Raw genomic sequence first — 124,751 nt, forward strand, 5'->3', positions numbered from 1 at the left:
GCCATGATCGCTGCACTGCACCCCAGCCTGGGCAACAGAGTGAGACGCTGTCTCTTTAGAAAAAAAAAAAAAGAGAGAGAGTTCTGTTCTTGGGGATGCTGTATTTTGGTGCAAAATTGGGTGAATACAGTTTGCAGTTAGGGTAATAATGGAAATGAAGTATTCTCACTGAAAAGAGTGTAGGCCATCCCATTTGAAGGCTGGGACAAATCTTGGGATCTTTCTGCCTGATATGCAGCCTGTGTTTGCTACAGCACCTGCCCAGAGCATTTCTCCCACTGTTAGAGATTGTAGAAAGACTAAGAGTTTTGGCCAGGCGCAGTGGCTCACACCTGTAATCCCAGCATTTTGGGAGGCCAAGGCGGGTGGATCACTTGAGGTCAAGAGTTCGAGACCAGCCTGGCCAACATGATGAAACCCCATCTCTACAAAAAAAAAAAAAATTAGCCGGGTGTGGTGGTGGGCGCCTGTAATCCCAGCTTCCCAGCTGCTTGGGAGACTGAGGCAGGAGAATCACTTGAACCCAGGAGGCAGAGGTTGCAGTGAGCTGAGATCGCGCCATTGCACTCTAGCCTGGGCAACAAGAGTGTAACTCCGTCCCTGCTCCCCCGCCAAAAAATAAGGCAAGAGTAAGACTTTTAGAATCAGTAGTGACTGTCACTAAGTTCAGTTCCTTGCTGTGACTTGTACCAGCTGGGTGACCTTGGGCAGTTTTCATAATCTCTGAGCAAATGTATCCTATCTGTGAAGTCAATATTTTTTTTTTTTTTTTTTTTTTTTTGCCAAGACAGAGTCTTGCTCTGCTGCCCAGGCCGGAGTGCAATGGCATGATCTCAGCTCACTGCAACCTCTGCTTCGGGGTTCAAGCAATTCTCCTGCCTTAGCGTCCCAGGTAACTGGGATTACAGGTGCCCGCCACCATGCCTGGCTAATTTTTGTATTCTTAGTAGAGACAGGGTTTCACCATTTTGGCTAGGCTGGTCTTGAACTCTTGACCTCGTGAATCGCCCACCTTGGCCTCCCAGAGTGCTGGGATTACAGGCGTGAGCCACCGCGCCCGGCCTGAAGTTACTAATTTCTAAATGCTGGCTTATAGTGAGGATCGTAGATAATGCATATACAACTTGGAATGTGCTCCATAAACAGGTTGTAGCATGTTCCATTCAACAGCATAGTTTTTCTTCGTGTTTATTTTTTATCCTGATGAAAATAATTGTGCTTTTACAATCTCAGAACACATAGAACCATTATGTGTTTCACCGTCCATAGCTGATCGCGTGCTTCTGACACTACTATTACGTTTCTGATCATTATACTCTTGTCTTTTGCTTTGGGAAGTTAGGGGGATTTTGACCTCTCCCTCATCTTGTCCCACATCTGTCAATTAACCGGCACTATCAAGATGGAAATCAGTGTGTTTCTTTCAGCGTTCTTAGCACATGTGAGAGCTTAACATGAGCTCTTCCTGACCCAGTTTTGATCTCTAATAGCTCAGTGTCATTGGTGTTTTTTCTGTGGTCTCCCAGACTTGTCCCCCATGATTCCTGGGGTAGGGGGCTGGGTGGACAAGACTTGAGGAAGGGAAAGAGTGGGATTGAATTAAAAGAAAAAGGCAATAAAATCACCAGCACACACTGATCCAAGAAAGTTCCTTCCCTTGTCTCCTAACCAAAAAGCTAATAAGGCCACTCAGGAGTATGAACCTCACATTTGTAAAAAACAAACATCTTTTCTTATTTATTTATTCATTTATTTATTTATTAATAAGACAGAGTCACACTCTGTCGCCCAGGTTGGAGTGCAGTGGCACGATCTCGGCTCACTGCAACCTCCGCCTCCCAGGTTCAAGTGATTCTCGTGTCTCCGCCTCCCAGGTAGCTGGGACTACCGGCATGTGCCACCACGCTCAGCTAATTTTTTGTATTTTTAGTAGAGACAGGGTTTCACCATATGGGCCAGGCTGGTCTACAAACTCCTGACCTTGGCCTCCCAAAGTGCTGGTATTATAGGCGTGAGCCACCGCGCCCAGCCAAAACGAACCACTTTTCCACTGAAATAAGGAAGTACAGTCCATCCTACAAGTGTTCTGAATTTATGAGGTGTTACAGCTCACGTTCTGTCTGATCAGAATTACCTTTAGAAATGACTAATCTTGGCCGGACGCGGTGGCTCACGCCTATAATCCCAGCACTTTGGGAGGCCAAGGTGGGCAGATCATCTGAGGTCGGGAGTTCGAGACCAGCCTGACCAACATGGAGAAACCCTGTCTCTACTAAAAATACAAAATTAGCCAGGTGTGGTGGCGCATGCCTGTAAACCCAGCTACTCAGGAGGCTGAGGCAGGAGAATTGCTTGAACTTAGGAGGCGGAGGCTGCAGTGAGTCGAGATTGTGCCACTGCACTCCAGCCTGGGCAACAAGAGCGAAACTCGGTCTCAAAAAAAAAAAAAAAAAAAAAAAGAAAAGAAAAGGAAATGACTAATATTGAACATATGGAGCTCCATGGTGGCGAGGAAGTTCTAGGCATCAGTTCTGCAGCAGCCTCCAGCTCTGACCAGCTCTGAGCTCCCCTATGTGCAGTGGAGCATGGCACGAACCTGGCAGCCAGCCTCAGACCAGGAGTGGCATCCCGTTCAATGTCTCCTCTTCAAGACCCCATTTCTCACACGTGGCTTGTTCCAGCCAACTTTTGACTTAGCTCCTCACTAGAGATTTTGGCAGTCATTCTGCCTGGACCTAACAGCCAGAGCGAGAAGCAGACCAGCACAAAAGTTCAATATGAGAGCCCTGGAGCCAGCTTGTAGGGCTCCAAGTCCCAGCTCCGGCCTTTATTAGTTATGTGACCTTCAGGCAAGGAACAACTTATCTGACTCTGCATCTTCATTGGTAAAAAGGAGATAGTAATAATTCCTACCTCAGGGTTGTTTGGATGGAAAATTTGTAATAGACATGGAAGAGTCTAGCACAGCAACTAGCCCAGCATAGGCAGGCGATCTAAAGCTAACTTTGGCCAATTAAGCAAAAAAGGACTGTGTTAAAAAGGATCAGAAGTTTCTCAGATCATTTGGAAAGCTAGGTAAGACTTGAGGCTTGGGCAGGTGCAGTGGCTCATGCCTGTAATCCCAGCACTTTGGGAGGCTGAGGCAGGAGGATCACTTGAGGTCAGGAGTTCGAAAACAGCCTGGCCAAAATAGCGAAACCCTGTCTCTGCTAAGAATACAAACAATAATTAGGCAGGTGTGATGGCGCGTGCCTATAGTTCCACCTACTAGGGAGGCTGAGGCAGGAGAATCACTTGAACCCGGGAGGCGGAGGTTGCAGTGAGCTGAGATAGCACCACTATACTCCAGCCTGGGCAACAGAGCAAGACTGTCTGAAAAAAAAAAAAAGACTTGAGGCTTCCAGGAATGACATTGCAGGGCTGGTCTGATGGCGTTGTTGCCATTGAGCACCAACTGCTACAGTTTGCATCCTTGCCACTTCTACACCAGGAACTCAATTTTGTGGATACTACTGCCACAGTTACCACACAAAAGAGCACTCCCGATTCCTTTCCTGAGTCACAGTGTGGCACGGGTGCATCCCTGGTCCCCATGCCTGGCCCTGGCTAAGGGGAGGCTGGGAAAGTCGGTGTCTAGCATTTTCAGCTAAAAATACAAAATTAGCCAGGCGTGGTGGTGCATGCCTGTAATCCCAGCTACTCAGGAGGCTGAGGCAGGAGAATTGCTGGAACCTAAGTGGAGGTAGTTATTGCCCCCCATTAAGTCTCATAAAACAGGGGATTTCCTGGAGACAAGAAGGGGTTCAGATACCAGGCACCCAGACCCAATAACACATGTTCAATATTATCCACAACATCAACATAGAACAATAAGAGATATTGATACCCGACGAGCTTGTTACATCTCTGTCATTTTACACATTGAGATCAAACTCCAAACACCAGGAAGCCCCCTGGTAAAGAGTACTGGCTGCCTACCCAACATTCTCCCCTCCTCCCTTAGTGTCAGAACCCCTTTGTTATGAGGGATAGTCACGTACCCAGCAAATAAGCCACATCTCCCAGCCTCCATTCCAGGTAGGGGTGGGTGGTTAGTGAGATGGAAGCAGAAGGCATTGGGTAGAGCTTTTGGGAAAGCTCTTCAAAAGCGCCCTTTGCTCTTCTCCCCCTTTCCTCTGTTTTCCCTTCCCCAAACACAAAATTGGCAGCTAGAGCTCCAGTAACCATCTTGTAGCAAACCTAACATTGGAAGCCATTTGTCAAGGTTGGCAGGGCAGAAATACAGCCTCTGAGTAGCTGATGACCTGTCCTGCCAGCACTGGACTCCATAACATTATTTTTCTTTTATGTGGTGGAAAAAATAAACCTGCTTCTCATTTAAGCCATTGTTACTTTGAGTCGCTCTTCCTAGCAGCTGAAGGTAATTCCTTACTAATACCAGCCGCCCTCAGTAGTTTCACAGGTGCTTCCCTTCTAGCAATCCAAGATGTCATCATCCTCTGGCGCATAAGAAAATCCCAGGAATGCACTTGAGGCCCCAGAGCTGCTGGCCACAGTGTCAGGGGTACAGCCAATGGACTTGGACACAGCTTCCTGGGTGAACTCTGGGTCAAAATGCTTCAAGTCAGCAGGTCCTGCCTGTCAATAAAAGCCAACGATGAGAAGAAAACACTGGGGTCAGAGCTGCCAAAGGAGCCCAAATCCTCAGGGATGTCAGGCCTCTGTGAGTGCCCCATGCTTCATAGTCATCCATACTTGACTGTCACTTTCCTGTGCATTTACATTGATCATTTTATCCGCTCACCTCCTGGTATTCTGCCTCTACACCAATCCTTAGACGAGTTAGTTAATCAACATATACTTACTGAATGCCTACCAGGTACTGTTCATGGCGCTGGGAACACAGGAGAACAAGACAAAGTGAGCCCCTGTATTCACGGAGCTTACACTGTTAGGGGGTAAGAGGATTGATAATAAGCATGTGTACAGATAGATAACTTAGGATGGTGACAGGTCCTATGAAGAAGATAAAATAGGATAATATGGTGGAGATTGGGGCTGCTTTAGCTATTTTGGAGGAAGACCTGTGTGGGAGATTACAAAAATGATCACAAATTCTCCATTTCCCATCTAGAGGTGGAGTCTATTTCTCCATTCCTTTAATGTAAGTTAGCCATATGACTTGGTTAGGCCAATGGGACATTACCAAATACGACACAAGCAGAGGCTTGAAAAATGTACATCAGAAGTTGCTCTCTTGCTGCACTTCTAACCCTGAGGCCACCATGTGAACAGTCCCAGACTAGTCTGCTGGAGCATGAGAGGCTTCGTGAAGAACTCAGTTGCCCCGGCTGCCTGCCAACTCCCAGGCATGGGAGTGAGGCAATTCTAGATCAACAACTGCCAACTGTCCCGCTAGCTGACCACACACATGAGAGAGCTCCACAGAGACCAGCTGGCCTGGCTCAGACTAAAAAAAAACACATAGAATCCGAACAAAATAATTTTTTTTTAAGAGACAAGGTCTTTTTTGCCCTGTCACCCAGGCTGGAGTGCACTGGCATGATCACAGCTCACTACAGCTTCGACATCCCACCTCAGCCTCCTGCTGGGACTACAGGCATGCAGCACCACACCCAGCTAATTTTCTATTTTTCTATAAAGATGGGGTCTCACCATGTTGCCCAGGCTGGTCTTGAACTCCTGACCTCAAGCAATACTAATGACTTGGCCTCACAAAGTGCTGGGGTTACAGATATGAGCTACCATGCCTGGCCAAAAGATTGTTGTTTTAAACCACCTAGCTTTGGAGTTGCTTGTTATGCACCAAGAGCTAACCAATACAGTCTCTCTGAGGAGGCGGCCTCGGTTTTATAAAGTAAGCAGCCGAGGAAGGGGAAGGGCTTGCAAATCTTCTTTAGTGTGCAAGTTGGGCTATGGAGCCAAACAGATCAGTTTCCAGCTTCTCAATAAGGCTACAAGACAAGGTAGACCCAGCCCAGCACTCAGAGTTCCAAGACCAGAATGTGTATCCTGGCCCTTATTAGTTGTGTGACCCTAGAAGAAAATGATACTAAAGAAACTTACTGAAGACCTCACAAAACCAGGAATCCAGCTTCAGAGTGTCTCATTCTAAAGTCCATGCATCTGTGCCTGGTATTCCATGTATGATTCTCTCTCCAGGGTATCAGTTTACATTGTCTTTACTGTCTTTTTAAAATTCCAAGGAAAAGAAACTTTTCTGGTGCCTGGCCTGAGTGTATCCTGTCTGATCCAGTGCCCAAAGACAAGTTCATGAATAGGTAATTCACGAAAGGAGAAATGTAAATGGTGAATTAACATTGGCAGTGTTTCGTATGCAGGCTGTTTCGATGGAAGGGGCTTGGCACCACGCTTTACAGGTAGACCACACAGCCTCAAATGCCCACCTCCAATAGGGCTCCTTTCATTCACACTGCCACTACCAATTAACATTGCAAAAACAGCACTTTGGGAGGCCAAGGCAGGAGGATCACTTGAGGTCAGGAGTTCGAGACCAGCCTGGCCAACATGGTGAAACTCTGTTTCTACTAAAAATACAACAACAAAAAAATTAGCCAAGCGTGGTGCTAAACGCCTGTAGTCCCAGGTACTCGGGAGGCTGGGGCACGAGAATTGCTTGAACCTGCAGAGCTAGAGGTTGCAGTGAGCTGAGATCGTGCCACTGCACTTCAGCCCGGGCAACAGAGCAAGACTCCATCTCAAAAATATAAAAAATAAAAGCCAGGCACGGTGGCTCATGCCTGTAATCCCAGCACTTTGGGAGGCTGTGGTGGTCAGATCACTTGAGGTGTTTGTGATTGGTGTTTGTGATCTTTGCCAACGTGGCAAAACCCCATCTCTACTAAAAATACAAAAATTAGCCAGGTGTGGTGGCACATGCCTGTAGTCCCAGCCACTCAGGAGGCTGAGGCAGGAGAACTGCTTGAACCAAGGAGACAGAGGTTGCCATAAACCGAGATTGCGCCACTGCACTCCAGCCTGGGCAAAAAAGTGAGACTCCATCTCAATAAAATAAAATAAAAATGAAAATGAAAATAAAAACTGGCCAGGTGTGGTGGCTCACACCTGTTATCCCATCACTTTGGGAAGTTGAGGGGGTGGATCAGTTGAGCACAGGAGTTCAAGATCAGCCTGGGCTACATAGAAAAACCTCACATGTACAAAAAATACAAATTATCTAGGGGTAGTGGCACCCACCTCCCAACTACTCGGGAGGTTGAGATAGGAGGATGGCTTGAGCCCAGGAGGTGGAGGTTGCAGTAGGCAGAGATCATGCCACTGCACACCAGCCTGGGTGCTAGAGTGAGACCCTATCTCAAAAAATAAATAAATTTTAAAAACTAACCATCTTTACTATAAGACAGAGAAATATAAATTAAAACAATTAAGAGATACTGTTTTTTACTTACCAAATTTGCAAAGTAAAAAACAATAACAACACATGCTTCAGAGTGCAAGTAAGATGAGAACTCTCCAGCAGGTGCCGCTGGTAGGCAGTAGATGGTTCTCCCTTCCACACAGTGAAAAGGCCTAAAAATGGCAAGGTGTGGTGGCTCACGCCTATAATCCCAGCACTTTGGGAGGCCAATGCAGGTGGATCACTTGGGGCCAGAAGTTCGAGACCAGCCTGGCCAATATGGTGAAACCCTGTTTCTACTAAAAATACAAAAATTAGCCAGGCGTTGTGGCACATGCCTATAATCACAGCTACTCGGGAGGCTGAGACATGAGAATTGCTTGAACCTGAAATCATGCCACTGCACTCCAACCTGGGCAACAGAGCCAGACTCTGTCTCAAGGAAAAAAAAAAAAAAAAAAAGAGAGAGAATCTGAAAATGTGAGCATTGGGAACCCCCATCTGGAATCCATCTTAAGGAAATAACCAGAATTCTGGACAAAGACATATACTTAAAGCTGTTCATCAGGACATCATTATGGCCGGGCGCGGTGGCTCACGCCTGTAATCCCAGCACTTTGGGAGGCCGAGGCGGGCGGATCACAAGGTCAGGAGATCGAGACCATGGTGAAACCCCGTCTCTACTAAAAATAGAAAAAATTAGCTGGGCGCAGTGGCGGGCGCCTGTAGTCCCAGCTACTCGGGAGGCTGAGGCAGGAGAATGGCGTGAACCCGGGAGGCGGAGCTCGCAGTGAGCCGAGATTGTGCCACTGCACTCCAGCGTGGGCGATAGAGCGAGACTCCGTCTCAAAAAAAAAAAAAAAAAAAAAAAAAAAAAAAAAAAAAAAAAAGAAAAAACATAGTAACAACCAGAAGATTGCCATTAGGAACATGGGTGAGTAAATTATGTTACCAACATAGGATTGAAATATTATGCAGCCACTAAAAATTGTACTTATAAATTTTTTATGACATGAGGAAATTATTACAACATAGTTTTTAGCCAAAAAAGGAGGAAGATATATAGATGAATAGATACACACATATACACATATAGATATTATAAAGTAGGACCTAATTAGGTTAGAAAAAAAGAAAACCCAGGCTGGGCACGGTGGTTCACGCCTGTAATCCCAGCACTTTGGGAGGCTGAGGTGGGCAGATCACGAGGTCAGGAGATCGAGACCATCCTGGCTAACACGGTGAAACCCATCTCTACTAAAAATACAAAAACAAAATTAGCCGGACATGGTGGCGGGTGCCTGTAGTCCCAGCTACTCGGGAGGCTGCGGCAGGAGAATGGCATAAACCCGGGAGGTGGAGCTTGCAGTGAGCCAAGGTGGCACCACTGCACTCCAGCCTGGGCAACAGAGTGAGACTCCATCTCAAGAAAAAGCAAAACAAAACAAAAAAACATGTAGAAAAGTGACTGGAAGGAAATATGCCAGTGGTTTCCCTTAAGTAGTGAGGTAATAAGCATTTCCCCACTGCTACTTTAAACTTTTCTGTTTTACATGCATTCCTCTTTTTTTTTTTTTGAGACAAAGTCTCCCTCTGTTGCCTAGGCTGGAGTGCAATGGCATGATCTTGGCTCACTGTGACCCCTGCCTCCCAGGTTCAAGCTATTCTCCCACCTCAGCCTCCTGAGTAGCTGGGATTACAGGTGTGCACCACCACTTCTGGCTAATTTTTGTATTTCTAGTAGAGATGGGGTTTCACCATGTTGGCTACACTGGTTAGTTCTCCCTTCCACACAGTGAAAAGGTGGTACGAATCAAGAACCTAAAAATGGCCGTGCCGACCTCAGTGACCTGCCCTTAAGTGATCTGCCCACCTCAACCTCCCAAAGTGCTGAGATTACAGTCCTGAGCCACCGCGCCTGGCCAGTGTTTTACACACTTTTTGTAAGAATATATGTCATTTTTATTACCAGGAAAAAGTCTATAAATAGAAAAAGATAAAATATTTCTAAAGGACTTGGCCCTATGTGGGTGTGCTACGTGACACACAAACTGTAAAAGGCTCTGAAGTCAGAGGTATTTATTGGTGCTAAAGGTAAAGGAGCAGCAACATGGCTCTTTATCCAAGAGCTGCACCTGTAGTCAGGACCAGTTCTACCTCTAACTGACTGTGTAGCCTAGGACAAATGCCTGAGCTTCTTGGACCCCTAGTTTTTCCATCTGGATAAGGAGAGTTGGTGCACATAGCAAGCTCCCCCAGCCCCGGAAATCCAGAATCTAGAATGCTGTGACCTCTTACCACATTTGGGTTGAAGGGTGGAGTTAGCCTCTTGTGGTACAGGTCATCCCAGTTTATAGGGCTGAAGAATACATGGTTCTTAATCTCCAGCTGCAGGAAGTGCAGAAAAAAGGTGCTGGTTAGAAGTAGCCCTCCCCATGGGTGTTCTCACCTCACTCCCACATCCTCCAGAGCTCCACCAGCAACTGGCTGTCAACTGGAAATTAACTTGCAGTTCTGGCCGGTTTCCTGGGACAAGAGAGTTTTGTAGCCAACCCTCTCCCATCATCCAGAATCCAAACCCTTCTCTCCACTGCAGCATCTGTTTATTCCAAAACTATTTACTGAGCATCTTCTCTGGGCACCGACCCCTTGCTAGGCTTTGGGGGTGTCAGTGAATAAGACAGCAGAATCTGCTCTAAGGGTGGGGAAGTGCCAGTGGGAGCTTGGGGACCCCTCCCCTCACTCTGCTTCAGTACATCTTGAGTTTTCCAGTATGCAAAGAAGAGAAATAGACTAAATCAACTCACTAGGGAAGGCTTGAAAAATAAAGCCCCCAAGAAGACCTTCGGATTCCCAGACAACCAGATTTTAGGACTCAGCCCTGGTCATGATTCACCACCTTTCCTAATCAAAATCAACATTGGCACCAACTTCTTTCCATCACATCCTCTATCTGTGTTTCTCAAATAATCATTCTCCACCTCCCTATATCAGGAACCCCAGTGGGCTGGTTAACAACTCAGATCCGAAATATCTCCATAAGAGGTTGGGTGCGGTGGCTCACGCCTGTAGTCCCAGCACTTTGGGAGGCCAAGGCGGGTGGATCACCTGAGGTCAGGAGTTCATAACCAATCTGGCCAACATGGTGAAACCCCGTCTCTACAAAAATAGAAAAATTAGCCAGGCATAGTGGTGTGTGCCTATAATCCTAGCTACCTGGGAGGCTGAGGCAGGAGAATCGCTTGAACCCAGGAGGCAGAGGTTGCAGTGAGCCGAGATCATGCCACTGCACTCCAGTCTGGGCGACAGATCAAGACTCTGTCTCAAAATAAAAATAAATAAAGCCTCCAAAAGAATACCCGAGAAATTGGTAACACTGGTTGCCTCTGAATTGAGGAACTGGGTGGCTGGAAGGACTTTTTCTGGATACTCTTTTGTACCCTTTGAATTTTGATCTATGTGAATGTATAACTTATTTTAAGAGTCATACATTTTTTTTTTTAAGATGCAAATTTTTGCTTGGAACAGGAGACTTATCTTCATGGAAACCCCTGTTCTTTAAGCTGGCCAGGAGTACGCAGCAGATGCCCTAACTGTTGTTATAATTTACAGTAACTGAAATGTAAAGCTTTTGGTACAAACACTTAAAAAGCACTTACTGTGCGCCAGACACTGCTGAGAGCACTTTGCATACATTAATACTAATCCATTTGATCTTCAAAACAGCTGTGTTAGGTGTTATTACAATGGGGAAACTGCGGCTTACAGAGAGAAATTAAGCAACACGTCCGAGGTCCTGTAACCAGTAAGTGGTGAAGGAGGGATCTGAACCCAAGTAGTCTGCCTCATAGTCCATTCTTTTTTTTTTTTTTTTTTTTTGAGATAGAGTCTCACTCTGTTGCCGAGGCTGGAGTGCAGTGGCACCCATCTCAGCTCACTGCAACCTCCACCCACCCCCAGGTTCAAGCAATTCTCATGTCTCAGCCTCCTGAGTAGCTGGGATTACAGGCGCCCACCACCACGCCCGGCTAATTTTTGTACTTTTAGTAGAGATGGGGTTTCACCATGTTGGCCAGGCTGGTCTCGAACTCCTGACCTCAGGTGATCCGCCCGTCTTGGCCTCCCAAAGTGCTGGGATTACAGGTGTGAGCCACTGCACCTGGCCTAGTCCATTCATCTTAACCACTGTGTTAGAAAAGAAAGCAAACTCCTGGTGAGAAAGGTATTGTGGCCTTCTTTTTGTAAATCCAAATTATCTTGTATTGAATTTAAAAAGTAGGATTATTTTTAAAGTGCCACTTTAATAAATGAATATAATGAATTTGCTAAGAATGGACTATGAATCATTTATCCCTATATCCCATTTGCCCAGCCTGGGGTCTGGCAAGGAAGAAGTGCTCAGATATTTGTAAAAAGCAAGTGCTGGCTGGGAGCAGTGGCTCATGCCTGTAATTCCAGCACTTTGGGAGGCTGAGGCGGGCAGATCACTTGAGGTCAGGTGTTCGAGACCAGCCTAGCCAACATGGTGAAACCCCGTCTCTACTAAAAAAAAGTACAAAAATTAGCCAGGCATGGTGGTGGGTGCCTGTAGTCCCAGCTACTCAGTAGGCTGAGGCATTAGAATTGCTTGAACCTGGGAGGTGGAAGTTGCAGTGAGTCGAGATTGCGCCACTGCACTCCAGCCTGGGCGACAGAGCCAGACTCAGTCTCAAAAAAAAAAAAAAGGGCCAGGCATGGTGGCTCACGCCTGTAATCCCAGCACTTTGGGAGGCCGAGGCGGGCGGATCATGAGGTCAAAAGATCGAGACCATCTGGCCAACATGGTAAAACCCCATCTCTACTAAAAATACAAAAATGAGCTGGGCGTGGTGGTGTGTACCTGTAATCCCAGCTACTCTGGAGGCTGAGGCAGGAGAATCGCTTGAACTCGGGAGGTGGAGGTTGCAGTGAACTGAGACTGCACCACTGCACTCCAGCCTGGCAACAGAGCGAGACTCCGTTTCAAAAAAAAAAAAGCAAATGCAGTCCACTCTCCACAAAGAAGCCAGAGGAATCTTCTATAAACTTAAATCAGGTCATGCCACACCTCTGCTCAAAACCCCCTAAAACTTGCCACTCTCCTCCTTGTTCCCATAGCAGGACGTCTGCACATGCTGTGCCCTGTGTCTGGGGAGCCTTTGCCCAGCTGTCTTCATGGCTGCCTCTTTCTCATCCTTCAAGCCTCAGCTTAATTGTCACCCCCTCAGAGAGAACTCCCTGACAATGCCAGTATTAATTTGCCCCCCTCCCATTATTGTTTCTCTCAGCTCATTGTTCATTTTCTTCCTGACATTTGTCATATCTTGTGATAATTGTATATAATGTTTGGGTTTTTTGCCTAGCCCCAACCCCAAACTTTTTGTTTTTGTTTTTATTTTTGAGATGGATTTCTGCTTGTTGCCCCGGCTGGAGTGCAATGGCATGATCTCAGTTCACTGCAACCTCCGCCTCCTACGTTCAAGTGATTCTCCTGCCTTAGCCTCCCAAGTAGCCAAGATTACAGGTGCCCACCACCACGCCCAGATAATTTTTGGTATGTTTAGTAGAGGTGGGGTTTATAACATGTTGGCCAGGCTGGTCTCAAACTTCTGACTTCAGGTGATTCACCTGCTCTGGTCTCCCAAAGTGCTAGGATTACAGGCATGAACGCTGCACCCGGCTCCCACCCCAAACTTAATAAGGGCAGAGACCCAGTCTATTGAATCCCTAACACCTAGCTCAATACCTGGCACATAGTTGGTGCTTAGTAAATATTGATTGACTAAGAGAACTAGACTAGAGAAAGCAGTCAGCTAGTAGCAGTAGTGAATTTCTAAATGAACAAGTGAGCAGTGCCTGGTTTTAGAGGGCAGCAGGATGCATGTTAATGTGCTTCTGAGCTGCCTCTGCAGGAAGCTGCGAGCCCCTTGGGGGCCAGTGCTCCACTGGTAGGTCACCTACAAAGTCTGCTTTGGAGCCCAGCCGCTGCCTCTGGTCCTTGTGGAGAAGGCTTTGCAGGAGGTCACAGGCGGCCACCGTCCGGCCCCCAGGGATCTGTAGCGGCTGGTGCAGAATGTTCTCATACATCTGGGACACGTCTTGGCTGTAGAAGGGCGGCTGGGGAGAGAGGGAGAGCAACTGGAGGATCACCCATGCAAAAGTGAACACAGGCTCCGGGAGGCTTGGAGCAAGGTGGGCGCTGGGAGGACTCAGCATGACCCCTGTCTTGTGCAACGGCTCGCGTGGCAGACTGGAAAGAGACAGGACTCCAGGTTTCCTGCACAATGGAGAGAGTTGCTAGGAAGGCCTGAAGTCTCTTCCCACCAGTGTGAGGCCCATCTCTTTTCATCTAGCTTGCTCACCTACTTTGCATTTGGCAACATTTGCACTTTCACCTTCATCATTTCACCCCAGTCTCATAACTATCCTCCAAGAGAGCTGTAATTTTTCAGATAAGAAAACAAGGCCGGGCGCGGTGGCTCAAGCCTGTAATCCCAGCACTTTGGGAGGCCGAGACGGGCGGATCATGAGGTCAGGAGATCAAGACCATCCTGGCTAACCCGGTGAAACCCCGTCTCTACTAAAAAATACAAAAAACTAGCCGGGCGTGGTGGCGGGCGCCTGTAGTCCCAGCTACTCGGGAGGCTGAGGCAGGAGAATAGCGTGAACCCGGGAGGCGGAGCTTGCAGTGAGCTGAGATCCGGCCACTGCACTCCAGCCTGGGCAAGAGAGCCAGACTCTGCCTCAAAAAAAAGAAAAAAGAAAACAAGACTCAGAGCAATTATGCTGCACAGTTAGGAAGAGAGTCAGGCCCCAAACCATATCCAGGGTCCCCTTCTCTTTCTTACTATTCTTCCTCCCAAGCCTCTTCCAGCTGTTCCTTCCCCTTAATCCACAGAGTCTGTTCCTTCCTAGGAACCAAGCTATGTTGGTGAAACCACCCCCAAAGCAAAGCATGGCCTAGGGCAAATCTACACATGCCTCTACCTAAGCAGGCAGCCTAGGACTGGGGCCAGGGGTGGTTCCACAACCTATCAGGACTGTGATCTCTCTTGGTCTCAATTTCCCTATCAGCAAACTATGAATAATTCCATTTCCTTCTGTCAGTCTCCAAAGGCTATTTTGAGGCACCCAAGGTGAGACAGTGTGTTGTAAACAATAAAGTGCTAAACTAACTTTTTTTTTTTTTTTTTTTGAGACAGAGTCTCCCTCTGTCATCCAGACTGGATGTGCGGTGGTGCGATCTCGGTTCACTGCAGCCTCTGCCTCCAAAGTTCAAGTGATTCTTCTGCCTCAGCCTCCCGAGTAACTGGGATTATAGGTGCTCGCCACCATGCCCAGCTAATTTTTGTATTTTTAGTAGAGATGGGGTTTCAGCATGTTAACCAGGCTGGTCTTAAACTCCTGACCTCAGGTGATCCACCTGCCTCAGCCTCCCAAAGTGCTGGGATTATAGGTGTGAGCCACCGCTCCTGGCCTAAACTAACATTATTGGAAAAAAAAATAATTCGCATATCTGCTTTGGCGTTATCTTTTTTAGTCTGGAATGAAGAGATGGCTTGCTCATTTTCCTGGGCAGAGTTTGTGTAGACCACATGAGAGATAGACCCATCGCTAGCCAGATGGCCCTTGTAGATGGCTACCCCCGACTCACCAGGCCGTGCAGCATCTCGTAGAGGACTGCCCCCAAGCACCACCAGTCTACCGCCCGATCATAAGGCTCTTTCCGAAGCACTTCAGGTGCCAAGTACTGTCAGAAGGAAACACACTTATCTGAATGAAGTAAGTTGTTAAGCCTCAGTTGCCCCATCTGTAAATAAGGCACTTGGAGGAAGATGACCAAGAGCTGACCCTGCTGTGCGTGTGCTCTGTGGCTGTGCATGTGTTCATTTATCAGTCATTCACCAAAGGCCTGCTTTCTGCAGGGCCCTTTGCCATGGGTTGGGGACGTAGAAGAGGTCAGCCAGGGCTGCTTTATGCAATTTACATGGTGTGTACCACACAAAAGCATGAGCCAAAAGGGTAAAGGGGGCTGCAGTCATGGCTGTGATCCACTCACCAAGGCACAACACTATTTCAGAGGTATTATCTGTCAACTTTATTTTTGTTTCAAGGGGTGCTTTTTCTAATTAGTCTGCCCGGAGGGGATGCCTTTTTCTATTTATGCAAAGGCATTCAGCCGGCTATCGTGTCCTGGGAATGGAAGGCCCTGGGAGTACTCTCACAGGACAGTGTGGAGACGAACGCGAGTGTAAGTAAAAGTAAATGTGGTATATCCTTGTGCTGGAAACCCTAGGGTCAGATGAGAGGGTCAGGAAGGAGGGGGTGATCCCTGAGCTATTGATAAATAAATGCACACCATGCCTGTATGCCTTGCCTGAGGAAGAGAACCTGGGAACAAAAAAAAGAGGCTTACTGATTTCTTAGCCTAGTGTCTCTGCCACTGAGTCAGGGGCAAGTTCTCAGCAACAGGAAAAGCTGCTCTGAGAGACTGTGTGGGTCTAGGAAGGGCAGAGTCACACAGACCTGAGCCCCGGTTGGTGTGTGGTCTCAGTCAGGGGCATTTAACCTCTCAGAACCTGGTTTTCTCATTGAAAAAATGAAGATACCAAATCCCTCCTAGACGCTGTTCTAAGATGCTAACATATGTGCTGGCCCTCGAACAATGGGAGCAACCATGGCTACTCTTGCCTGTGACCCCCAACACTGTGGAAGTGGCTGAGTCATGGTTAGGTGATGTGTTGGAGCCACATGTCTCCTACATGAGCTGGGGTTCCATATCCTTTGCTCCTGTCCCTAGCAACGTTCAAGGAAGGGATGGCTGGACTGCCAGGCTTTGGGGGGCTGGCTTTATCCAGCAAACACCACCTGCCATACACAAACACAGACAATGGCTCCTGCTCAGAGAGGTCATTTGACCATCAGCTACCCTAGAACCAAAGTGAGGAGGCCATTAGATCCAAGACCCAACTTTTCAAGCATATGGAGAAAAAGAGAGCAGCTGAGGTCTTGTCTCATGCCAGGTGGGGAGGAGCCTCCCAGTCTGTAGCCTCGGCCCTCCAACCCTCACCCTGACATCTGTCTAGCCACTGGGGACCCCTTCAGGCCCAAGGTCCAAGGTCTAAGATTGGCGGGAGTTCAAAGAAAGGTTTTTTTGTTTGTTTGTTTGTTTTTGAGACAAAGTCTTGCTCTTGTCCCCCAGGCTGGAGTGCAACGGCGCGATCTTGGCTCACTGCAACCTCTGCCTCCCAGGTTCAAGCAATTCTCCTGCCTCAGCCTCCCAAGTAGCTGGAATTACAGGCACCTGTCACCACGCCTGGCTAATTTTTGTGTTTTTAGTAGAGACAGTGTTTCGCCATGTTGGCCAGGCTGGTGTCGAACTCCTGACCTCAGGTGATCTGCCCTCCTCGGCCTCCTAAAGTGCTGAGATTACAGGCGTGAGCCACCACACCCAGCCCAAAGAAAGGTTTTAACTTTAGGGCTGCAGAGAGAGACCTTGTTAGGACATATAGACACGTCTGAATGACTGCTGAGATCTGCAAATTGTAACCCTCCAGGCTCTTGGCCGCTGGAAGATGGACATGGATCTGTGGTTTACACTTGCCAGCCCAGGTCTGAACTCCCAAGCCAGGCCGTCTTCTTGCATGCGGACTTCACCCTGCAGATCAGTAGTGTCCAATACAGCAGCCACTGGCCACATGCGGCTATTGAACACTTAAAATGTGGCTGCTCCAAATTGAGATGGGCTGTAAGTGTTAAAATTCATGCCAGATTTTCAAGACTTAGTTAGAAAAAAAAAAAAAAGGATAAAATATTTCAACCATTTTTATACTGATGGTATGTTGAAATGAGAATATTGTATATATTGGGTTAAATAAAATATATCATTATCATTAATTTCACCTGTTACTTTCTTACTTTTTAAATGTGGCTGCTGGAAATTTTTAAATTACGTGTGTGGTTTGCATTTCTCTTTCTTTTCTTTTCTTTTCTTTCTTTCTTTCTCTCTCTCTCTCTCTCTCTCTCTCTCTCTCTTTCTCTCTTTTTGAGATGGAGTTTCACTCTTGTTGCCCAGGCTGGAGTGCAATGGCGCAATCTTGGCTCACTGCAACCTTCGCCTCCTGTATTCAAGCGATTCTCCTGCCTCAGCCTCCTAAGTAGCTGGGACTACAGGTGCCCGTTACCATGCCCAGCTAATTTTTTGTATTTTTAGTAGAGACGGGGTTTCACCATGTTACCCAGGCTGGTTTCAAACTCCTGACCTCAGGTGATCCGCCCACCTCAGCCTCCCAAAGTGCTGGGATGACAGGTGTGAGCCACCGCGCCTAGCCTGCATTTCTATTTCTATTTCTACTGGATAGCACTGCGGTAGAGCTTCACCAGCGGCTAGCTGGCTGGGTCTCAGCAGTCCTAGAGCTGGTGCCTCCATTACACAGATGAGGAAACCAAGGTTCAGTGTACAGCCAACTCAGGAGAAGTGCTTGGGTCAAAGGAGTGAGTTCCCTTTGCTGTAACCTGTTGGCTGTAATCAGGAGCTGTGGCCTCACCCACTCATGACCTCCACTCTCCTGGGATGTTTACGCTTACCTCGGGGGTACCACAGAACGTGGATGTGGTCTCTTCAGGCTCTACACCTTCCTTGCAGAGGCCAAAATCCGTCAGCACCACGTGTCCCTGAGAATGAGGGAGGGCATGGGCCGGAGGGTGGTATGAGGGTGGCCAAGGGTATGGCCAGGCCTAACCCCAAAACCCAGATGTCACACCCCAGGGCAGCAGCTGTGGGATCTGATGCCCAGGCACAGACTGGAGGCTCCACACCAACCCAGGGGTCCTCGACTGGATGCCGGCAACATCACAGGGGGCCAGGTGGGCACAGGTGTTCCACTCTCTGCCCACAGCTCATCACAAACTCAGAGCCACCCCTACAACAGTGGCAGCTTCAGGATGCCCTTGTGGACAGAAACCCCCTAGACAGATGCTGGGGACTCAGAAAGCAATCGCACTTTGTGGCAGCTGGGCAGGAAGGTAGAGTGAGTAGATACTGTGGGGTTCTGCCCGGATCCCTGAAACCAGCGTACAGAAGAACCATGCCTATCCCCATCCCCCTGCTGCTAGAACATTGCCCGCACCCAAAGTTATGCCCCCTCCTTAGGAGCAATCCATGTCCGGAGGCACAAAGGCCCATCCTCTTTGCCTCACTTTGGGACAATCCTAGAGAGCCATCCTGGCTTAGGCCCTCCCCACCCCTGCAAGATCAGCTGAGGCTCCACTGGCAACCACAGGTGAGCTTCTTCCTTTGCCCAATCCTGTTTTTTCACCCCTTTAAAAGTGTTATCTCTTGAGAATGTTCCTCAACAAAGCTTCTGCCTCCTCTCCATCTCAGAGTCTGTTTCCATGGAGCCCAGTCTAAGACAAACTCCACCAGCCCCTACCTGGCTCCACCCCTGCCCCTTGTATACATGCATGCACATATATACATGTACAGTCTCATGTGCACATATGCATGTGTGTACATGTGCATGGGCACACACGCACATATATGCTCAAATGCCTCCTTTACCTATATGCATGCATGTACAATGCATGCACATCCATGCACACAGACTCATGGTCAGATAGTGTACCTGTGCAACCACGTCCACACGCACACGTGCACACACACGCACACACACACACATACACGCGCGCGCACACACACACACCAACCTGGCAGTCCAAGAGAATGTTCTCTGGTTTCAGGTCCCTGCAGAAAATAAGAGAAAAGAGCCTTGAGGTGTCTCAGTCCTTTAGTGAGGAGAGTTGGAGACCTGGTGGCGGGGTGGTCCTGGCAGGAGAACTATTCATGGAGGTTCCCAGAGACGCAGAGGGAGAGCCCAGGAAGCCTGGGCACTTGGACCTCAGAGGAGGAGACTCCAACCCCACCCAAAACAAAGGACCAACTCCACCAGGATTTCATCAGGTTTTAGGGTCCACACAACCCCTAGCTGTTGGAGCAAGAAGAACCTGGTCCTGGCTCTGAGCCACAGGCAGGCCTCACCTGTAAATGATGTTGAGGGAGTGCAGGTAGCCAATGGCGCTGGCCACCTCGGCAGCGTAGAACCTGGCCCGGGGCTCCAGGAACCGGCGCTCCCGCTGCAGGTGGAAGAAGAGCTGGAGGGGAGGAGGAGTGTGAGAGGATTTACTGGGTGGCTACTATAGGGTTAAGGCGCACCTGCTCCCTGCCCTGTGCAGCTGCCCAGCTCACTCCCTCTCTGACCTGCAGCATCTTCCTACCAAAAGAGTTCATGCTGGCCCTTGCCCCACACAGCAGTCCCGGGTGTCCAAAGAGTCAGCAGAAGAAGAGATGAGTTAGAATTGCTTAAGCACCTCCTGTGTTCCAGGCTCCAAGTCAGGCCTTTCCACATCTTTTATTTAATCCTCATGACAACCTTCAAGGTACAAATGTCATGCTAGTTTCATGTAAGAGGAAGCTAAGAAGGGTCAGAATGGTTAGGCGACTTGCTCAAGGTCACATAGCTTATAATGGGCAGAGCTGGCATTTGAACCTGCGTGGTTCAAAGACACGCTTTTCCATCAATCCAGGCGATGAGATGATATGGCTGTCAGACTGAGCCCAGGTTAGATCCACCCATGGGCCAATGTTTTTGGACTATTTTGCTGGCATGAAAAGCCCTTCACTTATGGATGCAGGACAAAAACCCCCCTCTTGGCATCATTCTGAAAGGCATGAGGTCACTCAGGTTAAATCTGGGGTCACTGAGTAGAGCCCCACTACATTTTGCCATCTTTTTTTTTTGAGACAGAGTCTCGCTCTGTCGTCCAGGCTGGAGTGCAGTGGCCGGATCTCAGCACACTGCAAGCTCCACCTCCTGGGTTCACGCCATTCTCCTGCCTCAGCCTCCCGAGTAGCTGGGACTACAGGCACCCGCCACCTTGCCTGGCTAGTTTTTTGTATTTTTTAGTAGAGACGGGGTTTCACCGTGTTAGCCAGAATGGTCTCGATCTCCTGACCTCGTGATCCGCCCATCTCGGCCTCCCAAAGTGCTGGGATTGCAGGCGTGAGCCACTGAGCCCGGCCCATTTTGCCATCTTGACCAGAGAGACAGAGTGAAGCCCAGGAGGGAGCCCCGCTTGTCCCAACTGTGCTTCTGGGTCACCAGGTGGCCTCAGGTCTCTGTTTACCAGAGTGACGAGTCAATCCCATCCTGTGCCCTATGGGGCAAAATGGGAGCACTAGAAACCTTGACCACGAGCTCCTCTTAGCATTGACCTTTCCTGGGTTTATCAAAGTGTGTCCGTGGGCAACTCTGAATGAGGAAGGCAAGAAAGCATTATGGTGGGCAGTCTAACAGATGTGAATTCAAGTCCTGACTCTATCAGGTATGGCTGGGTGGCCTTGAGCAAATGATTACCTCCCTGAACCTCAGTTTCTTCAGCTACAAAATGGGTCTATTGTAAGATGAGGTGAGATCATTCCAGAACTTGGCATGCAGTGGGCATGCGGGATGGACAGCTCCCAGCCGAGAGCCCACCCAGAGAAGCCTCCCTGTGGGCCCACCCACCTCTCCCCCGTTGACATAGTCGAGCACGAAGTAGAGCTTCTCAGGTGTCTGGAAGGAGTAGCGCAGGCCCACGAGGAAGGGGTGCCGCACATTCTTCAGAAGTACACTGCGCTCTGCCATGATGTGACTCTGCTGTGGAGTCACAAAGAGAGGGGTCCATGTCACAGCCCACAACCACCCCTTTTATCCCAGCACAGCCCATACAAGCTTGTGGGTGGGAGTCATCCCACTCAGGACTTTCTCATGCCTCTGCTCAAACACCCACAATGGCTCCCTATTGCCCTCAGAGCCAGGCCCAAGTTCCTTGCTTAGTATTCAGGGCTCAGGGTGGTCAGCCTCATCCTAAGCTAGTCTATGTGGGCACAGCTCTAGCCCCTGGATCAGAGCTTCTTGCCCCTGGAGTGAAAAGCAAAGCATGTGTGATGCCTCACATAAATGAGTTCCTAAGGGAAAGAAGCCACGCACTATCCATGGTCACACATTTGCTCGTGATATTTCCTCTTCTTGGATGTTGCACCTTCTTTTTCAGACCATCAGAATCCCACCATCAAGGCCAGCTGCACCGCTGCCTTCCTCAGGAAAACCTCCCATTCCCACTCCCTGTGGAGACCTTGTTAACATTAATCACCCTTTTCTCTGAGTCCCCTGATCTCCTATGCAATCCTCCCTCTGGGCCTGCTCTGGCCTACTAATGGAGGCAGGTGTTAAAGGAACTTAGGTCAGCTGAGGCATCAAGAAATCCACGATGGGGCTGAGTGTGGTAGCTCATGCCTGTAATCCCAGCACTTTGGGAGGCTGAGGCCAGCGGATCTCTTGAGGCCAGGAGCCTGATCAACTTGGCAAAACCCCATCTCTACTAAAAATACAAAAATTAGCCAGGAGTGGTGGCAGGTGCCTTTAATCTCAGCTACTCAGGAGGCTGAGGCACGAGATCACTTGAACCCAGGAGGTGGAGGTTGCAGTGAGCTGAGATCATGCCATTGCACTCCAGCCTGGATGACAGAACAAGACTCTGTCTCAACAACACAAAAAGAAGTCCATGATGTGCTGCGCATGTAACTCATGCCTCTAATCCCAGCATTTTGGGAGGCTGAGACGGGAGGATTGCTTGAGCCCAGGAGTTTGAGGCTGCAGTGAGCTGTGATTGCACTACTGCGCTCCAGTCACATGGCCTGATGGCATGAAGGCCTTCAGAGAGAAGAAAGTGAGGCTCCACATTATACAGATGGGGAGCCTGGCACTGGGAACGGGCAGAAGACTTGTCCGTCGTGGAGCCTGCGTTTCCCAGGGGAAGGCAAAGCCAGGCTGGTTTTCCTGAAAGCCTGTGGTGAGGTGGCTCGGCCTGCTCTCTTTGAGAAGGGCCAGCATCCTGCATACCGCCTGCCCTCTACCCTTTCTTGTGACCACCTCTGCACCCAGCCCCATGGACCTGTCAGAGGTGGGACCCATCTTTGAAAGCCACCCTAGGCTGGGGTTTGAGAAGCAGAAGAAGAAACGCCTGTGCCTGAGCCCTGGTACCTCTTTCTTCTTTAAGATGGACTTTTTCTGCAGCACCTTCACTGCATAGAACGTTCCATCAGACTTGCGCTTGGCCAGCAGGACCTGAGCAGAAACACGAATTTGAGGCCCTGTAGGTGACTTTGGACTTTCCAACAGCAGTACGAAACCTCCTGCCTGTCCCTGCTTTTGTCTGCAGGTACAAGAGCTCTCTCTTCACACATACAAGTGGCAGCAGGGGCTGAAAGAGGCTGCAGAAGGGAAGACCCAGGTTTCCCACCCTCACCAAGTCACTCACCTTCCCGTAGTTCCCTTTGCCGATGACTTTGAGGAAGTCGAAGTCCGTGGGCCGGGCACTGGAGGAAGAGGGAAAAACATGCATCAGCATTTGCAGGTCTGGAAAGCTGGTGCCTGAGAACAAACCCGGGCTTCTTTTTAACTTTAGAGTGGGGAAATACAGAGAGCCTTCCAGCAGCCATGCCTCCTCACCCCTGAAGAACCCCATGTTCTCCCAGCCAAGAGAGGGCTTGTAAGATTCACCCTGGCCCCAGGGGAACTCAAATTCAAATTAAACAATAGGCAGAGTGGAGATAAAACCAGACACACTGCACAGAAGGCCTGCATAGAAGGCAGGGTTCTGGTACCCAAAGCCCCTGAGTAGGGCCTGAAGTGTAGGGAGTTGCTAACAATGCAGACATTTCGGGGGCATTGCCGGAAGAGGGTTCAGCATGGGCAGAGGCTGGGGAATTCGTGGGAGACAAAGCTGGGGAAAGGTCCTGGGCCCAGATGGCAGAGAGTATTGAATATTAGACCAGATAATTTGAATTTTATTCCCAAGGCAAGGGGAGCCAGGTATGAGGGGAGTCAAGTAGGAACGGTGCTTGAGGGACCAGAACTCACTTTGGGTTGGCTGAAGGCCCCAGGTTGATGTTCCCATTGGCCTTGGAGGGCTAAAGAAAGAAGTGATTACGATCAGCAGATCCCTGCTCCCTGGCTACTTCCCTTTCTCCTAGCCCAGGCCCTGATCCCTTCTCCAACAACTCTACTAGGCCCGCCTGCCTTTTTCTTTTTTTTGCCTGCCCACCTGCCCGCCTCCTTGCCTCCCTCCCTCCTTCTACCCACCCACCAATCCACTTATCCACCATCTTACCCACTTCTCAAAACAGCCTTGGGAGGCAGCTGGCTGTTGTGCTGAGTAGCTGAGGAAACTGAGGCCCAGAGAGGAGTTGCCCACGGTCTCACAGGCAACCAGGTTGGGATAGAACCCAGGTGTCTTCATGACAAATCCCATGATTTTTCTAGTCCATCTTGAAGCCCTATTTCAAATCTCTCCCCTATTCACCATGCAAGTGGCTCATTTCTATGTGCTCACAGTGATCCTCAGAGCCCCCGACATTCTCTGGGACAGCCCATGGGGCTAGTGGGTGTCTCCACAGATTTCCTTAGCCTCAGGAGGAAGTGAGCTCCCTGATGATGAGTGGGGGACCAAGAACCACTCACCTGTGGACTGGTGGTCCCAGCTGGGCTAGAGTTCATTCTGTAGCAATGATCAGGCCGCTCTGGGGGGACAGGGAGGAGCAGGCATGAGAGAGCTGGTGTTGTGGGGTCAGCTCCGCCCATCCAGGGCTTCAGGCACCACTGCCCTCTCCATCCTCCCCTACCTGTGCACCTGCCACCACCTGAGGGTTTCCTACCCCAGAGGTAGGAACAAACCTATGCATGGATGGAACAAACAAGGATATTCCCCAGACCCAGACTTTCTAACAAACATCTCAGAAGGGATAAAGGGGGATAGTCAGACAGTGGCCCTCCCAGGCTGATTCTTTTCAAGAACTGGGGATACCCAGGGCAGCAAGACCCCTGTGAGCCAGGGTAGTCCCAGAAGTCCCAGATGGCCAGGGCTGGAAGGACCTTTTCAGGGCATAAAGTCTGAACCCTTCCCCCATTTCACGGGTGGAAGGCCTCTGGCCTAAAAAACGACCTTCCTAAGTCCACACAGCCTTGTGAAGGCATAGGCTGGGCTCTCCGGACTCCCACGGAGGAACAATGGCAACCCGCAATTACTGTGCGCATTGGCAGCTGGGCTCTGTGCTACGATCTCCTCGCCACAGGGAATTCTGCCCAACGCCTCAGGAAAGGCAACTGCCGTGGAAGCCCTGGGCTGGGGCCGTAGAGACCCAAGACTGGCCAGTATCTATTCGGGGCCAAACAACAGAAGGTGTGACCAGCTGATCTATGTGGCCAGGAATAGTGTTTTCCTTGTTCCACCCTGCAGGGGAGAGGAGGCCAGGGTGCCCAGGCCCCGCCACAGATCGCTTGGGGTCCCACAGCCTCATCCTTGCTTGGCAAAGGCTGAGAGCAGAGAGCTCACCGGAGAGCCCAGCTGCTGTGCATCTCAGGACCTTAGTCTTGGCCCACTGTGGGGCCTGGGCTGCAGCCCAGCCTCTCTGAGTAGAGATTTCCTATCTTTACAAGGCAGGTCCTGGAGGCACCAACCTCATGGCCTTCTTGGGAACAGAGAAAGTGAAGGGGACTTGAGAGGATCCCCCATCAGCCCCTCTCAGGCTTGCCCCAGCCCTGCCAAGCCCTAAGAGCAAGCCGCAGAACTGCTAAGGAAGTGCAGCCTGCCCCTAGCCAATGCCGGACATGTGTGCTCCTGCAAACAGCCCACAACACGGCCACACCCTCTCTTGGGCTGACCCCAGTGGCCCTTCTGCCAGGACCTGGCCTCCCTGGTCCCACATACCTGCGAGTCTGAGGAGAGGCCTCTAGGAGAACCAGCGGTTGGAACCGAAGACAGGCAGTGGACAAGAGAGCCTCTCTCTGTTCTCCCAACAAGGGCCTAAGTGTCTGTGCCCGGTGCCGGCCTGGCCCCAGCACAGAGCTCACAGCTCCCGGCAGCTGCGAGGGGGCTGGTTGATGTCACGAGGGATCCAGCAGAGCTTAAGATGGGACTGGAGACTTCTGTTCCCTGGGGGACACCATCTTACCCTGGCGGGGATGGTGGGAGGGGTGGGCAGTAGCCCCAGGGGAGCCCTGGAGACCCTTGGGGCTTGTTAGACTGTGTGGGTCCCGGTGTGTGCGGCATGGTATGTACTGTGTGAGTGTTCTGTGCATTCCGTGCTTCCACGTGTGTCTGTCTGTGGCTCTGTATTTCAGGTATTTGTGTCCGTTTGTATGAGTCTGCGCAGATGATTGCATGTATGCATCAGTGTGACCACAGTTGTACAATCACATCAGCGTATGTCTGTGCATCTGTGCCTGTGTGTATCACTGTACCGCTCAGTGTGTGTGGTGTGTATATGGATGTGTTTCAGCGTGTCTCTGTGTAGTACATGTCAGTGTGTATCTTTGTATGTGAATGTGCTGTGTCAGTGTGTGTATGCGGGTGAGTGCGAGTCTGTGTGGATGTCTGAAGGTGTGTGTTCAGAGCAGTCTGGGCATCTATTAATATGTGTGTATAGGTAAGTCATTGTGTGTCTGTGTTCATATTGGTGTATATCAGTAAATTTACTCTGGGGTGTGTGTGTGTGTGTGTGTGTGTATGCACGTGCATGCGTGCGTGTAGGGAGCCTGTGTATATGAACCCTGTGGAGACCATCTGGAGCTGAAGAAGAGGTCCCACAGAGGTCAGCCATGGCAGCTGAGACCCCTTCGCCTCCCAGAAACCTGCAGATGTTTCAGAGGAAGGAACCTGGAGCCTGGGTGTCTAGCTCAGTCCAGGCTGCCTTGGTCTTTGCTGAGCACTTGGTCCTTTGGGCCTTTCCCTGCGGTCCCCTCAAGGGCTCTGGCCCAGTCCTCAGGGCAGGCCTGGTTGGCCCACAGCTGTCCTGCTGTGTAAGAAATGGTCCCAGAGAGCCCCCTGGCTCAGGAAGGCCTTGCTTCCTGGGGCAATCATTAAGTACTCACAGGGTCCCTTCCTCTCCCCAGGACCCGAGGGGTGGGCAGGTGTTCTGGGGAATAAAGGAGTTGATGGCCCACAGCCCCTGCCCTTCTAGAACTTTTTGTGTGGCTACAGTCTACTGCAGGGGAGGGACACATGGGGCTAGGACCCAGAAAGTTGGTCACGGACAGAACTGAGCCCAGTGGCCTCAGGGGTTCTCTGTGGGCTCTGAAATGCAGAGGATCTGGAAGTGTTGACCAGAGAAAACCTGAGTGCACAGTATCAAAGCCTTCCATCTTGAACAAAATAGAAATGTGGAACCAGTTCATGATGAGCAGGATGTCATGTTGACAAAACACATACCCAGAACAAGGACATTTCTTTTTAAAAACAAGATCCTGATGTGGCCTTCATTCAGCAGCACTATTTATAACAGCAAAATAATTGTGCTAATAGTAACTTAAGTGTCCCACCACAGGGCACTTCAGAACACTTGCTGGCTGCAAGAGCTCCCTCTCTTGACCATACACCGTGTCCAGATACTGTCCCATTTCTTTGTGTCCCTTTTCAGCTAAACTCCTCTGAAGAGTTGTCTGGACTCCTTGTCTCCACTCCTCTTCCTGTTCTCTTTTGAGCCCATTCCAAACAGGCTGTCATCCCAACACTTCAATGAAACCGTGGACCAGTGACCTCTATGTGCCAAAGCCAGTGATGAGTTCCTCATCCTCATCTTACTCAACTTCTCTGAAGAATATGGTGTGCTCACGTTCCCCATTTGGCTTCAGGAACTCTTGGTTTTCCTTCTAGCTCACTGACTGCTCTTCCTCCATCTCTCATGCTGGATTTTCCTCCTTTTTTAATCCTTAAACACAGGCCTATCCCAGGGCTTAGTCTTTGGGCCTCTGTCTACACATACTTGTTCTTTAGTTGATCGCTACCATTTTAATGGTTTAACCAACTATACTTGTCAATTCCCAAATATCTCTCTCTCATTCTAATTCCCTTTCTTACTTTTCTTTTCTTTTCTTCTTTTTTGAGACAGAGTCTTGATCTGTCACCCAGGCTGGAGTGCAGTGGCAGTATCTCAACTCATTGCAAACTCTGCCTCCCAGGTTCAAGTGGTACTCCCAACTCAGCCTCCCAAGTATCTGGGACTACAGGCCCCGCCACCATACTCGGCCAATTTTTGTATTTTTTTTTAAGTAGAGATGGGATTTCACCATGTTGGCCAGGCTAGTCTTGAACTCCTGATCTCAAGTGATGTGCCTGCCACGGCCTCCCAAAGTGCTGGGATTACAGGCGTGAGCCACCACGCCCAGCCTAGTTCTGATTCTTTCCTGAACTCTGTACTTAAATATTTAACTGCTTCCTTGACAATTCACTAGTTAGATGTCTAGAGGCATCTCAATCTTTTTTTTTTTTTTTTAAGAAAGAGTCTCACTCTGTCGCCCAGGCTGGAGTGCAATGGCACAATCTCGGCTCACTGCAACCTCTGCTTTCTGGTTCAAGTGATTCTCATGCCTCAGCCTCCCGAGTAGCTGGGATTACAGGCGCCTGCCACCGCGCCTGGCTAATTTTTGTATTTTTAATAGAGACTGGGTTTCACCATGTTGGCCAGACTGGTCTTGAACGCCTGACCTCATGTGATTCACCCTGCCTCCAAAGTGCTGGGATTACAGGTGTGAGCCACCACGCCCGGCCAAAGCATCTCAATCTTTTTTTTTTTTTTTTTTTGAGACATGGTTTAGCTCTGCAGCCCAGGTTAGAGTGCAGTGGAGTGATCTAGGCTCTCTGCAATCTTGACTTCCCCGGCTCAAGCCATCCTCCCACCTCAGCCTCCCAAGTAGCTGGGACTATAGACACACAATACCAGGCTTAGCTAATTTTTTTTGTACTTTTTGTAGAGACAGGGTTTCACCATGTTGCCCAGGCTGGTCTTGAACTCATGAGCTTAAGCGATCCTCCTGCCTCGGCCTCCCAAAGTGCTGGGATTACAGGTATGAGCCTCCGTGCCTGGCTGGTATCTTGAACTTAACATGTCCGAAACAAAGGTCTTGACTCATATTCCTTCTACTCTGCCCCAGTCTGTTCCTCCCTCAGTCTTCAGCCTCAATAATGGCACTACTGCCTACTCGAAAGTTCAAGCCAGCAACTTTGAGGTCATTCTGGAAAGGCTGCACCCTCACTCCACTTCCACTCCACCATGAAATTCCATTCACAATATATCCAGAAACCACTGCTGCTCACCATCATTGCTGAAACCGCCCTGCCTGAGCCCCCATCGTCACTTGCATGGATTATTGCAATAGCTTCTCCACTGACTCCCTGCTTCTCCACTTACCCACTACAATCTTTCTCCATGAAAAGCCACAGTGAGTCTTAAAATGTAAATCAGATTATGTACCTCAGTTGCTCAAAAACTCCAGCACTTTCTCATCACACCTAGAATAAAAATCCAAAGCCTCAGCTGGGCGTGGTGGCTCATGTCTGTAATTCCAGCACTTTGGGAGGCCAAGGCGGGCAGATCACGAGGTCAAGAGATCGAGACCATCCTGGCCAACATGGTGAAACCCCGTTTCTACTAAAAATACAAAAATTAGCTGGGCGTGGTGACATGTGCCTGTAGTCCCAGCTACTCAGGAGGCTGAGGCAGGAGAATGGCTTGAACCCAGAGGCAGAGGTTGCAGTGAGCTGAGATCGTGCCACTGCACTCCAGCCTGGTGACAGAGCAAGACTCTGTCTAAATAAATAAATAAATAAATAAATAAAATCCAAAGCCTCTACCATGGTTTATGAAATCCATATGACCTGGCTGCTGTCTCCATCTCCTCCTCGGCTTCCACTCCTCTGCTTCCTGACTGCCCTCAGCCTCTCTGCTTTCTCTTGCTGTCCCTGAAACACGCTACTCTCTGGCCTCCAGCCTCTTGCACGTAGCTTTCCCTCTGCCTACGACACTCTTCCCCCAGGCATCTGCATGGCTGTTTTCCACTAATGTCATAGAGGTTTCTGCTTAAAAGTCACCTCTTGGAGAGGCTTGTACTGATTACGGGTGACAGGTCATCCTGGTTTGTCTGGGACTGATGGGTTTCAGTGCTAAAACCGCTACAGTCCTGGGCCAACCAGGATGGTTAGTCACTCTGATACCAGTCCTGCTCATTCCCCATACACTTTGTCTACTTTATATTTTACTCTGTAGCACTGATACCTTATCCTGTAACTATTAGTTTTTATTTTCTATCTCCAACTAGAACATCAGCTCCAGGAGGGCAAATACTTCCTGTTCAACTATTGTATCCTCAGCACTGAGCACAGGGCCTGGAATATAGTAGGTGCCCGGTACATATTTGGCTATTGAATCGATAAATGAATTGATAAATGTTGGTAGATATATAAAGTGGAAAATTACACAACCAAAAACTATATAAAACCTATATAAACCGAAATAGGAACATATACGTGATACAATATCAAGCAAAAAACCAAGTTTCAAAATAGCAGTTGTTGTAGGGGTACCAATTTTATAAAAGAAAAACAAAAGACACGTATGCACGCACACATTTGTGAGTACAGCTGCCAAAAAAAGACTGGAAGGTCACGACCCAAGGTAACAGCGGGTTCTTAGGTTAGGTTATTTTAACTTTTTTTTTTTTTTTTAAGATGGAGTCTCACTCTGTTACCCAGGCTGGAGTGCAGTGGCGCAATCTCTGCTCACTGCAACTTCCGCCTCCTGGGTTCAAGCGATTCTCTGTCTCAGCCTCCCCGGTAACTGGGATTACAGGCATGTGCACGACACCCAACTAATTTTTCTATTTTTAGTTGAGAGGAGGTTTCACCATGTTGGTCAGGCTGGTCTCGAACTCCTGACCTCAGGTGATCTGCGTGCCTTGGCCTCCCAAAGTGTTAGGATTACAGGTGTGAGCCACCGCGCCTGGCTGGTTATTTTAAATTTTATCTTTGTACTATTGTGTAAAGCTTCTCAAGATATTGCTGTTGAGTTAATATTCAAGTACTAAGTTTTGGGTGGGAACCTGGCATGCCCATGGCCCATCACACCCTCCCCCATCACCTTGACTGTGACCCCTATGCTTAAGCAGCTCTCAGTTCCTAAGGCTTTCTTCTCTCTTGCACCACGGTGTTCTAATTTTCTGGCCAGAAGCTGGACATCAATATATTCTCCTAACTCTTCAGACTCCGCGAACTCCCACTCAAGCCCCTCCATGAGTCCTCAAGCCTGTCCCTTTCCTAACTTGCCACAGCCCAGATTTGCCTCCCTCGGTCCCATTGTTACATGGAGCTGCTTACCAGCTCCCTAGTCCTGTCAAATGGGGTGTGGGGGTGTGACAGTGTCACACAGTTCTCTCTCCTTGGAACATTCCCCAACAAACCTGGTCTTTCCAGCTCACCTTTTCATCTGTTCTCATTGCCTTTCCTGGAAGCCAGATGACCCGCCGACCCCATGCGCCCTCTCCTGCTGCTGTCCCTGTCTTCACTGTAACTTGTTCATTTATACACCTGCCCAGTTCAAGCGCCAGCTTCATCTTATTTTGTTCCCACAACCCCATGGGTTAGGAACTATCATCGTCCCTGTTTTAAGGAGGAGAAAACTGAGGCAAGGAGAGGGAAGTGACATGATCAAGACAGTTAATAAATGACATAACCAGGATTTGAACCCAGGCCATCTGACTGCAGAGCCCATGACCTGGAATTTAAGGAAGACAATAGAAAGCTAGAAAAGGAAAAAATGAAGTTAGTGGGAAGGAAGCGAGGATGTAAGTTGGTTAGTTAAGGAGAAAGAAAATTAGACAGCTGAGAAAGCAGATAGTTGGGAGGGAAGGAAGGAAAGGAAGGAGGGAGAAGGGAAAGAAGTTGGGAAGAAAGAAAGGAAGGAAAGAAAGTCAACAAGTACTAGGAAAGATGTTAGCTAGGAAACTAGTCAATTTGGAGACCAATAGGCCAGCAGGCAGGTATCCTGCTCACAGGTGAGCCTCTCACCTGAAAACTCCAGGTTCCAGCTCAGGTCCTGGGGAGCAGCCCCTTACACGGCTCTGCCCTCTTCTCTCTCTTCATGGTCCTTCTGACTGGAGGCACAATCCTGACTTGTCGAGCAACCTTCCCAATCAGGAACGACCTGTCACCCACTCGCTCCTGGCTCCCAAACCGGCTCAAGTTCAACCTCCCAGCCCTGCCTGCTGGAAGCTGGCTTCAGGGCCTTCCAGTTACTAATTAACAACTGGACCTGAATTACCAAGCTGGCTGCACCCACTGGCTCCTGGATGGGCACTGCCTGGGGGACTCTCTGAATTTTTAAAAGCACAACTTGTCATGTGACCATGGGTAACTGACTTCAGCTCCCGGAGCCTCATGTGAATTGCTGATGGATGTTGTGTCCTGCTGGAGGGAGGGTCTCTGAAGTCCCTTTCAACACTGGAACTGCCGCACTCTCTCAAGGTCCAGCTTAAATGCTGACTCCTACACAGCCTTCCCTGATTCCCTCCGCTGAGTCATCTTCCCTTTCGCTTGGAACCTAGTGAACCAGCAACTGAAAGGTTGGTCTCACACAACTCTCTCCTCCACCCCTTCCCTAATGGGGGCCACCAGCCTCTATGTTCAGTCCTTTCATGGCAACTTCCAGGGCTGGGCAGTTCATTTCCCCCTGAGCCAGCCTCTGGCAATTTCTTGTGTTAAGCCAAAGACTGCCACCCAGAGCTTACCCAACCTAGCACTGCCCTGGCACCGTTCGGGGAAAATCACAGCTGAGTTGAAACCTATGCCCCACTCTGCCCTTCAGAGATTTGAGGCTTAGGAACCAGAGATTAGCTCACCCTGGAGAACAGGGAAGGCTTTCTTGGGGGTTGACCCAAAGCGTCCCAGGCCCTGGGTTCTTTTGTTTTTTGAGACGGAGTCTCGCTCTGTTACCCGGGCTGGAGTGCAGTGGCATGATCTCGGCTCACTGCAAGCTCCGCCTCCCGGGTTCATGCCATTCTCCTGCCTCAACTTCCCGAGTACCTGGGACTACAGGCGCCTACCACGCCACCACGCCTGGCTAATTTTTGTGGTTTTAGTAGAGATGAGGTTTCACCATGTTAGCCAGGATGGTCTCGATCTCCTGACCTCGTGATCCGCCCACCTTGGCCTCCCAAAGTGCTGGGATTACAGGTGTGAGCCACCGTGCCTGGCTGGCCCTGGGTTCTAATTGGACCCCTGGACAGGTAAGGAAAGCTCTGCCCTGTGACCCCTCCTCAGCAGGCTGACTTTCACATTGCTTCTTCCATTGCCTTTCCATTAAAATGTCAACAACTTTCTGGTAATTCTGGTGCCTTAAACACTGGCTGCTCTGCTGTGCTCTGGAGGAGCCCTGCATGGCCACACACCCCACCTCCACCAACATACATAGCAGCAGGTGTCTGGCCCTGGTCCAGATAGGGGAGGTGGCTGGCCCAAGTGCACAGAGCAAATCAGGGCAGCACACAAGGTCCTGCCCTTTTCCAGAGCTCCTGCTGCTGCTGCTGCTGTGCCACCAAGCTCCTTCTCCCCTGCTCTTCCAGAGCTGGTTAAAAAACACCCCACATACTGGCATTGGTTGCATAAAGTGTATCAACTAATTCTAACTTACAGAAGAATGTCAAATAAAAAGTGAAAGCTTTCCCTCCAGCCCATCTTCAATCTCCTTTCCAGAGGTAGCTGCTGTTAACTAAAGGGTGACAATCGGGCCGGACACAGTGGCTCACGCCTGTAATCGCAGCACTTTGGGAGACCGAGGAGGGCGGATCACGAGGTCAGGAGATCGAGACCATCCTGGCTAACTCGGTGAAACCCCGTCTCTACTAAAAATACAAAAAGCCGGGTGTGGTGGCAGGCGCCTGTAGTCCCAGCTGCTCGGGAGACTTAGGCAGGAGAATGGCATGAACCTGGGAGGCGGAGCTTGCAGTAAGCTGAGATCACACCACTGCACTCCAGCCTGGGCGGCACAGTGAGACTCCATCTCAAAAAGAAAAAAAAAAAAAAAAGAAAGGGTGACAATCCTTCCAGACTTTTGTCTATGTCTTAATCTATATATATTAATCTGTATGTATTAATCTATATAACTGCGTCCATTCTTTTCCAGAAAATGGTCCATCAGTAATTCACTTTTTTTCATATATACATCTTTTAAGCAGCTGCACCACACTTCAGTGTGGGGTTTTCACTACCCCTATTCCCTATTCACTGTTCCTTCTGATGGACATTTAGACTGTCGGCAGTTTCACAATATTTCCAACAAGGCTGCAGAGAACCTCTCTGCTTTAATATCCTGTGGCCTTCTGCTAGTATTTCTAACAGATAAACTCTTGTACATGTGAGTGCTGGGTTAATTATGAACTATCTACCAAATTATTATAACAAGTTGTGCCAACCAACGTGGCTAGCAGCAGTGCTGAACTTGCCCTTCCCCCTCAGTGATACTGCAGGAAATGGCCAAGGTCACTCGTGCAGATATGTGCAGATAGTCCACTGCAGATATGCGTCTCCTTCCCATCTTCCTCTCTTCCTTCTTTCCCCTCCCACCCTCCCTGGCTGGACTTTGTTGTTTGGGTATGAAGGTCAAAGCCCTGTTCTCAGGCATAAGGGGAAAGCAAGAGACTTAACCAATGGAAATCCACCTCCAGAAATGTTTCCTGGACTTTGACATTCCTCAGCCCACTTTTCTGTCCTTAGTCTGGCTCCAGCCCTATTCCCACCCCCAGCCCCAGCTGCAGATTCACCCATAGGCAAAGGGAATAACAGACACAGGGCCACCAGAGAAAAATCTGTTATCCACATGGGCTAAGAGAAAGACTCTTGGGCAAACATAGCCCAGATATGGGCCCCAGTTTCCTTTTTGGAAACATTTTTAGAAAGTAGTAAGTGTACAAAGTGTAAAATCAAATAATGAAAAAGATCAGTTCCTTGCCCCATTTCTCATCTTTTTAAGCTGCTTTCCTTGGTATTTACCTCCATATATCTTAATAGTCTTATACTTCTATTCTTCCATCTTTCAGTTTAAAACATTTTCAAGTGGTTTCTTTACTACTATAGAATATGAATACTTAGATTATGCCCATGCAAACACACACTTCAGCTTTTCCTGAATTTACAGTTGCTTCATTTGGTTTTAGAAATTGAACATATTCAATATATATAATTATTAGAGAATTATATATAATTATGTGTACATAACTCTTTGATAAAGCTAAAATATCCTCTTGATACATTAATATATCGGTTTCAGGGTTTTTTTCCCCCCCATTTTTCTTAGAGCCTTTCATCCTCCTACTCTAACCTAGACAGCTGTCCAGAGGTGAACCTGGCCCTTCCTTTCCCATCACTCTGGAAACCTGTCCCCACCTCCGCCTTTTTTTCTTTTGAAATAAGAGTCTCTCTCTGTCACCCAGGCTGGAGTGCAGCGGCATGATCTCGGCTCACTGCAGCCTCCCACTCCCAGGTTCAAGCAATTCTTCTGCCTCAGCCTTCCAAGTAGCTAGGATTACAGGCACGCACCACCACACTCAGCTACTTGTTTTGTATTTTTAGTAGAGACAGGTTTTGCAGTGTTGGCCGGGCTGGTCTCAAACTCCTGGCCTCAAGAGATCCACCTGTCTTGGCCTCCCAAAGTGCTGGGATTACAGGCGTGAACCACTGTGACTGGCCTGGAAAATCCCCTTTGTCTCTTTCCGTGGTGTGTCCTGCTTCTCGGATCCTATGTCTTCCTCTTTTAAAAGGAAATTTATTGTGGTAAATATAAAATTTGCCATTGTAACCATTTTTTAAGGGTGCAATTCAGTGTCATTAAGTATATTCATGATGTTGTATAAACATCATTATCTAATTAATAAAAAATCTGTTTTTATCACCCCGAAGAGAAACTCTGTAATTATTAAGCAATGACTCCATATTTCCCCTTCCCCACAGTCCCTGGTAACCTCTAATCTATTTTCCATCTCTATGATTTTGCCTATTTTGGATATTTCATATATGTGGAGTATTTGTTCTTTCGTGTCTCTTTTTTATTTTTTTGAGACGGAATCTCACACTGTTGCTCATGCTGGAGTGCAGTGGTGCGATCTCGGCTCACTGCAACCTCCGCCTCCTGGGTTCAAGTGACTCTCCTGCCTCAGCCTCCTAAGTAGCTGGGATTACAGGTGCCTGCCACCACACCCAACCAATTTTTTGTATTTTTAGTAGAGATGGGGTTTCACTATGTTGGCCAGGCTGGTCTCAAACTCCTGACCTCGTGATATACCTGCCTCAGCCTCCCAAAGTGCTGGGATTACAGGTATGAGCCACCGCGCCTGGCCTCATTTATTTCACTTAGCGTGTTTTCGAGGTTCATCCAGTGGTAGCAAGTATCAGAACTTTATTCTTTTTTGACTGAATTAAGATTCCATTGAATGGATAGACCATATTTTGTTTTCTGCTGATGATGACATGGGTTGTTTCTACCTTTCAGCTGCTGTGAATAATGCTGCAATGAGCATAGGCATACAAGTATCTGTTTTCAAATCTTTTGGGTATATACCTAGGAGTGGAATTGCTAAATCATATAATTCTATGTTCAGCTTTTGAAGGAACTGCCAAACTCTTTTTTTCAGCCTACATCATGCTTTGAATGCCAAACTCTCTTCCATAGCAGCTGCACCATTTTACATCTCCACTACTACAGGGGCTCCAATTTCTCCACAGCCTCACCATTTTACTTTCCTTTTTAAAAAAATTATAACCATCTTTTTTTTTTTTTTTTTTTGAGACGGAGTCTCGCTCTGTCGCCCAGGCTGGAGTGCAGTGGCCAGATCTCAGCTCACTGCAAGGTCCGCCTCCCAGGTTCTCGCCATTCTCCTGCCTCAGCCTCCCAAGTAGCTGGGACTATAGGCGCCCACCACCACGCCCGGCCAGTTTTTTGTATTTTTTAGTAGAGACGGGGTTTCACCGAGTTAGCCAGGATGGTTTCGATCTCCTGACCTCGTGATCCGCCCGTCTCGGCCTCCCAAAGTGCTCGGATTACAGAATTATAACCATCTTAATGGGTAAAAAGTGATATCTCATTGTGGCTTTAATTTACATTTCCCTAATGCCTAATGATGTTGAACAACTTTTCACAGGCTCACTGGCCATTTACATGTATTTTTTTGGAGAAATATCTATTCAAGTTGTTTGCCCATCTTTTAACTGGGCTTTTCGTTGCTTGCTTTTAGGAGTTCTTTATATATTCTATATATTAAACCCTTGTAAAATTTGCAAATGTTTTCTCCCACCCTGTAGGTGCTTTTTACTCTTTTGATAATGTCCTTTGATGCACAAGTCTTTAATTTTTATGAAGTTCAATTTTTTTTTTTTTTTTGAGACAGAGTCTCTCACTGTCGCCCAGGCTGGAATGCAGTGGCGTGACCTCGGCTCACTGCAATCTCCACCTCCCGGGTTCAAGCGATTCTCCTGCCTCAGCCTCCCGAGTAGCTGGGACTACAGGCACGTGCCACCACACCCAGCTAACTTTTGTATTTTTAGTACAGATGGGGTTTCACAATGTTGGCCAGGATGGTCTCGATCTCTTGACTTCATGATCCACCCACCTGGGCCTCCCAAAATGCTGGGATTACAAGTGTGAGCCACCGTGCCTGGCCATGAAGTTCAGTTTATCTATTTTTTCTTTTGTTGCTTATGCTTTTGGTGTCATAGCTAAGAATTCATTGCCAATTCCAAGGTCATGAAGATATACCTTTATGTTTTCTTCTCAGGGTTTTATAGTTTTAGTTCTTATATTTAGGTCATCAATACATTTTGAGTTAATTCTTGAATATGGGGTGAGGTAGGTATCCAATTTAATTCTTTTGCATGTAGAAATCCAGTTACCCCAGACCCATTTGTTGAAGAAACTGTACTTTCCTCCATTTAATGGACTTGGCATTCTTATTGAAAATCAACTGGTTATAGACATATGGACTAATTTTTAGACTCTCAATTCTATCCTATTGGTCTATTTGTCCTTATGCCAGTATCACACTGTTTTGATTACTGTGGCTTTGAAGTAAGTTTTGAAATTGGTTTGCTCTGACTGGGCGCGGTGGCTCATGCCTGTTATTTCAGCACTTTGTGAGGCCAAGGTGGGAGGATCACCTGAGGTCAGGAGTTTGAGACCAGCCTGGCCAACATGATGAAACCTTGTCTCTACTAAAAATACAAAAAATTAGCTGGGCATGGTGGTGGGTGCCTGTAATCCCAGCTACTCAGGAGGCTGAGGCAGGAGAATTGCTTGAACCCAGGAGACGGCGGAGGTTGCAGTGAGCTGAGATTGCACCGAGTTGAGATTGCACCATTGCATTCCAGCCTGGGTGACGAGAGCAAAACTCTGTCCAAAAAAAAAAAAAAAAAAAAAAAAAAAAAAGAAGGCAGGCAGGCAGGCAGGAAGGAAATAAATACATCAGTTCATTCTTCAACTTTGTTATACTTTATCAAGATGGTTTGGACTATCTGAGGCCTCATGCAATTCCATAGGAATTTAAGGATCCATCTTTCCATTTCTGCATGAAAAAAAATAATCAGCTGAGATTTTGATAAGGATTGCATTGAATATGTAAACCTCTTTGGGTAATATTGACATCTTAACAATATTAAGTCTTCCTAGCCATGAACACAGATCTCTTTCCATTTAGTTAGGTGTTCTTGAATTTCTTTCAGCAATGTTTTCTTTTTTCAGTATACAAGTTTGTTCAGTTTGTTTTTGATATAATTTGTTTTCTCAGTTAGAATTAGAATTTCTCTTATTAGAATTTCTATTAATCATCTATTTGGGCCTCCAACTAGTCCTCTGATACATTTTCTTCTTTCCCATTTCTTATCTTTTCTTTCTTTTTTTTTTTTTGATGTGAAGTCTTGCTCTGTCACCCAGGCTGGAGTACAGTGGTGTGATCTCGGTTCACTGCAACCTCTGCCTCTCGGGTTCAAGCGATTCTTCTGCCTCAGCCTCCTGAGTAGCCGGGATTACAAACGCATACTACCACATCTGGCTAATTTTTGTATCTTTGGTAGAGACAGGGTTTCACCATGTTGGTGGGTCTGGTCTCAGACTCCTGACCTCGTGATCTGCCTACCTTGGCCTCCCAAGTGCTGGGATTACAGGCATGAGCCACCAGGCCTGGCCTTTTTCTTTTTATTCTACCTGCTGGGAAATGTCCTCAACTTTATCTTTTGACCCTTGTGTTGAATTTTTATCTCCGTAATCCCATTTTAAATGTCCAAAAGCCCCTTCTTGTCTCTTAATGTTTCTTTTCCTTTTATTGCAGCCATGGCTAGTAGAAGATTAGCTTCTGATAAGTGGAAGCATCAAGTCTTCCACTGTAATAGGAAAGAAAACAGAATGAATGTGGGTGGGAGGAGACATGCAGATGAGATGGCAGGAAGGTGAAGGTGTTTCTTCTGATGACTTCCACTTTCTCTGTGACATGGATGGTGAGGACATCTGTCAAGACAATGGGGTAGGAGGTTTGAGAAGCATGAAAAGGGAAGTTAGAGCTAAAGCCCCCAAACCCCAGGTGCTTCCTGGGTAGCCCTGAGGGTTCAGTTCACATTGAAGGCAGGGACCACCACTCTATCATGGCACCCGTCTCGGTCAGGTAGGTTCCCAGTTACGGTGTGGAAAGGTGCCACTTTCCCACCTGCTCGTAGTCTCTGGGAAGCGTAACAAAATCTAACTGTTCAGGTTGACATTTCCCCATCTGAAAGTTTGATGTTTTCATTTTTTATTTGAGCACCAGGATAGAGCACATCGGTGCAATCACAGCTCACTGCAGCCTTGAACTCCTGGGCTCAGGTGATCCTCTCGCCTCAGCCTCCTAAGTAGCCGGGACTACAGGCATACGCCATCATTAAAAATAATTATTTTTTTTATAGAGACAGGATCTAGCTATGTTACCCAGATGGTCTTGAACCCCTGGCCTCAAGTGATCCTCCCTCCTTGGCCTCCCAAAGTGGCTAGGATTATAAGCGTGAACTACTGTGCCCAGCCTGATATTATTATTTTAAAATTTAGAGGTTTCATTGAATTTTCTGCCCTTGACCATTTACCAAATATCAAGGATCAGGCTCTTTTAGACACTGATCTCTGGGAGTTCCCACTGTTTACACTTTCAATGTAGACAGATGTACCCATTTATCCTTATCCTTTGTTTGTTACCTTAAAAACTGTAAGTACCCCTAACTAACGACAAAGAGAACACTTTAGTCTCTTCAGTAATGCCACTACTGATAATCATTTTGTGTTCTCTGGATGTTTTATCACGAAAATAGAAACAGACTCTGGCTGAATGTCAGTTGTTCAAGTTTATTTATGTTGTTTTGATACACCGACAAATCACACCACATTTTGTTTGTAACTTTTTCTCCCTCAAGAGTCATCTTAGCTTAAGCCAGAAGATTCTCTTAAAAAACACACACACACACATGTGCACACACAACAGGCAAGTACAAAAATGTAACCCCACCAAAGTGCATGTGAATGAAAGTGCAAAAAAGGCTTCATTTGCAAACTCTGAGATCATTCTCTCTGCTTGAGAACATAAACAGAAAGGTCCTAACTGCCCTAGGCCTGGGCTGATCAGGGGCTGGGCGAGGCTGCCAGGGGCCAAAATATAAGTGGCACCTGTTGCTAAGAGGGCAGAGGGCACCAGGAATCTCTGCCAACTCCCTCCCCTCTCTGCAGTCCCAGGTCAAGGTGCAATAATATCATTTGGGGACAGAGTGGGGGTAAAGGGGCAGTGGGGCAGACAAGAGGCAGATTTCTTTCTATTTTTTAATGATTTGGTTTCTTTCCAAAGAGTTTGACAATAGTGCAGAAAGTGCTGAGGCCTCAAAGTTCAGAGGCCTGGGAGCCCTTTTTTCCAAGGCCCTTGGTCCATCTTGCCTTTACCATAGGCAAGCATTAGGCAGATCCGAGGGCAAAGGCCCTCCTAGCCCCTCTCCTTAGAAGCTGTGAGGTCCCACAGCACCAGCCATGAGTACTTGCTGCCTTCTCACTGCACAAAGTCAGTGAACATCTCTCGTCTTTTAGAGGAGCAGACTGAGGATAAGGAGCTGATGAGCTCTGCCACCACCCAGAAAACCAAGATAAAAGCAGGGCTTAGACTCGTTCTTCTTTACTCTTGGCCAAGGGGGTACCAATGTCACCCCTGTAAACCCAACCTTTGCTGTGTGGCAGGGCTTGCCTAGCTTCCTTCCAGGAAGGCTGTGCTCAAAGCTGCCTCTAAGCAGTTGAAAGGGAAGGGACACCTGAAGCCCTGTGGGAGCTCAACTGTGGGAGCTGAATGGCTTCCTCAAAAAGCTGTCCAGCCCATGGGAGAGAGGGGCCCCTACTGGGTTGTGGTAGGAAATCAACAGAGCTCTGGGTTTTCCACTTCTAAGGTAAAAATAAAGCTCCAAATTTTAATAATAGCCCTTGGCATTTTCCCAACACTGAGCCTCACATCTGCACCCTGTCAAACACTTCTGAGAGTGCCACACACGCACACATACACGTGCACACACACACGCATCACATGATTGAGAGAAGGGGTCTGGGAGAAGGCACCGGCCCCACACTCTGCAGGCCCACAACAGCACCTGGGCACGGGAGGTTGGCAGTGACTCCTTGCCTCCATGTGGGGCTGGCTCCTGCCAGTGGCTCTCCCCCTTCCCACCCAGGCTGGGAGGCAGGTTTGGCAGTGACTCAGTGGAAGCTGGGTTCCTATGTGGACAGAGAAGTGGAAGTCCCAGAGCCCCACCAGGGACCTGGCTGGCAGTGCAAGACAGATGAAGAGCGGCAAGAAGGGCTTCAGGGACCCGGAGAATTCAGATAGAAAAGTTCACCTTCCTAACTCCCAACTTCAAGACTCTGCAAGAGCTAGTGGTAAACATTTAAGGGACACGCTGAATGATGTCATGGGGGTGTGTGCTATACAGAGTGCTACATTTTCATGGCAGAAGGCCTGGCAGACCTGGGGCCATCATCCCATGGGCAATACCTTGGCTGAGGTCCAAGGCTGCAGAGGACACTATTCCTAATTTCAGGCACCACTATGCCTGCTGAAGCTGCCCCTCTGGCCAAAGACCCAAGATTGTCTAACAAATTCTTATGCTGGTCTCCTAACCTAGGCTACTGACCAGGCTGGGCTTACTCCTTTCCAGACTCAACACATGAAGGGTGTGTGGAAAACAGCAGTGGAACCTCAACCTCTGCCATCTATAAAAGAGGCTCTAGCCACCTGCTCATTCTGCTGGAACTTGGACTTGGCATGGGATACTAAAATGTCAACTGGTCCAGAACTGGGCAAGTTCAGGAAGGCATCTTAGCTCAGAATCTCTCAATTCTGGGCAAAAGAGAGAAAGGCAGCTAGAGACTTCCAAGGGATCTTATGAAAACATGTTTCTGAGGTTCACATATCTCAGGGGGAAGAGCCAGTGGGGTCTGGCTGGGGGCACTGCCCAGGAAACGAAGCAGCAGAATGAGGGCAGCAAAACCAGCAGACAGAAAGGGAGGAGGTGCCTCCAGGAGTAAATACGTTTGTGGCAGGGTCATTCTTGGCAGGAGGAAAGGAGCCAAGAAGAGAAAAGCACACAGAGATACCAAAAAAGGGAAAGGGGCCTCAGATTGAAGGACTGCTGCTCTACTAGACTCTCCTCAACCGCTAAGAAAAAGACCCTTTGGTAATAAAATAAAAGTCCGCTGGAGCTGTGGGGCTGCCACAGTCCCACTGACTCCATGAGTAATGCCCCTGCCAATCACACCCTCACTGACATGCCTGGTGGCGAATGAGCTCTAGGACTTGGGGCTGGGTGCCTACCCTCCCCAGGGCTCCTCGGCTCCCATGTACCCTCTAAGAAGGACTAGCCCTGGTCAGATACAGGTGGAACATGGGGACGTGGGGGTATGAGGAACTCAGGCCAGGAAGAAAGCATCAGCTGGAGAGGGAGACCAAGCAGGGGCTGCAGGAGGGCCCAGCCCTGGGCCAGTCACTTTAAGGTGTCATCGGCATTTTTGAACATGAGAATGGCGTTATAGATCTTCAAGGCTGGGCCCAGCTTGACGCTCATGATCTTCACAATGTCCGCCTGTGTCAGCAAAAGGAAGGCCTCGCCGTCAATCATCTGAGGGGTCAGGGGAGGGACATGGAAAGTGGAGAAGAAGGTGGAAAGGGTCACGGGGCAGGGGTGAAGGAAAGGGAGGGGTGCACATGGGGAATAGGGGAGGGGAGGAGGAGTAAAGGATATGTGGAAGAAAGGGAAGGAGGAGAGAGGGGGAGAGAAAGGATCGGGAGAAAGGAGAAGGGAGGGAGAAAGGAAAAAAGGAAGACAGCAATGGGGACGGAGAAGGAAAGAAAGACAGCCACAGGTTTCCCCGTCTTCACACATTTGTTCTCTTTCTCTCTTTCTGCTGACTGGTCTAAGGTTTAGCATATGTATTTGCTAAATATCTTTTGAGTCCTCACAGACAGTGGCTTTGAGAAACCTGCTGTTGTTGTCCCCACATGACCTCATCGGTCAACCTTAGTGTTGCTAACAGCAAGACAAGCAGACACTGTGAGCATTCCGACATGAGGCAGTATGAAGTACACAGTATCACCTAGGAGTTTGTCTTGCCAAAAGCAGAGGTGAGCAGGGGGAGAGAGAGAGAGAAACAGGGACAGTGACAGTGAGAAATTTAACCTAAGTCTAACCCAGCCTTTGGAGCTAACTTTCATTTCTTGGGAAATACAGGGGATAGAGGAACAAGTTAAGTGACACCACAAGAAAGCAACAAGACAAATCCAAAAAACCACATTCTGAAAGACTTTTAAAACGTCATTAAAAAAGGAAAAACAAAGGATGGAGGGGCTCTTCTAGAATAGAAAAAACTTAAGAGACATAAAAACCAAAACCAATTATGTGGGCCTTGTTTGGATTCTGGCTCAAAAACTGCAAAGAGTATCCTAAGAACTGGGGAAATATGAATGCAGACTGGGTATTGGATGATATAAAGGAGTTACTTGCAATTTGGTAGTGGAATAACAAGATTGTGGTCATGTAAAGAAAGTCCTTAGTTTTTAGAGATGCAAAGTTATGTCCTCAGGGGTGAAATGTCATGATGTCTAAAATTTACTTAAAATTACTTCATCCAAATATAGGTGAAGCAAATATGGAAAATATTGGTAACTGTTGATTCTAGCAGCTAGGTATGTGGGTAGAGTCAAGGAGTGAAGTCAGTTGTGGAGGAGGGGATGGAATGAAGATAGCTGGGAGGCAGACTGTGGGGGTCAAGAGACTGAGCTGGGGGATGCTGTTTTTGAGGATATTCCATCCCTCCTATGCTCACCCCTCAAGCATCATAGCAATGAAAACACTTCTGTGTTGTTTCTTATGTGCCAGGTGCTGCTCCTAAGCACCTGTCATGTATTAACTCAGTTAATCCTCACAATAACCCTATGAAGCAATACCATTATCCTGATTATACAGATGAGGAAACCAAGGTAGACAGGCTACAGAATTTGCCCAAGATATACCTTGCTTATAAGTGCTGACCTGTGTTCTTAACCACTGTGAGAGCTGGGTAGGGGTATCCTATGGACATGACTCATGCAGCTCAGGGGACGATGCCGCCCAAGCCTGGCCCTGCCCCACAGTTCCGCGTGAGCCCTCCTCACACCTAGCTCCACAGACTGCACTACAGACCCTTCCCCAATAACTGGGTGTCTTCTGCCTTGCACCTCTGTTCCCTTTACCACCCCTGCCAGGAAGGCCTGCTCACCGTCAGCATGCTTCTCCCAGCAGTCAGAACTGTCCACTCCTTCCGCTCTGCCTAGAGTTCACACAGTTCCACAAACTCCCCTGAATTCTCCTTCCGCTCTGCCTAGAGTTCACACAGTTCTACAAACTCCCCTGAATTGTATGTATTTCTTCATTTGCCTTCCAGGAGCACCACGGGGCTGCTTACCTGACATAAGTCAGGTGCTCAGTAAATCCAGAAAGAATGAATGAAAGGATCTCCGAGGTGTGGTGACAACAGAACTGTATCTCACAGAGGCTGGCAATCTTAGAGGTTAAACGGAGGCAGGACAGAGTGGGGGAATGAACCCCATATATCTGTCCCCCCAGCAGCTCTGAGGAAACAGTTACCTGGTCCTTCCCAATTCACTAACCAAGGAGGCTCCGAAAACTGGCACTTCTGATGGCTAAAAACCTTCCCCCTCAAAAGAAAATGGAAAGTCTAGTAGCCAAATGTACCGATGAGATTATGTGCATTAAGCTTCCTTTCTAATGCTCTAAAATGACCCCTCAAGTGAAAAGGGGCTTCCCAGGTCTAAGATCAGGGTCTGGTGAATAAGCACATTTCCCCCTTCCTCAAGGAGTCTGCCATTCTATTCTCTTTCCAGCACCTCCTCGATGGGGAAGCACTGGAGAAACTGCTTGCCTGAGACACTGGGAGCTATGAGGGGGATGCCAAGTAGTCATCCCAGGAGGCAGCTCCTTTGGACTTGAGGAGCTCTCTTTGCTGACCCCCAGCAGATGTGTCTGTGTAGAAACATCCAGATTCAGACACCTCATGCCAGTCTGGCTCTGGGGCTTGCTCTGTCACCCAGGCTGGAGTACGGTGGCATGATCTCGGCTCACTGTAACCTCCACCTCCCAGGTTCAAGCAACTCTTCTGCCTCAGCCTCCTGAGTAGCTGGGACCAGAGGCAGGTGCCACCACACCCAGCTAATTTCTGTATTTTTCGTATAGACACGGTTTCACCATGTTGGCCAGGCTGGTCTCGAACTCCTGACATCTGGGATTACAGATGTGAGCCACCATGCCTGGCCTCTGGGGCTCCCTCTTGATGGTCCCACTGAATCAAAGAGCCTGGCCAGGGAGACCTTGAAGTTCAGGATATGAAGGAAAGGAAACCCTGGCAGAGTTAAGTATGTACTCTTACAGGAGTTCATTTCATTTCATTTCTTTTTTTTTTTTTTTTTTGATAGAGAGTCTTGCTCTGTGCCTAGGCTGGAGTGCAGTGGCATGATCTCAGTTCACTGCAACCTCTGCCTTCCAGGTTCAAGCGATTCTCATGCCTCAGCCTCCCGAGTAGCTGGACTACAGGCATGTACCACCATGCTCGGCTAATTTTTTTTTTTTTTTTTTTTTTTTGAGACAGAGTCTGGCTCTGTCGCCCAGGCTGGAGTGCAGTGGCCGGATCTCAGCTCACTGCAAGCTCCGCTCCCGGGTTCACGCCATTCTCCTGCCTCAGCCTCCCGAGTAGCTGGGACTACAGGTGCCCGCCACCGCGCCCGGCTAGTTTTTTGTATTTTTTTAGTAGAGATGGGGTTTCACCGTGTTAGCCAGGATGGTCTCGATCGCCTGACCTCGTGATCCGCCCGTCTCGGCCTCCCAAAGTGCTGGGATTACAGGCGTGAGCCACCGCGCCCGGCCCATGCTCGGCTAATTTTTTTGTATTTGTCATAGAGACTGGGTTTCACCATGTTGGCCAGGCTGGTCTCAAACTCCTGACCTCAAATAATCTGCCCGCCTTGGTCTCCCAAATTGCTGGGATTACAGGAGTGAACCACCACCCTGGCCAGGATTTCAGTTCTTATCATTCAGAGAACCCACTGGTATATGGCTCCTTGTGTATTGCCTGAGATTTCTCACTCACGGTAATTGCCAAGGCCCAGGTTTCAGGTTCTTCAAAGCAAAGGCCAGAGTCTGTGGCCTGGCAGTCTGAGACTAGGTAAGGGAACAATGGAATGACCTCAGAAAATCTAAGATGTTGTCTGTGTGCTGGTGGGTATGGGGAGTTTTGAGCCATATGATCAGGAAAAGGGTCATGTTCTGACCTTGAAGGTAGAGGAAAATGGATAAAATAAGTCATACAATAATCCACCCTAAGCAACAGCCTGCAGTGCTGTGGAGAGGTCCAGGGAATTTCCTAAAATTGAGATGATCAGGATAGATCTTGAGAGAGCCACACATGGAATGTTTAACACAGGTCAAGCTAAGATTTAATCAGCACTTTCAAAACCCCACTGGGACTTCTATGCTTTCACAGCAGAAAGGTGTGGTCTACCAGGAGCCCAAGAATATGGGACATTTGGGAAGCAGGAAGCTGCCAGTATCCATCTGGCTGCACAGTTAGCAGAGCCCATCGGCCCCTCTCCGTCCTCCCTTTCCTCTGGGCTCCAGGACACCTGCACATGTGGTCTTTCACGACCCTTACCACACTCTACCAGGAGCAACAACTTACAATTCTGTATCCCCTACCATGCAGAGAACCTTAAGAGCAGGGACCTGTTCTTATCTGCTTCAGTATCACATCACCTTATACAAGGCCAGGCACAAAGTAGACATCAATAATTATTTGCTGATGAAATGGCTACAATAAAGATGACAAAGAGAGGACTGGACAGACTACTCTTAGAGCCACCAGTAAAGAACAATCATAAGACCATCTATGCACTTTGCTCTAATTCCTCACTCATGAAGCAACCCTCTACTGGCTGGTCTGTGTCCCAGACGGAGAGCATCTTGATTGGTGTCCCTGAATATCCAATCATCAGTTAAGCCAGAGAGAGCCCACTCTTGGAGCATCGTCCTACCTGGGGAAACTGATGACATGGGCCAGACACTGGAGATGGTGATCCTCACATCCCATAAAGGTCCTGCTCCATTCCAAGACTCTATTTGATGCTGGCAGTCTACCAGTACACCTTTTCCCTTTGGCCACTAGTTTTCTGTAGCACAGACCATGCTGAACCAAGAGACACAGCAGATGTTCCTGGGAGACATAGCCCTTGTCCCAAGATGAAGAGAATGCAAAGCCAAGCATAGGCTGGAGGATGAAACTCCGCTGGCTCTGTAGCTGGCTGAACAACTACACTTGAAGAATGCTGACTTATGACCTGTGGTCAACCTACAGAAAGGTCTGAAACAGGCTGCCACATGGTTCTGCCTTCTCATAAAACACGGTAAGACTTGGACAAAGACACAGAAGGCTTAGTTATCAAATGTGCAAGCTGTACGAGGTTGGAAAGCCTTATTAACATCACAGATGAGAGAAGCAAAATTTAAAACAGGGCTTTAAAACCAACCAGATAACATTTAATAGGGTGGATGTAAAGTTTTACATTAGGTTAATTAAAAAAAAATCTCAGTGGTGCAAGTACTCACTGGAAAATTTCGTTCGACTGTAGTTGACATGAAAAGCACCTGGGGGCTTTTATGAACCCCAAAGTAGTGTGATGTGGCTATAATAAAGCTAGGGCAAACTTAAGTTTTGCCAACAACAACAAAAAAAAATAGAGTTCAAATCTAGGGGAAGAGAAAATAACCCTAATGTACAAGAAATTATGGTATACTCATAAAATGGAACACCAGTCAGCAATAAACAAACTACAGGTACAGACAACAACATGGAGAAGCCTCAAAAACATGACACTGTGCAGAGACAGACCTAGAAGATAACACGCCCTATGATTCCATTTATATGAGTTGAAGAACAGGCAAAGCTCATCTATGATGCTAGAAATTAGAAAAGTGGTTGTCTTTTGGGGTACGGACTGACTAAAAGGGGCTGAGAAAGAACTTTCTGGTATGATGGAAAGGTCTATATCTTTTTCTTTTCTTTTCTTTTTTTTTTACTAAGTTTTTTTGGTATGACTTAATATGAGAGGAAATGTCTATATGGTGATTGAAGAGTTCAAGGGCAGACATGTTGTAAAACCTGTGAAACTGTACTTTTAACATGTGTGCCTATCTCTCTATAGGCATTTTATCTCAATTAAAACACCTCTAGGGGAGCAGCACCCCAGCATGTTCTATGTCAGCCAGAGGCCATTGAAAACAGGGAGTTCAGCTCTGCACACATACATAAAGAGAAGAAGATCACCAACACAGAGGGCAAGGAAAGCACCTGGAAGCAGGAGGAGTTTGGGAGCTCCGCCACACACAGCTCAAAGGAGGAAACTGGCTGTGCTGGGCCTGGATACAGACACTCTTCCAGGGCAAGAAGAGCCAACTACTTTCTTTTTTTGTTTTTTGAGACAGAATTTTGTTCTGTTGCCCAGGCTGGAGTGCAGTGGTGCAATCTCGGCTCACCACAACCTCCGCCTCCCAGGTTCAAGTGATTCTCCTGCCTCAGCCTCCCGAGTAGCTGGGACTACCGGTGCATGCCACCACACCCAGTTAATTTTGTATTTTTAGTAGAGACAGGGTTTCACCATGTTAGCCAGGCTGGTCTTGAACTCCTGACCTCAGGTGATCTGCCCGACTTGGCCTCCCAAAGTGTTGGGATTACAGGCATCAGCCACTGCACCCGGCCGACAAAATTCTTTACTTAAGGGCAACTATGTACTAAAAGTCAAAACTGGTGTTTATTGTGTTCCCACCATATCAGTCATTTTGTATAGGTAAAGTGATTGGATCTACATGTTCCTCCATAATATTGCTATATTATATACTAGTGCTACACAGCCATATACTACATAAAGACATTTCCGTCAATGATTCCACATTTAAAACCATGGTCCCATAAGATTATAATGGAACATATACAGAAACCTGATACATGGCCCTTGATATTGGCATTGCAGATCAAGTAGGGGAAATGACTGATATTCAGTAATAATGCTGGGACATTTGTTTTTTCATGTGAAAATATACATATAAATAAAAATACATATAACATCTAGGTTTGTGTAAGTACATTCTATAATGTTTACACAATGACAAAATTGTCTAGTGACACATTTTTAAGAATGTATCCCCATCGTTAAGCAATGCATGACTGTAATTATACTAGACATTCTGGTATGATTCATTCATCATTTCCAATGCTCACAATGGCTCTGCAAGGTAGACCTCATTATACCCACTTTATCTCAATTTTACAGACAAGAAGATGCAGGCTCAGAGACAGTAAACAGCTCAAATTGACAGAACTGGGATTTAAACCCAGACTGTCTCCAAAGCTGACATTCTTTTTTAATCTACAACTCACTACTCCTTGGCTCTTGATTTTAAGTGTGTGTTAGGATCCTTGCAGTAAATCACAGTATCTGTGTCATTCAAAATACACTTTAATTATCAGCTATATTGGATTAAAGGTTAAAAAAAGTACACTTTAATTTACTGACTACAACTTGCGAAGCTAAGTTTGGCAAGCAAATGAGTGAGCAGAGAGCAGAGGAGTGAATGGACTCCTGTCTCCAGGACGCCTTTTCCTTCCTGAAGATGATCTGAGCACACAGGGTCCCCAAGCTGGGCCACAGTCCAGACTAGATTCTTCCCAGAGACATGGGTCACTCTGACTATTCTTGCCCAGTAGGGCAACACGGGTCCCTCCCTAGCTGAGGCAGCGCCAGTGAGGGCACCTGCTTCTTGCTGTCTTAAGGACACAGTGACCCCGGCTCTGTCTCCCACTCTGCACTTGCACCTTACCTCGTCTTTGAAGAGGCGTGCTTGGTCCTCACAACCTGTCAGGGTCTGAACAAAGCCGAAGACCTTGGAAACCAAAGATGACATGTTGACCAGGGGACAGAGCTTGGGCATGTAGGAGGGCTGGCCTCCACGGCCTAGGTGCTTCTGAGTTGTGCCAATGCTGCTTTTTCTCCCCAGCCTAAAAGGATCCTAGGGTTTCTATGCTGGCAGATATGCCGAGTTGGGCCCCTTGCTTCTGAGGCCTGGGACCGAAGTCTGCCTCTCCTGTTGGATTTCTGGCTGAAATAGCAGCACAGCCCCCGCCCCCTCTGCCATGATGGGCCTATTAGGAAGTGTCTCACTGGGCAGCCGACAGATGAGCACGAGGTAGTGCCAGGAGTGGTACCAGGTTCTACCTGACCTGGGCCTTTCCACCAGGGTATGGTGAGAGGGAGGAGGAGGGGAAGACAAGGATAAAGAAGGGCCCTCGCTCCTCACCTCATCGATGGTCCACTTGGCGACTGTCGAGGCTGAGATGCCCGCTACTCCTGGCAGGAGCTTGCAGTGCTGCTCCCAGCACACTGAGAGTGAGCGGTCAGGGTGGGCCGACAGGGCTGACATGAAGAGGGACTGGTGCACGACATCGGGCGTGAGTGCTGGAAAGCAGAGGCAGAGGCTGGCAGGCCGACGCTGAGGGCTAAACGGTTCCCGAAGCCCATGCATACCCACACCACTCAGGAGACTGGCTGGCAGAGTAGACAGGACCCCGGGCCCCTTCTGACAGCCTGTAGAGTCAAGAGGGTGAGCCATATCTCCTGACTCCTCATGCAGTGTTCACTCCTGCTGGTAAAGTGGCTCTCTCAAAGACTCTCAGGTCAGCTATTTGGAATGACCCTCGCCCCATCTCTCTGAGGCTGCACCACCCTGGGTCCTGCAAGGATACTCTCTTAGAGCTGCTGCAGCATCTCTAAAGACATAATTTTCTAGATGCCATGCATCAAAAGGGTCCTTAACATCCAAACAAGCTCAGCCTTGACGTCAGAAGTCCACTCCGTTTACTCTTCTTCTCATGGGTCCTTTCGGGCTACGACCAACTTTCTCAGAGCTAGGGTGATTCTGCTTCAGAATCACAGTCCCCCTGAGGAGGCTGAAGACCACCCCTCTGGCCACTACCATTGCCTCAAGCTCCAGTTCCCCCGCCTCCTCCACCAGCCCGGTCTGCACTACTGCCTACGCCAGCACTAGAGGGTGATCTCTGACCCACTCCTCAGCTCCATGTTGCCTGCGGCTTTGCTTCCTGGTCTGCCTCTGTGATCAGTGGCCCCAACCTCCTACCTCAAGCAGCTGTACTGAGCTGATGACTCATGCTGCTCAGCTTGGCCTCCTCCTTGGTGGGGCCTGGCACTTGCCAACTTGGACTTCATCCCCCTCTGGCTGCTTTGACAAACCTGGCCCCACTCACTGCTACCAGCCTTGGCTGGCCTTGTGCAATGTGGCCACTTTCCCAAGGGGTTTTCCCAGCCTCTGTCCATGGTCCAGGGGCATTGGCTGTTTATTCTCCTGGTGCTAATTCCAGATGCTCATTAGTGTAGCACCTCCAAGTGCCCTCTTGTCAAAGACCCTCCCTGTTGGTCATAGATTGTCCTGCCCTCTCTCCTTGAGTGTCTGCCTTTAAGCCTGGCTCTTCCACCCACAAAGCCTCGGGGATTCCATCCCTGGCCCTACCAACCACACTTCTGTGCCACTGCCTTCCTCCTGCTCTCTCTGTTCATCAGCAAAACCCTAATACCTGCCCATACCCCAGACAGCCCCATCTCCCTGCTCAGTCAGCTCCTCTCATGGCCTGTCTGGGGCACACCCAGCATCTCTCATGACAGCTACCACCACTAGCACCTTATCTACCGGGCCACAGGTTTGGCCTCTGGTCCACCAGGTACTCTTTGAAACCCTGTATCTGGTCCCCTTCATACCCTGGGGTGGGGTTTGGGAGACAACACCAAGTTTGTAGGGAGCTTTTCTCCTTATTTTGCTTCCCCAGAGCACAGGGAAGAGCACAGGCCAGGAGCGCTCACCAGCAGTTAGTGTTTTATCTAACTGCAGACCATCCAGCTGGAGGTCAGACATGTCTCCTCAGACATGGCTCCTCGGTTCCTTCAGTAGTTGACACTTCCAGGCCTAAAGACTAAGCCCAGCCAAGCCCTGTCCTCTCCAGGCAGCCCTTCCTATGGAAGTGTTCACCAGCAAACCCCAGAGCCTATGAATGACCAGTGGCTCCTCTGGGTGAGAGGAGAGCTAGAAAAGCAGGGGTGCCCTGCAGAAGTGAGATCTGGGAAATGGCCTCTGCTTTATCCTTGAAGTGCCTCAAGGCTCTGGGTGAGCCCTTCTTTGCCAGCTCCGGGACATAGTCTCAGTCTTGGAAAGATGTAGCTTCCCAAAAATTCTACAGCCTAATTCCGGGGTGAACACAGTAGGCAAGTGCCCTCTGGTGGTCAGAACTTGGTCCTGCAGTGGACCGGACCGTGGGTGCCACAGGTGGGTACAAGTGCCCACTGCAGTTTGATCCTTAGGAGTCCTTACTCTGAGGGTCTAGGCGCTGGCCAAGACCCTCAGGTGTGAGACTGAAGAAACTGCCTCTGTTCCCGAAAAAAGGAAACAGTATGAGATGACAGCAAGAGGGAGTGAGCAAGAGACTCAGAATAATAATACTGGCAGGGAGCTGTGCTAAGCACCTCACATGGAGCATCTCAGTTAAGCCTCTCACCACATCATACGATGGGTTCGATTATTATCAGCATTTTACAGATGAGGAAGGTGAGGCTCAGAGAGGCAGTGTCACCCACCCAAGATCTCTCAGCCTGTAAAAGGTAGTCTGACTTCAGGGCTATGCTTTTTATCACTATGTTATTTATTGCCCAGATTACAGAGACTGTTCTTGAAGAACTGGGACAGCTTGGGTCTTGCCAAAGGTGCATTAAACCAAGTGATTCTCAAGGTCTCTTTTAGCCTTAAAACGACATTCATTCCATTCAACTGCCCTGCTGTGCATCAGGCCCTATACTAGTGGCTGCAGATGTAAGACGAATTCACCACCCAGGGGAGGGCTCAGTCACTATGCTCCTCCCCTTGAAGTATGTTATGGGCTGAAATGTGTCCCCGCAAAATTCATGTGCCGAAGCCCTAACCCCTAGTGCCTCAGAATGGGACTGCATTTGGAGAAAGGGCCTTTGAAGAGTGATTAAGTTAAAATGAGGTCATTAGGATGGGCCCTAATCCAATTCAACTGGTATCCTTACAAGAAGAGACACTCGGACACATCACGAGACACCAGGAATGCTTGTGCACAGAAGAAAGACCACGTGAGAGCACAGCAAGAAGGCAGCCGTCTGCAAGCCAAGAAATCAAGCCTGCCAACACCTTGATCTTGGACTTCTGGCCTCCAGAACTGTGAAAAATAAATTTCTGTTGTTTAAGCTACCCAGTCAATGGTATTTTGTTACGGCAGCAAGCACGCTAATGCAAGGGGAGTGAGAAGCGAACTGACATTTGGGTTAGGTGCTTTATGTCTCTTATACCAGCAGCACGCAGCAGGAGGAGTCAGGTCAGATCCAAGTTGGAATGCCAACTCTGCCCCTTACAAGGTGAATGACCCTGGGCAAGTGACTTCATCCTCTGAGACTCATATTCCTCCTCTCGCAGAACAATATACACGTTAGAGAACTCGTGTGAGAGTTAGACACAGTATGTGTAAAGCACCTGGCATACTGCCTGGCCCATAGTAGATGCTCAGTGAGCAGTGGTAGTAACCACTGTTATTTCAGGTATTGACAACGGAAAGGCAGGTTTTATCCAGTTATTCAAGTGAGGAAACTGAAGCTCAAAGATGTTAAGGGACTTGCTTAAGGTCACGCAGGTAGAAAGGGATAGCTATGGCCTCCTTCCCAGGAAGCCTAGAATCAGAGAAGAGCAGGGGCATCATCCTGCTTCACGGTAAGAACCAAAGGCCCCAAGAGGCTCTGTACCCTCCCCACAGACTCACAGCAAGGCCATGGGGGACATGAGACTGGAACCCAAGGTCACTCAAAGCCCCTCCATTGTTTTTGCCACTGCTCTGTGCTCTTAGTATCTCAAACAAAGAGGCACAGCCCTCCTTCTAACTTCTCCCACTCTGGGAAATCTGTCTCATCCCACCAATGACAGAGCACTCACTGTGAACACTCTGAAGTGGAGGACATAGGAGCAGATAAGCCAGACTTACTCTGGAAATCTTCCTGCGGAATCTTTCGATACTTCGGAGGGCGTCCAATTCTGGAGAAGGAAGGACCAGGTCCATGGCAGGGAATCAGTGTCTGGCCCAGTTCGAGAGGCTACGAGGCCCCACACCCCCAGGAAGCCCGGGCCCTGACTCCCTGGCCTCCATACCGGCCATGATGGCGAGGCTTCTTCCTTGGGGAGAAGCCTGAGAGGTTCTTCTTGCGAGCTGAGGCCTCTGAGTCAGACAGCTCTGCTTTCAGCCGGCTCTGGTTCCTCTCAGCCAGCGGGCAGCCTGAGAGGCAATGGTGAGCTGTGAACTTGCCTGTGACATGACCAGAGCCGTCGCAACCAGGAGTGGGGCACTTCCTGGGGAAGAAGAGGCTTAAGTTGGGTTGAATCCACTGGTCCCTGCTGAGCCCTCTCCAGCCCTGGTACCATCTGGAGAGTGTCTTGATGGACCCCAGTCGGCTGCATGCAGTAGGTGCAAAACAACCCTGAGGGTCTCAGCAGGAACCTTCACTCACCGGTGGTGAAAGCTGTATTTGGATGTCCTAGTGTGGGGCAGGCTCCTATAGCTGAGAGGCGGACAGCCCCCAAGGGAGGCAGAGCTGGGCTCTCTGGGTCCTAGAAGAGCAGAAAGGAGGGGGGTCCTCATGGAGTCCTAGGGGTGGGGAGTGCTGGGAAGGAAGGAGCAGTTTCCACTGGGGAGATCAGCACTAGAAACCCACTCCCCAGGGATGAGGGCCCTGTGTCGGTTGTGACATCATTCTCTGTTACTGGATATCTGCCCCTCTCTGAGTAAGGAGGGCTTAGCTCTCATATGTTAATACTTTGCTGAAACCTGTAGACCATGCCCTCAGTCTCTGAGAGAACTCTGGGGGAGAAGAGCCACTCAGAGCTGGTTGGGTGAAGCCATACCTTAGAAGCTACATCGGGCAGATTCATGTTACTCTCGGTTCTTTTTCTTGTTTTCATCCCCAAGACTTTGGTAACTTTTTTAAGGCTCTGCCCATGCTTGGAGAACATTCAAAAAGGATCAACACCCCATGTGAGACAAACACAGTTGCAGCAGGGAAATAAGGAAGGAGAATCCTAAGGGTGAAAATGGGGCTGAGCAGCCCAGTGACCTGAACTCTAATCCCTGCCACACAGACAATGAGAATTTACTTTAGGAAGCCAGCATGTCCTTAGCAAACACAGTGCATGCTCAGTGTGGCTCTGCTAGATGCTGAGAGAAGTCCCTGAGTGCCTGACCACCTCTGAAGCACATGCTACCAAGTGAGCTCGCCCCTTTGCACCTCAACACCCCAAACCCGACAACTGGGGTAGCCAGAAGCGCTGCTTAGTGTAGCATATAGTCCGGGGGTGGGGTGGATGGTGGATTCCGAAACTCATGGTAGGTGTCAGAGCCCTCTGTGTCATATTTGGGCATGGGTTGTCAGAGCTCTGTAGGCAAACTACAGGACTGTCAGAACCTGGGGGGAAAGGAAAAGATCAGAGTGCCCTAGGGGTACACACGGAGAGGAGGCTGCAGGGGATGTCCTGTCTTGGAGCACCAGCCGGCAGGGTGGATGTCTGGGTGGTCAGCGTCAATCCAGAAGTCATAGCCATGACTCCAGCCATCAAAGTGGATCTGGGGAGGAAAGGCTCTTGGAAGTCAGGTGTTTCTCATGGAGCCCAGCTCAGCCAGGAGGTCCTCTCCCCATCCCTGGGACCCGTCAGAAGCTAGATCCTGGATTGGAAGAACCAAGGGGCCAACCCTGCAATAATCAGTCTTGGCCACCACATTTTCCAAGGGCATCACTCATCAAGTTACTGGCATCTCCCACTGGCAGTCCTTGGGTGGGACGAGGATTATTAGGCCCATTTTACAGATGATGTAAGGCTTAGAGAGGGAAAATGACTTGTCCAAGCCCACAAAAATAAGTCACAGATGAGGCAAGAATGAGATTCAAGATCTTTGGCTTCATCTCTCTCATGCCATGATGCCCTTGACCTCTAAGCAGTCTACAGAATTCCTGCCCAACTGGCCTGTCCACTTCCCAGCCCTAGGGTCCCAGAGCCACCTTTATCCGATGGTCCTCCACATCTTCCACGCTGGCCACGCGAATCAGGGCTGGGTTCCTGCGGTCCACAGCCTCCAGCTTCATGTTGACCAGGAAGCTGTGAGGGGGTCGCTGCAGAGGGGACGGCTTCCTTCAGGCCAAGGCCCAGCTCAGCAGAGCTGAGGCCCCACAGAGGGAGCCCAAATGCTGTGCCTGGGGAAACTGGGGCTTGCCCAAAGGAGAAAACTAGTGCCCCAGCCTGGCTAGCTGAGTGCTCCATGTCTTTCTGAGCTCAGCTCTGGGGGCAGGGAGCACGGACTCACCACCTTGAAGGCCCAAACAGGGACAGCAGAGGCCCCAGTTTCTTCCAGATATTTCTCCCAACAGAAGTTATCAGGGTCTGGGTAGTCTGGAGGAGAGGATGAGAGCAATGTCTAGCCACCCAGGTGTACTGGGGAAGCCCTCTGCCCCCAAGCACGAACAGGAACATGGAAGGGACAGAGGCCCTTGGAGTAGAATCTCCCCCACCATCACCACAGCCAGCTCCTTGCACTGGGCTCCTCAGGCAGATGGGTGCTAGTAGAACCAAGCACAGCACCACCCTAATAGTTTACAGGGCTGTCTGGGAATCCTGACTCCTGTCACTCTTGGCCTGTTGCTCCCACCCCAGACCCATTTGAATCTCTATTGTATTTGGGCCAATGCAATACTTCCAGGAGGAAGGACTCATTTTACTTCTGATTCCCCATTTCCTTGCTGAGATGGTCATGTAACTTTCTTCCCCTAAACCCCAGTGGAGTCAGGGTTTGACAGGAGTCTCCTAAAATCAAAGGGTTCTCAACTCCCAGGCCAAGAAGCTGAGGCTTCAGGACACGTCTGTTCTCTCACCCTGACCCTAGAGAGCCAGCTACCGAGGCACTACTGGTAGGCGGTCAGTGGAGAGGGAAGCAGAGCCAGGCTTAGGAAAGGGGACGTGCTCAGGCTGCGGGGTCACCTTGTGGAGGGGTAAGGGGCTTTCCTTGCTTCTGGCACCAGCCCACTGGGTGGATGTAGGGGCTGCTGGGATCACACCTGAAATCCAAGAACATGTCACTGTCCCAAGAGCAACTTGAGGCCCTGAGCCTGCCACCCTCTGACAGCATGGCTCAGGGCCCACCCTCATCTACTTCTTAGTGAGAGGGAGACAGATGGCAATGACAAAGTTAGAAAATTGCAACTTGAATTACAAACTCTACCATCACCATGATATCTAAGGGAAAATCATGAATCATAGGGGTTTGCTCATCTTAACCATGGTATTTTTAGATGAAACATTTAATATTGAGCTATATTTCTTATGATAAAACTCAATTCAATTATCTTCCAACCTGAGGAAGATCTGAATGTCAGAACTGGACTGAGTGGGGCTACATGGTACCTGAGATATGAAAGCAGTTGCCCCCTGCCATCCCCTCGCCCCCTGAGACCACGTCTGGGCCCTCCCACTACCAGTAGTCATAAGTATCATCCCAGTTGTCGAAGTGCACCAGGAAGCGGCTGTCCACCACATCGGTCACACTGGCCACGCAGACAAGGGAGGGGTTCATGCGGTCAACAGCCTCCAGCTTCATGCCCACCTGGAAGCCCAGGGGTGGGGGACTCTAGGGGAAAAAGAGGGGCTGCCATGGCCAGGGCCAAGCTGGCTAGCACCAGCCCCGAGCCCATTGGCAAACAAAGGAATAGGTTGTCTAGGAAAGCCTGGATGTGGGCAGTGAGAAAGGAAGGAGAAATAAGCTGGGAAAGAGGGCCCTCCAGGGCAGAATTATAACCTGAGCCCTGACGCACTCAGGAACCTCTGGTCTCCAAGGCGCACTCAGAGGCCTGGCTTGTGCCAGAAGGTAAGTGCCTGGAAGGAGGCTATGCGTTCGCCCAAAGAACCTGGCAAATCAAGTATAAATCTTCCCTACCCAGACAATCCCTCCCAGCCTGTCCTGAGGCAGTTGTGGCAATAGTGGGGTGACCGGCAAGAAACAGCGGACATCTATGGCACAGAGGCAGGCGGGGAACCAGTATAAACTGAGTACCTGCCATGTAAGCTTCAAAAGACATCACCTCCCTGGACCTTTACAACAACCCTATTCCCATTTAAGAAGTTAAATCACTTGGCCCAGAACACAATGCTAGTCAATGGTGGGGCCACTATTTAAACAGTTTGGATTAGAAGTCGCCATTTGTTGTCACAACAGCAGATGGGACCCCACCTGTCACCTGGGAACTTGCAAGTATGAACTCTGGGGCTGGACTGGGGTGGGGGAGTAACTGTCTCTGCCTGAAGAGCATAGTGGAGGCCCGGGCCCATGGGGACTCTAGACATGCAATATGGTTGTTTCTTTTTAGACACAGGGTCTCACTCTGTTGCCCAGGCTGGGGTGCAGTGGTACAATCACAGCTTGCTGTAGCCTTGAATTCCTGGGCTCAAACAATCCTCCCACCTCAGCTAGCTACTGTAGTAGCTAGGACTACAGGCACGTGCCACCATGCCCAGCTAATTTAATGACATTTTTTAATATAGATAGGGTCTCACTATGTTGCCTGCGCTGGTCTCAAACTCCTAGGCTCAAGTGATCCTCCCGCCTCAGCCTCCCAAAGTACTGGAATTACAGGTGTGAGCCACCGCGCCCAGCCAGTATGATTGATATATATATATAGATATATAGATATATAAACATACACTTTTCTTTTTTGAGATGGAGTTTCGTACTTGTTGCTGAGACCGGAGAGCAATGGCGCGATCTTGGCTCACTGCAACTTCCGCCTCCCAGGTTCAAGCGATTCTCCTGCCTCAGCCTCCTGAGTAGCTGGGATTACAGATGCCCAACACCACGCCCAGCTCATTTTTTCTATTTTTAGTAGAGACGGGGTTTCACCATGTTGGCCAGGCTGGTGTTGAACTCCTGACCTCAGGTGATCCACCCGCCTCAGTCTCCCAAAGTGCTGGGATTACGGGCATGAGCCACCGCGCCCAACCCAGTATAATATTTTTAATGGGAGCTCCCTATATATCCTAGGCCTTTTGGTTGGGATTATGTGAGATACTTTAACTGCTGGATAAGCTGCCAGCTGCCTTGAACAGAGGAAAGGACAAGGGATGAATTGTTGGAAATAAATGGAGGAATCTCAATGTTGGGCAAAAGGAAGAAAAAAGAAGCTCCCAGAATAGAGGCATTGACCTTACACCAAAGAACTGCGGAGCAAACCAAAGCAAGAATACATGAGCAATGATATCTCAGTGCTCAGACTAGGGTAGTGGGTCAGGGGCTCCAAGGGGATGTGAGGACAGGATATCTGCAGTAGCAAAGGAGGGAGGGAAAAACCTATAACCAGCGTCCCATCTCTGGCCCTGGACCCTGCCCAGCTATGCCCCTCCCCATCTGATATGAGAGATCAGAACAAAGCTGAAAGAACCAGTAGATTAAATTCCTTCTGATGAGTCAGATACCCTGGGCCAGCTGCAGTGACTCTGGGACTTGGGGGTGACATCCACTCTCACTTAGGGGCACTCACGTGGCTCTGGCTCACAAACAGGTGCTTGGGGGCAGCCTGAGCTCTTGTGCTGCGCAGGTACTGGCTCCAGCTGAACTCCTCCTCCTTGTAACCTAGGCCCCTCGAGGGGGATGAACAGAGCGCCGTGCAGAGTCTGGGCCACGGCGAGGGCACCCCACAGTGAAGCAGCAGAATCAGGCATGCCTGAGGACCACCCTCCCCCAGCCCTCAAGAACTTGCCCGGGGATCCCCGACTACTGAAGCAGGACACGACTTGAGCGGACACTCAAATGGCAAGTGCAAAGCGGAAGTCCTAGGGCTCCTGGTCAACTTGGCCCCAGGGTAGAGTCATCAGGATGCGATGAAGAAAGGCTGACTTTGGAACAGCGTACAGGGTCAGAAAACAAACGAGTTGGAAGCCAGGGGACCCAAGGGGAAGAAGCAAAGGGTCTGAGGACTCACTGCCTCACTGTGACCAACCCAGCTAGGCCTTACCTTTCGGAGGCTGCAGCTTGTGCCCCGTCTTCTCAAACCAGCCAGCAGGGTGAATGTCAGGGGAGTTGGCATTGACCCAGAAGTCATGGCACTCAGAATACCCATCAAAGTGCAGGCGTAGGCGATAGCCACATACCTGGCCCCATGAGGGGAATCAGGGACTCCAATGTCAGGAGATGCCCTACTCTCCACCTCCCTCACCTCTCCTGGCCCAGTCTGGTGGTCTCAGAAGCTCTAATGCTAGTAGGTTCCCCAACCCCACCTTTCTTTCCTCCCAGGTGTACCCCATCCTGTCCTATTCTGCAGTGAGGACAATTCGTGTACTCATGAGCCCTGAGTTCTGGATACAAGGGAGGTGGACCCTATGAGAGTCTCCTGCCCTTTTGAGCCCTGGACAGAATTCTGAGGGCAGCCACCAAGGCTCAGGACTGCTGAGGGCTCCTGATGACTGTTCCCTCTGCTACCTTCTCTCACTGCTCCCCACTCACACTCTGCTTCCAGTCTTGCTGAGCTAATAGCAATTCCTTGAGGGTAGCAGTCTGTTCCATGCCCCAGGGCTTTTGCCCACTTTGCTCCTTCTGCCTGGAGCTCCCTCCTTATTCACAACTTCTCTCTCAAGACTCTGCAAAGGAGGCCCTTCCTCTATGCTTTTCCTGCTCCTCAGACAGATCTGATCCAGCTGTGCCTCCCAGCTCAAGTCTGTTGCCACTCCCATGGCATGTCACTGATATGTTTATTTGGCTGATTCCCCAGACAACTGTGAGCTCCTAGAGGACAAGGACCTTGTTTGACTCACGCCAACATCCCTGGCCCTCGGGATCTCCTCAAGCTTTCCCAGAGTGGACAGTATACATTCATCCAGTAATAGGACTGACCCATGACACTCCATGTGGTTTTTTTCTTTTAAGCTTTCTATGTATTCCAACTTAATCCCCTACTAGATTGTGTGTGCTCTGAGGGGAGGGAGGTGTTTCCTTCTATGTCCCCAGCAAGATCCATCAATCTACACTGAGAGACATCATCAGAAAGGTGGTACCAAGCCCCAGCTCACCTCAGCCACAGTGAGGATGAAGTACATGGACGGGTGTTGAGGGTCAATGCCTTCCAACTTCATGCCCAGTTTGAAGCCATTCTTGTTGTGAGTGACTGCCTGGGACTGTCAACGCACAGAGTGGAGAGGACCCAGCTTCCATCCAGCCTTATCCTTGCCTAGTGGGCTTGGGGTGAAGGAGCTGCCTTTAGGCCCCACCCGCCTGGTATTTCCAAAGGGGCAACTTATTTGGGGATCGTTACTTCAGGGATCTAGAGAGAGAGAGAATATCTCCCAGGTCCCTTGAAAAATGTGGGTGAGTCAGGGCTGGACTCACCAAGGACTCCCTCTCACCAAAGTCATGGAAAGATCAATGCTGAATTGAGTAGAAGTCACCAGAACTCAAAAGTCTGCAGGCCCAGTGATGGGGGAGCCTAGCTTCCACCTCTCTATTTCTTTCCACCCTGCCAGCCCCTTATGGCGGGCCCTTTTCCACTCTGGGCCCCTAAACAGTCTCTCCCTTTCTATTCTGCCAGTCCACTGAGGCATGCCTGACACAGAAAACGCCAGAAGGCCTAAGTTTGGTGGTGTGTCCCTGGACTGGGAAGACAAGCTCTTCCTAGGGGGAAATTGTCCAACTCACGTCCTGGAAGAGGCTGACTGGGGCAGTAATGGCCTTCTGCTCCTCTAGGTAGGATTCCCACGACCAGCCTTCCTTCTTCTCACCTGTTGCTGTGGAAAGGGGACAGACAGGCTAACTCCTGGGCTGCTCCTGATGTATGACCTTCTTCAGCTTCCCCTGACCAAGCTCTACCTTCATCCCCAAAACAAACCTTTGTCTGTATTTACATGTACCCTCTGGTCCCACCCACCATGATGGTGCCAGACACAGGGGGCTGGGGGAAGGCTTGGTCTCAAGTGAGGCTAAACCAAATTCTGCCCGTCACTTCCCCCCTACCCCCTCAGGCCACTGTCAGCAGAACTACTCTGGATCATTCAGCAACTGACTGAAGTTTCAAAGTCTCAGCCACAGAGGAACCCTGTCCTCTGACATGACAAAGCTGAGTGACAAGTCGTGTGCCAGAGAACTTAGTCATAATGCCATCTAAACTCACAAGGAAAGGAGAGGAAAAAAAGAAATGAGAGGGAAAACAAGAAAATAGGAAGAAGTGGAACAGCTGGGAGAAATAAGAAACACGGCTGGGCATGGTGGCTCACAGCTATAATCCCAGCACTTTGGGAGGCTGAGGCAGGTGAATCACTTTGAGGTTAGGAGTTTGAGACCGGCCTGGACAACATGGTGAAACCCCGTCTCCACTAAAAATACAAAAATTAGTTGGGCGTGGTGGTACATGCCTGTAATCCCACCTACTCGGGAGGCTGAGGCAGGAGAATTGCTTGAACCTGGGAGGCAGAAATTGCAGTGAGCTGAGATCACACCACTGCACTCCTGCCTGGGCGACAGGGTGAGACTCCGTCTCAAAAAACAAACAAAAAGCCAAAAATTATCCAGTCGTGGTGGCATACATCTGTAGTCCCAACCACTTTGGAGGTTGAGGCAGAATTGCTTGAACCCGGGAGGTGGAGGCTGCAGTGAGCTGAGAACATGCGGCTACACTCCAGTCTGGGTGACAGAGGGAGCCCCCGTCTCAAAAAAAAAAAAAAACCCACTTTTTTTATTCTTCTTCCCCTGAACACTTACAGAGACTTACACAAATGTGCATATGTGTGCTTGGTGGGCGCCTCCAGAGTGGATACACTGAATTCCACAGCCCTCCCAGACACACAGCCTATGTGCACACACATATACTCACACACATACACTATGGTCAGGGCCTAAGCCCAGGTCCTGTCCATGCCTCCAAGTCTCAGGGTCCTGGGGAGGGAGATGAACTCCCCTGCAGCACCTTCAATCTAACCTAAGGTGGAGTCCTAGCCTCTAACAGAGGACAAACACCCTTTAAAGGCTAGAATAGCCAGTTACATGTAGGTTGACCAGATCAGCATGAACTGTCTCCAGCTGAAGGCTACAGACAACTAAAGAGGTAACAACTCACAAGAATCAATTCATATCCCTTAGGTAAATGGCTCCAGCTTCTTCTAGAAACTTCTACACTTCTATTTTCTCATCTGTGAAATGCAGATATCCACCATACAGGATCACTATGATGATTAAGTCAGATCTATGTATAAAAGATCCTTATGAAATACAGAACGCTGTACTTCTGTTACCAGTGCTTCCTGGGTCTTCACTAAGTCTGTAGGACTGGATTGTAGCTTTGCTTTTCTCTGCTTCTCTTGGCTACTGCCCTGGATAATTCAGGCTTGGAGTGGTCTGTCTCTCAGGAAGATGTTTTTTTTCCCTTTTTGCTTTAGTTGGGACGTAAGTGGCTAGAGGCACCTGTTTTTGTTTTTGTTGTTTGTTTGTTTTGTTTTGAGACACAGTCTCACTCTGTCGCCCAGGCTGGAGTGCAGTGGTGCAATCTCAGCTCACTGCAGCTTCTGCCTCCCAGGTTCAAGCAATTCTCCTACCTCAGCCTCCTAGTAGGGATCACAGGTGCCCACCACTACGTGCGGCTATTTTTAAAATCTTTAGTAGAGACTGGGTTTCACCATGTTGGACAGGCTGGTCTCAAACTCCTGACCTCAGGTGATCCACCTGCCTTGGCCTCCCAAAGTGTTGGCATTACAGGTGTGAACCACTGCACTTGGCCTAGAAGCACCTGTCTTGCAGCTGCCTAAATTCCTCAGTCACTGTACCAAACCTTGAGATCTCAACTGCCTGATCCAGTTGGGCCACAGAAGGTATTTTGTTCATCAACGGATCAAGCAAGCTATCAAACTCTCAGGGACCTATGTGGACACCAATCTACAGCTCATCTCTTCTGGCTATCCTTTGTCCTGAGTAAAACCTGGATTGTCCCTTAGAACATATCACCTACTATGTTCCCTCAAGAAACCCTCCAGTTCTCCACTCAGTCTTCACCCATTCTTACTGAGTAGGGAAAAGAGAAGAGAGAGTAGACTTCAGGATGCCATCATCCTGCTGTTTATTGCCACTGGGATTCCACATCACCATGCATACAACAAGACGTCTTCACTTTTCCCAAATTTCTTCTACTATGACAGAACCCTTCCCAACAGTCATTTCTTCCTCCCTGGATGACTTTCTTCTTTTTGCCTCACTCTTCCCAAACCGTAACATCAGTTAAGGGGCTGACTACCTGCCAGATTTCTTGTCTCAGGCACCTCTGCTGCTCTTTGGTGCTTCAATTCTCAGTTTGCTTCCCTTTACCCATACTCCAGAGGCCAAGCTCTGAGATCCCCATGCCACAGCAGACACCTCTGACAGCACCCTCTATCTGCCACTATCTCTTACCACTGGTCCCCTGAAGATGTCCTTCCCTGGGTCTGTACTACCTTCATATTCACTCACTAGTCACAACACTTACCAAGCATACATTCTTCAGTTTACCATTATGCACCTCTTCATTTGACCTTAGCCATTCCTTTTACCATTTAGTGGTTAAACCTGTGTGCCATGTCTGGTACTAGACATTGGGGGTACAGAGATGCCTGAAACACTTCATATACATGGTCTCCCTGAGTCCTCATAATGCCCTGAGATGATAGAGAGGGCTCATAGTAACCCCTTTCACAGGTGAGGACAGAGATTCAATGTAATCCACTGGAAAGAGGCCTGACCACCAAATCCTTCAGCAATTACTAGATTCCTTCCCTGATCAAGCCCCCAGCCAAATTCAGTTTCCTGCCTCCTTTTCCTATTGGTAAACAATGGGCTGAGCCCTTAGGCACATCCCCAAATCCAAGTAAGTCCCAAGGCTCCTGTGTATAGTTGTACAATCTGTGCACTGTATATAGGTACCCAGCCAAGGGAGTGAACGGGGCTGAAATCCAGCCGGGACTTTCTACCAAGCCAGGTGGCTGACTCTATTGTGAAGAAAGGTTGCCCTTTTCTAACTGGTCTGCCCAGGAGAAGTACTTTTCTTTTTTTTTCTTTTTTTTTTTTTTGAGACGGAATCTCACTCTATCGCCCAGGCTGGAGTGCAGTGGCGCGATCTCGGCTCACCGCAACCTCCACCTCCCAGGTTCACGCCATTCTCCTTCCTCAGCCTCCTGTGTAGCTGGGACTACAGGTGCCGCCACCATGCCCGGGTAATTTTTTGTATTTTTAGTAGAGACGGGGTTTCACCGTGTTAGCCAGGATGGTCTCGATCTCCTGACCCCGTGATCCGCCCGCCTCGGCCTCCCAAAGTGCTGGGATTACAGGCGTGAGCCATTGTGCCTGGCCGAGAAGTACTTTTTTTTATAACTTGTACAAAGGTACCATATTGGCTAGTGGTGGCAATGATTCTCTCTCCAGTTCCAGAAATGCTCCTTTGTTTATTCCTGCTTCCTTAGACCAGATGCTCTTGGATAGCACTTTCTTTGGCAAGCTCAGCCTGATCTAAAATGAAACTTGTAACTTCTCTGCCAAAGCCTGTAGCCCTTTCGGTATTCGTTACCCTAGTCAATGACACCACCGTCCATTCATCCAGTCACGCAAGCCAGAAACTTGGAAGTCATCATTTATGCCGGTTTTTTTTTTTTTTTTTAAACTCCCCAGGATCCTTACGTTCTACTGATTCCAACTCCTAGGTATCTCTTGGATCCATATCAATCTCTCCACATTTACTGTCCTTGCTTTGAACCTAGTCCAAAAGCCTCTTAACTGGTCTCTGCCTCACCCTTATTCTACTGCCAGAATACATATCAAATAAAAAACCTGTTTATTTTCTTTGCTTTAAGTTCCATGGCTTCTCATTTCCAACCCAAAACCCAAAAATCTAAACACCTTTCCACACCACACACAGTGCCAGTGAACTAGCTACTCCCCATCAGGCCAGCTTCATCATGCATTTCCATGCCCCTGTGTGTCTGTGCCTTTGCATAGGTTGATACTTCTGCTTTAAAATCCCACCCCCACCTTGTTCCATTGTCCTATCTTTTTCACATCCTTCAAGACGTAGCCATAGTTCCAGCACCTAGCACAAGACTTTACATAAAACAGATGCACAACAAATGCTTGTTAAATGACCATACGGATGGATGGATGGATGAATGGATGGATGGATGAAATATCATCCCATCTACCCCATGGAGCCTTTCTATACTTCAGCAGGCAGAGTTTATTCTGTGACAGCCCTTTGTATTTACACACCTCACACATAACACTTATTATATGGTTACACAATAATTTGTTGACATATCTATTTCTGCAACTAGATTATGAGCTCATTAAGTGCTAGTACTGTTTTGCTTACTCAGAACTCTTAGCATCTAGCCCACTATCTGGTACATAGGAGGCACTTAGTATTTGTTAAATAAGAGAACAATGATGGAAATAACTACATATCAAAAACTGAGATGCAGCCAAAGCAATATTTAGAGGAAAATGACAGCCTTAAATAAACATATTAGAAAAGGAGGATGGCTAAAATTAATGAAATTTAAAAATCAAAATAAATCTGTCTCATGAAGTTAGAAAAGTAAAATTAACCCAAAGAAAATGGAAATAAAAATTTTAAAAGACAAATAAAATTAGTACATTTCTGGAAAGACTGATTAATAAACAAAGACAGACTCTGGGAGGCTGAGGTGGGAGGATTGCTTAAGGCCAGGAGTTCCAGACCAGCCTGGGGGCAACATAGTGACATCCTGTTTCTATCTTTTTTTTTTTTGGAGATGGAGTCTCACTCTGTCACCCAGGTTGGAGTGTGGTGGCGCAATCTCAGCTCACTGTAACCTCCGCCTCCTGGGTTCAAGCGATTCTCCTGCCTCAGCCTCCCGAGTAGCTGGGATTACAGGCATGCGCCACCATGCCCAGCTAATTTTTTGTATTTTTCCTCTCTCCACTTCCAGAAATGTAGAGATGGGGTTTCACCATATTGGCCAGGCTGATCTTGAACTCCTAACCTCAGGCGATTCGCCCACTTTGGCCTCCCCTGTTGCTATCTTTGAAAAAAGTTAAAAATAAAAAGAAAATAAGAGAAATTTAAAAATGTCCTACAGATACTAAAAGGATAAGGGGATCTTGCTGACCAGTGCAGACCTTCAGGAGAGCAGTCCAAGTGCAGGCCTGCTACAGTCTCCTGTCTGCACAGGTGAGAAGAGAACAATGTCGCAGGATAACGGTCCACAAGTGCCTTTGTACTGGTTTGGCTGTTGGCTAGGCAGCACTGGTTGCCTCTGGAGGCATCACTGACTATGCAAAAGCAGGTAGAATGCCATTCCTCTCTGGGGATTTAACAGGCCTGGGTGCTTATCAGCTTTCAGGATCCAAGGGATGCTTGGGTTTTCCTAGCTACATCTGAGACCTTGGCTGGCATTATGGGAATGAGATTCTACCATTCTGGAAAATTTATGTCTCCAGGTTTAATTGCAGGTACCAGTTTGCTGATGGTTGCCAAGCTGGAATCGGTACGTTGAACAAACCCCATCAGTAGTAGTCATTTCCCAGCTTGGACTCTTGAAGAATTAAAAATCTCCAAACTTCCACTATTTTCAAGGTATTAACAGAAATAAGAGCAGCACTTTTGCATATTCTGACATTTTACTTCTTTTATTATTATTATTATTTTGAGACAGGGTCTCATTCTGTCACCCAGGCTGGAGTACAGTGGCAGATCTCGGCTCACTGAAACCTCTGTTTCCCGGGTTCAAGTGATTCTCCTGCCTCAATCTCCTGAGTAGCTGGGATCACAGGTGTGCTCCATCATGCCCAGCTAATTTTTTTTTTTTTTTGTATTCTTATTAGCGATGGGGCTCACCATGTTGACCAGGCTGTTCTCAAACTCCTGAGCTCAAGTGATCCACCTGCCTCGGCCTACTAAAGTGCTGGGATTACAGAGGTGAGCTACCAGGCCCGGCCATCTGACACTTTACTTTAGAAAAGACAAGACACTATTGGCCAGGCGCAGTGGCTCATGCCTATAATCCTAGCACTTTGGGAGGCCAAGGCGGACGGATAGCTTGAGATCCTGAGTTTGGACTAGCCTGGGCAACATGGCGGAACCCTGTCTCTACAAAAATACAAAAATTAGCCAGGCATGGTGGTGTGCGACTGTAGTCCCAACTAATCAGAAGGCTAAGGAGGGAGGATGGTTTGAGCCTTACAGGCGGAGGTCACAGTGAGCGGACATCGCACCACTGCACTCCAGCCTGGGTGATCAAGCCAGATCTTGTCTCAAAAAAAAAAAAAAGAAAGACACCAAACTTAGCAGGGAAAAACTCAGTCACCATTACAACCCCTAATACAGTTTAATTATTGTGTATTGATGTTATATCTTCTTTCTGTATCATTTTTTTGAGACAGAGTTTTGCTCTGTCACCCAGACTGGAGTGCAGTGGCACGATCTCAGTTCACTGCAACTTCCGCCTCACAGGTTCAAGCGATTCTCCTGCCTCAGCCTCCTGAGTAGCTGGGACTACAGGGGCCCATCACCACGCCTTGCTGATTGTTGTATTTTTAGTAGAGATGGGGTTTCACCATGTTGGCCAGGATGATCTCGATCTCCTGACCTCGTGATCCACCTGCCTCGGCCTCCCAAAGTGCTGGGATTATAAGCGTAAGTCACTGCAGCTGGCCTCTTTCTCTATCTTGTAGATGAAATCTCAAGGAATAAAATGTTACGTGGCAACAATGGGGGCTCTGAAACCTCATGCTGTGCTCAGAGGAACAGTGTGAAAAAAATCTCTTATGATATTTAGGATATCTGTTCTTTCGCTCATCTTAGGGCACAGAGCTACTTTGAAATTATGTTAAATGGAGTATCAATGAAAATAAAGTTTACTATAAATAAAAAAGGGGAGCCAGGTGCAGTGGTGTATGCCTGCAGTCCCAGAACTCAGAAGGCTGAGGCAGGAGGATCACTTGCACTCAGTAGTTGAAGGCCAGTCTGGGCAACATAGTAAGACCCTGTCTCTAAAAATAATGATAAAAAATAAAATAATTAAAAGGGGGTATTATGAACTTTCCACCCTTTTGATGACTTCCTTTACTTAATCACCTAGTCTCATGCCTACCTCTACACACTAGTGAAATTGCTCTCTTCAGTTACTAAGGTCAAAATCCAATGACCTATTCTTATTCTTCAACCCTTGATCTTCATGTGCTGCCCACCACCCATTCCATCTTGTCATTTCTTTCTTACCCACTCTCTTCGTTCTATTCTTCTTCCTCCTCCTGCCTCAACCCTGCTCCTCAATGGTGCAAACCTAGAAACGAACACAGTACTTCCCTCCTACCTTCTTTCCTTTCTTCTCATTCCCTCAGGAAGCTTCTTCAGCATACTATCAGTTACTTCAGTACAGATAATTCAAAAATTAATGGTTCTAGTCAGACCTTTCGCTACAATGTCTACAGAAAAGACAGAAAATGTAAAGGGAAGAACAGAATGCCAAGATTCAAGAAGAGCCAATTAATTACAAGCAGTCCTCAGGGTACTACTATGTGCTGGGTCTTTTTGCTCTCAATTTGCTACAGAGATATTTGTGTGTTTGCCTCTCTCCTATAGAACATGGTTAGCCAATTCATAATCAGTTCATTTTAAGACACTGAAAGTTTAACCAAGAGTCTGATATTTATGTTTAACATGTGCCTTATAGGGATCTACGCCTGGGAACACCAAACTGAAGAGGCTGGACTCCAAAATGTTATAGTCTATTGTTTACCTGGCGTCAGCCATTAAAATTACCTTTGGTTTCTAGGAAGTATAAATGGACCCTTTTTGAAAATGTGATGAAAGTCATGGACAACTCACATAAACAAGTCACAGAATTTTGCATGTAAACTTAGATTAAGGACCACAGTTAAGTCAGTGTTGCTTTAAGTGGCATACTGATCCATGTCTGGTACTGAATTACACACTCCTATTCTCAACTTGCTCACCAACTCCTTATGGCAGTCCTTGTATTTCAATATAAAATCTGTTTTTCACACCCAATTTAAAAATGGGCAAGGATCTGAATAGACATTTCTCCAAAGAAAATATATAAATGGCAAATAAGCACATGTAAACATGCTAACATCATTAGCCATCAGGGAAATGCAAATCAAAACTACAATGAGATACCACTTGATAACCTCTAGAATGACCATAATAAAAAAGATAATAACAAGCATTGGTAAAGATGGGGATAAACTGGAATCCTCATATACTGCTGGTGGGAATGTATAATGGTACAGACACTTTGAAAAACAGTGTGACAGTTCCTCAAAAGGCTAAACATGGAGTTACCATATGGCTGAACAATTCCGCCCCTAAGTATATACCCAAGAAAAATGAGTCCATATGTCCACACAAAAACTTGTATACAAATGTTCATACTGGCATTATTCATAATAGCACAAAAGTAGAAGCAACCCATATGTCCATCAACTGAGGAATAAACAAAGTGTGGTATGCCCATACAATGGAATATTATTCAGCAATAAAAGAAGCACATACAGCCTAAAATATGTAAACCTTGAAAACATTGTGCTAAGTGAAGAGCCAGGCATAAAAAACCACAATACGTAATTCCATTTACACGAAATGTCCAAAATAGGCAAATCTGGTATACAGCAAGCAGAATGCTGGTGGCCTAGGACTGGAGGGAGTTTAGGGGGAATGATGGCTAATAGATATGGGACTTCTTTTGGGAGTGATGGAAATGTTTTAAAATTTATTGTGGTGGTGATAGTTACAGAACTCTGCGAGTAAACAAACAAACAAAAAAACCCCACTGAATTGTATACTTCAAATGGATGAATTGTATGGTATGTGAATTATATCTCAATAAAGCTATTAAGAACCGGTACCTTATAAAAATGTATGGAAAAAGCACTAATCATTAAAAATTGACAAATTGGGCATCACCAAAATGAATTTTCTGCTCCTTAAAAGACACCATTGGCCGGGCGTGGTGGCTCAAGCCTGTAATCCCAGCACTTTGGGAGGCCGAGACGGGCGGATCACGAGGTCAGGAGATCGAGACCATCCTGGCTAACATGGTGAAACGCCGTCTCTACTAAAAATACAAAAAACTAGCCGGGCGAGGTGGCGGGCGCCTGTAGTCCCAGCTACTCGGGAGGCTGAGGCAGGAGAATGGCGTGAACCTGGGAGGCGGAGCTTGCAGTGAGCTGAGATCCGGCCACTGCACTCCAGCCTGGGCGACAGAGCGAGACTCCGTCTCAAAAAAAAAAAAAAAAAAAAAAAAAAAAAAAAAAAAAAAAAAAAAAGGCCCCATTAAAAAAAAAGCAAGAGCAGGTTGCCTGTAGTCCCAGTTACTCAGAAGGCTCAGGTAGAAGGATCCCTTGAGCCCAGGAGTTTGAGGCTACAATGTGCTATGACTGTATTGTGAATCACCACTGTACTTCAGCCTTGGCAATACAGCAAGACCCCATCTCTTTTTCTTTTCTTTTTTTTTTTTGAGACAGAGTTTCACTCTTGTTGCCTAGGCTAGAGTGCAATATCATGATCTCGACTCACCGCAACCTCCACCTCCTGGGTTTAAGCGATTCTCCTGCCTCAGACTCCCGAGTAGCTGGGATTACAGGCATACGCTACCATGCCCAGCTAATTTTGTATTTTTAGTAGAGATGGGGTTTCTCCATGTTGGTCAGGCTGGTCTCGAACTCCCAACCTCAGGTGATCCGCCCGCCTCGGCCTCCCAAAGTGCTGAGATTACAGGAGTGAGCCACCGAGCCCAGCTTTTTTTTTGTTTTGTTTTGAGTCAGGGTTTCGTTCTGTCACACAGGGTAGAGTGCAGTGGTGCACTCTCGGCTCACTGCAACCTCTGCCTCCTGGGTTCAAGCGATTTTCCAGCCCCAGCCTCCTGAGTAGCTAGGACCACAGATGCTCACCACCATGCCCAGCTAATATTTGTATTTTTTGCAGAGACAGGGTTTTACCATGTTGCCCAGGCTGGTCTCGAATTCCTGAGCTCAAGTGATCCACCCACCTCAGTCTCCCAAAGTGCTGGGATTACAGGTACCATGCCTAGCCTTAAAGCGTATCATTTTTTAAATTTTATTCCCCCAAGACAGAGTCTTGCTCTGTTGCCTAGGCTGGAGTGCAGTGGTGCAATCTCAGCTCACTGCAACCTCCTCCTCCTGGGTTCAAGCAATTCTCCTGTCTCAGCCTCCCAAGTAGCTGACATTACAGGAGTGAGCCACCACGCCTGGCTATTTTTCTTTTTTCTGTATTTTTAGTAGAGATGGGGTTTCACCATGTTGGCCAGGCTGGTCTCAAACTCCTGACCTCATGATCTGCCCTCCTCGGCCTCTCAAAGTGCTGGGATTACAGGCATGAGCGCCGTGCCCGGCCTTAAAGTATATTATTTATCATACCTTTATTGTAGGTATGGATAGGAAAAAACACAGTATCTATAGGGTTCAGTACTATCCATAGTTTCAAGCGTCCACTGGGGTTCTTGGAATATATTCCCTGCAGATAAAAGGGGACTACTATAACTGTTACCACAATCAGAATATCTATGAACGACTAAGTAAGCTGTAGAAACTTGCAATGGTGTGTGTTAGAAAATGATCATTTACGAAACATGGTTATCAAAAAGGAGAAGATCTATGAGAGAGAAGGCTCAAATGGGCACACGAGTCACACGTTTTTAACTCTTAAACTATTGGAGCACTCTGTCAGCACTAGGTATGTCAGGTCTGCGTCACATGAATTGAACAGCTGGCCATCAAACTGCCAAATAGAGTATAGATCCAACATAGATACAAGAAACTCAAGCAATCCCAACCCCCATTCCAACCCCCTAGATTCTTTTGTCAGAAGACTCTGAAAATGAGTAGAAAACATTTCAGTCATAGATGCAAACTTCTGTCTACTGATAGAGTTTCTTTCCTTGGAAAAAAAAAACAAAACAAAAGCACTGGGGGAAATGTCACACTACTATTGACAGTTGAGGCGGTGAGTAGTGCGCATCCAAAGATAACTTTGCACTGGTCAACAGGACCCAGCTGAAAGAATGTTGATTTACGAATCTATTTATCTAAGCAAGATAGAGCAGTTGAGCCAACAGTAGTTAACACACTGCTTCTTTCCTCTGCATAAGTCTTAAGAGGCCATAAACCAAAGCGAGCTAAACCTTTGCCTTCTGATATGAATACCATAGGTGAGACACAACAGTGAAATTCTGGTCTGGTTACAATGGGCAGAAGTTGGAAGAGGCACTATAAAGTTCAGAGCCCTGGGTGCAGATTGGGCTCCTCCAGCTGGGACTGGATCCATCAAGGCAGGATAATGTCCTAAGAAATGACCTCATCTGTCTGGTTCTCTGTAGGACGGGAAAGACAGTGACTGAGGCAACTAAGCCATAGTCCAAGAGAAACCATCAACATACAAATCATCCATTCCTCCACTGAACAAACACTGATTGAGAACCTATTCCATACCAGACTCTAGCTAAGCACCAGGGATACAATGATTAATAAAACAGATACAAGAACCAAGTGCAATGGCCCATGCCTATAATCCCTGCTACTCAGGAGGTTGGGGCAGGAGGATCCCTTGAGCCCAGGAGTCCAAGGCTCTAGTGTGTCTGTGAATAGCCCTACACACCAGCTTGGGCAATAGAGTGAAACTCCACCTCTTAAATCCAAAATAAAAATTAAGAAAAAGACTAGGTGCCTTGGCTCATGCCTGTAATCCCACCACTTGGGAGGCTGAGGTGGGCAGATAACCTGAGGTCAAGCGTTCGAGACCAGGCCGGGCACGTTGGCTCACACCTGTAATCCCAGCACTTTGGGAGGCTGAGGCGGGCGGATCATGAGGTCAGGAGATCGAGACCTTCCTGGCTAACACATTGAAACCCCATCTCTACTAAAAATATAAAAAAATAGCCAGGCGTGGTGGCAGGCACCTGTAGTTCCAGCTACTTGGGAGGCTGAGGCATGAGAATGGCGTGAACCTGGGAGGCGGAGGTTGCAGCGAGCTGAGATTGTGCCACTGCACTCCAGCCTGGGCAACAGAGCAAAACTCCATCTCAAAAAAAAAAAAAAAAGAGGGTCAGGTGTGGTACCTCACACCTGTAATCCCAGAACTTTGGGAAACCTAGGCAGGAGGGTCACTTGAGCCCAGGAGATCAAGACCACCTTGAGCAACAAAGTAAGATCCCCATCTCTATTTAAAAAATTTTAAAAATTAGCCATGCATGGCGGTATGCACCTGTGGTCCCAGCTACTCAGGAGGTTGAAGTGGGAAGATTGCTCAAGCCCAGGAGGTCAAGGCTTCAGTGAGCTGTGTTTGTACCACTGTACTCCAGCCTGGCCAATAGAGCAAGACCCTGTCACCCTCCAAAAATTTTAATTTAAAAAATTTTAAAAAAGAAAAAAAACCTAGATACCGTCCTTGTGTTGATGGTTTTGAGGGCGGAGGAGAGACATTAAACAAATTGCTACATAGTATCTATGTGATTACAAGTATGACAATGCTACTTAGCTACAGTTGACAGTTGTCATAGGGGAATGTGGAGATGGTAATAGAGAAGGCCTCAAGGTTGGAGATATGAATGACCTCTGTTCCATTTTTCTTAGAATCAAAGAGTGAGAATAGGGTTCCAAACAGGAATGTCAGACCAATGACCAGTGCAGGCTTGCCCTACCACTAAAGAGAAGCAATGACATGTGGTGCCAGTAAAAGCTACTCAAGTCTTCAAAAATTGAGCCAAGATCTCCCTGGCACTGGGGCCTAGTCATGACTGGGTAATAGAGGATAAACAAACACATGATATAACCCCCAAGAACACACATACACTAATACACAAACCCAAAACAGCCTCTCACTGTCTCTCTCTCTTTCACACACACTAACTCATGCTCATTTATGTATGTACAACCTGCCATCACAATCATAACCCACACTCCCAGCCTCACACCTTCAAAGGCACATACGAATATATACACACAGGCCATCGTACCAGGCTGGCTGCTGCTCCACTCCTCACTCTCCAGGGTGCTAGCGGTGGGTTGTCCCTCTGGGTCCTTTTCTTCTTCTTGCTTCTCCTGTAGAAGGCAAGCCTGATCCCAGTTTCTTCTCCTCATGGTTTGGGATGAAGTGCTAGCTAGCGTCTGATCCTGGCCCCTACCTGGCTCTCTGGCCATGTGGTATTCCGCCCCAAACAGGCAGAATTTCTTCTAGGCTGCCAGCAGGAGTGTGGCTCCAGCAGACATCCTCCTATCACTTGAGCACAGACTCACATGAGCATGCATATCCTAAACAGCCTGACTACAACTTTCCTTGTTATCTGGTACACAAAAACTTCCTTTGTGATGCTCTTACATGCCCAGTAGAATTCATGCTCTGTCCCTTCCAGCTTCTGCAGCTAGAGCCCTGGGTGTTCCTTGGCCTTTGGCCTAGGTACTGGACCCCAGTGATGGAGTTTTCCAGCCGCCTGCACATGTACTTTGGGTACTAGTTCACATGACTATGTCTTAACCTTGACACTAAACTGAGATGAGAGCTCTGGAAAATCAGGAGAGTGATTAATTCATTTCCCTCCAACCAGGTATAAGACCTGACTCAGGATGGGACCCCCAAATATGATGAGTGGGTCATTATGCGTGTCTTCTCTGGCCCAGCTCCATAATCTGGATCGATGGAGGCGACAGTGGGAATTGAGGCATAAGCTATAGCTTCCCCCTCCCTTCCCCACTGCTCTCTTCCTACCATGGCCTCTGGCTCCGACTCCTCCTCTGATAGGCTCTGGTATTCCCTGCGCTTCCTCTTCTTCACGGGTTTGAGGAGCTCAGAAGCGCTGGTGGAGCCTGAGGAGTTCTCCACTATGACTGACCTGAGGAAGGGCCAGCCTTAGAGAAAGAACTACCCGCCCTGCACCACCCAGCCCCTCTCCTAACCCCTGAACAGGAATGAGGCTTTGGGGGCTGAAGGCAGAGCGAGTAGGGCTGCGACCTCCTCCCCTTACCGCTCCTGGAACAGTTGAGGGCAGCCATCATTAGAGGAACCAAGATCTGGACCCGCGGCTTGGTGAGGCCCACACGCCTGGCACTGACAGGTGCTATCATCCTCTGGGGGGTCCTGATTGGGATCTTCTGGAGGATTCTGGGGGTGGTCCTCTGCGGGGACCAAATGGGCCTCAGGCCTCCCTCCCCACTGCAGCCACACTCAGGCTCCGCCCACGCCCCCTCAGACCCTGCCTCCGCCTCAGTCCATCTCCGCATCGGATGGCCTCCTCCAGCCTTCTCCACCCAAGGACCACCCTGGGCCCCGCCCCCGGTCCTCCTGGGGCTCAGGCCTCACCCCACCCGCACAGGGCCCAGCTCAGGGCCTGGGGAGCGGGGCTCCTACCCGCTTGTAGGGGGCCCGCCTCGCCATCTCCAGCAGGGGCCCCGCCATCTTCGTATTCGGTCACGCCTTCCTGCAGCAGCTCGGGGTTCGGGGGCTGCTCCACTCCCGCCATGTTCAGCGGCTTGTACTCGCTTATCCGGAACTGGAGCGCGGGAGGGTCTGAGGATTGCGACTCCCGTACGGGCCCTTGACCCACCTCGGCGTCGGGGCCATGGCCCTCTTGTCGCCTCATGCCAGCTCACGCCCTCAGCAGGCCTCAAGACTCCATGCCAGGGCACCTCACTCCAAGCTATACCAGCCAAACCCTCACTCCAGGCTACGCCCCCAAGCACCTGCGGGGTCCAGTCCCACGGTGCCCCACTCTAAGCCACGCCCCCAAACTACCACAGGCCCAGAGTGCCCCACTCTAAGCCACGCCCCCAGACACCCACAGGCCCAGTCCCAGAGTGCCTCACTCTAAGCCACGCCCCCATGGTCCCCAGGGCCTAGGAGTGCTTCAACTCAAGCCACGCCCCTAGAGTCCCTCACTCAAAGCCCACCCCTAGGGCCCATCATTTTAGCCAGCTTCCCCCGCTTCCGCCTCAGGTCCGGCCTCCGGGCCCGCAAGCCCCGCCCCATGGCTGTGGTTTACGAGGCTTAGCCAATCCCCACAGACACTGACCCGCAGGCCGCCCCCAGGGGGCGGGGCCGCGGCCTCTGTCCATTCCAGTATCCGCACTGTGCTGCTGCTGGAGCTGGCCGGCCCGGCACTAAGCTGCGGCAGGACAGTGGCAGGAACCGGTTCGCTGCCGGCCACTTGCTCCGGGGTACCCACATGGATTGGCTCCCGGGGAAAGCAAGACACATCCAGGGCACTGCTGGGCAGGCCGCGGTTGGCCGAGCTGGCTGTAAACAGATATACAAATAGACACGACACGGGTGAGTCTAGTGGCCCTGCCTCAATCCTGCCATGCATGTGTAGGCATGTGAAGGAAGGCAGGTGGAGGAGAGTGAAAACAGTCATCCCCTCTCCAGGATCCATACTTGCTTGTGCAAGTACAGAGATGCTCTTCCTTCCCAGCCTCCTACCCTAGGTTGACTCACCTGGAATGATAAAGGCAGTTGCGGGCAGGTGAGGACCAGAACCGGGGCTGTCTCTGGCCACCAAGTGCACGCTGACCTCCCCTGTGGAAGGCCCCTTCAGTGTCCTCAGCATCTCCATTTCAGCATGCCCCTCCATCCTGGCAGGCCTACAAGCCAAACACAGTCCCCAGGGTGATCAGGTGGGGACCTTTGTTACAGAAGCAATGGAGATGTGAAGGGATGGGGCTTCTTTGAGAAGCTGGCCACCTTCAAACCCGTAACCTGCAGAGAAAGGCCTCAGTCCTGTGGGGAGTAGGGTGTCTTCAAGACCAGCATCAGGTCTGGCTCCTGTTCTGGCCAGGTCCTGCACCTCCCCAGTCTCTGTAAGGATGGTAAGGATGGGTAGGGTGGCATGTGTGAGGGTACTTTGTAAACTGTGATGTACAGAACTGACTCTGGGGAGCATGACTCGGGTCAAAGTTCTGTCTGGCCAGTTGTCTCCAGGACACAGCCCAGGCCACATCCAAACTCACCTTTTTCTTGACCCTACCTCTATCCCCACTAGAATCACTCTGTCCTCCCTCTGGGGATTCAGAGACCTCAAATACCAGGTATTCCTTCACCCACACAGGGTTCATCTTCCTGGGAGGTGGGATCTTTCCTGATCATGTTCTTTTATGGCCCTGTCCACCACTCCCTCCAACCCCAAGCACAGGGTGGGCACTGAGATATCTGCTGAACAAATGTACGCATCTGAAGAGCAAAGACGTAGTGTACGAAAATGCAGTCAAGTCAGTACGTGATTTTGTTTTAATAACGCAAAGGCAGTAGAGGCATTTCATAGAGTTCATTCAACAGGTAAAAACATAAAGAAAAAGACCTAGAGATACAAAGAATATACTTAATATCTATTTACTCAGCACCTAAAATATACTGACCACTGTCCTACTTGCCTTACCAGCACTGTCCAGTAGAATTTTCTGTGATAATGAGAATGTCCAATACCTAAACTGTCCAACACAGTAGCCACTAGCCACATGTGGCTACTGAGCACTTGAAATGGGCTACTATGACTGAGGAACTGAATTTTTTATTTTAATTTAATTTTATTTTATTTTAGTTAAATTTAAAAGTTACCAGAAGGTAGTTACAGTGGTGCATGCCTGTAGTCCCAAGTTTTCTGGAGGCTGACCCGGGAGGATGGCTTAAGCCCAGGAGTTTGAGGCTAGCTTGGGCAACACAGCGAGACCCTGTCTCTGACAATAAATAAGAAAATAAATAGCGACAGTAGCCATGACTATTGTATTGGACAGCACAGCTTGGCCTGTCAGTGCTACCTCCAAAACACACTGAAGGTCTAACCACTTCTCTCCATCTCCATTGCTGCCATGCTGGTCCCAGCCAATAGCAGCTCTCTTTGGACTTCTGAAATTGCCTTCTAGCCCATTTCCCTGCTTCCTTTCCTGCACCCCTACAGTCTACTCCCCAGTAAGAAAAACTTTAAAAACATAAACCAAATCACATAATTTCCCTATCTAAATTCTTCAATGGCTCTCTGTTGCCCTTAGAGTAAAATCAAAGTGCTTTGCCCTAGAAAATCTGACCTCTGCTTTTCCCTCTGGCCTCATCCTATGCCACTCTTCCCCTGTTCTCTCCAGTCAACAGAGTCTGGTTTCCTTCTATTGCTTGACCAACATTCCCACTCACAGCCTTTGCCCTTGCTGTTCCCTACCCCTGGAACGCCCTTTCCCAAGCTCTCTGCTTAACTGGCTCCTTCCCATCCTCCAGTCCTCAATTCAATAGTCACCTCCTCAGAAGAGGTCTTTCCTTACCAAGCAATTTTTTTTTTTTTTTTTTGAGATGGAGTCTCGCTCTGTTGCCCAGGCTGGAGTGCAGTGGTACCATCTCGGCTCACTGCAACCTCTGCCTCCAGGGTTCAAGCAATTCTCCTACCTCAGCCTCCTGACTAGGTGGGATTACAGGTACACACCACATAGCCTGGCTAATTTTTGTATTTTTAGTAGAGACGGGGTTTCACCATGTTGGCCAGGTTGGTCTGAAACTCCTGACCTCAGGTGATCTGCCCACCTCGGTCTCCCAAAGTGCTGGGTTTATAGGCGTGAGCCATCGAGCTCGGCCTGACCAAGGAATTTAAAGCAGCAGCATACCCCTCACCCCTTCCCACCACTAGCTGTCTCATTACTATTATATATTTCTTTCTTTCTCATCCTTCATTATAATCAAAAGTGATCTTCATTTATTTCTGTGTTTGATCAGTCATCTCGACATAAATGCTGACTGTCTGTCTTGTTCATTGCTATATCCCCAACACTTAGTATGTGGCACATAGTAGGTGCTTAATAAGTACTTGTGTTGGATTTCAGTAACTTGAACTTGTTAATAAAAAACAGTGTATGGGGCCAGCTTGGTGGCATGTGCCTGTAATCCCAGCTACTGGGGAGGCTGGGGCAGGAGAATCGCTTGAACCTGGGAGGTGGAGGGTGGAGGCTGCAGTGAGCCGAGATCGTGCCACTGTACTCCAGCCTGGGAGACAGAGCAAGACTCCATCTCAAAAAACAAAAGCAAACAAAACACTGTATGGGTCCAATGCAGTGGCTCACACCTGTAATCCCAGCACTTTGGAGGCTGAGGTGGGAGGACTGCTTGAGCCCAAGAGCTCAAGGCCAGCCTAGGCAACACAGGGAGACCCTGTCTCTATAAAAAATTAAAAAAATAAAAATTAGCCAGGTGTTGTAGTATATGCCTGTAGTCCCAGCTACTCCAGAGGCTGAGCAGGAGGATTACTCGAGCCTGGGAGGTGAAGGCTGCAGCGAGCCATGATCTCACCACTGTACTCTGGTCTAGGTGACAGAGCGAGACCCTGTCTCTAAAGAAAAAAAAAAAATTAGCTGGGTGCAGGGGCTCACACCTGTAATCCCAGCACTTTGGGAAGCCGAGGCAGGTACATCACCTGAGGTCAGGAGTTCGAGACCAGCCGGACCAACATGGTGAAACCCCATTGCTACTAAAAATACAAAAAAATTAGTTGGGCGTGGGGGCAGGCGCCTGTAATCCCAGCTACTTGGGAGGCTGAGGCAGGAGAATTGCTTGAACCCAGGAGGTGGAAGTTGCGGTAAGCCAAGATCATGCCACTGTACTCCAGCCTGGGCAACAGAACAAGACTCCATCTCAAAAAAAAAAAAAAAAAAAAAAAAAAAAAGAGAAAAAAGAAAAAAAAGTTATAAAACATAATTCCCTGAATTTCAACTCCAATTTGCTTTGCACAGCTGAAGTACTTGTACTATTTTAAATACCTTTAAATAGAGTTAGGCTGGACGTGGTGGCTCACGCCTATAATCCCAGCACTTTGGGAGGCCAAAGTAGGTGGATCGCTTTGAGCTCACGAATTGGAGACCAGCCTGGGCAACATGGTGAAACCCCATCTCTACAAAAGTACAAAAGTAGGCGGGGCGCGGTGGCTCAAGCCTGTAATCCCAGCACTTTGGGAGGCTGAGACGGGCGGATCACGAGGTCAGGAGATCGAGACCATCCTGGCTAACACGGTGAAACCCTGTCTCTACTAAAAAAATACAAAAAACTAGCCGGGCAAGGTGGCGGGCGCCTGTAGTCCCAGCTACTCAGGAGGCTGAGGCAGGAGAATGGCGTAAACCCAGGAGGCGGAGCTTGCAGTGAGCTGAGATCTAGCCACTGCACTCCAGCCTGGGCGACAGAGCGAGGGAAAAAAAAAAAAAAAAAAGTACAAAAGTTAGCCAGGCAGGCCAGGTGTGGTGGCTCACGCCTGTAATCTCAACACTTTGGGAGGCCAAGGGAGGCAGATCAGTTGAGGCCAGGAGTTCAGAACCAGCCTGGGAAACATCTTGAAACCCCATCTCTACCAAAAATACAAAAATTTAGCTGGGCAGGGTGGCAAACACCTGTTATCCCAGCTACTCAGGAGGCTGAGACAGGAGCATCCCTTGAACCCAGGAGGTGGAGGTTGCAGTGAGCCAAGATCGTACCACTGCACTCTAGCCTGTGTCACAAAGTGAGACCCTGTCTCAATAAATAAACAAATAAATAGAGTTAATCTTTTTATTTGAAACACTGACAGTTAAGAGTGAATGTGGTTATTTCTAAAAGAACTTCACTCTGTGTCAAAACCTGTCACATCTCAGGTCTATTGCAGAAGCTGGATTTAAAGATTGCCTTTCTGTTTGGGCTTGCTGCCTTCAGCAAGCATTGGAGGACCAAGTGGGTGTCAGCACCATTCTGTGCTCTGGGGTTACAGTCACAAACATGATCAAATGCTCTCATGAAGCTTATATTCTGGAGATAATGGATGAGGTTGGGGCTGGAGGTATAAATTTGAAGACCAGCATGTGTAGATGGCATTTAAAAACACAGAACTGGGGTGAGGCCCAGTGGCTCATGCCTGTAATCCTAGCACTTTGGGAGGCCAAGGTGGGAGGATCACTTGAGCCCAGGAGTTTGAGACCAGCATGGCCAACACAGTGAGGCCTCAGCCTCAACAAAAAATTTTAAAAATTAGCTGAGCATGGTGGTGGACCCCTGTGGTCCCAGCTACTGGGGAGGCTGAGGCGGAAGGGTTACTTGAGCCTGGGAGGTAAAGGCTGCAGTGAGCTATGATCACACCACTGCACTCGAGCCTGGGCGACAGAGCAAGACCCTGTCAGAGAGAAAGAAAGAAAGGAAAGGAAAGAAGGAAGGGGGGGAGAAAAAGAAAGAAAGAAAGAAAAAGAAAGAAAAGAAGGGAGGGAGGGAGGAGAAAAAAGAAAAGAAAAAAGGAAAACGAAAAGGAAAAGGAAAAGAAAGAGAAAGAAAGAAAACTACATAACTGAATATAAAGAAAAAAGTGGGAACCTTGGAGCACACCCACATTTATAGGTTGGGAAGAGGAAAAGAGACTGAGAAGGAGTCGGCCATGAAGTGAGAGGGAACTCAGAAGAGTCTGGGTTTCTGGTGGACACTGAAAAAAGTTTTCAGCCTTCTGCCGTCAGCCTCTCCTGGAATTGCTCAGAGCCTAGAGAGCTACCAGGCTTGAACGCTCTCCTGGAAGCCGCCAGCCAATGACAAGTTGCTATGAGGTGTAGAGACCCCACCCCCCTGCCTTACTTCGGAACACCTCTGCAGGGCCATGTCAGTTCCAGAGCTTCCATTAGGTCAGGCTGAGGCCTCTGTTGAGACTACATCAGCAGTTCACCTTCTTCCTCCGCCCAACCCGCCTTCATTCCCCTACTGGTGATATTCCCAAGAGCACTCCGATAAACCTACACTCAAATATTGCTATCGGAGTCTGTCTCCAGGGGACCCGACCTAAAACAACCATTGTAGCCCCAGCACAGAGCCGTGCACATAGCAGATGCTCAATAAATATATATTGGCTGAATGTGTCCATGGGTATTTTCTCTTCATGTCTGACAAGGTTTCCTCAATCCCTTGCCTTCCAAGGCCTTGTGTACAAAAACGCCCAATAAATGCCCTTACTATAGGTGTTGGGTGGGGAGTAGAGCCCTCGACAGCTACCCCGAAAACAACACACAGCGAAGCTGAGCGCCACAAACTTGGGGCCTCGGCCCCGCCCCTCGCCGCAGCTGCTTCCCGGACGCAGGAGGGGACGGTAGCGGCACTGAGCGCAGGGTTCTAGGATCGGGAACCGCCACCAGCCTCCCGGGACTGGTATAGGCAAAGGCGGGCGAGGCGGTCACTGATCCAACAGTTCCGCAGAACGGTTACTTTTTAAAACGCCAAAATGGCGGAATTCTTTTTATTCTTTATCGCCAAAAAAAAAAAAAAAAGAGAGAGAAAATTCCATATTCCATTATAAAAATCGAAAATTAATAATAGGAAAGTTTGCCACATGACTCATTTCCCAAGAAAACCAAAACCCCGCCCTCCACACCTCCTTTCCATTAATAAAAAACTCTTAATTGATTGCATATCTCCAAACACGCAGCCTCCACCCTCCTCGCCCCTCCTGATCGCAGCCCGAAGCCACGCCGTAGGGTCGACTGGGCCTGGAGCCCCGCACCCGCCCGGCCCCCTGCGCGCTCCGCCCAGACCGCTTTCCCCGGCGTTTTCCCGAACCTCATTCCCAGCCCGCGCCCCCCGCCGGAGGCGCTCGGAAGGAGCGAGACGCCGGAGCCGCAGACCCAAGCCCTCGCCGCCTTAGGCGGAGTCGGGTGGCGCGGCGCCCAGGGGCCGCAGGGTCTGAGCCCACGAGCCGCTGGGTGCTTACCTGCCCGGCCAGCCAGTGGCCGCCCAGCGCGGAGCTACGGTCCAAGTCCGGCGCCGCGCGCCTGCGCGCTCGGCGGGGCGGGTCCGCCTCCCTGCAGGACGCAGAGCGCGGGGCCCGAGCGCCGGGCACATCTGCCGGGCCCAGGCGCAGGCCCAGGCTTCGGTGGCGCTCGCGCCCTCTTGCCTGCCTTCGAGGCCCTGGTTGTGCGCGCCTTTTGCCCCCTCATCCTAGGACAGGTTTGCCGCACGGGCGTGGCGGGTCGAGATTTTTCCTGCCCCCCGAACCCCTGCATCACAGTTAGCAGAGCAGAGCCGGGGCGCGGAGATCGCGGAGCTCGAAAAGACAGCCTGGAGGGCTACCGAGCTGAGTGGTTAGTGACAAAAGACGAGGCTGCACCCGGGCACGCACCCCAACCGAGTGTCTGCTCTGTCCAACGCCTTCCCACCGCGCCTGCCCTCCCCCCTGGAGGAGGGGAGCTCAGGAGCGTCAAAAAAACGGCCTCGGGAAGGGTGAAGGGCACGTGCGACCGGAGAGAGGAACCCTCGTGTGGGGGCTCTGGTCCTGGCCCTGCCGGGCATAAAGAGCAGCATTAGAGGCGTCTACTTTTGGATGACCCCACTGCCATGGGCTGGGTAACATCACTATCCTCCAGGTCCTCCATTTCGACATTTGTAAAGACTATCACCCACTTCATGGCGTCTGGTCGTTTTCAGTTTGGGTTCCTATGGTGGCGTAGCAGTCACTGCGCCTCTCTGCTTCAATTTGATCTCTTCGCCTCCACCTGATCTCTCTAATTAATCAAATCTCCTTGTTATTGGTTCTGGTAACACAAGATACCTGTCTCGATTACACATACCACAGCTGGCACTTCACATAGATTTGAGTAATTCAAGGGGCTAAGAGGTTTCAAGCTCCAAGAGGGTAGGAAACATTAGTTTTTTTATTCCTAGCACCTAGCCCAGAGCGGGGCACAGAGTGGGTGCTTAATACGTATCTGTTCAGTGACTAAATGATGTACGGTGTACAGATGAAAACAGGGTAACTTTTGGTTCAGTCCACCATCCAGCCCCTCTCCCACACCAATGATTTAATTTAATCCCTTGTTTTTACAGAAGCAATGATTTAATTTAATCCCTTAGTTTTACCTGGACTTAAGTCATGGCCACATGTCAGACCTCCAGGCTCCTGACTCCTTCCCGGGCCAGGTGAGAAAAGGGTTCCTAATGAAATGTAGGCAAATTCTCCAAATTGCTGTGATCAACAGGTTTACATTTATGCAGAATGTAACTATTCTGGTTGCCACGCCAACGCATCGCATGTGTTCTTCCTTGCTGCAATGTCAATTTTTAATCACATCTCATATTATTGGGAACAGGATTGCATCAGTTAAGGATGCTGGTTGCCATAACAATGGATGCCTCTTTCTACACATTGATACACACACTACCATCCACTCAGTTTTCTCTCATCTCAACCCAGACTGTGCTTGATCTAGATTTCAAAGGTTTATTTTAGGTATTCAGAAGATTAAAAGAAAGTGGTGAACCTACACAAACACATGGATTCTCAAAAACAAAGGCATCTTTTAGACGGACAAGTGGAATTTGAGCTAGCAAGACCTAGAAACAAACAACTAACATAGATGTGAGTTGCTAAGACATTATTTTTCTGCCTATCGACAGTATTTTTGTGGCTCACGCCTATAATCCCAGCACTTTGGGAGGCTGAGGTGGGAGGATTGCTTGAGCCCAGGAGTTTGAGACCAGCCTGGGCAACATGGCAAAATCCTGTCTCTACCAAAAAAAAAATTAGCTGGGTGCGGTAGCGCACCACTGTAGTCCTCCCTAGCTACTCGGGAGGCTGAGGTGAGAGGATTGCTTGAGTCCAGGAGCTCAAGGCTGCAGTGAGCCATGAGTGTGCCACTGCACTCCAGCCTAGGCAACAGAGAGAAATCCTGTCTAAACAAACAAACAACCTCCCTACCACCCAAGAAAAAAACAGTATTTTTGTGGTCTTGATACCTGGCTTGTTGGCTTGAACAGGGGTCAAACAAACAAACCAGGTATCAAGCCCACCAAATACTGGGGTGAAGAGCTGCTCCCACGTAATATGATTTGGAGAAGTTTCTGCCTCATGGAGGCAGAGTTTCCCCTTCCAGTACCAGTCTGCCTTCAGGAGCAAGTAAGCAAGTTCGATCTTCCTCTCAAGTGATAGCCCCGTCTTCTGAAAGTTCACAGCCCCCATTGTCTTCTCCATGTTAACTCCCTGCTCAAGCATGGACCCAAAATATTTTGAAATGTTGATGAGTCAAAGCACTAAGAAGACTGTTGTTTAGGCCAGGCATAGTGGCTCACACCTGTAATCCCAGCACTTACGCCAAGGTGGGAGGATTGCTTCATGCCAGGAATTCCAGACCAGCCTGGTCAATGTAGTAATGAAACAGGAAAAGTTCCCTTATCTCTCTCACAGGGTGTGCAACAGCTGGGGAGTGGCTCGCTTCTTTGGTGCCCTGCAGCTCAAACCCTAGGGGGAGCGTACAGACGGGCAGGTTGTGGGGAGCATGGGCTCCAACCCCAGAGCAGCATCTAGGGTTGAGTATTTACAGCTCCAAAAGCCCCAGTAGGCGTGTGTTACTGTGTGCTCTTCAGTTTAGCCATCCAAAGACGGCTTATTTTAATCAGCTCAATTAGACCCTCTGCCTTATCGAAAGGACAGAGAGTTTTCTGTCTCCTGGGTTCTTGCCCTAGTGTACCGGAAAAATCGGATGGCACGTGGGCTTGGAGAATGAGTGCAAGGTTTTGTTGAATGGTGGAGGTTGCTCTCAGCAGGTGTATGGGGAGCCAGAAGGGGGATGGAGTGGGAACCTGGTCTTCCCCTGGAGTTGCCGGGCTCGCCTTCAACCACCCTCAGGTGAATTTACCTAGGCATCCGCGTCCTTCTGCAGTTGATGGCCTGTCAGCATCTGTGTGTTCTTCTGATGTGTTCCTCTCGATATCCAGCCACTCGTATGTGTGCCCACTAGGGTCTTGGGATTTATATAGGCACAAGGTAGGGGTGTGCGGGCCAGACTGGTCTTGGAAAATGCAACATTTGGGCACAAAAACAGGAGTGCTTGTCTTCACCTAGGTCCATGGGTGGGGCCCTCGCCGGGGACCCTGCCTTTCTCTACCCAGCACTTCCCTGCCCCCCTCCTCTATCAATGAGAGACCCCCTCCAGTCTCTACAAAAAATTTAAAAATTAGTTGGGTGTGATGGCACGTGCCTACAGTCCTGGCTACTTGGGAGGCTGAGATGGGAGGATTGCTTGAACCCAGGAAGTCAAGGCTGCAGTGAGCTGTGATCATACCACTGCACTCCAACCTGGGCAATAGAACAAGACCCCGTATGTAAAACAAACAAAAGAAAACTGTTGTTTCTAAGCAGCCCACACCACTCTGTTCCTACAGTAGAGTTTCATTCACCATTGATACTGTCTGCAGATTTTTAGGGAAATTATCAGGATGTGCCCTTTATTAGGATGGAACCTCTTCTGGTTCCAATGTCAGACTGAGCTAGTATGGAACCTTTTTAAAAAAATTTTTATTTTTATCTTTTAAATATAGTTACATAAAATAGAGACAGGGTGTCCTTGTATTGTCCAGGCTGGTCTCAAACGCCTAAGCTCAAGGGATCCTCCTGCGTTGGCCTCCCAAAGTGCTAGGATTACAGGCATGAGCCACTGTGCCTGGCTGGGAATCTTTTCTAACACAAACACCAAAAAACCCTGCCTATTGTATTACAAGAAAGGAAGCAAGCAAGCACACAGGGAAAGAAAGTGAATTCATTGCTGGCTGGGTGCGGTGGCTCACACCTGTAATCCCAGCACTTTGGGAGGCGGAGGTGGGCGGATTACGAGGTCAGGAGATCAAGACCATCCTGGCTAACATGATGAAACCCCGTCTCTACTAAAAATACAAAAAAATTAGCTGTGCATGGTGGTGGGCACCTGTAGTCCAAGCTACTCGGGAGGCTGAGGCAGGAGAATGGCATGAACCCAGGAGGCGGATCTTGCAGTGAGCCAAGATCGCACCACTGCACTCCAGCCTGAGCGACGCAGCGAGACTCCATCTCGAAAAAAAAAAAAAAAAAAAAGTAAATTCATTGCTGAACATGTAAGAGGAAATCCTCAGGAGTCAAAACCAAAAAGGGAACCAGAGCAACAAGATGTGGCCTGATGTCTCTCTTGTCCTGGAGGTGGTTGTTGGATACAGACAGGACCCAGCTGCTAGAGAGTTGGGTTTTACCACACAGGTAATGATGCAAGATGGAACCTTGGGTCCATGTGGCCCTGACAGTTGGAACTGAAGCCCATATGTAAAGACTGGAGGACCGGGTGTAGTGGCTCACACCTGTAATCCCAGCACTTTGAGAGGCTGAGGTGGGAGGATTGCTTGCGCCCAGGAATTCGAGACCAGCCTGGGCATCAAAGTGATACCATGTCTCTACAAAACATAAAAATATTAGCCAGGTGTGGTTACATTCCTGTGGTCCCAGCTACTTGGGAGGCTGAGGCAGGAGGATCACTTAAGCCTGTAATGAGCCATGTTCGCCCTACTGCACTCCAGCCTGGGCAACCGAGTGAGGCGCTGTCTTAAGGAAAAAAAAAAAAAAAAAAAAAAGAAAAAAAGACTGGATACTCCTCCCAGAGTATATATTCACTAAAGAGAGTTCTAGAAAAACTCAATACGACAGTCCAGAGAAATAGAAAGGAAGCTTATCTCTGCCTGGGATGCATAGAAGTGACAATCAGGGCAAGTCAACCATGGAAAATCAAAACTGTAAGCCTACACAAAACTGTAAACCTACAAATTTGGGAACCCTATTTGTAGATTAGATTTGCAGGGATTTGTGCTGCCCTCCTGGTATTGATAGCTTCAGCTAGGAAAGCAATGCAAAAATTGGTCCTGGGCAAGTAATATCCATGCACAACTTCTCTGTAGAGACATTGTTACCACCCAAGCCAAATGGAATGCTCACAATAGAAAAACATAAAGTAGTCAGGGAAATGATCTACCATATTTAACCACCAGCAGACCTAATAAACAGAAAAATTAGCACCACAATAACTTGAGACAATAGCATAATTCATACAGAGATTGTAAAATAAATGTGGGCTGGGTGCAGTGGCTCCTGCCTGTAATCCTAGCACTTTCGGAGGCCAAGGCAGGAGAATCACTTTAGGCCAGGAGTTCAAGACCAGACTGGACAACATAGCAAGACCTTGTCTCTCAAAAACAAGAACGAAAAACAAAAGCAAATGTGTTAAAACCATTTTAAAAGGAATGGGAGTTATATGAAGATTTGGATTTAGATTTACTCTTTCTACTGAAACAACTGAGAAAAGGGAAATCACATAGCAAATGTTTCTCAAGACACTGGCCATCAAGTAACAAAAGACATATTCTTCTTTCTTTTCTATTTAGAAACTCTATTAGTCCATTTTCACACTGCTATGAAGACATACCCAAGACTGGGTTATTTATTTATTTATTTATTTATTTATTTATTTTCCGAGACAGAGTCTTGTTCTGTCACCTAGGCTGGAATGCAATGATGCGATCTCAGCTCACTGCAACCTCTGCCACCAGGTTTCAAGCAATTCTCCTGCCTCAGCCTCCTGAGTAGCTGGGATTACAGGCACGCGCCATCACGCCTGGCTAATTTTTGTATTCCTAGTAGAGACGGAGTTTCACCATGTTGGTCAGGCTGGTCTCAAACTCTTGACCTAGTGATCTGCCCACCTTGGCCTCCCAAAATGCTGAGATTACAGGCGTGAGCCACCGAGCCTGGTAAGACTGGGTAATTTATAAAGGTAAGAGGCTTAATTGACTCACAGTTTATCATGGCTGGGGAAGCCTCAGGAAACTTACAATCATAGTGGAAGGCAAAGGGGAAGCAAGCAAGGCACCTTCTTCACAAGGCATCAGGAAGGAGAAGTGCCCTGTAAAGGGGGAAGAGCCTCTTATAAACCCATCAGATCTCATGAAAATTTACTCACTATCACAAGGACAGCATGGAGGAAACCACCTCCAAGATGCAATCACTTCCACCTCTCCCTTGACACAAGGGGATTGTGGGGATTATGGGGATAATGGAGATTACAATTTAAGATGAGATTTTGGGTGGGGGCACAGCCAAAGCATATCAGAGACAGTCTCACTCTGTTGCCCAGGCTAAAGTTCAGTAGCATGATCATAGCTCACTGCAGCCTTGACTTCCTGGGCTCAAGTGATCCTCCCATCTCAGCCTCCCAAGTAGCTGGGACTACAGGCATTTGCCACCACACCCAGTTTTATTTATTTATTTAGAGATGGAGTCTCACTCTGTTGCCCAGGCTGGAGTTGCCCAGTGGTGCGATCTCGGCTCACTGCAACCTCTGCCTCCCGGGTTCAAGCAATTCTGTGCCTCAGCCTCCCAAGTAGCTGGGATTACAGGTGCCTGCCAGTACGCCCAGCTAATTTTTGTATTTTGAGTAGAAATGGGGTTTCACCATGTTGGCCAGGCTGGTCTTGAACTCCTGACCTCGTTATCCACCCGCCTGGGCCTCTCAAAGTGCTGGGATTACAGATGTGAGCCACTGTGCCCGGCCCACACCCTGCTATTTAAAAAAATTATTTTATGTTGCCTAGGCTGGTAGAATAGAAATTCTTGAAAGATGAGAAATAATCTTTCAAGATTCCCATGATTACTGAAGAAATTTTTAAAAACAGTTATTATAACTCTATTCCATATGCTCAAGAAGCTAGAGGAAGAATTGAACATGTTAAGCAGAGAAACAGAAGATAATTTTTTTTTTTTTTTTTTTGAGACTGAGTCTTGCTCTGTCACCCAGGCTGGAGTGCAGTGGCGTGATCTTGGCTCACTGCAAGCTCTACCTCCCCGGTTCATGCCATTCTCCTGCCTCAGCCTCCCAAGTAGCTGAAACTACAGGTGCCCGCCACCACGCCCAGCTACTTTTTTGTATGTTTAGAGAGACAGTGTTTTGCCGTGTTGGCAAGTATGGTCTCGATCTCCTGACCTCGTGATCCACCCGCCTCGGCCTCCCAAAGTGCTGGGACTACAGGTGTGAGCCAGTGTGCCCAGCCAGAAGAGGAGGCTGGGCGCGGTGGCTCACGCCTGTAATTCCAGCACTTTCAGAGGCTGAGGTGGGTGGATCACCTGAGGTCAGGAGTTCGAGACCAGCCTGGCCAACATGGCGAAACCCTGTCTCTGCTAAAAATACAAAAAAATTAGCCAGGCATGATGGCAGGCGCCTGTAATCCCAGCTGCTCAGGAGGCTGAGGCAGGAAAATCGCTTGAACCCGGGAGGCGGAGGTTGTGCTGAGATTGTGCCACTGCACTCCAGCCTGGGTGACAGAGTGGGACTTCATTTTGAAAAAAAAGAAAAAAGAAGATAATTTTTAAAAGACCCAAATTAAACTTCTAGATATAAAAAATACAATGTTTGAGATGAAAAATATACAGGATTCATCTTATAGTGCCAGAAAGGAAAAGAAAAACAAAACAAAACACAATGAGGGGCATTAATCAAAGGGTCAGAGGAAACAACAAGTGCTCCAAATGGCTAACACTGGGATAATGTGCACAACCAAATAAAGTAATATTGAATCGTAAGCTAAAGATTAAAATAAATACCCAGGAGTCCATATTGATATAAAAAAGATTGAATAAACTAATAAATAGGGGAGATAAGACAAATCTCCCATGCAGAGGGATTCCAGTGCAAAGGGATTAGATACTCCACCCTAAAGAAAAGGAAGCATAATTCATCACCTGTCTTAGTCTGTTTTCTGGTGCATAACAGAATACCACAGACTGGACAATTTATAAACAATAGAAGTTTATTTGGCTTATGGTTCTGGAGGCTGAGAAGTCCAAGAGCATGGCACGAGCATCTCGTGAAGGCCTTTGTGCTGCATCATAACATGGCAGAAGGGCAGGCGAACATGGACAAAGAGAGGAAATTTGGCTGAACTCAACTTTTCCCCCTTTTTTTTTTAAAGATAGTGTTTTGTGGCTAGGCACGGTAGCTCACACCTGTAATCTCAGCACTTTGGAAGGCCGAGGTGGGTGGATCATCTGAGGTCAGGAGTTCAAGACTAGCCTGGTCAAAATGGTGAAACCCGCGTCTCTACTAAAAATACAAAAAAAAATTAGCCAGGTTTGGTGGCAGGCACCTGTAACCCCTGGGAGGCTGAGGCAGGAGAGTCACTTGAACCTGGAAGGCAAAAGTTGCAGTGAGCCGAGATCACGCCACTGCACTCTAGCCTGGGGACAGAGTAACAGAGCAAGATTCTTTCTCAAAAAAAAAAAAAAAAAAATTTTAGGGTTTTACTATGTTACCCGGCTGGAGTGCAATCACTGTTCACAAGAATCATAGCACACTACGGTTTTGAACTCCTAGGCTCGAGCAACCCTCCTGCCCCAGCCTCCCAAGTAGCTGGAGCTGTAGGTTCTTACTCAGCTGATGGTCAGCTTCATTCTTTTTATCACGAACCCACTCTTGTGATAACTAACCCACTCCTGAGATAACAGCATTAATCCACCATGAGGGCAGAGTCCTCCTGACCTAATCACCTCTTGAAGATCCTGCCTCTTAATTACATTGGTGATGAAATTTCAACATGAGTTTGGGAGGGGACATTCAAACCATAGCACTGCTCTTCAAGTATGGGTTGCACAGCGCAACTTCCTTCGAAAGATTACAGTATGGCAAGGGATGGGGAGGGAGATTAGTAACTTTACAGTGTGGGTATGGCTGCACGTTATCCAGAACATCAGAGACTGACACATTTTCCACTGGGCTTTGGAAATTTACTGTTGCACTTACATTTGTGAAAAAATAGGTCTATATCCACTAGGAAAATTTGTGTCAGTCAGGCCAGAGCCTCAATTATTTCCTTTTCCCCTACCCTGCTAAATATCTGAATCTTGCTTTCAACACACCCTTAGAATTCACGTCTTCCTTGCTGAGGAACCCAGTGAAAAAAATTGAACTGTATTAGTTTTCTATTGCTGCTGCAACAAGTTACCACAAAGTTAGTGGCTTAAAACACCTAAGATACATTTTTTTTTTTTTTTTTTTTTGAGACGGAGTTTTGCTCTGTTACCCAGGCTGGAGTGCAGTGGTGTGATCTTGGTTCACTGCAAGCTCCACCTCCCGGGTTCACATCATTCTCCTGTCTCAGCCTCCTGAGTAGCTGGGACTACAGGCACCCGCCACCATGCCTGACTAATTTTTTGTATTTTTAGTAGAGATGGGGTTTTACTGTGTTATCCAGGAGGTTCTCGATCTCCTGACTTCATGATCTGCCCACCTTGGCCTCCCAAAGTGCTGGGATTACAGGCATGAGCCACCGCGCCCAGCCAAAACACCTAACATACCTTTGTTATGTCATAGTTCTGGAGGTCAGAAGTCCAAAATGGGTCTCATTCAGCCTTAAGTTGTCAGTAGGGCTGCATTCATTTCTGGAGGCTCTAGGAGAGAATCCATTTTCTTGTGTGTTCTAGCTTTGAGAAGCTGTCTACATTTATTGGTTTGTGGCCCCTTTCTCCATCATCTAAGCTATCAATGGCCGGTCAAGTTTTTCTCACATCATATCACTGTGACACTCACTCTATGGCCTCTCTTTTCATCTTTTAAGGATGTTTGTGCTTACATTGGGCCCACTCAAATAATCTAGGATAATCTCCCTATTTTAAACTCAGTTTATCAGTAAATTTAGCTCCATCTGCAACTTTAATTCCATCTTGCCATAAAACATAACATATTTACAGGTTCCAGGGATTAGAATGTGAATGCATTTGGGGGATCATTACTCTGCCTAGCATACAAGGTAACAACAAAGTTGGTGTGATGGTTAATATTGTGTCAACTTGACTGGATTGAGGGATGCCAGCTGGGTGGTGAAACACTTCCTGGGAGTGTCTGTGATGGTGTTTTCAGAGGAAATTGACATTTGAGTAAGTGGACTGCGAGAAGAAGACCTACCTTCAATGTGGGTGGGCACCATCCAATGGGCTGCCAGCATGGCTGGAACAAAGCAGGCAGACGAAGGGATATTCAGCTGGCTGTGTCCTCTAGCGTGCTCTCTCTGTCTTCCTGTGCCAATGCTTGCTTCATCTCCTTCTGCCCTTGGACATCAGATTCCAGTTTGTTGGATCTTGGACTCTGCAACTTACACCAGTAGCATCCTGGGGGCTCTCAGGTTTTCAGCCTCAGACTGAAGGCTACACTTGGGCTTCCCTGGTTTTGAGGCTTTCAGGCTTGGACTGAGCCATGTTGCTGGCTTCTCTTTTTCCCCAGCATGCAGATAGTCTATGGTAGGACTTGCCTTGTAATCATGTGAGCCAATTCTCCCTAATAAACCCTTTTTTATATATACATATATCCTATTGGTCCTGTTCCTCTGGAGAACCCTGACTAATACAATTGGTCAAGTAACTCATTCTCTTATGAAGTGCTTGGCATTCACATTCACTTTCATGGTGTTACTGTATACTGAGATAAGCTGATAAAAGTTATTGACACATATACATTAGAAGTAACCACTCACTTAAAAAAAAAAAAAGAAAAAAACCCCACAGGAAACAAAGAATTAAAATAACTTTTTTCCAGAATAGGCAAATTGGGCAGGCATTGGGAAGGTTGGTCATGTAAATTTCATAATACTGATCCTAGCATTACAGGCGGCAACTTGGACAGGTAAATCCATGTGTCAGAGACATTTGAACCAGAGCAACTCCATCTTTAGTAGGGGCTGGGTAAAATGCCACTGAGACCTACTGGTCTGTATTCCCAGACTGTTAAGGCATTCTAAGTCACAAGGTGAGATAGGATGTCAGCCCATGATACGGGTCATAAAGACCTTGCTGATAAAACAGGTTGCGGTAAAGAAGCCAGCCAAATCCCAACAAAACCAAGATGGCGACGAGAGTGATCTCTGGTATGCCTCGCTGCCACACTCCCACCGGTGCCATGACAGTTTCCAAATGTCACGGACACATCAGGAAGTTACCCTATATGGTTTAAAAAGGGGAGGCATGAATAATCCAATCCTTGTTTAGCATATCATCAATAAATAACCATAAAAATGGGCAACAAGCAGCCCTTAGTAGGGTCGTTTTTTTGGTTTGTTTGTTTTTTTGAGACAGGGTCTCATTCTGTCATCCAGGCTGGGATACAGTGGCTTGATCTTAGCTCACTGCAACCTCTGCCTGCTGGATTCAACTGATTCTCCTGCCTCAGCCTCCCAAGTAGCTGGGATTACAGACACCCACCACCACGCCTAGCTAATTTTTATACTTTTAGTAGAGACAGGGTTTGTCACGTTGGCCAGGCTGGTTTCGAACTCCTGACCTCAGGTGATCTGCCCGCCCTGGCCTTCCAGAGTGCTGGGATTACAGGTGTGAGCCACCGTGCCCAGCCTGGAGTAGTCATTCTTTTATTGCTTTACTTTCTTAATAAACTTACTTTTACTTTACTCTGTGGACTCACCCTGAATTCTTTCTTATGTGAGATCCAAGAACTCTCTCTTAGGGGTCTGGATCAGGACCCCTTTCCTGTAACACATGTAAGTGATTCTTTTTGGAATGTATGTGCAGCAATCACCAAAACTACAGAAACAGGGAGTGAGTGCAAAGCACCACATCAGGATGTTTCTGAAGTGTGTGCCCCAGAAGCTCGTGGCAACTCAGGAGACTCAGCTCATATAAGTGGCTTTCTGGAGCACTTTGTACTGCAGGGTGAATCTCGTGGCAGCCCAGGCCACTGCAAAGACTGAAGCAGCATTTGATTTGACAAATTCTTGTTTCATAAAAGGACTGTGTAACTCCCTCAACTTTTACATAACAGGATTGGATCTATGAGACTTAATGACATGTATGGAATTAGATTTCATTTGTGGGAGACTGCAGTATTTTGAATAGCACAATGTATAAACCAGGAACTTTTGGGCTATGTCCCCAGGGACATAAAAGAAAAACAGGATGCATGTAAGGGGTTGGTGGTCCCTGGAGGGAGAATTCCAAGTAATTCCCCTACTTCAACCAGGGTAGCAGCTGTATTATCATTATTTTTAATCTGTTTGCTTTCTTGAGAAACTATCTCACTCTGTCACCCAGGCTGGAGCCCAGAGGCACAATCATGGCTCACTGCAGCCTCAAACATCTGGACTCAAGAGATCCTCCCACCTCAGCCTCTTGAGTAGCTGGGACTACAGGCACGTATCACCACACTTGGCTAATTTTTTCATTTTTTATAGAGACAGGATCTCACCATATTGCCCAGGCTAATCTTGAACTCCTGGCCTCAAGTGAGCCTCCCGCCTTGGCCTCCCAAAATGCTTGGATTATCGGCATGAGATAGCACACCCTGCCTAAAAATCAGTTTAAATTTTTTTAAAAAAGGACATTTTGCTAAGGGTCCTGGGAAAGTCATGATCTTGCCTTGGTACCAGGATCCAGGGAAAAGAATCCAGTTCTACAAAGCTTTTTATGTACTTTGTGCTTCTAATTCTCACCAGTTCCCTGAAGAAGGAAGCTCCATTTTAGAGGTAAGAACTACAAGGTTCAGAGAGGTCACCAGCCTTGTCAGGGCCTTACAAACTAGTACACAGCAAAGCCAGTACTCAACTTTCTCCCTGCCCTCTTCTGCTGCCTCTGATCTACATGGGGTGTGTTTCCATCACTGTCACACTCTCCCCTCTCCACTCTATCTCAGCTGAAACCTCAGACCACTAGGGAGCAATGCAGGCAAGTAACCCGTAGGATTATAGCACATCGAAGGTTCTTCTCAAGGACTTCCAGAAACATGCAAATCCTAGGTTAGCTGGTGTGAGGCATATCCCAGGAAAATACAGGTATTAAAAATGGCAAATACTGGCCAGGCATGGTGGTTCACACCTGTAATCCCAGAACTTTGGGAGGCTGAGGTAGGGGGATCACCTGAGGTCGGGAGTTTGAGACCAGCCTGGCCAACATGGTGAATCCCTGTCGCCACAAAAGCTGCAAAAATTAGCAGGGCGTGGTGGCAGGCGCCTGTCATCTCAGCTACTCAGGAGGCTGAGGCAGAAGAATCGCTTGAACCCGGGAGGTGGAGGTTGCAGTGAGCTGAGATCACGCCACTGTACTCCAGCCTGAGCCACAGAGTGAGACGATCTCATAAATAAATAAATTAGTTAATTAAAATAAAAATGGCAAATATGACTTCTGTAAGATGATTTTGGAGAGGGTTCAGGGAAGCAGAGCTTTGCTCTGGATTGAGTGTTGTCAGGAAGCAAAAGTATGAGTACTATGACTTGGAATCTTAATAACGTTTTCGCTAGAAGGCAGGAAATCTAGAGTAGAGATACACCTATAATTGGTAAAGACAGCTTGTGACTCATATCAGTCAGTCTAAGGGTATGTTTGGTTCTTTTGAGGTTTAGACATGTTATTGGTTTTGTTTGTGCTCAGACATGATTGGAGAATAGACTTGCTTTTGTCTTGTTCCATTGTGGTCTTACAACAGTCTTGTCTGATGTTGGTATTCTGCGAAAACATGTATGTTCCACAGAACACCAAGGCCTAGCAGTGATTGCCAGGCCAGCTCCTGGTTTTCTGTTTCTTATAGTTTAGTGACATTAAAAAACAACATCTCAACAAATTTAGTTTAAAGAGGTAGCCAGGCACAGTGCCTCACGCCTGTAATCCTAGCACTTTGGGAGGCCAAGGCAGGCAGATCACTTGAGGACAGGAGTTTGAGACCAGCCCGTCCAACACGGTGAAACCCTGTCTCTACTAAAAGTACAAAAAGTAGCCGGGTGTGGTGGTATATGCCTGTAGTCCCAGTTACTCAGTAGGATGAGGCAGGAGAATCACTTGAATCTGGGAGGTGAAGCTTGCAGTGAGCCAAGTTTGGGCAACTGCACTCCAGCCTGGGCGACAGAGCAAAACTGTCTAAAAAAAAAAAAACTAATTGGCTTTTCTTAGTGAACCATAAATTGGGCAGTGTCTCCTCTAAAGATTTCATGTTCCATTGGGCATGAAAGATCAGTTTTTATAAGATAGTTTGAGCAAAAACAAGGAAATAGCATAATACAAAAAGCAGATCAGTTACCATCAGGTTACTTCAGGTTACTTTCCCTATAAGGATTAAAGCAAATGGAATTTCCTTATCATGTAGAATAAAACCGGCCAGTTTAGGGATTTGGTTGTCATCTTTCTCTCCTGACTTCTCTGAAGATCAGAAAACCAGTTTAGTTGTTTGGTTTGGTGACAAAGAACTTTAGCAAGAATACATTTTGGTTTGATCTTTTCTGTTGGGGCCCAGTGCAGAAGCTCAGTCCAAAATAATGGCTTCCCACAAACTTCTTCTTCTTCTTTTTTTTTTTTTTTGAGATGGAGTCTCGCTCTGTCACCCAGGCTGGAGTGCAGTGGCGCGATCTCGGCTCACTGCAAGCTCCGCCTCCCAGGTTCACGCCATTCTGCCTCAGCCTCCCGAGTAGCTGGGACTACAGGCGCCCACCACCACGCTGGGCTAATTTTTTGTGTTTTAAGTAGAGATGGGGTTTCACCGTGTTAAACAGGATGGTCTCAATCTCCTGACCTCGTGATCCGCCTGCCTTGGCCTCCCCAAAGTGCTGGGATTACAGGTGTGAGCCACCATGCCTGGCCCCACAAACTCCATTTAATAGTGAGATTAGGTCACTGTGGGTAGTAAAACCAGACTTTGGCTCCAGAGCCTGCACTCATACCGAAGATGCTGTATTGCCTTGTTTGAAAGCACAGGCTGCTGAAGCCTGGGGATCTATGCTCGTTATCTGTCTTGCCTAGTGTAGTATAGGATATATGAATCAGGAACAGAGGAATCAAAGAAACAGACGATGGTGTGACAGCCATGCTCAGTACAACAGAGCCCTTTATAATAACTCAGGTCCATTAAAAATGCACTGGGGGGCTGGGTGCAGTGGCTCATGCCTGTTATTCCAGCACTCTGGAAGGCCGAGTCATCACTTGAGGTCAGGAGTTTGAGACCAGCCTGGCCAACATGATGAAATCCTGTCTCTACTAAACATAAAACAATTAGCCGGGTGTGGTGGTGCACGCCTGTAATCCCAGCTACTTGGGAGGCTGAAGCAGGAGAATCACTTGAGCCCAGGAGGCAGACGTTGCAGTGAGCTGAGACCACACCACTGCACCCCAGCCAGGGCAACAAGGCAAGAAACTCTGTCAAAAAAAACAAAACAAAACCAGAGTGGAATTCTAGATACTTCAATAGATAAGCAAGCTGTTAAAATTAAATTTAGCCTAAATCTGCTTCCTTACATATTTTAAGTTCAGTCTAAATGTTTCTCTGAACAGAGTGAACTATAACCTAACCATTACGTAAACAGACTACATCCTACCCTCATACCAATGACCGAGTTTTGGCCAATCAGATACGGCCAACTGTTCAAACTGTGTTCAAATAAGGCAAATGCAAAGCTGTAAGCCATCCAGCTGTTACTTCACCTCACTTTGCTTTTTCTGTCCATACATTCTCTCTGACCATGTGGCAGCACTGGAAACTCTCAGAACCTATTCTGTTTTTCTTTCTTGCTTTTTTTTTTTTTTTTTGAGAGATGGGATGTTGCTATGTTGCCCAGGCTAGTCTTGAACTCCTGGGCTTGAGTGATCCTCCCATCTCAGCCTCCCAAAGTACTGAGATTACAGGTGTGAGCCACTGTGCCCAGCCACAGAACCTTTTCTGCTTTGGGGGACTGAATGATTCAGAAATTGTTCTTTGCTTAATCTGTTTAATTTGTCTAAAGTTTTTCATTTAACTTTAGACAAATTAAACAGATTAATTAAGCAAAGAACAATTTGGTGTCAGAAGTAGGAACCAAAGTGGAGCTCCTAGGGTCTCCCAGGAGCGTCCAGTGACGAAATGAGTGATGTGCTGGACTCATTTTGTCCATTCCTCTCTCATAGCAAGAGGATTGTGGGTAAGTTCTCAGATTCCAAAGCCCCATGAATTTGGATTTCTAACTATCTAAGTTTCTTTGAGCAAATTCTTGATCCGAGCTGTCTTCGGAAGTCATGATAGAAAACTGGCAGTAAATGGCAGTACTTCAGAGAATAAGTAGTTCAGTTTTCAGAGATTTACAGGAATTTGTGGAGACAGAGTCTCGCTCTGTCACCCAGGCTGGAGTACAGTGACACAATCTTAGCTCACTGCAACATCCACCTCCCAGGTTCAAGCGATTCTCATGCCTCAGCCTCCCGAGTAGCTGGGACTACAGGTGCGTGCCAGCATGCCCAGCTAATTTTTTGTGTTTCAGTAGAGAAGGGGTTTCACTGTGTTGGCCAGGTTGGTCTTGAACTCCTGAGCTCAGACAATCCACCCACCTCAGCCTCCCAAAGTGCTAGGATTACAGGTGTGAGCCACCGTAACTGGCATGAAATTTACAGGATTTTTTTTTGTGTATGTTCCATCTCATTTGTTTCTTCTTCTTGCATGTTCAGGTAGGGAAAAATTACTGCATAAGTTGATCAAAGGAATCTGAGAGCCAAAGTCAAGATTCAGTATAAAAATAGCACCCTTAATTTCTGAAGAAAGAAGTACTCTACCTTTTGGCTATGCCTACCTATATATATGTATTCGACCCCAGAAGAAGCATGCACTTACAGAAATGGCAAAATCTTACTAACGGTAATTTAAAATTACAATGAAGGGTGGGTGTGGTGGCTCACACCTGTAATCCCAGAACTTTGGTCCAGGCAGGTGGATCACCTGAGGCCAGGAGTTTGAGACCAGCCTGGCCAATATGGCAAAACCCTGTTTCTACTAAAAAAATACAAAAGTTAGCCAGGTGTGGTGGCACATGCCTGTAATCCTAGCTACTTGGGAGGCTGAGGCAGGAGAATTGCTTGAACCCCGGAGGCGGAGGTTGCAGTGAGTTGGGATCATGCCACTGCACTTCTGCCTGGGCAACAGAATGAGGCACTGTCTAAAAATAAATAAATAAAATCACAATGAAATGTTCCAAATAAATAACACTGATACGGACAGGAGACAGGGAAATACTGGGTAGAAGAGGGTGGTTCCCCAGCAAAGGCCCCACCATCAAACCTGGATACTCACGGCTCTAAGTGAGGACAAGCATTTCTGTTTTCGCACCCAAAAAGTTGCCTTTTGGCCTGCCACTCCCCCATCCTGTACCCACATAAACCCTGAACTCCAGGCTCCAGAAGCAGATGAGGTGACGAGGAGACAAGGAGACAAGCAGATGAACAGCAGAACAGTGCAGCAGAGAAGGAACGTCTGGAGGAGTTTGGCTGTGGACATTCAGAGAATTGGCCACTGGATGGCCAAACTCCAGGGGAAGATTATCTTCCCACTCCATACCCTGTCCAGCTCCCCATCCATCTTACTGAGAGGCACCACCACTGCTCAATAAAACTCCTGCATTTATCCTTCAAGTCCACATGTTGCCTGATTCTTCCAGGACGTTGGACAAGAACTCAGGATACAGAAGCTGTCACACTAGCCCTCTACCCCTGCAAAAAGGCAGAGGATCCACTCAGCTGGTTAACACTTAAGCCATCTGTGGTTGGCAAGGCTAGAAGAGCACACTGTAACATATTCCCTCTTGGGCTTTGGGAACTGCAGACAGCCACCCCTAGACACTGCTGGGGGGCTGAAGCCCAAAAGTGTCCACTCTATTTCCTGCACCTGCCCATCTGTGTGCTCCCCCTCCCATTAGGGGTTTGAGCTTGCTGCGGCTGAACAGAAGCCACACCCCTATCGCATGTCCTGGGAGGCGGGCCGGGGAACGCTCCGGTTTCAACACTGCACTTTAAGAAGTGCATTTAAAAATGAAGGGTCTGGCCGGGCGCGGTGGCTCATGCCTGTAATCCCAGCACTTTGGGAGGCCGAGGCAGGTAGATCACGAGGTCAGCAGATCAAGGCCATCCTGGCTAACATGGTGAAACCCCGTCTCTACTAAAAATACAAACAAAATTAGCCGGGTGTGGTGGTGTGGTGGCGGGCGCCTGTAGTCCCAGCTACTCTGGAGGCTGAGGCAGGGGAATGGCGTGAAACCCAGGAGGCGGAGCTTGCAGTGAGCCGCGATCGCACCACTGCACTCCAGCCTGGGCAACTGAGCAAGACTAGTTCAGAGAATTGGCTCAAAAAAAAAAAAAAAAAAAAAAAAAAGAAGGCTCCAAAGATGTCTGTTGGTGTGCAAAAGTTTCTAAAAAGGTTCAGTATTGTTATTGGCTCTTTTAAAAGAATTTATAAAAGGCAAATAAAAAACTTGCGACTAATTAATTAAAAAATAACATCCAGCTGGGCACAGTGGCTCACACCTGTAATTCCAGCACTTTGGGAGGCCAAGGCAGGCAGATCACGTGAGGCCAGGACTTTGAGACCAGCCTGGCTAACATGGTGAAACCCTGTCTGTGCTAAAAATACAAAAATTAGCCAGGCATGGCGGCGGGCACCCATAATCCCAGCTACTAAGGAGGCTGAGGCACAAAAATCATTTGTGCCCAGGGACGGAGGTTGCAGCGAGCCAAGATTGTGCCACTGTCAGCCTGGGTGACAGAGCGAGACTCTCTTCTCCTTCTCCTCCTCCTCCTCCTCCTCCTCTTCCTCCTCCCTCCTCCTTCTTCTTCTCCTCCTCCTCCTCCTTCTCCTTCTTCTTCTTTCCTCTTCCTCTTCCTCCTCTTCCTCCTTTTCTTCTTTTTTTTTGTTAAAATAAAAAAAAATGTAAATCTGCTAATTTTCGCTTTGTTACTATCTGATATGGTTTGGCTGTGTCCTCACTCAAATCTCATCTTGAATTCCCATGTGTTGTGGGAGGGACCTAAGGGGAGGTAATTGAATCACAGAGGGGGGTCCTTCCCATGCTGTTCTCATGATCGTAAGTCTCATGAGATCTGATAGTTTTATAAAGGGGAGTTTTCGTGTACAAGCTCTCTTCTCTTGTCTACTGAGGTGTGCCTTTCACCTTCTGCCATGGTTGTGAGGCCTCCCCAGCCACGTGGAACTGTAAGTCCATTAAACCTCTGTCTTTTGTATATTGCCCAGTCTCAGGTATGTTTTTATCAGTAGTGTGAAAACGGACTAATACAGTAAATTGGAACCAGTAGAGTGCGGCACTGCTGAAAAGATACCCAACAATGTGGAAGCAACTTTGGAACTGGGTAACAAGCAGAGGCTGGAACAGTTTGGAGGGCACAGAAGAAGACAGGAAAATGTGGGAAAGTTTGGAACTTCTTAGACACTTGTTGCATGACTTTGACCAAAATGTTGATAATGATATGGACAATGAAATCCAGGCTGAGGTAGTCTCAGATAGAGATAAGGAACTTGCTAGGAACTAGAGCAAAGATGACTCTTGTTATGTTTTAGCAAAAAGACTGGCGGCACTTTGCCTCTGCCTTAGGGATTTGTGGAACTTTGAACTTGAGAGAGATGATTTAGGGTATCTTTTGGAAGAAATTTCTAAGCAGCAACACATTCAAGAGGTGACTTGGATGCTGTTAAAGGCATTCAAGTTTAAAAGGGAAACAGAGCATAAAAGCTTGGAAAATTTGCAGCCTGACAATGTGATAGAAAAGCATACCCCATTTTCTGAGGAGAAATTCAAATCAGCTGCAGAAATTTTTCATAAGTAACGAGGAGCCGAATGTTAATCCCCAATACAATGGGAAAAATGTCTCCAGGGCATGTCAGAGGTCTTCACAGCAGGCCCTCCCATCATATGTCCAGAGGCCTAGAAGGAAAAGATGGTTTCGTGGGCTGGCCCCACGGCCCCCTGCTCTGTGCAGCCTAGGGACTTGGTACCCTGTGTTCCAGTCTCTCCAGCCATGGATAAAAGGGGCCAAGGTACAGCTCAGGCTGTTGCTTGGGGGTTTGCACCCTCAAGCCTTGGCAGCTTCCACATGATGTTGAACCTGTGGGTACACGGAAATAAAAAATTGAGGTTTGGGATCCTCTACCTAGATTTCAGAGCATGTATGGAAATGCCCAGATGCCCAGGCAGAAGTTTGCTGCAGGGGTGGGGCCCTCATTGAGACTTTCCACTACGGCAGTGCAGAAGGGAAATGTGGGGTTGGAGCCGCCACACAGAGTCCCTATTGGAGCACCACCTAGTGGAGCTGTGAGAAGAGAGCCATCATCCTCCAGACCCCAGAATGGTAGATCCACTGACAGCTTGCACCGTGCACCTGGAAAAGCTGCAGACACTCAATGCCAGCCAGTGAGAGCAGCCAGGAAGGGTGCAAAGCCTGCAAAGGCTGCAAAGCCACAGGGGTGGAGCTACCCAAGTCCATGGGAACCCACAATCAGCATGACCTGGAGTCAAAGGAAATCATTTTGGAGCTTTAAGGTTTGACTGTCCTGCTGGATTTCAGACTCTCATGGGGCCTATAGCCCCTTTGTTTTCACCAATTTCTCCCATTTGGAATGGCTGTATTTACTGAATGCTTGTACCCCCCATTGTATCTAGGAAGTAGCTAACTTGCTTTTGATTTTACAGGCTTATATGTGGAAGGAACTTGTCTTGTCTTGGATGAGACTTTGGACTGTAGACTTTTGAGTTAATGCTGAAATTATTTAAGACTTTGGGGGACTGTTGGGAAGGCATGATTGGCTTTGAAGTGTGAAGACATGAGATTTGGGAGGGGCCAGGACAGAATGATACAGTTTGGCTGTGTCCCTACTCAAATCTCATCTTGAATTCCCAAGTGTTGTGGGAGGGACCTGGTGGGAAGTAACTGAATCATGGGGGCAGGTCTTTCCTGTTCTGTTCTCATGATAGTGAGTCTCATGAGATCTGACGGTTTTATAAAGGGGAGTTTACCTGCACAAGCTCTCTTTTCTTGTTTGCTGCCATGTGAGATATGCCTTTCACATTCCACCATGATTGTGAAGCCTCCCCAACCACGTGGAACTGTAAATCCATTAAGCCTCTTTCTTTTGTAAATTGCTGTCTCAGGTATGTCCTTATCAGTAGCATGAAAATGGAATAATACACTATTCCACCCTAAAGGCTAAAAGAAACCATCCTGGATAATGTGTTTATAAAAGGTATACCCTCTGGCTGGGCATGGTAGTTCATCCCTGTAATCCCAGTTCTTTGGAAGGCCAAGGTGGGAGGAATCACTTGAGCCCAGGAGTTGGGGACCAGCCTGGGCAACACAGTGAGACCTCTTCTCTAAAAAACAATTAAAAAGTTATGCCCTCAGGTAAAGTAGGTTTGCTCCCTTTTCAGAGATATCCATGTTGGACTCATGCATAGCAAATCCTTTCTTTGCCCAATTCCTGAATGGGCTTCACCGAGAACTCAGTAGTTTTATTTTACTTTTTTATAATGTGCAAAGAGGAGAAATAACTCAGTAAATTTAGCAAGAAACAGTAGCTACATTAAAAAGACCACCTATTGAACTAAATCCATCTCCAAAATACACCTTTCTGACATTTAGCTGGCCATCTTAAAATATTTTTGTAAAATAAATTTACATAGATAATGAAGATTTTCATTTGTAAGAGTTCTGAGAGGGATGACTGAGTCACTAAAAACTCTTACCATTGTTTTAAATTTACATAACAAGTCTTTGCTTTGTTTAAGGTGCTTTTCCTTGCCAATTTATTTTAACTGGGCCTTTACACCCTTCTTCCTTGGTTTTGGCAAATGATGGTACAATGTTTAGACCTCAAGTCTCAGCTCTGTGCTTTTGAGATATAAATTTTCTGTCTTGTTTCACTGAAGACTCATCTTTTTATTTATTTATTTTATTGTTTGAGATGAAGTCTCACTCTTATTGCCCAGGCTGGAGTGCAATGGCACAATCTTGGTTCACTGCAACCTCTGCCTCCCGAGTTCAAGTGATTCTCCTGCCTCAGCCTCCCAAGTAGCTGGGATTACAGGTGTGCACCACCATGCCTGGCTAATTTTGTATTTTTAGTAGAGGCAGGGTTTCACCATGTTGGTCAGGTTGATATTGAACTCCTGACCTCATGTGATCCACGTGCCTCAGCCTCCCAGAGTGCTAGGCTTACAGGCATGAGCCACCATGCCTGGCTGAGTCATCTTTTTAGAAGGCAAATTATTGCCTAGTTAACAATTGCTTTGAGCAATGAAACAGGTAATTGGAAGATTGATCATCTGAGTGGGGGAAAATTTATTTATTTGTTTATTTATATTGAGGCAGGGTCACACTCTGTTGCCCAGGCTATAGTGCAGTGGTGCAATCACAGCTCACTGCAACCTTGGCCTCCTAAGGCTCAGGTGATCCTCCTGCCTCAGCCCCTACCAAGCAGTTGGAACTACAGGCATGTGCCACCATACCCAGCTAATTTTTTGTATTTTCAGTAGAGATAGGGTTTCACCATGTTGCTCAGGCTGGTCTCAAACTCCTGGGCTCAAGCAATCCACCCACCTTGGCCTCCCAAAGTGCTGAGATTACAGGCATGAGCCACCATGCTTGGCTGAAAAAATTATTTAAAAGCTAGAAAATATAAATTCTTTATGAAAGCTTAAGATCGCTTTCTGTATGTATATCTATATATCTATATGGGTTGTGTGTATGTGACAATATTTGGTAAATTAAGCTAGTTTTAAAATTATTGATGTAATAGCAATGGCTTCAAAATTACCAGTTAAATATAATTCAGAAATTGCTGCCTGGGTCTACTGGTCAAACAGGTTTATGCCGTCTCCAATACATGTTTTAAGGGCCATAAAACTCCTGCTTCTATAACATTTTTGATACTTGCTTGATTTGTCTGTGAGCTTGTTTTTGGTTTTGAGCCTTTGGATTGCGGAATCCAGATGGGTGGCCATATGAAGACCTGGGGACATGTTTTCAGCACCTAGACCACCAGCTAGCTTCAAGGCAGAATCAAGCCCAATATGGCCCTTTCCTCCCTGGCCCATCTTTGCCTCTTGGCTATTCTGGGAGGGGTTTGATCCTCTAGGCATCATTTTCACAGATCTGCCTTCTGTCCTGAGCTCCAAACTTGGCATATAAATTCTGGACCCAGAGGAACCTTGCCCTCGTTAGCCATTCTGGGTGCCACATGGCTACTTGAGACCCAGGATGACTGGAGAAGACATTAGGGAGGGTACCTGTGTCAGAGTTTCAAAACTACTTTTTGTAATCTAAAATCTTAAAGTCATGTTACATAAAATTAAGTAATAATCATAAAATGTCTGAGTCATTTATAAATAAATTAAAATACCAAACATTAATTATTAAACATAAATTTAAGTTGATATGCTTTGGCATCTTATTTTTTATATGGTATAGAAAAGCTAAATATATTTAGATTTGAGAATAAAAATGTGAGGCTGGGTGCAGTGGCTCATGCCTATAATCCCAGTACTTTGGGAAGCTGAGGCAGGAGGACTGCTTCAGCTCACGAGTTTGAGACCAGCCTGGGCAACATAGTGAGATCCTATCTTTACAAAAATAAAAACATTAGCTGGGACTACAGGCCACATTTTATATTTGTATATTAAAATAATAATAATAAAATCTGATTTTTCTCTCTCGGAGACAGAGTCTCACTCTGTCACTCAGGCTGGAATGCAGTGGTGCGATTACACTTTGAACTCCCAGGCTCAAGTGATACTCCTGCCTCAGCCTCCTGAGTAACTAGAACTACAGGTACACAACACCACACCGGCCAATTTTTTTATTCTTTATAGAAACAGGGTGTCACTCTGTTTCCCAGGCTGGTCTCCAACTGCTAGGCTCAAGTGATTCTCCTGCCTCGGGCTCCTAAAGTGCTGGGATTACAAGTGTGAGCCACCAGGCCTAGCCTGGTTTTCTCTTTTAAACAAAAATGTCATGCAGTATTAGTAAAATACAATAAAATATTTTTGCTCACCTTTTGAGTAAACTACAAAAAAATTTTAAAAAAGGAAAGGGCAGGAGAGACAGATTCTGTCTCATTCTATTCTTGTTTAGGTCTTTTGATTGTTTGGAAAATGGAGTCTTCTATCAAAGAGTAAAGGTTTTTGCTTTTTAAAATCTGAATTACCACAGTGATCTGTGATCCTATTTTGATAAGGTATTTTAATCCTTTAACATATTTGACAGGCTTCTCAAAATCAAATTTCAAACTAAAAATTGTCTTTTTAAAAAAATCTTTAACTTTGGAATGCATCATAGGATCCTTGTGGCATCCAGAAGAAAGATAATAAAAGGGCTTATTTGATATGTTAAATTACATGGGAAGCATTGTCAAATAAGAAATAATGGTTAGGCCATGCATGGTGGCTTAAACCTGCAATCCCAGAACTTTGCAAGCGTGGATCGCTTCAGACCAGGAGTATGAGATCAGCTTGAGCAACATGGGGAAATCCTGTCTCTATTTTAAATAAACAAATAAAAAGGAAAAAGTAATGATGTTTAACTTTCTTTATGTTTTTACAAATGTTACTAACATATGTTCCAAAATTGTATAAGACTCCCCAAATTCTGATATGTCTGGGTGTGTGTGTGTGTGTGTATAGATATATATGATTTCATATATATATAATTATAGTTATTATGTTAAATTACTGTAGATCACAGAAATGAACAAATTTGTCAATTGTGTCTTTAACAATGACAATTAAGTTGGCTGTATAGTTAATTGCTTAATTCTGATGCAGTTTCTGAAAGTTCTTGGCTGGCATGGTGGCTCACACCTATAATCCCAGCACTTTGGGAGGCCAAGGTCAGAAAACTGCTTGAACCCGAGAGTTCCAGACCAGCCTGGAAACATGGGGAAATCCCGTCTCTACAAAAAATAAAAGTAAATTAGCTGAGTGTGGTGGTGCATGCCTGTGGATCCCAGTTACTAGGGAGGCTTAAACCTGGGAGGTCAAGGATGCAGTGAGCTGTGATCACTGCACTGCATTCTAGCCTGGGTGACAGGGTGGTACTCTGTCTCAAAAAAAATAAAATAAAATAAAAATAAAACGAAAACTCTTCTCAAGCAAGTAAAATCCTAGAGTGTCATGTCTTCAAGGAGGTTCATGGAAAAAGTAAAAAAGACCCTGACACACACTTTTTTTTTTTCCTGACAGGCACTCTTAAATACAGGTTTCTGATAACTTTTCAATCATATTATTTGGACTGGGTAAGAATTCCCAGAACTGTAATAGAGAGACTGACTGATGAAAGTGTTCACCCAAGCAAGAGAGGAATTAATTGAATACCAAGACAATAGTCTCCCAGATGTTCATGCTAAATCAGGCAGTACAGAAATTGTTTAGATATGCAATTTGAACGAACCCATGGTCCAAGACAAATTACCTATGATAACCCATCTAACAAACAGTGCTATACATCTGACTTGGGGAAACAAAATCGATATTTAAGAGGATATAAACCTAATGTTAAGCATGGGCTCATAGAGAGCCTGAATGTTTGTCTAGTCTTTCCTGAGTCCTTAAAGCTTCCGTTATTAAAAGCTCTGCACTCCATCACTCCTCATGGAAGAGATAAAATGATCCAAACAGGAATCATATATATACACGATTTTATGACTGTTCTAAATTGCTAAAATAGTTTATGACCAGTGTTTGACTTGTTAAACTTATAATCCTGGGAAGACAATCAAAACTTCAGGTATATTTCTGCTACCTGATGGGCTATTTAAACATTTATAGATGAATTTCATTCAATTGTCATTTTCAACGTATGTTTTCCGGCTTTACGGAAACTCTCCCATGTAGGCGGACTGATGCTATAACAGTAGCTAAAAGATTATTAGGAAATGTGTCTCTCATGGACATTCCTGGAGAAATCTCCAGTGATAGAGGTACTCGTTTCACTGGACAAGTTGTAAAACGGATAAATAAGGTATTACAGAAACAATAATATCTGGAAAAGCTAACAAATCAACTGTATTGCCGTGGTCAAAGGCATTAGGAATTGATAACAATCAGATCCACTTTCAGTGGAAAACATGAGTTTACCCCATATGAAATAGTCACTAAAAGGTCTATGCTCCTAATAATAGAATCTCGTATATCTTCCACTCCTAATCTCTGGTATGATTAAATGCTATGAGCCTTTCTTTCTTTCTTTTTCTATTTATTTTATTTTTTTTGAGACATGTTCTGGCTTTGTTGCCTACACTGGAGTGAAGTGGCACCATCGTGGCTTACTGCAACCTCCACCTCCTGGGCTCAAGTCATCCTTCCACCTTAGCCTCCCGAGTACAGTAGCTTGGACCATGAGCGTACACTACCACGCCCGGCTAATTTTTGTATTTTTGGTAGAGACTCGGTTGCACCATGTTGCCCAGGCTGGTCTCCAACTTCTGAGCTCAAGCAATCCTCCTGCCTCAGCCTCCCAAAGTGCTGGGACTCCAGATGTGAGCCACTGCACCCAGCCTTTCAAGGCTTTAATACATTCTGCCAAAGTATATTTTCACCAGGTAAAAGAAACTTTTCATGATCCACTGACTAAGGACAATTGAAGACTTCACTATCTAAAACTCATAGAGACTGGGACTTTTGGAAATACCATCAGAGAAAAATTGCCCTTGCCACCCACACTGCAGCAAAACTTTGTGACTTTGAGCTTTGGGTTTGTGATCTTGCAACTCAGAAGAGCCCCTCCAGAACTGTATGCCTATTGGAAAACATAAGATAAAGCTAACCACAGAAGGTTCTCCCCAGAAGCAGGTGACATCCTAGATGTGGACAGCTTTCCCAAAATCAGGGATCAACACTCCTCTGCCATCATGAGATTCTTACTTCTCCTAATTTTTCCTTACTTATGCCTCTGTGAACAATAGAACTGGAAAAGAGGTCTTATGTGCACCCGTGGGGTATACTTTTATTTGTGGAGGATTTTGCAGCCAACCTTATACATGGACAATCTTATGCCTTGATAGATGGAAGATAAAGGGCCAATGTCGGTGAGAAATTTTAATAGTACATTTGTTGCATCATAATCAGTCAGAAACAGAACACTGGTCCACTCTTAACCTACATCATAGGTTAAAGAAAACATTGCGGCAGGTACAAGAGGCAATCAGCTTGACCCTTCGCTGAGCTGTTAACACTTAGCTGTCCACAGACTGCAAGCTGAGTGAAATGAGCCACTCCAGTTCCTGCCCACAAGGGGGTCAAGGTCAAGGGAACAAGTACCACCTCAAGGCAACCATCAGGTAATGGTCAGGCAGTTGTTAACCTGTCTCTCTAAAATAATAATTGGTCACATCTGGCATCTAGGAAAAAATCGGTCTCCCAATAGATAGAAAACACCTGAAGCTGGTGACTTGCAGCTTCCCAGTAAGATTTCAGGATTTGGGCGAGTGGGTCCAAGCATGTGCACTAAGAGGCAAAATGGCAGAGTTAAACTGGTACTTGACCTTTCTCTAAGAACACTCGACTGGTAAGGGAAAAATGCCTCAAGTGAGCATGCACACTACTTCAGTAAGTAGTGTGCATGCACCCCCTCCCAAGTGTTGGCAGGCTACTGCACATGCGGACAGCCTGCCCCAAGGAAAAAATCAAGGGAGGAGAGATGCAAAACTCCAGAAGCATGCCAATGTATAAAACCCCAAGTCTAAGGTCAAACAGGGCACTTGGATTGCTCAAGTTGCCTACTTGGCCCTGTTCCAAGTGTACTTTACTTCCTTTCATTTCTGCTCTAAAACTTTTTAATAAACTTTCACTGCTTCTCTTAAAAAAAAAAAAAAGAAAGAAAGAAAAAGAAAATATCGCCACGGGGGCTTTCACTCTTTTAGATGGGCATCATTTGTTAGATCTCTATTTCCATGGTTTGGAGTAAATGAGGCAATAATTAGAAATTTATCCCTTATAATAGTCTCTATAACAGATTCTACTACAAAGGTTTTCGTCAGGCAACAGACTTTAAATTCTCTTGCTAAGTTGTACTAGGCTGGGCTCATGCCTGTAATCTCAGCACTTTGTGAGGCAGAGACCAGACGATTGCTTGTGAGTTGTGACTAGGAGTTTGTGACTAGCCTGGGCAACATAGCAAGACCCCATCTCTACAAAAAATAAACACAAAAATTAGCCAAATATGGTGTCATGTGTCTGTAGTCTCAGCAACTTGAGAGGCTGAGGCAGGAGGATCACTTGAGCCTGGGAGATCGAGGCTGCAGTGAGTTATGATCTTCAGCCTGAGTGACAGAGTGAGATCCTGTTTCAAAAAAAATTGAATAAATAAGGTTGTGCTAGATAATAGAATGGTTTTAGATTACTTAATGGATGAACAGGTAAATATCTGTGCAGTTGCTGACACTTCCTGTACATAGAAGAACACATTGGGTATTACAGAGGTTCAGTTACAGAAAATTAACAAATCCCCTATAACTCATTTTGTGCTTGGTTGAAACGAATTGACTATCTAGTTGATTCTTTGATCTATTTGATTTTTGTTGGTTTGGTTCATTGACCCTGTCTAAGGCACATAATCCAAACTCTTGATATTATCTTCCTGATAGTCATATTAATAATAGTAGTCCCCCGGTACACTGTATTCTCTCAAACATTTTAAATGTTTGCATGCAGCCATCATATAATGTCAAATGGTCTCTCTTCAACTGGAACAACAACATTTTAAAAAACATAACCATTGCAGTGAGCTGAGATCCGGCCACTGCACTGCAGCCCGGGCGATAGAGCGAGACTCCGTCCCAAAAAAAACAAAACAAAACAAAACAAAACATAACCATGAGGACACTGTAACCTGTAAGTTTTGTGCTGAAACTAGAAACCCAGATGATGGTAACTGAGATGGCTGCTAAAGCCCTGGGTTCTGGTCACATTCCTACCTAAGTGAGAACTTAACCAAAAGGGGAGGGTTTTTAAACAAAATTATGGCAAGTCATAATTTTGGACTGAGCTCACGTACTAGACCCCAACAGACTAGAACAGATTAAACCAAAGTGGAGTAATTCATGCTAGATGCGAAATAATCAAACTAAAACTTTAAAGAAGCAGATAGATCCTAAAACAGATCAAGAGATTGTAGAATAGAAAATAGAAGATTCTAGCATAAGGAGGTCCCCTCTACTCTAACCCTTACAAAAAAGGAATCTAAAGCCCTCACAAAACCCACTCTTCTGCTGTTTCCAAGTGGGATTTGAGCCCAAATAAGTACATTTACAATGACGACAGAATGATATCAATGCCTAAAGTTTTGAGAGGTTGACAAAAAGCGGAGAGTTGTTAAATTAAGTTTAGCCTAAATCTGCCTCCTTATGTTCAGCCTAAAGATTTCTCTGTACATAGTGAAGTATAGTCTAGCTAAACAGACTGTAACCTACTCTCATGCCAATCACTGAGTTTTGGTCAATCAAAGGTGGCCAACTGTTCAAACTGTATTCAAATAAGGCAAATGCCAAGCTGTAACCCATCCAGCTGTTTCTGTATCTCATTTCTATTTTTTGTATGTTACTTTCCTATTTCTGTCCACAGGTCTTCTCTGACCATGCAGTAAGCCTGGAGTTTTTCTGAACCTATTCTGGTTTAGGAGGCTGTCCAAATGACCAATCGTTCTTTGCTCAATTAAACTCTTACATTTAATTTGTCTAAAGTTTTTATTTTAAAACAACTAAGCAGGCTGGGTGTGGTGGCTCATACCTGTAATCCCAGCACTTTGGGAAGCCAAGATGAGTAAATCAGTTGAGCCCAGGAGTTTGAGACCATCCTGGGCAACATGACAAAACCCTGTCTCTACAAAAAATACAGAAGATAATTAGCTGGGCATACTGGTGCGCGCCTGAGGATTGCTTGAGCCCAGGAGGCTGAGGTTGCAGTGAGCCAAGATTGCACGGTTGAACTCCAGTATGAAGAGCAGACTGAGAACTTGTCTAAAAAAAAAAAAAAGCTAAGCAGACTGGGTATGAAGAAGCAATATCTGACTCAAGCATCAGATGGGGATAGAACAAGATGATGATGGAGGTTTATTCTAGCCTGGAGAATCTCAGGTGCTATTACTGATAGCCTTGTCCTGATTTGGTATGTGGCATGTGGCCACAAACTCTCATCATACTCATCTTTGCGTTTTAAAAAAATGTTTTACTCTCTACTTCCATAGATGCAAAGATCTTGGCATTTCTCATAGCAAGGTGCAAGCATCTAGCACAAAGGAGGCTCTCAAAAGAAAAGTTCATTTCTTCTCCTCTTTGAACTTTAAAGCGACTTTCATCTAACTTTTGACTTGAACTTCCACTTTGCTCAGAAAAGGCTGTAATGCAATGGATAAAATACTGTAATGAAATGGATAAAAGAATATACGTTTGATAAGAAAAAAATGGATTTCTAACCCTTCTCTCCTTTGGATCTCTTGTTTGCACATGGAATAATAGTAACTATGAAGATGCAGTCTGCTGGTCAGTTGGTTAATTACAGCCAGTCCTCAGATAACATCATTACATTCAACATCCTTTTGTTATAACATTGTTGAGAAAACAAATTGACTCCCAGCCAGGGTCACTGTCTGTGTGGAGTTTGCATGGTCTCCCCATGCCTGTGTGGGTTTTCTCCAGGTACCCTGTTTTCCTCCCACATCCCATGGATGTGCACTTTAGGTGAACTGGCATGTCTAAATGGTTCCTGTTGGAGTGTGTGTGAGAGTGTGTGTGTGTGTGTGTGTGTGTGTGTGTGTGCGCGCGCGCGCGCGCGCGCGCTCTGTGTTGGGACAGCATCCTGTTTGGGGGGACGCCCACCTGGCGTCCTGAGCTGCTAGGACAGGCTGCCACCTGAGACCCTGAATTGGAATAAGCAGCTTGGAAACTGAATGAATGAAAATGAGTGAATACAAATTATTGTAAAATAAAAAATCCATACAGTATATGATAATCATACAAATGCAGGACAATGAATGATGTGATCCAAAAGCACTCAGTGAGTCTACCAGATTGGTTCTTGTTTGTTTTTGAACTGTATAGTGGGAGGACATGCTCCTGAAAATTTTCGCTTTACAAACACTTATTCCTTGATTTAACCCACCACCACCACGACCGCCCTCACTCACTGATTAACCAAAACTTGGGTCAATTATTCTCTTGTTTCTATTAATCTTTGTAAAAGGTATGTGTAGCTCACATTTATCTCGATGTTTAATATTAGAAGTGTTTTGATCTTGTTCAGAAGTTTGGTGATATTTTTGTAAGCAGGAATACGCCCAATATGCTGTAGGAACTTAATTCTTGTTTCTATCAATTAGAGTATGGAGCTGCAGACACTTTTTTTTTTTTTTTTTTTAAGAAACAAGGTCTTACCCTGTCACCCAGGCTGGCATCCTCAGTGGTGCGATCACAGCACACTGCAGCCTCAAACTTCTGGGTTCAAGCATTTTTCCCACCTCAGTCTGCTGAGTAGCTAGGACTACAAGTGCATGCTGCAGTGCCTACTGATTTCATTATTATTAATTTTTAAGCTAACTATGTGTGACTCTTGTTACACTGCTGGTATGTGCAAAAACAGGGAAGAGCTAAAGGGCGTTTCTTTTTTCTTTTTTTGAGATAGGGTCTCACTCTCTTGCCCAGGCTAGAATCCAGTGGCCCGATCTCAGTTCACTGCAGCCTCCACCTCCCAGGTTCAAGCCATCCTCCCAGCTCAGCCTCCTGAGTAGCTGGGATCACAGGCTTGTGCCACCATGCCTAGTTTTTGTATTTTTAGTAGAGACTTGTGGGATGTATGCAATGTGGCTTCAACTGAGGCCCAAGAAAATGGTGCAGACTGCTTGCGGCCCTGAAAATTGCAATTGCCCTGAAAACTGCAGCTGCCCTGAAAATTGGAGTGTGGTTCGACTTGATGATACAGTTCTATGTAGCGTTCTAATATTTATTAATCTAAAGTGGTTAATGAAATAAATTGGACATAGGAGTTGATATCCGGTATCCTCAGGTTACTGATTTTATTTTTATTATATGTTTTTGAGACAGAGTCTCAGTCTGTCTCCCAGGCTGGAGTGGAGTTGTGTGATCTCGGCTCACTACCGCCTCCACTTCCCAGGATCAAGTGATTCTTGTGCCTCAGCCTCCCGAGTACCTGGGATTACAGATGTGCGCCACCAGGCCCCGCTAATTTTTGTATTTTTAGTTGAGATGGGGTTTCACCATGTTGGCCAGGCTTGTCTCGAACTCCTGACTTCAGATGATCCGCCAGCCTTGGCCTCCCAAAGTGCTGGGATTACAGATGTGAGCTACTGCACCCAACCCTGATTTTTAAAACGTTGTATACTGTGAAGCACCACATTAAAGTGCTCTAATCTTATGAATTTTTAGTGTTTTTGAATTCTCAGCCAGGTGCAGTGGCTCATGCCTATAATCCCAGCACTTTGCGAGGCTGAGGCAGGCGAATTGCTTGAGCTTAGAAGCTCGAGACCAGCCTGGGCAACGTGGCAAAACCCCATAGCTATATTTAAAAAAGAAAAAAATGATTTCTCCAGTTCCCCAGGCTCATACTCAAAGAGTGATTTAAAAAACTGGCAAAAGGCTCTCTCCTTGTCCAAACTTGGCCTCTCCTCCCTCCTGCCCTTGGCCTGCCTGGCCCAGTTTTAATAAGAATCCTGCTAAGTTATCCCCCATCCTTGATATCTGATCAAGTTTCTGCTCCTTCACCTCTGATATGTAAGTCCTTGGTCTGCCTCTAGCAAGAATCCCGCTAGTTCAGTTTAGCTAGAATCCCCCTACCCATGATGTCTGCTCTTAGTACTATTTTTCAGCTATGACCCCCTCACTCCTCACTCTTCTTGTTGCCTATAAATCCCCACTTCTTGCCCTTGCTGTTTGGTTGAGGCAGACCTCTCTCCCCTCTTCCAATAGTGCTGGATAAAATCCTCTTAACTGTTTTAAAAAGTGTCAGAATACACACACACACACACACACACACATATATATATATATACAGCGCAAACCTAGAACCAGGAAATATAAATGAAGAGTTCTTTCCTTCCTCTCTACTTCCTTTCTTCTTCAGTCTTTCTTTTGTTTTTGTTTTTAAGAGATGAGGTCTCACTATATTGCCCAGGCTGATCTTGAACTCGAGTTCAAGCAATCCTCCTGCCTCTGCCCCCTAAAGTGCTGGGATTATAGGCGTGAGTTACACACCTGGCCTCATTCCTTTCTTTCTTTTGCCCTCTTTCCCTCTATCTCCTTCCTTCCCTTATGTTAAATACAATTTTCAGGAGCTCATTATTTGGAATGGGCTCTGGCATTAGACCCAATGGACCAAACTAAAATGGAGTACAAATGCTGAAGTTCCACACCACCAAGCCAAAACCAAGATTTTTTTTTTTTTGAGATGGAGTTTTGCTCTTGTCACCCGGGCTGGAGTGCTATGGCATGATCTCGGCTCACTTCAATCTCTACCTCCCAGGTTCAAGCAATTCTCCTGCCTCAGCCTCCTGAGTAGCTGGGGAGTATAGGCGCCCACCACCACGCCCAGCTAATTTTTGTAGTTTTAGTAGAGACAGGGTCTTACCATGTTGGCCAGGCTGGTCTCAAACTCCCAACCTCAGGTGATTCGCCTGCCTTGGCCTCCTGAAGTGCTGGGATTTATAGGTGTGAGCCACCACACCTGGCCTGAAACCAAGATTGTTATCAAACCTTCCAAGAAATCAGGAAAGAGTGAAATAATAACCAAATCTCCAAACAGGCCAGTTTTAGACCTACAGGACCACAGGCACATACCACCACACCTGCCTAATTTTTAATTTTTTTGTAGAGACAGGGTCTCACTATGTTGTCCCGGCTGCTCTCGAACTCCTAGGCTCAAGTGATCCTCTTGCCTTAGCCTCCCGAAGTGTGTGATTACAGGTGTGAGCCACCACACCTAGTCCAGCCATTCTGTATTGTTCTTCTGTGCTCTCTTAATGTTTAACCATGTCTTTTATTTAAATAATTCCAGGAACTGGCCTTAGGAGGTCCAGAATATCAAACCAAGGTTGAGAGTGTCCCATCTCAGGAAAGAATGCTGAATAATTGATTTACAGCCTTGTTGCCTCCAGTGAGACCACCAGGTGGCCCATTACTCAACATAACCATTGCAACTAGATAATGCTGACCTGCATACCCTACCTCTCAGAGCTTTGCCCCACCCTGCCTGCATATCTACCAGATATTTATTTTTATAATTTTTAATTAAAATATGCATGGCTTCACGAATTTGCATGCCATCCTTGCGCAGGGGTCATACTAATCTTCTCTGTAGCATTCCAATTTTAGTATATATGCTGCCGAAGCAAGCACTAAGTGTGATGTTTCATAGTCCCCTGAAACAGGAAATATTTACTTACTGTTTATCTTACTTGCTATTATCTGTAGGGTCACAACAGGAAACAGAAGGCACACTCCCACTTGAGTAAGTTGAAGGTAATCTAATAAATCATTAACTTATTTATAATGGCGTGGGCAGGGTGTAGGAAAATGACAACGGTTAGCATAAGACGGTGGGGCTACGACAAAGGGAGGCAGTGGTTACCAGGACTTGGAACAAGAGGGCTGTGTACACCAGACACCATGGCCTTCGGTTGAAGGCCACCGCCAGCCTTAGTTAAGTCTGCAGGGGTGGGGCTGGGGTGTTGTGGGAATAAAGACCCCAACTTCTATCTTCTCCCGCTTTCCACTTCCCACTGCTGCTTCCTAATGGCTGATCCCAGTCAGAAACCAGAGGGCAGGGAAGTGTGTGGATGAAGTCACGAGGCTAGTTTCCTGAGGCTCAGACAGGCGAATAGGGAATTGGGAAGGAAAAATGGAAGATCTCTCTCATATTTATTTAGGCAAAATGAAACAACTGAACTTCAGAATGCTGCCTTGTGTGTGACTTTGGGCATGTGTGTTTACCTGGCCCGTTTCATCATCTGTAAAATGCTGGATAACAGTTTCTCTACCACGTATAGTTATTGTAGACATATGTGGTGTTGCCTAGCACCCCGTATCAGTTAGCTATCATTGTCGCTAAACCCCAAAACTGAGTAGCACACACCACTAAGTTTTTATTTTTCACATTTCTGCAGGTTGGCTGATCTGGGCTGGGTTCTGCTTCGAGCTGGTGGCCAAGGCTAACAGGCGGCTCTAGCCAGCTTGTCTCTTGTCCTCTTGGACCAGTGGGCTGGCTGACGTGTATTATTCTCATGGAGACAGCTGGGATGCAAGAGAGCAAGCCCAGTTGTGCAACTGTGTCTTAAAGCTTTAGCTGTGTTGTATTAATTTTTCTGGAGCTTCGGTAACAAAATACCACAACCTTGGTGGCCTAAAATATTTTCAAAGTAATGGCAAAAACCGCAATTACATTCGCACCAACCTAATAACACAAATGTATCGTCTTATGGTTCTGGAGATCAAAAGTCAGAAATGGGTTTCATTGGGACAGTCGAGGGAGGGAGGCAGGGGCCCAGTCAGGGAGTCGGCAGGGCTGCGCTCCCTTAGGAAGACTCCGTTTCCTTGTTCCATGGCTCCCTCCATCTTCAGAGCTGACAGTAGAGCATCTCCAATCTATTCCATTTTTACACCAACTTTTTCTGATTTTTGACTCTTCAGCCTCCCTATTTATAAGGACCTTTGTGATTACACTGGGCCTAGCCAGATAATTGCATCTCCAGAATGTTATTTAATTACATCTGCAAAGTGTCTTTTACAATGTTGTTACATATTCACAGGTTCTGGAGATTGAGCGTACCCCTTCTGGGGGGTGGGGGAGGGCATCATTCAGCCTACCAAATAGATCATCCCTGCTAAATTCCATTGGCCAACATCAAGAGAGGGAAGTACTCATAAATGCAGAATGGGGAGATAGTAAATATCTCTGACAGTAATGTCATCTACCACACATCTGGTAGTTTTTTTGTTTTTTTTTTTTTGGAGACAGAGTCTTGCTCTGTCACCCAGGCTTGAGTGCAGTGGTATGATCTCGGCTCACTGCAACCTCCACCTCCTGGGCTCAAGTGATCCTCCTGCCTCAGCCACTGGAGTAGCTGGGATTACAGGAGCCTGCCACCATGCCCAGCTAATTTTTGTGTTTTTAGTAGAGATGGGGTTTTGCCATGTTGGCCAGGCCGGTCTTAAACTCCTGACCTCAAGTGATCTGCCCGCCTTGGCCTCCCAAAGTGCAGGGATTACAAGTGCGAGCCACCGCGCCCAGCCAGTTTTTAATAAACACTTACTTCCTGAAAACACCAGTGAGCACTGATCATCTTATGATCACAGCCACACTGTTGTCTGGGCTTGAGTTACTGCTGGGTCTGCAAGCAATGGTCAAGGTGGGTGAAAACTATAATTTAAGGTCTTTATTTACTCATTCCATTTATAGTGCTGTTGTATACTCCAGAATCACATTGAAAGTTAGGCTCTGAATTTTCCTTCTACTCACTACTCCAAGCAAGATGACACATTATCTGCTTTAAACCCTCTGAAGGTGCGGAAAAGAGGCTGCAGGATTTTAGAGAAACAGTTTCCTTTTAATCCTCTTATCCCTTTGCCAGAAACGGCCCAGAAGTCAGCTGAGGAAGCATATATCAAGGCAGGGAAGTCATGTACTGCTCTGCTTTGAGCAGGTTAGAGCAAACCTGGAGTGCTTTGTCTACCAGTGGACACCACTCTGTGAGTGGCACTCACAAATGAAGAGTGCAGGAAGACAACATATGGCTAGGAGATTCAAAACTGTGGCACTGACTGAGGCAGGGTTGGAAGGGTTTCGGCTTGGAGAAGAGAGGACCTTCAGATGACCAGAAGGTAACATGATTTGTGTGGCTAGAGGGAGAATCAGGCAATATTTTCCTAGCTCTGTCCACTGAAAAGGCCTAATGACCAAACAAGTGGCAATGAATTTGCTTATTGCCCGGACTGGTTGCTAAACACCATTTCCAACAAAACCAGGGCTCCTTGGAGAAATGGCTGATTTCAGATCTGGACTGACAATGTACAACATGAGCCTGGAAATCTTACCATACCAGAAAGCGAGGAAACTGACAAGATTGGAATGGTTTCAAAAGGACTCAGGAGGCAAATTGAGTTGAGTCCCACTGACTGAAGACAGAATTAGGTAACATTGATTAGAAGGCCAGGCACAGTGGCCCACATCTGTGATCCCAACATTTTGGGAGGTGGAGGTAGGTAGATTGCTTGAGCTCAGGAGTTCAAAAACAGCCTGGGCAACATGGCGAAACTCCGTCCCTACAAAAAATACAAAAATTAGCCAGGCGTAGTGGCATGTGCCTATAGTCCCAGCTACTTGGGAGGCTGAGGTGGGAGCCTCCCACCCCAGGAGGTTGAGGCTGCAGTAAGCCATGATCACGCCAGCATATTCCAGCCTAAGTGACAGAGTAAGACTCTAACTCAAAAAAGAAAAAATAAAAAGGTAGCATTGATAAGGCGAGCTGCCATGGATTGAAATAAATGTTTAAAGCCACAGTCCATGGTTTAATGTATCCAGGCATAAATCATCAATGGTTGCCATTATGACAAAAAAGACATCCAGATGGGGTCTTGCTAAGTTACCCAGGCTGGTCTTGAACTCCTGGCCTTCAACTCCTTGAACTCCTCCCACCTTGGCTTCCTATAGGGTGTGGGACACCGCCCCCGCCCCCATGTAGTTTTTTTTTTTTTTTTTTTGTTGAGACAGAGTCTTGCTCTGTTGCCCAGATTGGAGTGCTGAGGTGCTATCTTGGCTCACTGCAGCCTCCACCTCCAGGGCCCAGGTGATCCTCCACTTCAGCCTCCCAAGTAGCTGGGACTACAGGCACCTGCCACCATGCCTGGCTAATTTTTCTATTTTTTGTAGAAGCAGGGTCTCCCTATGTTGCCCAGGCTGGTCTTGAACTCCTGGGCTCAAGTCATCTGCCTACCTCAGCCTCCCAAAAGCGCTGGGATTACAGGCATGAGCCATGGTGTCCAGTCCCCAAGAAGTTTTGAAAAAAAAAATAAAGGTGGTGATGCGCACACTGACAGCCCAGACTCAAGGGCAGAATATATGCATGTAACAAACCTGCATTTGCATATCCTATTCAAAATTTTTTAAAAATTGGAATTTGATAAAACTGCTAGAATAGTGGGTCTTCAATTTTAGTATGTGCCAGGACCACCTAAGGGGCTTTTAAAAACACCTATGGCTGCGTTCTACTCAGTTTTATTTTGTAAATATTTACTTGAGACAGAGTATCACTCTGTCCCCATATTGGAGCACGATCTTGGCTCACTGCAGCCTCTACCTCCTGGGTTCAAGAGATTCTCCTGCCTCAGTCTCCCAAGTAGTTGGGATTACAGGCGTGTGCCATCATGCCCGGGTAATTTTTTATTTTTAGTAGAGATGGGGTTTCACCATGTTGGTCAGGCTGGTCTCGAACTCCTGACCTCAGGTGATCTGCCCGCCTCAGCCTTCCAAAGTGCTGGGATTGTAGGCATGAGCCACTGCAACTGGCCCAGAGTTTTATTTATTAAAAAAAAATATTGGCCGGGTGCAGTGGCTCACCCCGGTGATCCCAGCACTTTGGGAGGCTGAGGCGGGAGGATTACCTGAGGTCTGGCATTCGAGACCAGCCTGGCCAACATGGTGAAACCCTGTCTCTACTAAAAATACAAAAATTAGCCAGGTGTAGTGGCACATGCCTGTAATCCCAACTACCTAGGAGGCTGAGGCAGGAGAATTGCTTGAGCCCAGGAGACAAGAGGTTGCAGTGAGCCAAGATTGTACCACTGCACTCCAGCCTGGCCGACAGTGCGAGACTCTATCTTAAAAAAAAAAAAAAAAAAATTGTTGTGGGTACATAGTAGGTGTATATATCCATGGAGTAAATGAGATACTTTGATATAGGCTTGCAATGTGTAATAATCGCAACATGGAAAATGGGGTCTTCATCATCTCAAGCATTTTTTGTATGTTATTTTTATTTTTTCTTTTTAATTACCTACAGTACACAGATATACCCTCAAGCATTTATCCTTAATGTTACAATCCAGTTATATAGTCTTTATTTTAAAATGTACAATTAAATTACAGACTATAGTCACCCTGTGTGCTATCACAAACCACATTTTATTCTTTTTTGGATCCATTAACTATCCCCACTTACCCCTCACCCCCCTGCTACCCTCCCAGCCTCTCATAACCATCCTTTTACTATTTCTATGAGTTCCATTGTTTTGATTTTTGGCTCCCACAAATAAGTGAGAACATGCGAAGTTTGTCTTTCTGTGCCTGACTCTATCCACAGTTTTTGATTCAGAGTCTGGGGTGAAGACTGAAGTTGTATTTGTAACATCTAAATCCGAGATGATTTTGATGCTGCTGGTTGGGAACCGCATTTTTTTTTTTTAAAGACAGGGTCTCGTTCTGTCACCCAGGCTACAGTGCAGTGGTATGATCGACTCACTGCAGCCTTAACCTCCTGGGCTCAAGTGATCCTCCTACCTCAGCCTCCTGAGTAGAAGGGACCACAGGTGGGCAGCATCATGTCTGGCTAACTTATAATTTTTTTGTAGAGATGGGGTCTCACTATGTTGCCGAAGCTGGTCTCAAACTCCTGGGCTCAACTGATCCTCCCAGAGTGTTAGAATTACAGGCGTGAGCCACTGTGCCTTGGCAAAACCACACTTCTTGCTGGGTGCAGTGGCTCATGCCTGTAATCCCAGTACTTTGGGAGGCCAAGGCGGGAGGATCGCTTGAGGTCAGGAGTTTGAGACCAGCCTGGGCAACATGGTGAAACACCATCTCTACCAAAAATACAAAAAATTAGCTGGGCATTGTGGCAGCTACTCAGGAGGCTGAGGTGGGAGGATCACTTGAGCCCAGGAGGCCGAGGTTGCAGTGAGCTGCGATTGTACCACTGCAACTCCAACCTGGGTGATAGAGAACCCTTCTCAAAAAAAAGAAAACTGCTTCTCTAGGTCTATTAATTTACAGGAAATGCAGCATACAGAAGAATACACTTAATGATGCCATGAGATTGCAATCAGCAAAATCAAGACTGGGAAACTCTCCAGGACAAAGACAGCTTCTCCAATAAATATATTGAAGGGGACAAAAAGAGAGACTCTAGATTTAAGGAGAGTCTAGATGTCTTTAAAGAGGTATACAGTCAATCTACAGATAAAATGTCTAGGATTTCCTTCAAAATTATTTGGGAGAGGAAGTAGACAGGTATATATTGTTAAAGCCAGTGGAGCACAAGGGCAGTTCATTCTACTATTCTCACTGGTGTTTGGAGACAAGTCTCGCTCTGTTGCTCAGGCTGGAGTACAGTGGCGTGGTCTTGGCTCACTGCAACCTCCCCTCCCAGGTTCAAGCGATTCTTTTGCCTTGTTCTCCAAGCTAGCGGGGATTACAGGCCTGCGCCACCACACCAGGCTAATTTTTGTATTATTAGTAGAGATGGGGTTTCACCACATTGGCCAGGCTGGTCTCCAACTCCGGATCTCAAGTGATCTGCCCGCCCTGGCCACCTTTATAGGCATGAACTATCGCTCCTGGAGAGTTTAGTTCTATTTTAGAATGTTTTCCTAAATGCAGTTACTATTTAATGAGTGACTGTGCCAAATGCTTTGATATTAGTATTTACTTTTCATATTAGTAGGTCTCATTTTATAGATGAGGGTGCAACTTATTTGCCTCCCAATCCTTTTGGACCTGGGCTAGGGGACTCGCTCTCCTGCTTTCAGCAGTAATGGGTGTTCAATCTGATGCCATCAAAGCTTTGCCTTCAGAAGCTCTTAATCTCCAAATTGACTCCCTCCTAAAGACAAAAATAAAAAACCACCTTCTTTAAACCTTACCTTTAAAACATAGTCTACTCCCTTAGCTGGGTGTGGTAGTGCACACTCGCCTCAGCAATTTGGGAGACTGAGGTGGGAGCATCGCTTGAGCCCATGATTGCACCACTGCACTCCAGCCTGGGTAACAGAGTAAGACTCCATCTCTTCAAAAACAGAAAACCTAAAGAAAACCCATATAGTGTATACGGA

General features: G+C 47.3%; 2 protein-coding genes, 1 non-coding gene and 1 pseudogene across 8 annotated transcripts; 1 reads left to right on the forward strand and 3 right to left on the reverse strand.

Annotated features, from left to right (window-relative positions):
* Positions 1-3,824: 3,824 nt before the first annotated feature.
* SGK2 (serum/glucocorticoid regulated kinase 2) lies at positions 3,825-31,483 on the reverse strand. Of its 3 annotated transcripts, none has more exons than XM_008016922.3 (13): positions 31,352-31,483; positions 23,977-24,035; positions 23,377-23,426; positions 22,775-22,832; positions 22,498-22,581; positions 20,980-21,111; positions 19,455-19,567; positions 19,124-19,160; positions 18,005-18,091; positions 15,072-15,167; positions 13,379-13,534; positions 9,698-9,787; positions 3,825-4,638 (listed from the first exon to the last, which is right to left on the reverse strand). In XM_008016922.3, the coding sequence occupies exons 2-13, from the start codon at positions 24,010-24,012 to the stop codon at positions 4,474-4,476; spliced, it is 1,104 nt and encodes a 367-aa protein (XP_008015113.3). In that variant the 5' UTR covers positions 24,013-24,035; positions 31,352-31,483; the 3' UTR covers positions 3,825-4,473. The 3 variants fall into 3 exon arrangements, with proteins under 3 accessions (XP_008015113.3, XP_008015124.3, XP_072862578.1); XM_008016933.3 differs by lacking the exon at positions 31,352-31,483 and adding an exon at positions 25,223-25,308; XM_073006477.1 differs by having other exon boundaries at positions 4,362-4,638; positions 20,980-21,108; positions 31,352-31,462.
* Positions 31,484-38,175: 6,692 nt separating this feature from the next.
* Positions 38,176-83,872, reverse strand: L3MBTL1 (L3MBTL histone methyl-lysine binding protein 1). Of its 4 annotated transcripts, none has more exons than XM_037982759.2 (22): positions 83,801-83,872; positions 77,566-77,711; positions 77,144-77,367; positions 76,483-76,624; positions 76,100-76,250; positions 75,844-75,967; positions 75,095-75,179; positions 61,752-61,840; positions 61,130-61,234; positions 60,079-60,214; positions 59,605-59,696; positions 57,550-57,701; positions 57,056-57,132; positions 56,385-56,470; positions 56,083-56,193; positions 55,535-55,649; positions 54,541-54,640; positions 54,185-54,382; positions 54,021-54,070; positions 50,264-50,421; positions 49,787-49,849; positions 38,176-38,828 (listed from the first exon to the last, which is right to left on the reverse strand). In XM_037982759.2, exons 2-22 carry the CDS (start codon positions 77,699-77,701, stop codon positions 38,670-38,672), a joined length of 2,553 nt encoding a protein of 850 aa, XP_037838687.2. In that variant the 5' UTR covers positions 77,702-77,711; positions 83,801-83,872; the 3' UTR covers positions 38,176-38,669. The 4 variants fall into 4 exon arrangements, with proteins under 4 accessions (XP_037838687.2, XP_072862592.1, XP_008015146.3 ...); XM_008016955.3 differs by lacking the exon at positions 38,176-38,828 and adding an exon at positions 39,670-42,487; XM_008016963.3 differs by lacking the exon at positions 38,176-38,828 and adding an exon at positions 39,670-42,451 and having other exon boundaries at positions 83,801-83,871.
* Positions 67,287-69,465, forward strand: LOC103245782 (transmembrane protein 14C pseudogene; annotated as a pseudogene).
* Positions 83,873-117,939: 34,067 nt separating the features above from the next.
* On the reverse strand, positions 117,940-118,046 carry LOC119618741 (U6 spliceosomal RNA). The gene has a single exon (XR_005235101.1). It is a non-coding gene; the product is annotated as a U6 spliceosomal RNA (small nuclear RNA).
* Between the last annotated feature and the right edge of the window lie 6,705 nt (positions 118,047-124,751).

This window comes from Chlorocebus sabaeus, chromosome 2 (genome assembly GCF_047675955.1).
Source record: "Chlorocebus sabaeus isolate Y175 chromosome 2, mChlSab1.0.hap1, whole genome shotgun sequence".
Lineage (NCBI taxonomy): Eukaryota > Metazoa > Chordata > Mammalia > Primates > Cercopithecidae > Chlorocebus > Chlorocebus sabaeus.

Excerpts from the sequence above, each read along its gene's own strand:
- SGK2 (XM_008016922.3), bottom strand. The coding sequence starts at position 24,012 with ATGAACTCTAGCCCAGCTGGGACCACCAGTCCACAG. Across the intron at positions 22,582-22,774 it reads GCAAAGGGAACTACGGGAAG|GTCCTGCTGGCCAAGCGCAA; the intron begins GTGAGTGACTTG and ends GTTTCTGCTCAG. Across the intron at positions 19,568-20,979 it reads ACTATGTCAACGGGGGAGAG|CTCTTCTTCCACCTGCAGCG; the intron begins GTGGGTGGGCCC and ends CCTCCCCTCCAG.
- L3MBTL1 (XM_037982759.2), bottom strand. The coding sequence starts at position 77,701 with ATGGAGGGGCATGCTGAAATGGAGATGCTGAGGACACTGAAGGGGCCT. Across the intron at positions 77,368-77,565 it reads AACTGCCTTTATCATTCCAG|CCAGCTCGGCCAACCGCGGC; the intron begins GTGAGTCAACCT and ends ATCTGTTTACAG. Across the intron at positions 56,471-57,055 it reads GCCCCTTACCCCTCCACAAG|ACTACCCAGACCCTGATAAC; the intron begins GTGACCCCGCAG and ends CCTCTCCTCCAG.